The sequence below is a fragment of the Ursus americanus genome, chromosome 9 (genome assembly GCF_024610735.1).
Source record: "Ursus americanus isolate L20-20 chromosome 9, mUrsAme1.1.p, whole genome shotgun sequence".
In the NCBI taxonomy this organism is placed as follows: domain Eukaryota; kingdom Metazoa; phylum Chordata; class Mammalia; order Carnivora; family Ursidae; genus Ursus; species Ursus americanus.
Window position 1 is genome coordinate 9,224,837 of NC_142135.1, and position 144,179 is coordinate 9,369,015.

At 44.2% G+C, this 144,179-nt stretch overlaps 1 protein-coding gene across 2 annotated transcripts; it reads left to right on the forward strand.

Moving 5' to 3' along the window:
• Window positions 1–11,305: 11,305 nt before the first annotated feature.
• Window positions 11,306–84,439, forward strand: DNAAF11 (dynein axonemal assembly factor 11). 2 transcript variants are annotated; one of them, XM_045812207.2, is made up of 12 exons: window positions 11,349–11,418; window positions 20,532–20,699; window positions 25,118–25,195; window positions 33,830–34,002; window positions 36,197–36,399; window positions 42,147–42,338; window positions 44,906–44,983; window positions 49,005–49,070; window positions 52,794–52,863; window positions 53,813–53,908; window positions 76,143–76,228; window positions 82,899–84,439. In XM_045812207.2, exons 1-12 carry the CDS (start codon window positions 11,409–11,411, stop codon window positions 83,074–83,076), a joined length of 1,398 nt encoding a protein of 465 aa, XP_045668163.2. In that variant the 5' UTR covers window positions 11,349–11,408; the 3' UTR covers window positions 83,077–84,439. The 2 variants fall into 2 exon arrangements, with proteins under 2 accessions (XP_045668164.1, XP_045668163.2); XM_045812208.2 differs by lacking the exon at window positions 76,143–76,228 and having other exon boundaries at window positions 11,306–11,418; window positions 82,899–83,002.
• Window positions 84,440–144,179: the final 59,740 nt, after the last annotated feature.

The window sequence follows — 144,179 nt, forward strand, 5'->3', positions numbered from 1 at the left end:
GAGGAACCAGTGTCTTTCCAATAGATCCCTCCTTCCAACTGAAATTAGTCAGAATGTATTTATCCTGCCTGCTAGAAAAAGTTATATCTAATAGATGCTTTTTTTCCTTCAAAATTTTTCGTTGAGGTGAAAGTCACATAACATAAAATTAAAGTGTACAGTTCAACGGCATCCAGTGCAGGCGCAGTGCTGTGCAGCTACCACCTCTATCAAGCTCCAAAAGGGACACCCCATATCCATTAAGTAGTCAGGCCCCATGCCAGCTTCCCCAGCCCCTGGCAACCACTAGTCAGCTTTCTGTCTCTGGATTTACCTTTTCGGGACATTTCATATCAATTGAATCATACAGTGCGTGACATTTTGTGTCTGCTTTCTTCCACTTAGCATGATGTTTTTAAGGTTTATCGGCATTCATTCCTTTTACGGCCGAATAATATTCCATTGTATGGATATACCTCTTTTGTTCCTCCATTCATTCACTGATGGACACTCACCTTGTTTCCACCTTTTGGCTACTGTGCATCCTTCTGAAATACTCTTGAAGAAGGGGTATGAGTTTGGAAGCTGAAGAAAATGGGAAGGGACATTTGAAGACAGGGGAGCAACTTATTTCAAGGCAGAAATTTTCCCACCTGGAGCGTTTCGTTTCTAATGTTCCAGGCTACAGCCCAGTCTCCACACAACAGCTACGGTGATCTTTCAAAAAGGTGCATCAGATCATTTCACTGTTGAAGACACCCATCTCACATTACATTTCCTCCAGCTCACTATACCATGGCCACAGTGCTGCTCTCCTTTCTGTTCCTATACTATATCAAGCTCATTTCCACCTCAGGGCCTTTGCACCTGCCACACTCTGGCAGGAACACTCTTGTCCCTGAACTTCTTAAGGCCAGCTTCCTCTCATCAGGCAAATACCACCTCTGCAGAGAAGCCTTCTCAGCCACTCTAGGAATGTTCTCCCCATCCACTCCCACCACCCCCAGAAACCGAACTGTCTCATTTTCTGAAATGATCTTTCTTGTTCATTTGTATATGTATTTTATTATCTGGTTGGTTTGGATCTTTGGCTTCCCCCTGCTCTGGCCTCTTTTCTTCCCCAGAATAGAACCTCCAAGAGGGTCAGGAATTCTTTGATTCCTCTGGGCACAGAAGGGTGCTTGGAATTTAGAAAGTAATCAATAAGTAATTGTTGAAAGAGCAGATGGCTGGACATGATCCAACACAGAACTGGCAAGGAATATGGTGTGGCTGGTGCAGAGAAAGAGAGCAGGAGGGCCATGGGTTGTGGTGGAAACAATGACTGTATCTAGATTTTCCAAGATGCTTCTTTATACTAGGCTTATTCTAACTTAGCTTTAGAAATTCTCTGATTTGATTATTTCTTGGCACTGCAGAAATGGAATATTTACTTATTATTTCTGTCTCAGAATCAGCACAGAAAGCTTAGAGGAGTGTTATTTCTAAGAGGAGGCTTTGCAAAGGGGAGGCAGCATAGATGACAGGATGAGTCAGGACCCTTGTCTTCTCTTTAGGTGCTCTATGGCTTTGGACAAATCACCTAACCTCTCTGAAGTTCAGATTTCTCAATAGCAAAAATGGAGAGTGTTTGAGGATAATAGCTCTTACTATGAAATGTGAGATGAATTTGTAAATACCCTTGTTTCTCCCTCAGAACAACGCTGTGAAGTTGACAATGCTTATTATTCTCATTTTATTGTCTAGGGTCCAAGAGGATAAGTTGAGGTCAATTGTTAACCACTGGAGGATCTGAGATTAGGGTCCCATATCTGGTTCCAAGTCTAGGATATTTCCCTGCAGACTTCATCAGGCTATTGTGATGATTAACTACAAACTTTAAGCACAGGCATTCAGTTTTCTCTCCCAGAATCCTCATATCACTGAACCTGGAATTAGGGTGGGTGTCCTCCTTGCTTCTCATGGCCACCTCTGGATCTTTGTCTGTTCCTCCTCCCCCAAATCTCTAATTTCGGAGTTCATGCCATCAAACTGCACCATCTGCTGCCACTTCTTGGTGCGATCAACTACCGACCCATCTTTTCTTGAAGATGTTAGCACCTCCCTAGTTGTCACTCCCTCCAGAATGGCTCTGGTAATTCTTCCTGGTGATTCCAATATACACATATATATGTACCCTCAAATACTTTGACCACCCAGTTTCCTTCATTTTTTATTTTTCTTTTTTATTAAAATATCAGCCTTATTAAGTTATAATTTACACCCTATAAAATTCACTTGTTTGAGTGTACAATTCAGTGATTTTTAATGAATTTATAGAGTTGTGCAGCCATCACTACAGCCCAATTTTAAGACAGTTTTGTCACCCCCAAAACATCCTCCCTGTCCATTTGCGGTCACTTCTCATTCCCACCCCTCCGCTCCAGCCAACCCCTAATTTACTTCCCTTATCCATAGATTTGCCTTTGCTAGCCATTTCATATAAATAGAATCATACAACATGTGGCCTTCTGGGTCTGGATTCTTCCACTTAGCATAATGTTTTCAAGGTTTATCAATGTTGAAGCATGAATCGCTACTTCATTTCTCTTCATGGTAGAATAATATTCCATTCTATGGATTTAGTACATTTTGTTTGCCGATTCACTACTTAACGGGCATTTGGGTTGCTTCTGCTCATTGGCTATTAGGAATAAAGCTGCTATGAAACTCACATATAAGTCTTTGTGGGAATATATGTCTTAATGTCTCCTTGGTAGATACCTCGGACTGGAATGGCTAGGTCATATGGTACATTTATATTTAACGTTTTAAGAAACTACTAAATTATTTTCCAAAGTAATTTCACCATTTTATATCCCCGCCAGCTGTGTGTGAGGGTTCCAGTTTCTCCACATCCTCACCAACACTTGGTAATGTCTGTCTTTCTGACTATAGTCATGCCCTAGAGGACTGCAGTGGTCCCTCTATCCTCAGACAGATTTGCATCTCTTTATGGAGGATGATGTTGAGAATCTTTTATGTGCTTCTTGTCTGACCACTTCCTTCCTTTACTGCTTCTGTTCTTCTCATCTTGGCTTCCACCTTAAAACAGTCACACACCATCATAGTCAAACCTTGGACCCTGCCATTACTTCCTTCATAATCAAAATTTTGGACACTCCACTTTTAACCATCACGGTTTTTCCGGCTCACTACCTCTTCACCTCCAACAGTTTTTCAGTGCTATCAGGATCAAATTCTTTTAGATTCCATGAGCTGTCATTAAAATCATTCCCTTGTACCTGCCTCCATTCATTGTACTTTCCTGGTAAACCCACAACTTTGGTTGCATCTGAAGCTCCATCTGTTATGCAGTTTTCCACACTCTAAATATGGCTTGAGAGAAAACACACAGGAGGCCTTTCTTTACATTTGTAACCATAACTCTCAAGGTGTGATGATGATATGATGATGCCCCGCAATCATCTTACCCTGTTCTATGCATTCATTCTCCCATACCCCAGGTGACCATGTGCTACCTTATCCTTTCTCCTCAAACCTTTAAGACATCCTTTCCAAGCCTTGTTCTTAGCTCATGTACTTGCTTCCTATTTCACAGAGAAAATAGAAACAGTTAAGAAGACACAACCAGCCATCGGCACCATATTTATCCACCTACAAGCATCTGTTCCTACTCTCCTTCCTTCCTGTTCTGTGGATGGAAAGTCCTTGCTGCTATCTAAGGCCGACTCACTACTCATGATTGCAGCCCACCCCCTCTTATCTATTTATGGAGATTCCTCCAGGAATTGCCCTCTCTTCTACAGTGGTAGCATGCCAATGCGTTATAATAACACCTGTCTTAATTAAGCTCTCTTTGGATTCCATATCCCTTATAACTGCTCTCTTTCTCCATTGCTCTGCTCCCAGTAGCAGTGAAATTCCTTGGTAGATTTTTCTTCTATTATTTTTTGCCCCTGATTCTTCTCTTCCAAGTCTTTCTCGAACCTACTCCCATCAGGATTATAACCCCACCATCCACCATACCAGCCCCTGGCAAAGCTGCAACTACCTTCAATGATGCTTTACCCAATGATTAATTCTTGGGTCTCATTTGACTTGACCTATAGCAGCATTTGACATAGTTCATTAGTCCTTCCTTCTTGGAAGCAATTCTCTTACTTGGCTTATCCTCCTACCTCACCGGTTTTATGTCTCTCTTGCTCATTTTTGCACATATTGCCAACTTTATATTTTGGAGTATGCTCAGGCTTAGCCCTGGATCTCTTCTCGGTCCACACTCACTTCTAGAATGTTCTCATCTATGTACATGGGTGTCAACATCTCTATTAAAAAAAAAAAAGCACTCCAACTAAATCTCCTGCCTGGACCTCCATTTCACGTTCATATACCCAAATTGCCTTCTCAAAATTTCTACTGAATGTCTAAAACATATCTGAAAATTAATACATCCAAAACAGACCTCCTAGTTCCTACCTCCTCCGAATCAGTCCCTCTACCATCTTCAACATCTTAATTCATGGAAATGCCATTCTTCTAGTTTTTCAAATAAAATGTTCAGCAGTCATTCTTCACTCCTATTATTAGTTTTCTAAGGCTGCTGTAACAAAGTGCCACAAATTGGGTAGCTTAAGTGACAGAAGTTTGTTTTCTCATAGTTCTGGAGGTCAGGTAGATCTGGTTCCTTCCATGGCTATGAGGGAAGGGTGTGTTCTAGGCTCTTTTCCCTGTGTCCTCACATGGTCTTCTCTCTGTACGTGCCTGTGTCCATCATGTTTGAAATAACAACCTGTCTGCTTACAAGGGTCTACCTAGTTATTTGCCACTGACCTACCCCTTGACATTTCTCTGTGCAGTTGCCCCATCATACTAGCTGCCTTATTCTGTCCTTTAGCAGACCAGCCTCTCCCTAGTCTGAGAGCTTTTGCTTTTCTCTATCCCTAGGAACAATCTTTCTTTAGCTCTTCACATAACTGGCTCCTTCTCATGTTCAGGACTCACTCCATATGTGACCTACTCTGATTATCCAAAGTAGCCAGCCTCCAGACTAAATCTACCAGCCCATTTTTCTTTCAAAACACATATCACATGCAATCATTTTATGTAGTATTTATTTTTTTACTTGTTTACTGTCTATTTCCTTCAATGAGTATACGTGTTCTGGCATGGTCAAGACCTTGTCAGTCTTGGTCACCACTCTACCCCAGCCCTAAGGGCTCGATACATGTTTGCTGAAAGAGAAAGAAATGAGTAAATGGGTTAATGGGACCCTGTAATGCCCACCCAGATTAGGAATCTTTACACAACTACATCATGCTCTTAAAACAATTATCTGGATATGTGCGCGCACACACACGCACACACGCGCACACACGCACACACACGCACACGCACACACACGCACACACACACACACACACACACACGTTCAGATAGAGGGGACAGAACAGATAGAATATCAGATTAAAATCAGAGTTGGGGATAGACAGTGTCAGTCCTCTTTGTTCATGTAACCAAAGTCTTAAAAATACTACTTTTCTCCAGCTGAAACGGGAAGCTATGAATTCTAGAGGATTTGGTGGGGAAGGCCTCTCTCTGCCTTTGGACAAATGCTGCCCAGCCAAGCTATGTGACAAGGAAGGTGAGATCATTTTAAGCAGCTGCCACCAAATTTGAAAAGGGTTGATTGATATGACAAAGTCTTTTCACAAAGAACATAAATCAAAGATGATGACTGACAGCGAAGTAAACATTTTAGATCTAGAGTAATTAGGAATATATTAGCAATTAAAATAAACTTATTATCATTAGCAAAATTGGCAGTTACTTGCAATTTCCCCAGGGGCCTCATTTCAAGTTTATCCTTGTCGATTATATTAAGGCAGGATTAATGTTTTTGGAGATACAGTTGTAATTTTTGTGGATTTTATTTTCTCACATCCTTGCCTATAGTCGGTAGAGCTCAGTGGTTCTCAAACAATAATCATGTGGTTTTCTATGAGCCGGACCCAGGTGTTCTAACACTAAAACTGAACAAAGCTGTTGTTTACCCAGTTCTCAGGGAAAATTAAGTTAGTGGATACAATTTTTTTAGTCTTTGCTCCTATAATTTTTTTAGGCCTCAGCACCTGCTACCACTTGTCTTCCAGGAAGTGCTAAAAAAAACGATAAAACTGAGCTTGAAACAAATAAGAAACTAATCAAGGAAATACTTGGTCAGCATCTTCTGAGATCAATAGCATCTTCCTCCAGGGAAAATGTGTGCTGGTGGGTGTGGCTCTTTGGATGGTAACAGGCAGGACTGACCCCTGTTAGTCTAACCACTGGCTGTACACAGTGGTCTTCTTTGAGAGAACCTCATTGCTCTCCATCTTTCCTCACACATAATAATAAAAATGGAGATGTATCTAGCCCTTACTGTGGGAAAACACTTCACACATTCTCTCCTGTAAACCTCACAGAAACCCCATCACGTAGGCACTTTACTTTTCCCATTTTACAGATGAGGAAACAATGAGGTCAAGTAAATTGTGTAAAGCCCCAGTACTTCAACCCTTACTGGGGGAGTAGGATATCCTGGTTACTCTCCTCTAAGTATATTCAAATTAGTAAAAGTCCTTCCTAAAATGTCAACCCTTAATTTTTTTTTAAGTAGGTTCTAAGCCCAGCATGGAACCCGGTGTGGGGTTTGTACTCATTATGCTGAGATCAAGACACGAGCTGAGATCAAGAGTCAGTTTATTTACTTGTCATAAAGATACAATGGGAAACTCTTCTGAAGGAAAATTAATGTAAAGCATAACTGAATTGTAACCACAATATTAGTTACACATCATAAAAAACTAAATTATATATAATAGTGAAAATAATAAGAAACAAATAGCTTTCTAGGTCAGTGTCTCTTGAATTTATCCAGCACAAAAGAAGCAGGAGGATTATTTTGCTGTTATTGGAAATTAAAAAAAAACCTTTTTGAGATTTACTTCTCTGACTTACAGACACAAAATAATATAGTTGTTTCCCCAGGAAACCCCACTCATCTGGTTATATTTCCAGGAGCCAAAGTAACGAGTCTGTTTTGAATAATGATTTGCATAAATAGACACACACCATGACTCTAAACAATCTCATTCAGTTGGAGTAAAATGAACTTCCCTTGACTTGCAGCTGTCACATTGTGATTTATTTCCCCATTTCCCTTTCGTCAGTGGACTGTAACCATCACAGCACATTGTACACCTGTCCTTAGTGCCCCATGGGTCTTTTGTTCTTAAGAAACACAGTGATAGTGATGTTGGGTTGAGGAAGGATGCGGCATAATCAGCCCAGCCTGGCCCATGACAAATTATGAAGTAGATATTCCTGGTTTCTCTGCTTTATCATCTGAGGCTCTTCTCTGTTCCACCAGAGTGGTAGAACAATTGGTCAAGACCTTGCTTCCCAAAGGAGTTCTTATCCTAGATTTTGATGAAAGGTCCTAAGACAAGGAAATGTCCAATGACCAAAAGAAAGGGACTCTTCCTGGGTAGCCCGATAGATCCCCTTAACATACGTAACTTTCATGGTGATCCTACTTAAGTCATGAGATATAGCCATCCGGGATGCCAAGCTCTTGGAGAGATTGACTCACTGACTTATTCATTCAATCATTCAACAAATATATACTAAGGACCTAGTGAGTATCAGGAATTGTGCTGAGAGGTAGGATTCAGAGATGAAAAATAAACTCCCTCCCCACCTTCAGGTAGCTCTGTCTCAAAAGTGATACAGTATGGAGTGCAGTTCGGGGCATAAAATTCTGGTAATATAATCTCCCTGGGCCTCAGTTTCCTTATTGACAATATGTAGATGATAACATTGTCTATCTCCAAGGGTTAATGTGAGAATTAGTTAACACTTACAAAACACTGGGTTGTGTTGAGTACATGATGCTTAAAAACATCCTAGAGACTTTTATGCAGTAGAATGACAGTATTGTTTGTTCACTTGTGTATAAATGGATAGAATATCTCAGGTCCACAGATATTAAGTTTCATGGAAAACAAATATTAAATTTCATAGGAAAAATTCGAGGCCCTTGAGAGCCCTAGAGAGTTTAAGAGTGAGATTGCGAGTTTAAGATTGAGACTCTCTCAAGGTGAGGACAAAAGTTCAGAGCCAACATACCAGATACCTGGGTTGCAGTTGGTCTTGAGAACTTTCTAGAGTCCCAGACTCCCTCTTGTCTCTTCTGATCCAGAGGCCAAGGTCCTTTCTACTGGTCCTGACTTCATGTCTCTGTTATCTCAGAAACCACCCTTCCACGTGGATTATCCCCCAGTACCAGCTTCCTGCCAGAAATAGATCTTTTTTAGCCTTGACGAACCTCTCACGGTCAAACGCACAAGTTCAAGCATAGGCATATTTGCTAAACTAGCCTGCTGCTGAGGGCACTTCATCTCTTACGTGAGCAATCAGACACCAGCACACAGATCTCTCAGCAGCAGAGCCGTAGATTACCTGCACTGCCAGTTCCATGTGGAAATGGGGAAGTGTTAGCTCTGGAAGGTGGAGTCATCTCTCTGATGTCACACAATAACACATCTGTGGATTTGAACCAGGTCTCCAACGCCAGAGTTCACGCTCTTCGCCCTACACTGTGTTGCTTCCAAAAATTAGTGAAATGATGAGAACCAGGCTTTTGGGCGGGAGCAGAGGATGTCACCTAAATTTATAAGTTGCAATCCTTTGGGAGTCTCCTTGGAACTCCCAATAATTCTCCCATGATGGGAAATGGCGCCTGAAATTCCACCATTCTAGTTTAGTTCCTTTGGCCTGGCATTCATGGCCTCCATTATCCCTGATCTAATCACATCCATGCAATTGTTTCCATTGCCAAATTGACTGGCTTCCCAGTTCCTCCTTCACTCCACCCTGTTTAGCTTTTCTGACTCTCTGTCACAGTTCATGCCCTTGTCTCCACTTGACAAACACTAATAATTGCAACAGTAAATGCTTAACAGGTGTCTGCTGAAAGAATACATTTCTTTACACTCAACATTACTTTATGAATCTTCTTTTATTTTTTAAGAATTATTTATTTATTTTAGAGAGAGTGAGAAAAAGAGAGAGAGAGAGAGCAAGTGGGAGAAGGGGCAGAGGGAGAAGAGAAGCAGACTCCACACTGAGCAGGAGCCTGAAGTGGGCTAGATCTGATGACCCTGAGATCATGACCTGAGCCCAAATCAAGAGTCAGATGCTTAACTGACTGAGCCACCCAGAAGCCCCCGAATCTTCTTTTATAATGTAAACATAACACACATATCAATATAAGAACATAGACTCTATACTATTCACTATGATTGAGATGGGAGAAGTTTTTAAAACATAGTTTGCACATAGAACTTTCTTTTTTTCTGCAAATGGATAGAGGGCAATAATTACTTTTGTAACAACAATGCGTTAAGAACAAAAGCACAATAATACATTAAAAACAAAAGCATAAAACTCATAGAAGAAAACATCAGGAGTAAGTTCTTTGACATTGGTCTTGGTAATGATTTTTGTTATTGGTGGGAGGGAGGGTTTGACACCAAAAGTAAAAGCAACCAAAGCAAAAACAAACAGGTGGGACTACATCAAACAAAATGAGAAGGCAACCTACAGAATGGGAGAAAGTATTTGCAAATTTTATATCTGGTAAAAGGTTAATTTGAAAAATGTGTGAAGAACTCATGCAACTCAAAAAAATTTTTGTGATTTAAAAATGGACAGAAAATCTGCATAGACATTTTTCCAAAGAAGGCATACAAATAAATGTCCAACAGGTATATGAAAAAGTGCTCCATGTAACTAATCATCAAAGATGCAGATCAAAACCACAAGGAGATGTTACTATATACCTGTTATAATGGCTATTCCCCAAAAGACAAGAAATAACAAGGGTTGGCAAAGATGTGGAGAAAGGGAGCCCTCTTACATCATTGGTGGGAATGTAAATTGGTGCAGCCACTGTGAAAAATAGTATGGAGAGCCTCCAAAAATTTAAAATAGAACTTACGATATGATCCAGCAATTCCATTCCTGGATATTTATCTGAAGAAAATAAAAACACTAATTAAAAAAAATATCTGCCCCCCCCCGCCCCGTGTTCTTGCAGCATTATTTACAATACACAAGACATGGAAGCAATCTAAGTGTCCATCAAAAAATGAATGGATAAAGAAAATGTGATTATACATACATGTTATATATATACATATATACATATATACTGAACTACTATTCAGTCATTAGAAAAATTATATGTATATTGAAATATTATTCAGTCATAAAAAAGAAGGCAATCTTGCCTTTTGTTCCGACCTGTATGGACCTTGAGGTGTTAAACTAACTGAAGTAAGTCAGGCAGAGAAAGACAAATACTGTGTGATCTCACTTATATGCAGAATCTAAACAAACAAGCAAAGGAACTCACAGATACAGAGAACAAATTAGTTCTGGTTGCTAGAGGCAGGTGGGTGAGGACAAAATGGGAGAAGGTGGCAATAAACGAACAAATAAAACAACTTTTGGGAGGCGTCATCCACTAAAGCCCTCACATATGAACTTATAAGGATGAATGAGGATGAATTACAGATATTCTTCCTAGTCTAGAATTGGGTAAACCCTATTGGGCATTTTCGGGGGAGAGGTCTGGGGACATGGGAGAGGAGAAGCGGGAATTACAGGAGATGCACTTTCTATTCTTTACAGCTAAGAAAGGGGTGGGTATGGAAAGTGGATGGAGGGTATTGTTTTTGGAAAGCTTGTTAGCAGGAAATCCGTGTTGGGCTGTGACTTTAAGGACATGAGAACAATGCAACTACCCTTTATAGGTAGGCTGTTTTATAAAAGCGTCCTTCATTCATTCAAATCATCTCTTTAAAAACCTTCACAAGGATCCTTTGAAGTTATTGTTATTCATCTTACAGATAGGGAAACAGGCTAAGGAAGTTTAAGGCCACCCGGCTAGCGAGGCGAACGGGGGCCACACGCTGACCCCTGGCTCCGGAGGGCCTTAACTACACAGACAGAAGAAGTGCAGGGCAGAAGAGAGGCAGGCAGATCCACTAGGAAGCGAGAACGCCGTGATGTTTTGTCTGGCCAGTTGATTTGGGGGAAGGGAAGCAGTCTGCGGAAGGTGGGGTGGGGCCGGGGAAGAGAACTAGGTGTCGGGACGAGAGCCTCTGCCTACGCGATGAGCCCTCCATCGCGGAGTCTCTCTTTCCTGCTCTTCCGCGGCGCTGGAAACGCGGCGCAGCCTGGCCCCGCGCGGCCGCCATAGAGTCCCTGTTGCCATGGCTCCCAGGGTCCGGAGTGGACGCACGAAGGTGTAACTGGGAAGTGCGAAGGAAGACCTCGGGGTCCGGGCCCAGCTTCCCCGGCCCGCGAACCGAAGAGGTGCCATGGGCCGGAGTAAGCGCCCCCTCCCACCTGCCGCCCTCGACTGTCCCCTTTCCGGGCGTCGTCCCGGGTCCCAGGGGCCCAGACCACCGCCGCCCCTTCCGGCCCGCGCATTCCGGCCCACCTGGGCCCTCCGCCCTCCGCAGGCCCGGTAGTGCCAGCCCCTCCGCTGACCAGCCGGGCGGGCAGCTTAGCTTCTGCGAGGCTCAGGTTCCTCATCTATAAAATGGGGTGGGCGAGAAAGGCACGGGGGGCTTCAGGTTAGGGGGTGGTGGAAAGTGCGGGGTTGGCTTCAGACGTGCCCAGTTCGCGCCAACGCGTCTCCCTGCTCGCCCTGTGGTCCTGGGCTCGTCGCTATCTCGGAGCTGCCGCCTTCACACTCCTTGGGCCGGGCAGTGTACCTGGTAGTGGAGGGAACCGCTCCAGAGCCCGTCTTCTCCGCCTACCAGCCCGGAGACTTAGAGCCAGTGACGTCACCCATTTGGTCCTAAACCTCATCTCCAAAACGAAAGCAGTAGTAGTATTGTTTTACAGACCTGGTTAGGTGTTGTAAAAGTGTTCCTTCACAAATACAGCAACAGAATGTGCAAAGTGATGGGATTAACAGTTATTTATATTAGATTGAACCATTTGCCTACCAACACCTTTTCCAATCTTCCTCTGATTTGTGACAATTTTGTATAGTTCAGCGTAATTGCTCACTTACTGTAGAAGTGTCATAATTAATATTTTTAAATCAAGAGACTGTGCTGGATGTGGGGTTTCTGCCCTGGAAGAGCTGACAGTCTGGTGGAAGGGGCAGGTGATTTGTAAATAGTAAAAGCCCCATTCCTAAACCACTTACTGGTATTCCCTCTTCTCTAAAGCAGTAGACAAAAATATTAGACCACAGCAGTAAAAATTAAAGGAAAACTTTGTTACCACCCATGTGATCCTTAGATAATACAAAAAAAAAAAAAAAAAAGAAAACCTTTGTCCACACAGACTTTGTGTATGAACATTTATAGCACCTGCTTTCATAGTAGCTAAAAAATGGAAACAATCCACATATTTATCAACACTCGTTAATGGATTAACGAATTGTGAGCTGGACATGGGTGTGATTCCATTTATAACCTGGCCCCCAGCATGCCCCCTCTGATAAGAATACTTGGCAATGCTTTGTGTTTCCAGATATTAATGACAATTCAAACCCTGTGTCCAGGAGGCGTCAATGTGATTTGGTATTCCCCCTTCCCCAGTGTATTGTTACTCAAGTAACAAAGACAGCAGTCCTTTTGGAAAGGATTGGATGAGTCATTGCCATGTACTCTTGGGGACCCAACCTCTCTTTTAGTCAATGGGTTGTCAGATAAAAATACAGGACACCCAGTATTTTTATTTGCTAAACCTGGCAACTCTAGTTTTAGGTCCAAAAACTGACTGTGGTCTGGAAACTAGGCAAGAAATTGTGACTTTTCATTGAGACAATTGTCCTTAGCCTTCCGGTCATCAATCCTTGTTGTATTTTGATTGCATAGATTACATGGTACCTTTGTTGGCTGCCCGTCTGTATTGTCCTTAGGAATGTCACGTTCTGTTCACCATCTCCATAGCCCGCCATGGATGTGGACCACTGGCCACCACTCCAACCTTGTCCCTCATTATAACATCTGTCCACCTACCTTCTAAAGTTAAATGTCGCTACCTGGCCTTCATAGTTTCAAGAGTCTGTTATCCCAGTTTCTATCAGTTAGCCCTGGTCTAGAAGAGCATCTCCTGTGGTCATCCTTGGCCTTGTATTTGTCTAGTTTGGGACTTAGGGTAATGCTGGCCTTGTAGAATTATCTCGGGAAGTATTCTTAAATTTTCTTAAATTCTTAAATTCTCTTAAATTTTATAGAAGCATTTGTGTACACGGGGTATTATTTTTCCTTAAACGTTTGGTAGAATTTATCAGTGAAGACATCTGTGCTATGGTTTTCTTTGTGGGAAGGTCCGAGCTACATATCCAATTACTGTAGTAGATACAGGGCTGTTTGGTTTATCTGTGTCTTGCCATGTGAGCTTTGGTAGTTCGTGACTTTTAAGGAATTTTCCCATTTAATCTAAGCTCCTGAATTTATTAGCATAAAGTTATTTGTATTACTCTCTTACTAGCCTTTAATACTATGTAATCTATATGATGTTGTGCTTTCATTCCCAATAATGGCGATTTATGTCTTTTCTTTTTTCACTGATCAGTCTGGCTGGACGTTTACTAATTTTATTTTTTTTAAGTATTTTTATTGACTTTTCTCAATTGTTTCAGTTTCCATTTCATTGAGTTTTGATATAATCTTTGTTATTTACTTTCTTCTGCTTACTTTGGGTTTAATCTATTCTTTTTCTAGTTTCTTAAAGAAGAAGCTGATGTTTGAGACCTTTTTCCTTTCTTTAGGCATTTAGTGCTGTAAATTTTCCTCCAACTTATGTTTGAGCCATATCCCACACATTCTGATACGGCTTTTCATTTTTTGTTCTGTTCAAAATACTTTATAATTTCCCTTTTGATTTCCTAATGTCAAGTTTTGTTTTTCATATATGTTTTTCCAGATGTTAGTTGGTTTAGGCTGGAGGTGCAATCTTGTCCCTATGACTCCATCATGTCTGGAACCTGAAGTCCTTGCTCCTCTTATGATTAAGTCCTGGTCCTCATTCTCTGCTCTCTTTACTCTCTGGTTTCAGGACGCAAACCTCTTTATATGCTGTCAGTGTGGTACTCCAGCTTTTTTAAACGTCCAATTAATCATGCTCAGCCTTTCCTTATCAACTGTGTCAGCAGCAGCCACCCAATATAACTGTCCTTTGAGGGTTTTTTTTAAAGATTTTATTTATTGATTTGAGAAAGAGACGGAGAGAGAGCACAAGCAGGGGGAGCAGCAGAGAGAGAGGGATAAGCAGGCTCCCCACTGAGCAGGGAGCCCAATGTGGGGCTCGATCCCAGAACCCCAGGATCATGACCTGAGCTGAAGGGAGATGCCTAACCAACTGAGCCACCCAAGTGCCCCTGTCCTTTGAGTTTTTAAGTTATGATTTCCCCATATTTCTCTACTGTCTGGTGTGTCACGTCACACTTACTAGTGCATTGCCTTTCACTAGGATCCTATTTGCTATAGGTTGAATGTGTCCCCCAAAATTCATATGCTGAAATCTCTTCTCCTTTTCTGTTTTCTTTTCTTCTCTTCTCTTTTCTCTCCCTCTTTCTTTCTTTCTTTCAAAAGAGAGAGAGAGAGAGAGAGAGTGAGTGGGGAGGATGGGCAGAGGGAGAGAGAGAATCTTAAGCAGGCACCCTGCCCAGTGCAGAGCCCAACACGGGGCTCCATCTCACAACCCTGAGATCATGACCTGATCTGAAACCAAGAGTCAGATGCTTAACCGACTGAGCCACCTAGGCGCCCCTCATATGTTGAAATCTTAACCCTCAAAGGATGATATTAGGAGGTGGGCCTTTGGGAGGTCATTAGGTCATGAAGGGGGAGCCGTCACGATTGGGATTATTGCCCTTCTGAAAGAGGCCCCAGAGACCTACCTTGTTCCTTCCACCATGTGAGATTCCCATCAGTGGGGAAGTAGGGTTTCCCCAGACACCAGATCTGTCCATGCCATGGTCTTAGACTTCCAGCCTCCAGAACTCTGAGAAATAAATGTTTCTTGTTTGTAACCCACCTACTTTATGGTATTTGTGCTATGGTATTCCAGATGGACTGACACTGTTCTCTTTGCAGCACAAGTGCAGGTGTTAAACATCGCACAGCTACCTTGTGCTAGACACTATCTGTGCTCCATCTCCCACCAGTAGTGGTGTCCCCATTGCCACTCGGGCAGCAGACTCCGACTCCAGAGGCCCATCTTGGTTAGCATCTGCGCTCACGTACCACTTCCGGTATCCACTCTTCCAGGTTGGGTTCCCCAGGAAGCAGACTTTTCCATGGAGATTAGTGTGCAGGAGGTTCATTAGGGAGTGTTAGTGGAATGGGTAGGGAAGGAGGCAAGACTGGGCAGGGAAGGATGTTGGGATGGGATACATTTTAACAAAGGCTGTAGCTAACCAACCTGGAAACTTGGAAGGACCTCTAAACTGGGAATGGACCTTTCGATTTTCCCAAGCTGGGGTGAGAGGGCTGGGCCATTAGGGCCCCACGTCAACCGGTCTTTGCATATGGGCTTTCCTGGAAAGGGGCATGGCGTTGGGTGAGGTGTCTCTTTAGCCGAGTGACTTAGGAAGAAGGTGGGCCACTGAGGGTGGTCTGCTGGCCTAACTCCCAGCAGCTAGAAGAACTAATCCTTCAGTTTTGAAGGAGAGAACTGGGCAACACAGCATCTACCATAACCTGGAGCGCCCCTTCTTCATCTGTTTATCTGGCAAATACCTACTCACATTTCAAGGCTCAGCTCAGGCTGCTTCTCCGCGATGCCTCTTTTGCCCTCCCTCCTGCCACTCAGTAACACTGATCACTCCCCTCTTTATACCCCTTGTTCTCTCTGTGTTCTTCTGTCGCTGCCCCATAGCCCTTCACCCATGTTCTTTAATAGCACTCTCTATGTGAATCGTTGCATTGGGTCTAGTATGGCTAGCAAGGCTTGTTATGATGCCCCGATTCAGTCACAAAAGGCAGGGCAAATAAGTAATCCTGTTTTAAAAGTGTCCATTGAAAACAATAAAAAAAACACGTAGATGCTACAAGAGGTGACCTTCTCCTATTTGTCACCCCTTCATCTCTGCTACAGTTCTGTTTCATAGATATCTCTGCTAGGTCTTTCAAGATGTTTACAAATTCTGCGAAATCTGCCCCAAACATACGCTATCAATTTTATTCTAATCCAGTGAGAAACAGAGGGCTATTTACAAAACACAATAGAAAGCCTGAAGGAATGAACACTTCATTATTGGCTTCGGGAGTTTCTAGAACTTTTTTTTTAAAAAAGATTTTACTTATTTATTCGACAGAGATAGAGACAGCCAGCGAGAGAGGGAACACAAGCAGAGGGAGTGGGAGAGGAAGAAGCAGGCTCATAGCGGAAGAGCCCGATGTGGGGCTCGATCCCATAACGCCAGGATCACACCCTGAGCCGAAGGCAGACGCTTAATCGCTGTGCCACCCAGGCGCCCCGGGAGTTTCTAGAACTTTGCTTAATACACTGAAAAGCTTCATAGAAACAAACAAGGCCTGACAACCGCCAGTATTCCAGAAACCTTCTCCTTCTGCCCTTCACCCCACAGAGTCAATTTATTGACATTCCCTCAAGTTATTGAAAACCCAGTCGTCCCACGGCGTTGAAAAGCAGGGTAGGCTGACAGGTGAGTTTTGGTTGAACCTTTGGTTGGATTCCTTAGCTGCAACCGGTTAGATGAGCATGAATCTGTGCTTAAACTGTCAGTGTTCTTATCAGCCCCCACTGCTCCAGTCATGCGGTCTTGGCTAGCGTCTATGGGTGAGACACTTCTCAGAGTCCATTCGGGTCCTGCATTTTGCTGTTTGAAGTTTTCGAAAATAAGGAAGCGAGAGCACTGTGTTTCGTGGAGTACCTGGCACGTTCTTCTACCACTGGCTGGTAGGCACGGCAATGTTCTCTCTCTTGAAACAGTGTTAGGGTGACATACTAAGGCTTCCAAAGCAGCTTTAAATCCCCGGAATGATTTCTTGTCAATGCAGTGCTGTATTTTTTGGAGCAAACTTTCTAAAGGTGAACAGTGCTCCTGGGAATAAAAGAGTTTGGTCTAAATGACATAATGCATAAAACTGCAAAATGCTTTCCTGTTGAAAAGCGTTGGAGTGCTATTATCCCCATCCACCACGTACATAGTCTTCCACATTTCTTCTTGGGGGCTCTGGTTTCTTCGCTCATGTTCCTCTCCATTGCAGGTGGGGCAGCTTTGTGTAACAGCAGTTTCCTGAGTGCTATAAAACGGGGGGCCACGCAGCAGTCTGCTTTCTATAGAAGAGGTCAGGAAAGGGCCGCTGGGAGATCCAGACTTTCGCAGTGCTCCCTTCCTCTGTGATTCTCCATTTTTTTTCATCTGTCCTAATTACGTAGAATTGTTGCTGTTGGACAAGCTTCCCTGTGGTGCCGAATCAACTGTTGACCTTCCTTTCCTGTGTGTGTGTGTGTGTGTGCAAATTAGTTATTCATGCAAAGGGAGGTTCCTCTGCCTCCATCCCTTTCAACTAATAGTGATTTTTATCATCTTAATTCTCATGGTTAGGAGATACAGATCAACGTAATTCCTTCCTAATACCTACATGCCTCTGAAAGGGAGGAGTTGACAATTGCATGGAAGTGATCAAATTCACACAGAAAATAGCATAATGAAAAGAGTTTCTTAATTTTAAGAAAGGTGTAGCAAGAGAACATAGGGTATTTGGTACCCATAGAGCAACCTGTGGGTCTTTAGAGTTGGACAAATCAGAAAAGCCTCTAAGACATACAGCTGGAATGGCCCATGATCCCTTTAGCATTTCTGAAACCCAGGCCACCCCCAGTGGGCTGTATAGATGTTGGCGTAGCCATCCCAGGCTGGACACCGTGATGCTTTAACAAGACGCTTTCAGAATTCCCCTGAACACATTGGGCTGAACCATACTTACAGATGACAGCTGCTGTGGGGTTCAACTTGGGTTTATATCTTCAATATGAATGTTCCACTAAGCCTTCCAGGGCAACTGGTGACCCAGGGAAAGAATATAATGGACGCTCATGTGTCAAGTTATCAAACTGCCAGATAAAATGCATTTTCCTCCCTCGACAAGAATATCTTTATAACAACCCAGAAGGCTACGTTTAATATGTTTCTCAAACACCTTGGGTTCTATGCCAGAGCTGTGGAAGGGGGGCGGAATCTGGGGAGAGTGGCTCCCTGGCACACCCCTCCCTTCTGTTCCCATCCCTGGCTCAATCCTGGTCCTCAAGCCCCTGTATGAGGGTCAGTACTCCAGCCTACATATCCATCCACATTTCCAGAAAAGAGCTGCTCCTTGGACACTCCAGGGTATAGGGATATATACCTCATGGTACGTCCTGTCTTCAGGAATGAACCTGGAGAAGCGGCCAGTGTAGGGCTTGGAGGCAGGCTTGCGGCCCCTTGGGCAGAGAATTCTATTGTTCCTCAACCTGGGACACCTTCTAGAGGGAAGGGCATGGGCTCTGGATGGGCACATCCTCCTGGCCCCTTTGACTTCAGGTCTGATGGCAGCAAGGCCTCCAAAAAACCAGCCCCCTGCTCCATGAATTGGTATAGTTGAAGTTACATATTCCCCACTGGTCACTGAGGTTCTTATTGGCAGCAGTGAATAATTCCCACATTTCATTAGGGTAGCTGAAATAACAATGGTTGTGCCGTCCCAACCCCTCAATCCCTGTTGCATCCTTACTAAGAGAATTCTGGTAGACGATTACAGAGACAGCTAATACATTTGACTTTACACAGCAGCTTTGCTGTGTCCTCGACTTGGCTACACCCGTATATTCATTATCAGTTGACTTAAGCTGTTAGAACCAACTTTGATTGATGGGACGTGTGGAGAGTAGTTTTAATGCCCTTCTCTTATAGGTTTGGTTTTCGGAAAGTCATTTTCTGCTTAAACTGGCTTGCCTGCTAGCCGTGGCCTCCAGAGACAGCAGAGAGCAACAGGCAGTAGGGACCCCAGTGAGCCAGGGCTGTCAGGGCTGCCCTATTAGCCTCTTTCCCTGCCTCTTCGGTCTGCCCCTCCCCAGGACCTGGCGTGTAGCCATCTCTGCCGGCTAGTTGAGCCAAAGCTTAGAGCAGCAGGGACATTCCCCATGTGTGGTATTTTAATCTCTGGACCTTTACATTTCCCCTTTCTTCCAAAGAACTATCATGGCAAGCAGCCCCATCTCCTACCACCAGAAATAACATCGGTTCAGCTGCCTGCACACGAATCATCAAGTTCATACCTGTTTTCACATTTTTTTTAAAAAAAGGCAAACTCCCTCTTCAGTATGTGGCACGGAAGTGGGGCAGCCGAGGGGGCTGCGATGAACTCTGTCTCAGCCTGTACCATTGAGGAAGCCTGAGAAGTCTTGAGAGCCTCCTCCTTGCTCCTGTTTGGGGTGATGCAGCATAGTGGCTAACAGCCCGTGGTCGACGCCAGCTCCTACACTCACAACCCAGCTCTGGCACTTACCACCAAGACCTTGGGCAAGTTATTTAAACTCTGTGCCTCAATTCCTCATCTGCCAAGTGTAAATACTCCTCTATGTGAACACATGCAAAGCATTTCAGACAGTGCCTGGCACTTGTAAGTGGCAGTAAATAAATCTTCATTGTCTCTCGGGCTAGACATGCAACGTTCCACTGTCCACCTAAAATGTGGACTTTCAAACGAATTAATGATGTTTTTAGTAACACTGGAAAACACAGGGTTTGTCCCTTGTCATCACGTCTTTAACTCGAGTGTGCCTTATGAAGGGGACTCCTGTCTTGCTCTTGGCTCCAACCTTGGACCAGGGCATTGTCTTCAGTCCCTTGGTGCCCCCATAACAGGACAGACCCTGTGCTGCAGGGCACTCCGGCCAGAGGGCCAGGGACTCTCTTCACCCTCCTCCTGTGAGCGGCTCCTTTTCTTCCTCCCAGAAACAGACCGCAGGGTAGCTGCTGGATAAGATTGCAGTGCAGCCTCTAGGGTGCTCCTCTCTTTCTCCTTCGACTTTAGTGAAGTTATTAAACGTCAGTTGAATGGACGGACCTTTCCTTACTGAATGGTGGGCGATGCTTTCATGGTTTGCCCTCTGGCAGCCAGACTATGCCTCTCGTTCCGAGTCACCCTGTCTTGGTCTACTTAGGGTCTCATCCAGTTCGACATGATACTTCCATGTCAACATTCTCACAGTCATTACCCTCCCACTCTGTCCTCGTCCAGACAGCAAAATGTGGGTAGACCCTGTGCAAAAAAAGACAAAAGCTCTCTGACTCATCATGGTGTCACCAGCAGGAGGCAGCACCTCTCTATTCTCTTCCCTTTTGAAAATCTCTGCGGCCCGAAGACTGACATCTAACTGGGAAGAAAAACCAATGCATGCGTAATGTAATAACCTGCTGATGAGCACAGTGTCGGAGATGTAATACGTAACAAATTTTCTTTCAGTCACTGAAGATCTTATTAGACGGAATGCCGAGCACAATGACTGTGTAATTTTTTCCCTGGAGGAACTCTCCTTGCATCAGCAAGAAATAGAAAGACTAGAACACATTGACAAATGGTGCCGGGATTTAAAAATCCTCTATCTTCAAAATAACCTCATTGGAAAAATTGGTAAGTCTTCAGGATTTTGTGCTCATGGTTTCTTTGACATTTTGAATGGGAGAACTTTGAGGGGGGCAGTGTGATTCTTAGAGGAAGACAAACAGGGGTGAAAAAGAGCCACATGGGGAAATAGGGCCGGCTCTTGGGAGCTGTGCGTGGACCCTCTCCCGGGGCTCCCACGCTGCTCAGTCCCCTTGCCCGAGGGTCGCCAGGGACACCATCAAGGAGTTGCAAGGGGCCCTTAAAGGTGGGAGCATACCTGTTGACCTGCTCATTTAGAGCCTGGTTTTGTCAAAGTTTGAACGAAGGAGAATAGAATGCAGGCGTTCGTCGTAGTCTTGCACCACTCCATGGGACGGAAAGAGTTGTGTGGAAGTTGAGTAAACTCTGGTCAATTTCCCCGGGGCGGCTGGTTCCACCGTGGTTATGGAGAACGTGGACGTGCAAGGCATTGTGCTCTGTATTGGCCATCAGAGGGGTTCCACACCTGTACCCCCGCTCACTGCTCCAGTTTGGAATGAAATGAGAAGTAGACAGATCGAAACTTCAGCATTATAACTGACAAAACCTTTTGGAGAAGGTGGCTTAGACTTGCGGCCAAGTGGGCTTCCTAAAACTGCTCTCAAGTTCAGTCTGTCCACCTGGTCGCATGCAGGCTGGGTAGTATGTGGGCCCTACGTAGGGCAGTATGGCAGTAGGGGACGAGAGTGCGTACTTTCTGCTGGCAGGGAGATCCCAGAAGCTGGCGGGGGGGGGGGGGGGACTGGCCATGCCCAGTTCCTTCTCCAAGTTCATCCATCAGCTAGGTGGGCGCACCCCACAATCCCCTGGGGAAGAATGAGTTAAGAGGCAGAGAGAAGGGAGGTCTGTGGGGTCACTCTCAGGGGATCCTGCCACCCAGAAACAGGAGCGCTCCCCACACTCGGAAGAGCAACCTGTAGTTTAGTGGCAAGAGGAGACACAAGTCCTGACGGGCTTGGTCCCTGCCTCAGCCACTGAAAACTGTGTGAAATTAGGTTAGTTCACTTAGTCTTGCCGTGTATACACCAGGGTCTGTGTGGAACAGTCACTCAGATGATAGCTGCTCCCTTTGCTGTTAAAATTGTCATATACCCAGGCTAGCCACCTGGAGGTAGGGGTGGAGTTGGGGGAAAGGGATGGGCTTAGGGTCCAGGAGGCAGAAGGAGCGCCAACCCCCGCGGGCAAAGCTGGAGCCAGAGGTCAGCTTTGAGGTTATATTCAAACTAGCAATGGTGACATGCGGTGGTTCTCAACAGGGCTGTTTGGCAACCTCTGGAGACAGTTCTGGTTGTCCCAAGTGTGTGGGGGGAGGGGCGCTACCGCGTATAAGGCACAGAGATGTTGCTCACCATCCCGCACTGCACAGGATGGCCCCACAAGAAAGAACTCGCGGGCCCACAACGCTGGTATCCCTGAGGGTGAGAAACCCCGCTGAGATATTTTTTTGCCCCTGGTTTGGCGGATAATTGAGAATTGGTCCTCGGGTTGCAAAAAGCCTAGAATTTACGTTATTTTTTTTTGAAGATTTATTACAATTCTTTATATTTCTTCAGATAATTATTTTCGGCATCTTTCACTTTACCAGAAATTAGAAACTCTGGCACCCAGTTCAATTAAAAAGGCTGTTACAGAAAACCAGCCGCTTTGATGCAGGGGGGCATTAACGAGCCGTCCTAATTGTACAGATCTAAAAGAGTTCCCGAAATTTTCATCTCCACAGCTGGGTCCATCACAATTACTAATTAGTAGCATAGTATTTCAGGCCTTTTCAGAGCTGTGAGGAAGCTTAAATTTTTGCTTCCAAAGTATTCTTAAATTAAACACTCTTTTAAATCCTAATAATGGGATTTTTCAGTGCCGCTCCACCCATCGGCATGCAGGCGCTTATTTAGCAAGCGAAAGTATCTCTCCAGGACTCACACTTGCTCTGGCGCCATTGAGGTAGAAGTTTGTGGAACAGTTGCCTCTCCTAGAGCTGTGCTTTTCCTGGGGAGAGACAGACGGGCTCGGGGGGAGGCTGTGCTTCGTGTGGATCCCAGTGTGAGCCGAGGACCTTCCGGGGGTCTTGCTGAAGTGGGGCTCCAGCCCATCCCAGACCTACTGACTGAAACTGAGGGTGGGCGCCCCAAATGTGCATTTGTAACAGCTTCCCAGTGAGCCCAAGGCCTGGAAGTAAGAGCAGAGCCTCTTGCCCTGGGGCATGGCTTTGGTCTGTGGGTCTGGTGATGGCCGTTGGTGAGAACTGCTTCCGGGGCGGTTTGGGCTGGAACCATGGTTTGGCGGACTCCCTTCCCGCTGTCCAAGAGATGCTGTAACTTTTTATCTGTAGAGCCATTTTTTTCCCCTGACCAATTTTTTTTTTTTTAAGATTTTATTCATTTATTTGACAGAGAGAGACAGCCAGCAGAGAGGGAACACAAGCAGGGGGAGTGGGAGAGGAAGAAGCAGGCTCATAGCAGAGGAGCCTGATGTGGGGCTCGATCCCATAACGCCGGGATCACGCCCTGAGCTGAAGACAGACGCTTAACCGCTGTGCCACCCAGGTGCCCCTCCCCTGACCAATTTGATCCATTATTCTTGAGGGATAATTTAAGAAACCCTTCCCAAACAATTTTTTTGTTTCCTACCAGAAGACTCTTTTAGAGGGCTATACATATAACAAAGGTGGGGAAGGAACAGGTCTTTTATTGTAGGCTAGCAATTTTAATGATAATAACTGTAGGTGTTTTTGTTCAAGATACAGACTGCACACTCTGTTGGTCATAATCCTGGGCACGTAGAGCTCCACAAATCTGTTGACTAGTGAATGCTCAGGTGTTGCCTGGAGAACCTTCTGGAAACATCAGTATTACTTAAAATCATCTAATTGCTGAAAGAAACATTAGTAATTTATTCTAAAATCCTCATTTTAAAAAATGAGTCGGCTGAGGCTCAGAGAGGCAAAGTGTTATTCTTAGGTCTATGTGAACAAATAAGTGATATTTTCTAAATTTTAAATGAAATGTAAGGATGGGGGGCGCCTGGGTGGCACAGCGGTTAAGTGTCTGCCTTCGGCTCAGGGCGTGATCCCAGCGTTATGGGATCGAGCCCCACATCAGGCTCCTCTGCTATGAGCCTGCTTCTTCCTCTCCCACTCCCCCTGCTTGTGTTCCCTCTCTCGCTGGCTGTCTCTATCTCTGTCAAATAAATAAATAAATGAATAAAATCTTTAAAAGAAAATGAAATGTAAGGATGGTAAAGGTGACGACAACCATAAGTCGTCATGTTTGATCTTCCTCATATCCATGGAAAATGGGCAGAAGGAGTGTTATTTAAGTGAGGGGTGCTCTCCATGCACATTCCCTATCAGGGTTCCCCACATTCATGTTCTCTGAGAAAGGTCTGTTCTTCTAGGGTGTAGTGTAATGATTTAGTGCCAAGCTCTGGATTCAAATTTCCTGGCTTCAGCACTTGACCTTGAACAAGTGGATTAATTCTCTGCACCTGGGTATTCTTATTTGTAAAAGGGAACCAACAGTAATTTTTACCTCTTAGGGTTATTACAAGGATGAAATGATATCATATATGCAAAATGCCTAGAAAAGTACATGGCATATAATAAGCCCTCGACCATGTTAGCTATGGTATTATTGGTGTTTTTAAATGTCCCCATCCTACAGCAATTCTCTGACTTATGTATGCTTATTGGTTTGCCTCTCTGAGCTTCCATATTTATTAAAAACAACAATCCCGTGTGGAGCAGGGCGAGCTTAATTTCAAGTAAAGGAAAACCCAACTTATTGTGGCTTACCCAACTAAGTCTGGAGACAGGGCAGGCTCCAGGGTGATTGGGTGATTCCTTCTTTCTGCTCTACTGGTCCCAGTGTGGGCTCCATCCTATAGGTGGTTTCCTCATGGCTGCGGGCTGACTGTGGTAGCAATCAGGATATCACCTTCTTCCTTTTTCACATGCAGCAGGGGAAAGAAAAAGGCAGTCCCCAAGCATGGAATATAGATCTTTGCCTCTCATCTGACTGGGGGCAGTCGATGTGCATGTCCTCCCCTCCATCACATAGCTGTCAGGAGATGGCCGTGGGCTGGTTGGCTGAAGCCTAGGTTCCTGAGCTGTCCTTATCAAGGGAACTGCTATTGCTATGCACTGGCCCCAGCTTGGTTCAGTCAAACTCCCCAGAGTTAGAGCTGGCTAGAGACAAGAGCAGACGTGGGTTCTACTAGGAAAAATGGAGGAAGAAATGATGCCACATTTGGCAACCAAGGATGTCTAATATCCAGGTATAGACATGAAAAAGCAACATGGTTTTGAGAACCACATTAACGCTTAGATTCCCATTGTCATTTTCACAGCAGATTATGTAAAAATCACTTTTATCTTGAAAGTTAATTACTTATATTTTTGTATATTTCAGAAAATGTTAGCAAACTCAAGAAACTTGAATATTTGAATTTAGCTTTAAACAACATCGAAAAAATTGAAAATTTGGAAGGTAAGAATTTTCTTCTTATGTTTTATTATGAATTAAATTTGAGATTTGCAACTAAATTTAAATAGTATCATGTAAAAAATAGGTACACTTTTCAAATTAACACTTTTACCTAAGTCTTATGTTTATTAATTATTGTGGTAAAAATTCAAACAATAGCGAGATACATAAACTTGAAAATGGAAGTCCACTTCGCCCTCTCCTAACCCGGCTTTCTTCCCAGGGGTAGTGGTGTTAAAATTAACCCTTGGTTGAGAAGAAGGTAGTTTGGTTTCATTTGCTTTGTATCAATGGGATCATACTATGTGTATTGTTTTGAAAATTGATTTCTTTTATGAAATTATCTTGTTCTTTGATATCCAGAACATGGGGGCTCGCTACCAGAATGATAGTACACTGATTTATCTCCCAATTTTTCTGTAGATGGACATTTGGGTGGCTTCCAGCATTTTGCTATAATAAGCATGGCCACAATGAGGATTCTTTTACATTTCACTCTGTGTGCATGTATAAATAAAAGACAGACACTTAGACATGGATTTCCCGGGTTTAAATATGCACCTTTTGAAAAACATTGCCAAATTGTTCACCAAAAAGGTTGTATCAATTTACTTTTAGACTGGTAGTCCATGTGAATACCCATTTTTTCACAAGCTCACTAGTACTTTTTGTAAGCAATCTTTTTTTAAAATGGGAAGGCACTGTTATCAAATAACTTTTTAAATTTGCATCTCACTTACTATTATTGAATGTCCATATAACCCTTCCGATTTTTATCGAGTATTTCTATTTCTCATGTGAATTACTAGTTCATATTTTTTGGTCATTTTTCTATTGATTTATCTTTTTTTTTATACCTTCCAGATATTTGTCCTTTGTTTATATATGTTATAAATATTTTCTCTTGAGTCTACTACTTGTCTTTGTTCCAATTATGATGCTAGTATTATTCAGAAGTCTTACATTTTAATATACTCAACTTTATCAATCTTTTTTCTTTATAGTTTATATAGTTTATAAATATATGTATTTTATAGAATATAAATACATTCTATATTAAGTTCTGGTTTTAATGATTGTATTTTTTACAATTTCTCTAGTGCATCTCAAAATTATCACATAAAACAAGGAACCAATGTATTTTTGGGGTAAAGAAAATGTGACATGCATACACACACACATGACACATGTACACAATGGAATATTACTCAGCCATAAAAAAGAATGGAATCTTGCCGTTTACGACAATGAGAACATTATGCTAAGTGAAATAAGTCAGACAAAGACAAATACTATATGATCTCACTTATATATGAAACCTAAAAAAACAAAACAAAACACTAAGCTCAGAGATACACAGAATAGAAGATTTGGTGGTTGCCAGAGGCAGGGTTGGGGGCACAGGCAAAATGGATGAAGGAAGTCAAAAGGTACAAAATTTAAAACTATAAAACAAATAAGTCCTGAGGATGTAATGCACTGCATGGCGACTATAACTAACAACGCTGTGTTGCATATTTGAAAATGCTAAGAGAGTGGGTCTTAGAAGTTCTCATCACAGGGGGAACGAAGCATGAGAGACTGTGGACTCTGGGAAACAAACTGAGGGCTTCAGAGGGGAGGGGGGTGGAGGAATGGGATAGGCCGGTGATGGGTAGCAAGGAAGGCACGTATTGCATGGTGCACTGGGTGTTATACGCAACTAATGAATCATCGAACTTTACATCAGAAACCAGGGATGTACTGTATGGTGACTAACATAATATAATAAAAAAGAATAAAAAAATATTAAAAATTTGCTAAGATAAATTTGGAAGAAAATCAGATAATTTTTATTCAGAAGTTTATAAGAGTGAAAATGGATAATGACAAGAGACATATGAGTCAAAACCGGGTCCAGAAAGGAATCCTGGCCTATTTATAATGCCAGCATACTTACTAATAAAAGCTTCGAACATTGGGGGGAAAAAAAAAAAAGTTCTCATCACAAAGAAAAAAATTCTGTAATTCTGTAAGGTGACGGATATTAACTTGACTTCTGGTGATGATCATTTCACAATCTATACACACATCAAATCACTGTGTACCTGAAACTCATATAATGCGGTATGTCAATTATACCTCAATAAAAAATAAAATAAGGTGAATGTGGAAAATTGTATTTTTTTCTCAAAATGTCTCTTAATTGAAATATTTGAACCATTTATTTTGTAATTGATATATAATTCACATATCATAAAACTCACCATTTTAAAATATACAAGCCAGTGGTTTTTAGTATATTCACAAGGTTCTGCACCCATCATCACTATCCAGTTCTGGAACAGTCCATCACCCCATACGAAACCCTGTATCCATTGGCATCCACTCCTCATTCACTCCTTGCCCTGACCCCTGATCTACTCTTTGTCTTCATAGATTTTCCCATTCTGAACATTTAATGAAAAAGGAATTGTACAATATGTGGTCCTTTGTGTCTGTAGCATAATGTTTTCGGGGTTTATGCACGCTGTGGCACGTTTCAGTACTTCCTTCCCTTTTGTGGCTGAGTAACATTCCACTGTGTGGAGGCACAACGTTTTGTTTGCCCACTTGTTAGCTGATGAGCGTTTGGGTTATTTCCAGTTTTTGGTTATGAATAAAGTTGCTGTGAACAAGTTTATGTACAAGTTTTTGCATAAACATGTGTTTTGAATTAATGTAGTATACACCTGGGAATGGAATTGCTGGATCACGTGGTAACTCTCCGTTTAACTTTTTAAGGAACTGCGAGCTATTTTGCAAAGTAGTTGCACCATTTTACATTCCCACCAACAGTTTCTGAGCGCTCCGACTTCTCCACATCCTCGCCAACACTTGTTATTTTGTGTTTTTATTTGTGTGTTTGTTTCTATAGGCCCATCCTGATGGGCGTGAAGTAGTATCTCACCGTGGTTCTGACTTGCGTTTGCCTAATGACTGATGAGCTCGGGCATTTTTTTTGTGCTTATTGGCCATCTGTATACCTTATTTGGAGACATGTTTATGCAGAACCTTTGCCCACTTTCTGATTAGGTTGTCATTTTACTGTTGAGTCGCAAGGCCTATTTATATATTTTGGATACTAGAATCTGATCAAATATATGATTTGTAGATATATTTTTTCATTTTGTAGGGTTTTCTTCTCAACTCTCTGATGGTGTTCTTTGAAGCACAGTGTTTTTTAAAAAAATAGCTTTATTGAAATATCATTGATACACAAAACCTGCACGTATTTAATGTACACAATTTGTTGAGTTTGGATATATGCACACATTGTGAAACCCATCACCACCGTCAAGGTAACAGACATACCCATCACCTCTGTTTTCTCTCATCTCCCCTAGAACTTCTTTAAAATGGATTTTGATTGTACCAGATTGAGCTTCCATTTCTCCTACCCTCTAATCCTTATTTATTTATTTATTTATTTATTTTTTTTTTTAAGATTTTATTTATTTATTTGACAGAGATAGAGACAGCCAGCGAGAGAGGGAACACAAGCAGGGGGAGTGGGAGAGGAAGAAGCAGGCTCACAGCGGAGGAGCCTGACGTGGGGCCCGATCCCGCAACGCCGGGATCACGCCCTGAGCCGGAGGCAGACGCTTAACCGCTGTGCCACCCAGGCGCCCCTCTAATCCTTATTTAAACCTCTTTGTCTTGTCATTCTGCATTCTGGAAGTTTTCCTGTTTTGCTTTGCAGGCTTCTATTTTGTGCTTTTATTTATTTATTTACTTTAAATGCCTTGTAACACTTGGTGTCTGTTCATGATCACGAAGGATTTGGCTGATTAGGTGGCTGGTATGGGCTCATTCTGTGGTTGTGAGGTTCTCTTTCCACATCTGGCCTCTCACGCGGCTGGCAGGGCTACTGGGGGCTCTGTGTGAGTGGGCAGGGCATGGAGACTGGCAGGCTTGAGCCTGGAGTACAGGGGCATGGAGCAGAGGCAGGCGAGCTGCTCTCCCCACCCCGCTCCCATCTGCCAATAGCTAAAATTCGAGGACTTCACTTAGAGTATGGTGGATTTTAGCCTGTTTGCCTCCTAGTGTAGAAATGGGTCTTTTGGTGACTATCAACGTTACATAGCAACAAAGACTTAAGTATTCATCGTACGTTCTGAATTTTCATCCTCAAAACCTAAAATACCATCACGATCAAAGGCCCCAAAGCCATCATCAGTGCTGGAACTGGGAAGAGTTTCCATCATGGGCATTTTTCTGCATTAGAAATGGAGCCATCCTTCTCCTCCAGCTGCCCCTCTACAGCCCCGTTCCGCAGTCTCATGTGAACAAGTGGAATAACAAAATTTGCTCCGTATGCCTGTGTTGTGAGAGTAAGATGTCAGTCTGTAATGTCAGAGAAATAATTAAAACTCTCACTCTCAGTTGGCATGTCGAGGGCTTGTGTTAAGAAGGGATCTTGAAGGACACAGTTGTTTTCCCGAATGTTTTGCTCATCTGCCACGAGAGGGCAGCATCGTCACTATTGTCTTTTTGAGCTTTGGGAACTGTAGTCCGCAGCCCTCTGCTGGCCTCTATCTGGGCACTTCTTGAGAGCGCCACCTTCCAGCTCCAAGAGGGAGGCTCTGGGTGCAGGGTCCTTGGAGGATATGTTTGGGGGGATGGGTAGTAGGGAGGGAGGATGCATCATATTGGCTGGTAAAGATCTGTTTAATTTTAAAGGTTTAAGGTGAGAGGAGGAAGATGGTTATACATACTCAGCCCACCTGCTTGAGCAAATCTCAATATAATTTTAAACAAAAGATGGATTTTTGCTTGTTTATTTTTATGTTTTGCTAGATGGCAAAAACTAGCTAGCATACTTTAACCCCCTCTGTTTTGGATTCACTGGGACATAATAAATTGCCTTCTTTTTCTATCCCTCTTCCTTACCCACTCTAACCTGGAAGGAGAGGTGGGGTTTCTAATAGTGTGAGGTTCCCCCCTTGGGAAATCAACATTGTCAGTTTTAATGACCTGCTCACCCCCATGAGCCTTCGAGGTGGATCTTCGAAGAACAGATGGACAGTGGGACTCAGTTGAAGGAAAGAGTGCCTAACTTGAAAGAAGAGGCTTTCTCAAGCCTGGCTAGTTTAGCAAGAATTTTTTGTTAGGATGGCAGATGTGGTTTACTTTCTTATGGGTAGGCCAAGTATAAGAACAATTAAGATTTATCACTTTGAAAAATATAATGAGCACTTGGAGGGTCCTTCATCTACAAAATTACAGCAAAATCAAAAGTACATATATTTTTGAACATGTTGGAGTCTTTCAAATGTCACTGTTTTCTTCCTTTTGTTCTTACTTCCTTCCTGTTCTCAAAATACAGGGAGATGACTTAGGAGATACGCCATATTGCATGCACAAGAGGATATGAACCTGAGCTGGCCTGTTGGTAATAGGATTACAGTGGACAAGAAGTAGGTGGGAAGAATGTGGGGGTTGATATCTGCAGGGCTTGGTGACTGTTGAAGTGAAGGGGCTAAGAGAACAATGTAGGTTAGCACTCAAGTTAGCTGTCACTTGACTCTTGCATCTGATACCAAAATGGTGATGACATTAATAGGATTTAGACATCAAGGAGTCAGGAAAGCTGTCTTGAGTGGAGAGTGAGAGAAAATATGAAGAGTTCATTTTTAGACACATGGAATGGGATGTCTTACAGGCGTTTGGAAATAGCAATATTACATTCAGCTGGACGGCCAGATATGAGGTTATTGTTTGGGACTCATCAGAATTTGGGAATATGACTGCTGTCATCAAGAGAAACTTGAGGAGAGAGAATATTGGGTCAAGGATGGAAATCTGGGATATATTACTGTCAATGGTGTGCAAAAGTCTGTAAAAGGGACCGAGAGTATTAAGCTGCATTATAAAAGAGAACAAGGGGAGAGTAGTATCATGTTTCCAAGACAACTGAGACATTTCAGAGAGAATTCATGGTCGATTAAGAAGTTCATTTGACATGATGAGTAACAGGTGATGTATGGAATTGTTGAATCACTATATTATACACCTAATACACACTATATTGTACAACTAATATAACACTGTGTTAACTGGAATTAAAACAAGAACTTAAAATAAATAAAGATAAAAAGAAAAATAGGGGCGCCTGGGTAGCGCAGTCGTTAAAGCGTCTGCCTTCAGCTCAGGGCGTGATCCCGGCGTTCCGGGATCGAGTCCCACATCGGGCTCCTCTGCTGGGAGTCTGCTTCTTCCTCTCTCACTCTCCTGCTGTGTTCTCTCTCTCGCTGGCTGTCTCTCTGTCACATAAATAAATAAAATCTAAAAAAAAAAAAAAAAAAAAAAAAAAAAAAAAAAAAAAAGAAAAATAAAATGAAGTTTTAAAAAAGTTTTTTTACAAAGAATTCATGGTCAATCATGCCATATGCGTGGACTGTTCTAGGGACATAATGGATCGAGGGGGTCTATTAGATTTCTCAACATGAAGGTCTCCTTCGTCACCTTTAGAGGAGCGAATCTAGTAGAATATTGAGGGTGGAAGGCAATACCAATGGGCTGAACAATGAATGGGGATGGAGAAAGAACCAGTACATACTGATTTAGGCTGGCTTATAATATAACGATAAGCATTGCCTACTTCTGGCTCTGCCTGCTTCTCCAGATTCACTTCCTTGCACCAAGATTTTTTTTTTTTTTTCCTGGAATGCCCATCTTTTTTTCTCCTTTCTCCATATTAGACATAAGCTTGAGGTGAAATGCCATGGATTTTTTTTTCAACCACTTTATCCTGAAGACCTGGCTCAGTACCTTGGTCATAGCAGGGGCCCATTAACTCCTGGATGAATGGATGAATGAACGCATGGAGGGATGCCTCTAGGGTGAGGCCCTACATCTGGAAGCACAAGGGTAGAACTATCTTATTTGGAAGATTCTGGTCTGGGATATGACTAGATAGGAGGAAAACGTGGAATTCTGGACAAGGTGGAGTCAGGTGCTAGCATCAAGAAAGGGTAAGGAGGGGGCTCCTGGGTGGCTCAGTTGTTAAGCATCTGCCTTCAGCTCAGGTCATGATCTCAGGGTCCTGGGATTGAGCCCTGAGTCAGACTCCCTGCTCGGGGAGAGCCTGCTTCTCCCTCTCCCACTCTCTGTGCTTTTGTTCCCTCTCTCGCTGTCTCTCTCTCTCTCTCTGTCAAATAAATAAAATCTTAAAAAAAAAAGGGGGGGGGGTCAGGAAGAGAGAACGCTAGCATTTAATGAAGCTGGTTCCATCATATAGACTTCAGCAACAAGAAGAACCTTGCAAAAGGTGACACGGTTGCAGAGCTATGAACCCATCTGAATCAAGACCATACTTGTGAGGTTACAATATCAGGAACCAAAGTTTCCCCTAAGTTATATAGCCACAAAACAACAACAGAAAAGCAGGATATAATCAGGAAGCCTGGAGCATGTAGATGCTTGAAGAAATGGGTGCACAGCAAGGTAGGGCTGGGTTTTCAGCTAGAGGTGGCTCTCTAGATATTAATGGCCACAAAATCTGCCAAGTCGATCCAATAACCATGAGCCAGCCATGGGGGAGACAGCCTTCTACTGGACCTAGCACACAGGGGCTGCTGTGTAAACCAGGTCGATTCTTCTTAAGTCCACAGCGAGGACCTGCAGACTCTCTGCTCACAGAAAAGCAAGCATCCTTCTTACCCTATAAGCGCTTTGTCCAACATAATCCTAAGAGTGCTTATTGGGTTATTTCTCATCCTAGCTAATGTTCACTGAAGCTCTCTGGGTGAGCTGGTACTGTGCTAAGTACCTCACATGAAACATCTACTATTGTCTTCACAGCAACCCCTGAGTTGGGTACCAGTGCTGTTATAATACCACAGAGGTGAAGGCTGAGGCTTGTAACTTAGCCAACATCACACAGCGAGGATGTGACCAAGATACAACTTGAACTCCTATCTGCCTAATTCTAAAGTCTGCATTCCTAACTACCGAGTTTCCGTGGGACATGAGTGAAGGGCATTGATTCACATTTCTGTAGCATCCAGCCATCTGCATAATGAAGGTGAATGGGCAGATTTACTACCATCTTTGCATTGGTGACTCGTCCTTTTTCTATTACTCCTGAGGACCAAACTCTTTCTCTTTACCTTTGTTGATACCTCCGGTGCACTTCTTAGTGGTCTTGGAGTCATTCTGTCCCTTCAGGGTGACTTTGTAAATATTAATTCTGATGCCTGGGTTTTTATGAACTCTTGTTCCTTTTGAGGACCCCTCCTGCCATCACCCTTCATGGCGAAATGTGTCCTACCTCCCTGGCAAAATTCTCAGAACAGATGGCTGGTGTTCTCTCTAGAAGGAGCTTTGTTTTGATGTCGTGTCCACCCTAGCAGCACATAGTGACCAAATCCACATGTCACCCAGCCCAGGGCTTGCAGATACGGCGGGGAAAGTGATTTCCCCTGGCTGGAGGGATGAAGGGGAAATGCACATAGAGAAGCGAGTGAATTGGTATTTCTGAAAATCCACTTCTTGGTAAGCCATGCAATTAATCAGCATACTTAAAATATTGCAACTATGAGCTGTTGTACCCATTTCATTACCAGTGTGATTTTTTGTTTTTTTGCTTTGTTTTCTTTTCACTTCTTTCAACAGGATGCGAAGGACTGAAAAAACTTGACCTGACGGTAAATTTCATTGGAGAGCTGAGCAGCATTAAAACCCTTCAGCACAATATCCACCTGAAGGAGCTCTTTCTCATGGGTAACCCGTGTGCTGACTTTGACGGCTACAGGCAGTTCGTGGTGGCAACTCTTCAACAATTAAAGGTATGCTTATTTTAATGATGCAGAAATCTCGGAGAAATGAAAACAAGTGACTGCCATAATGCCTGTTTATTCCCAGCATTGTCAGGGAATGTGTGGTTTTAGAGAATGGAATATTGCAGAAAATCAAAACTAATTCTTCGATTTACTGAAACTTTAAAGTTGTTTTAATAGCTTTAATAAACTTTTGAAAAATAAAGTAAATAAATTTCTCCTTTCTCGTTCAGAACACAACAGAGCTTAGCTGAGCTATTTCTTGACAAACGCAAATCATAGTCATGGAGGGCATTCATCATTATTAATAGCAAACCAAAAGCTTAGAGTTTTTGAGAAGATGACGGCTATATACCTTTGTATTACATTGTCTTAAACTACTGTGCTTTTGTAATAATTTTTTTTCATTGCTTTCTCTTAACTCATTCTCTGTGTTCGTGGTTCTCAGACTTTGCTATGCTTTGGAATACTTGGGTGGTGTTTGCTGGGCCACACCCCAGAGTTTCGGATTCATAGGTCTGATGCGGCACCCAGGATTTCCCATTTCTAATAAATTCTCGGATAGCACTGATGCTGCTGGCCCAGAAGCCTCATTTGAGAGCCTTTGCTCTATGTGTTAGCCTGTTATGCTGTATCTCCCCTCACCTAATGTTTTTGAAACCTGGGGAAAAACAGATGGTTTCTAGAGAAAGCATATACCTGATTCTATTCAACTAGTAACGTTAATTTTCATGTAATTCCAAGAGTTTCTGACCTGCCTGCAGCCCCATGTTTCTGTAAGAAAATGCAGGGATGCATTGCCTTCGTGGTAGGCCTTTTCTTTTATCCTCAGAGGATGTTTGCTTTTAGACTGCTGTGTTCTGCATAGTCGAGATTGCTGGATTTATGGAACACATTTCTTCTAATGTAAAATTTTTTTTTTTGATTAAGAGAATGAGTGACTCAGGTAATTGAATCTGGAATATATATTTAGAATAAAATGATAAATTAGCTCAAGTATAACCTAAGGTGATCATCATTATACAATGACGTTCTAAAAAAATGAACTGATGAGAACCAGAATATCATAGAAATGGATCCTGCGGCAAACCGCTATGAGCCACTTCCCTGGAAGGGAGCGGGAGGCCCTGCCATTGCTGTGCGTTCAGCCTGGAAGCTATTGACAGCTGTCGGCCTGGTGCCTGAGACCTGCAACCCATATGAGTCCTTGTATCCAAAGCATACTGTAAATTATTTTTCCAAATATCAACATTATAATTTTGATTTATAATTTTACTGATCCTGATAATTTTTCAAGTTTATATTTTACCCAATCTTTGTGTGTTTTTCCTTTTGTATTAGTTTCCTATTAGTGGTAATGAATTGCCATAAATGTAGTGGCTTAAAACAACACAAATTTGTGCTCTTACCATTCTGGAGTCAGAAGTCTAAAATTAAGGTGTTGGCAGGGCCCTGTTCCTTCTGCCGCCCTCAGGGGAGAATTCGTTTCCCTGCATTTTGAACTTCCAGAAGCGCCTGCTTTTTTGAGCTGGTAGCCCGCTACCTTTATCCACAAAGCCAGCAGCATAGCCTCTTCTAATCTCTCCCTGATTCTGACCCTGACACTTCCGCCTTCTTCTTTCCCCTATAAGGACCCCTGTGGTTACACTGGGCCCATCCAGCTAATTATTCTACTACTTCAGCTCAGAAAATCACTATAAAAACACCAGGTATAAACAGTGACCGTAACAGTTAACAGTGTAGTGTGTGCATCTCGCTGTTGAGGGTAGAATGTGGGCCCATTTGTATTAGGGCCCAACTTTGTGTAACATACAAGGCCCTTTTTTGTAAAGAGCATTTGAAAAGTCATTGTTACTCTTTGGAGCTGTAGTTTGACTTGAAGCTTTGACATTCTTTATATAGTGAGCAGTTGTAAAATCAATATATTTTGAGAGTTTATCATTAATAATGGGTTTCAACAGAAGACCTACTTATTATTTTACCAGAAAGATACTTTGTAACTCTGTCAATTGTATGAAATAAACGTTGATTTTGATCAAAGTTTCTGGTGTTTCCCATTAATTACTTTGCTTTTAATTCCATACCACCATGGTGCATTACTTAGTATTTCTAAATTCACAATATTCCAATCAAAGTCAACTTGGGGCTGATTCAAATTGTGACTTTTGAATAATTGCACCATGTTGGTTGTTTTTTATTCAAGTGGCTGGACGGTAAAGAAATAGAGCGATCAGAAAGGATTCAGGCATTGCAGAACTTTCCAGTAATTGAACAACAAATCGGAGAGCAAGAGAAAGCTTACTGCCTCAAAAGAGCCAAAGACAAGGAAGAGGCTCAGAGGAACCTGCGAGAAGAGGAGGAAAATGAAGCCAAAGGCAGAAATTACCCAGGCTTTGAGGGACAGAGGTAGGCAGACGTCAGTGCTACTCTACGCACAAATTACAAGAGCTTACTTTCCACTTAACTTCGGTTAAATGCTGCAAACCATTTTCACTTCCCAAAGTGTTCACAGTATCCTATTTCAGGTGGTTGATTTGAAGAATAAAATGTGATGTGACTTTTGGAGGCAAGAGTAGGAACATCTCATTGTTTGGGTCAATTATCTGTAGCTTTCCTCCCTTAGGAAAAAAATGCCTTTCCAAGCTAGCAAAGTTAATTTGCATCTGAAATTATCCTCAGACAAATCTCTGTAAGATTCACAGGAAAGATGAATTAGCAGGTGTACTTTGATTTATAATAGTGGGGATATTTTAGAAAAGTTAAATGTAAATCACATTATTATAAATCACATAATTTTGATTGCATCATAAAATATTCTTTTTGTGAATTATATAATGAATACATTTTAATGTGATTAATAAGTCTCTAAATTGGTCTTTTTTACGAGCATGAATTTTTCGTGCTTGTTTATTTTAAGTGAATTGCAGCTATGGTTAGTTGATTGGATTCCATATAGTGAAAGCTTTAAATATTTTGAAAACAGAATCTCTTAATCTTAGAAAATAATAATTATAAAATATTTGAGACATACGTAAGTGTTTTAAAAATCAATAGACACTGTAGTTCCACCAAGATTTAATAAATATCAGTAGTCTGCATGTTTGCTTTGGATCTTTTTAAAAATAAGAAATAAAATATCCCTAAGCATCTATCCCAATTCTCTTTTCATCTTCGGTGGGTCCGCCATCCTCAAAGTTAAGTGCGTGTTTGGTATATGTGATCCCATCCATGTTTTAAGTATATTTATGATGTAATTATACCTCCTTGAACAAGAGTGGCTATGTGTATTTTTTTTTTAGCACAAACGTTGTCTTTCTACAACTTTGCTTTTCATTCGATGTAATATTTTTGAGATTTTTGTATAAAGACAGGTAGAGCTAGTTCATTCGTTCTAACTGGGGAATAACATTCCGTTGGATGAATGAATCACAGTTTATGTGATGTTCAAAATATCTAACAGCTGGTGACTCATTGGCCCCAACAGATCAGGATTTGGTCAAGATGTGCACCGGCTCTCACAGCCTGCACGGCCCTCCTGGTGGGCGCTAGCTGGAGATCAGCCCCGGTGTAGCCACCCCTCATTGGATGGTCATTTAGATCATTTCCCTACTTTCATTTTCTTTGGAATGTTGCACATGTCTACTCGCACAGGTTTGAAACTTTCTCTAGAGTGTTCAACAGAGACATTGTCATATCATCAATTAGGAACATTTTTCCCACTTTATATTCATTGCCCAATTTTCTAAACAGCATTAATGTATACTCCTATATCAACAGTGTAGGAGAGTTTCTGATCTTGCCAACACTAGATAATTTGGTATTTTAAAACATGGACCAATCAAGTTGGTTGTTCAATACCACCTAATATTTTATTTAATTTGCATTCCTAGAATTACTAGTGAGTTGCTGTATCTTAAATATCTGCTTCTATTTTTATTGGCTATTCATATTTCTTCTCTTTAGGTCCTCTCCTATTTTAAATAAGTTGTGTAAGTTTTTTTTTTTCTTATTGATTTATAGTTCTTTTATATCCTAGGTGCAAATTCTTTAGTGGTTATGTGCTTTGCAAATAGCTTCTTCCAGCCTTGGACTTTTACTCTTTAATTTTATAAGTGTTTCTGCTTTATAGAATTCAAAAGTAGTAGTGTAGTTAAGTTTATTTTTGTACTGAGACCAAAGTCTCATTTATGAAATTTTTCATTACTTCGGTGTTCTATCTGTCTATGGGGAATTCACCTTTGCCTACAGTGTTGGGTAGGGTAACAGTCATTTCCCATAGGGGTAGCCAATGGTCCTCACCATTGTTGAGATGCTATTCTTCTGATCTGTAACTCCACACTTCCCATATCCCCTCTACTCGTGTACTCATGGGTCCATTTTTGGGCTCCATAGACTGCTTCATGGATGAACCTTCGCATGGTTTTAATAGCTGTAGATTTATGGTAAATCTTGATATTCAGTAGGAGGTATTCCCATTTTTCAAATTTATCTCAGCTGTTCTTAGCTCTTTACTTTTCTGTAAGAAGTTTAGAATCTGCTATTCAAATTCCCTAAAAATCCCTAGTGTAATTTTGATTGAAATTGCTTTAATTTATATGTTAATTAGGGGAAAGTTGACATCTTCATGACTTTGATGCTTTCCTTGCCGAACTTTGGAATAGCTTTCTCTATTTATTTAGACCTTCTTCTGAGTCCTTCAATAAGGTTTTGTAATTTTCTTCATAGAGGTTTTACACCATCTTTTATTAGATTTATTTTTAAGTATCTTGTAGAATGGGATTTTTAAAATACTCTTGTAATTGGTTCTTGCTGTTGTATAAAGAGATGAAGGATTTCTGTATACTGATACTGTATTAAGCAATCTTGCTGACCTTTTTAAAAAGATGCTGGAGATGATCCTGTGTTTTCTATATAGAAGAACACATTTTTTTTTTTTTATAAACGGCAACTTTAAAAAATTTTCCAATCCTTATGCCTCTGCTTTTTTATTTTCTTTATGGTGCCTGCTAAGGCCTCCAGTATAGAGTAGAGTAACCACAGTAAGAGTGAGAATCTGTCTAGTTCTGACTGTAAAAAGAATGTTTCCAATTTCTCATCATAAGTAAGGTGTTTGCTGTGGGATTTTGCTAGAGTTAAGTAGGTTTCTTTTGATTCCAAACTGATGCAGAGCTTTTATCGTCACAGATACTGGATCTTAGAAATGCTTTTTTGCATCTATTGGGATAGCCATGTTTGTCTATTAATGTTTGAATCACATTAATAGATTTTCCAATATTACGCCATCCTTGAATTTCCACAATAAATTCACTTTGTCCATGGCATATTTTTAATAGATTTCTGCATTCATTTTGCTAATATTTTATTTATAATATTTAAACCTATGTTCATAAGTGAGTTCATGCTATAATATCCTTTTCTCATTGTATTTTCCCCAGTGTTTTACATCAAAGTTATAATAGGCACATAAAATGGGTGGGGGATCATTTCTTCTTCTCGGTTTATATAAGTTTACAAATGTTTAAAATGATCTGTTGCTTGCTTTGAGTAGAAGCATACAGTTGGGTTCCTCGTAGGTGCCTGCTTGCTTCCACACAGGACTGACTGGCTGGTCCTTCAGCCATTGTTCCTGTGACTGCATTCTGCCCATTTGAACAGAAACCCAGACATTCTGGAGGAAGGTCGTCGAGATAGTGAATCATTGACTTAGTCAGAGAGGAGTAGGGAGCTACTCCCCTTTCAAGACTGCAAGAAGAAACACCATAAAGATGCCAGGGCTGCAAGAAGGGGAGACGAGCATCTCATCCCTTGACTAGACCTGAAGCCTGCTTCCAGCCTTGAGAATTGAAGAGATGAGATGTATCCTGGAATAGCCTAGAGCAGACGGGTCAGGAAAGTGGGCATTAATGGAATCAGCTGATACTTCAAGCATCTGTCATGGCAAGGATTTGTGAATATCCCATGGGCCACGTACATGTGGTAGAAGGAACTGCACCTGAGCTGTCTTTGAAGGGCTGCTGCCCAAGAGAGTGGTGGCGATAAGAGACCGTGGGGTGGCTTGTCAGTGGCAGAAGCTGAGGAGTTGTCACACACAACCAGCCGGGTAGTATGTTGATCACTCTGACAGAGGACGATGAACTTGGAAGGCTCTTGTAATGTCTCTAAGAACCAATAAACGTGCTCACAAGAGAAAGCCAGTAACTGGGCATCAGCCTTAGAGAGGGAGCCAGAAACCAAAGTCTAACAGCATCTGTCTCAGAAGAGGTGTTTGCCTCCTTCTCCCCATCCTTTGTCCCAGGCCCAAATTTCTGAAGTCAGGGGGGACCTGAAGAAGCCAGTGAGGTGGGAAACAGAGGAAAGGAGTAGACGAGTAATGAGAGGTTGGAGTAGCCCATGCCCCTCTCCCCACGCACAACGCGGTCATGAGCTGGGAGAGGGGAGGAGGGTTTGAAAAGGGAGGGGAAGGGCTTCAGTTCGGATATAAGTTAAGTTTTATTTAAACTGGAGGCCTTTAATACCTTTAGCTGAGCTGGGACTATTCTTAAGAGGGACTGTCAGGCTGTGGGATGTGCTCACGAGTGGGAAGAGAGTTCTGAGAGCACAGCTTTGGAGGAAGTGGCTGAAGAGCACATTGTTTGTTCACATCCTAATGAGCTCAATCTGCTTCATCACCCAGCTGTGTGCATTTGCATGCATTTTGCTTTTGGAGACTTAAGTTATTTAGCTGATATTTCTATAGTTTTTCTTAAGTGCAATTATTTTTATGTTTATTATTATTTTTTTTTACATTGCAAAAGATAAAAGTGAACCAAGTAGGCACTTGCCAGCAAAAACACATTCTATTAACTGAAAAAGGAACCAATTATTTCAGTGATGATTACCTAGAATGTTGGAGAATATTATAGATCCCCTTAATAGATTGCCTTTTCAACACCGTAAAGAACTGTAGCTATATGGCAAAGCATTCGTTTTCAGCAATTTGCATGATTTTGCTTATTAAACTATCTAGTTACATTTTGTAATATGTAACAAAGTGTAAGCAGAATCTTACTCTGTGTTCTGTTTATACTGTTTAAATTTCACATTCTAGTGTTTTTGGTCTATCCCTTCAAAAAGCATCTTATTTGAAGGTCAACTAAATGAGCCTTTGGTATCATCTCATTTCTGTACCAACAATAAAATGTAACATTTAATGAATACTTACTGTTTGCCGTACTTGGTGCTGAAGGCTTCGTGTGGATTTTTTCATGTAATGTCATTTTGAAATAGAGCATATGTTGCAGGGACAGGTGAGGGGAGAGAAGCTCCTAGTGTTTACTGTTTGAATGGTGTCATTTTTCCTCTGCTAGAATAGCATCTCCTGAAAATACCGTCGTTGTCTGTGCCTGGCACCTGGGAGACGCTCAATAAATATTTCTCGAATCCACACTGAATGAATGTCGAATACCCCATATGCCCGTTTGATGTCATATAGAGACATCATTTAACTTTCTGACAGTCCACAAAACATGAATAAAAAAGAGAACACAGCACTGTTACCATCTATAGCTATGACATCAGAAGTTATCCGTAAAAGGCCATACCATGGAAGATCTCATATATCCCACTAGAGAATTTTGGACATAGAGGATCATTAAAGAACCTGGACATAATCTGATCTAACTTGCCTGTTGGAAAGATTCCTCCGGGACCAGTGTGGAGGATGGAACTGAGGAGTGCCAGAATGGAGGTGGGGTGATTGGGAAGGCCCAGTGCTCCCTGAGTTTGTCTGATCATCAGAGCCTCTTGCAAAATATCGTAGAACACAGATTCCCGGGCCCAAGCCCACATCTACTGAGTCGACTTTCTGGTGGGAGCCCAGGCATCCGTGCTCTTCGAAAGGCTCACTAGGTGACTCACATCAGCCAGGCCTGGGAGCCCTTCCGTCTGATCACTGCAGTGTGCCCGTGTTGGATGATGAGGGCCTGTCCTAGTTGGGGCAGTACTTTCGTCCACCTTGGCTTACATAGGCTCTCTTTCAGAGATTTTCGTCATTGAAAGGTAAGAAGATAACCTAAGAAAAACGTGTAAGAGATTTAAGAGGCAGCATTGAGCACGAAACTCAGTGACACCCAGTGTTGGTCTTACATGCTCTGAATCTATTCGTTCTTTCCAAGCCCATTTTCAGTAGAGAACAAAGACCACATCCAGGCACCAGAAGGACAAGAAGGGAAATGCAACGAAAAGAAGTTCAAGGGCAGCGAAGATGACCTGGAATTCTGGAACAAGCCCTCTTTGTTTACTCCTGAATCTCGATTGGAAACACTTAGGCATATGGAAAAACAACGGAAAGACCAAGAAAAATTAAGGTATTTCATTTTTTCCTATCATTGAGAGAGAGGCAGCGCTCTCCTAGGGGTTCTGTTTTCATGATCGCACATGACTTTACTCCTTATCTGCGTTCAGTCTTTGCCAGCCATCACACATGGACTTTGCTACTTCTAAGTTCAGCTTCCTGTTGCATTGTATCCACTAATGTTTGTTAATATCAGACTCCCTTCTTTAGGATGTCATGAATGATGGCATTTTAGGTAGTTTTGTTTGGATGTCTTTAATTTTTTAACAACATTCAGTGAATCAAATGCAAGTATGGCCCGGGTTAGAGATACTGATTAGCACGCCGCCAAGAAAACGGGTACTTTGTGGGTTGAGTAAGTTCCTTTGTGTCTCGTAATTTGCAAAATTAGAAATTAGCTTCACTAGGTATTATATTTTCCTAATACAACTCTCTTGGACATTCCATAGTATGCTTTCACTTCTGAATTGTTTAGATGTAATTTGGTGATTTGTTAGAAGCTAGAATGCTTAAACTGTTCTTCTCAGAGAGCCTTTTTAAAAGCTGAGCTTTGTGTCATTTCATGTCACTGCTCAGGTCCAGTATGTGAAATGTACCACCTATGGAAATCTAATTCCTGTGCTCGGGAATGGGATCATTTAGCGCTGATACACTGCTGTCTGCATGGCAGTTACGAGAGGGAAGTACAGTTCTTTCCCTGTGGTTATCGACTGAAAGCAGGAACCTAAAAGATTTAAAAAGACTATTACAATTGCGGCCGCTTTCATGCCATTTTATTCATTAGCTAGGTGATAGGGAGGTACCGAAATGAGAATTGAATTTTACCAAAAATGCTTGTTTGTAAAATGTGGTAGTCTGTACACAAAGGGGCCACCCCGTGCTTTGGGGAGGGCACTGGAATAGCATCCGAAAATGTGGGCTCACGTGTGGACTGTGCCACTTACTGTCTGTGTGATGCTAGCAAATACCTAACTGCTCATCTGTTTCCTCATCTGCCAAACAGGGATTCTCGTCCCTGCCTTACCTCCCCTGCTATGTTGTTAAGACAATCATCTGAGCCAATGTGTAAAAGTACTTTGCAGACTTAAACTTCCGAAATGGAAATTTGAGATGTTTTTATATAATAACTATTGTCTTTCCGATATATGTGTACATAGATAAAATGTGTATATAATACAACATATTGTGTAATACAATGTATTGAGCCTGAAACCAGGAAACATTTTTTTCTCTCCCTAACAGCCTAAAATAAAGTACAGCTGAATTGGATAGAAGTCCAAGTCACTCCATAGAGGATGCTGTAGTGTACCCAGTCCCATGGGTCCCTGAGATGTTTGCCTGTCCTGGATGTCCCTTAATTGTCCTGGGTCATGGAGAATAATGCAGTACATGGACATGTTAACTTATTGGATCTGGGGACCCAGTTTAAGATGCAGAAAAATGTGCATAAATTTACATTTTAAAATAAAGTTAACTGATTCAAAATCCGTATTAAAAGAATGGAAATCCAAGGCAAAGAATTGCCTACAGATCCATCTTCTAAACACATTTCTCCATCTGGTCTTCCAGAGCTTGTCCATATATGCCTTTTTAAGTTTGTATTTATCTTCGGTAATGTTTAAATAGCTAGAACATACATTCTACACTTTCCTTTCATGCTATCCCATGAATCTTTCCTCTCTGCACCATTTCTTTTCCTCCTGTCTTTATCCCTTTAGGTAATGAGTGTTAACAGGCTGGGGTCAATCCCACCAGAACTTTCTACACCCTCTACAATCGTATAAATCATCTCTGCAAATGTATGATTTGGGATCTTTTAAAAAAAAAACAAAACTGGACTTATACTTTATGTATTTGTGCTCACTAAATACATCATCAACATTTTCTATCACTTTCTAGACCAGTAGGTAAAGAGCAAACACGTTTTTTAACAACCACGAAGTATGTCATAGCATGAATATACCACAGGGGAGCCAATGACTCCCCCACTGATGGACAGGCATCATCGTTCCGGGGTTTTGCTGCTACTAAGACTGGTAGACACCCTTTTACATAGATTCTTATGTACTGCTGTTTTTATTTCTCCAGAATAAAATCTACCTGGCATTTTAAAAATGATCATTTTAACTAAAGCAGAGGCTGTATACACAAATGGAGAATTGACAGTTATCTGGGTAAATCATGCATAGAATAGACTAATTTAACATAACATAATAAAAAATTATTATTAAAAAATTACATATATTTAAGGTATATAACAACAAAAATAAATAAATAAATATTCATGGAAATTTCACGAAAAGGAGGGATTTCCACCCCATTGGAATTATTTGCCAAATTGTCTTGGTCACATTTTTGCTTTACAGCTGTAGATACAAATCACACAGAAATCTGGCTTGATTGTCAAGTCCCAGCGTAGCATTCAAAGGATGGGCTTCATAGCGGTGAATTGTTGATGTATTCCCAGATACCTGATCAATTTTTCTTGAACTGTTTCACCAAAATATTCCTTTTACATTCTCTTTGTTTATTTTTCTCTTTCCCCATTGCCCCTTGTTCCCATCTACCTCCAACCTTAAGTGAAAAGAAGAAGAAAGTGAAACCACCCAGGATTTTGATCACTAAAGATGGGAAAGCCTTGAATGTAAATGATCCCAAGTACGTGAGGCCAAAGAGATACTCGCAGAAGCAGAACGTATGGTGGTGGTCGTTAGGATGGTTTTCGTGTACAGGTTTGCTCTGTGGAGAACAGATCTAACTGCCCTCACAAGCCTGATGAGCCTAATAAGAGTGTCATTGTGTGCATACTTGAAAACAGAGCATCTAGGATGTTTTCAAGTACATAATGTTATATTTCACTTTCACGGCATTCAGAACATGATCTTGACATATGGAAATCCTAGTTATTTACGTATCCCCTGAAACTTTGGACCAATACAGTTTTCCGCCTGAAAATTCCAAGTGCATTATTGTTATGTTTATGAATGTTTAAAACTCTGCCATGAACAAGGTGCTGGAGAATACTGGTACCTCTCCCATGTGTCTGTCTACTCTACACTCTGGGATACATCTACAAAGCACTGGAGGGCCACCTCCAGAATCTTCCCCCAAGTGTCCCACTGGGCACCATCCCCCATGCTCCAACAATCACCCGGCCCACGAAGACCAAGTATCAGTTCATCTCCTGGTTTTCTGCCTGCCCCCTGCCCCTCAGAGTCTCCCCTTCTGCCACTCTGCTGTGGTTTTATGGTTCGTCACAGAGATTCACCCTTGACATGAATCTTCAACTCTCTTGTCCTTCTTTCCTTCCCTCATGGTCGTTCTCACATCCTCATCTCAACCCCATTTAAATCAAACACACATTCCTGGACTTGCCCTCGTGCCTGCCTGGACTCTGCTTGCTGGTCTTACTGGAAATTTACTACCCTGGATCCAAGCAGACTTCCGGCAATCGTACTATATTCTGTTCGGTAATTCACCCTCCAATCTCCCGTAGGCTGCTTTTACCCCTTTTGCTTCCTTCTTACTTCCATTCTGTGGTCCCAACTCAGGACCCTGTTTCTTACTCCATAGAGAAAACAGAAGCAATTAGAAGTTGCTTCATCCAATTTATCAGCGTCCCTGGACCTGTAGCACGTATTCTCCATTCTCCCACTGCAGTGGGTGGACTTCCTCTCCTGAGTCACTCTCTCTGCGGGCATACTGAGCCCACCCCTTCCTGTCAAGGACTTGCTTCTGCAATGAGCCCTTCTCTTCTGTATCATTTCTCTCCCTCCTGCTAGATCCAGCTCATCAGTGTACAGACGGTGTGATATCACCCACCTTAAAAACAACAAGAAAGCTCCCTTCCTCTAGTTCTCCTAGCAGCTACAGTGCTAGTTCTCTGTCCCCTCTTAGGAGCCAAGTTCCCCATGAAGATGCTGGACTCAGTCACCAGCTCCTCACTTCACTTTACTACTTGAAACCACGTCTGCATATTCTGTCACCTAAAACTTTGGTAGTCACATCCCTTCTATATGTTCCCATCATTTCTGTGATGTGAACATCTCTCTGTTCCGTGTTCACATCATCTCTGTGTTGTGTGTTCACATCATCTCCATGTTCCATGTTCACATCGTCTCTGTGTTCAGTCACATCATTTCAAATCTCAGGCCCTATGTACTTGACCCAGCATATTTGACCAAATTGATCATTACCTTCCTTCCTTTTTTCTTTTTAAAGATTTATTTATTTATTTCAGTGGGGAGAGGGGCAGAGGAAGAGGGAGAGAAAGAGAATCCTCAAACAGACTCCCCACTGAGCACAGAGCCCGACGTGGGGCTCCATCCCAGGACCCCGAGATCATGACTTGAGCCAAAATCAAGAGTCGGATGCTTAATGGACTGAGCCACCCGGGCACCCCCATCATTACCTTCCTTCTTATAGCAGTTTCTTCCCCTTGCGTGTGATTCTTTGACCTTCCTACTTGCTCATCTTCTCAGGCTTTACCGGGTTCTCTTTGGGATGTACCTCAGTGCTCTGGGGCCAGCTCCTCAGCTTCCTTCTTTCACCTCGACTCTGTGAGGCTCTCACCAAATTCTACAGCTTTAAACATAATCTTTACGTTATAACCAGACCAGTCTCTTCCCTGAACTCAAGACTTGGACGTTTAATTAGCTATTTGCCCTCACCATGTGAATGTATAGTAGGTATTGTAAGCTTACCGTGACAGAAACAGAAGTCCTAATTCCCATGCCCACTACCACTTTCCCCCAGCGACCCCAACTCAGTAGCGAGCATCCCCCCATTTAGCAAGACCACAAACCTTGGATCCATCCTTGATTCTTCTCTGTCATTTTATCAGTGACTCTATGATCTCTTCCTTCAGTATCACCTGAATCCAACCGCTTCTCGCTAACTCCATCCCCACCATCTTAGAACACGGCATCTGCCTGTTGCCTTACAACGGCTTGCAAAGTCGTCTCTGTGGCTTGTCTCTTGGCCTTCCCTAATCTCTTCTGTTCAGCTGGGTGAAGAAGAAGAGAGGGAGGAAAGGGCACGCACTCCCTCTCTTCAGGAAAATTCCTGGAGCAGGCCATACAGCGCTCTCCTCCATGGAGCTAAGTCACATGACCACATCCGGCCTCTGGGGAGGCTGGAAAGTGGTGCCTTTATTCTGCACAGCCATGTTCCTCGTTAAAATCAGGGCTCCTGTTACTATGGATAAAGGGGAAGTGGACTATGGGGAACGAGTAACAATCTCTGCTGTAGAAAACCTCTCTGAAATTATCTTTCAAGCGATACATGAAGGGAGAGTTCAGGTTGGCCGGCTGGACAATTGGGGAATCAGCAATCGAGGCAGAGGGGCCAGCACATAAGAAAGCTCCTGAGATAGATCATGAGCGCATGGCTCATTTGAGCAACTGAAGGAGTCCTGCATGGCTGGGTTGTGGAAAGCACCGAGAGGGATGGCCACACACAGACATTCTGCTGATGGCCAAATCGTTCCAAACAATTTAGCTTACATTCTTTAATATTGTTGGATTATATATTTTATGGAATAATATAACAAGTGAAGTGCTCAAAATAAATCAACCAAATAATTCTGAATGGTACGTTGCCACTATGGAAGTTATACCTAGGAAGTTGAAAGATGTAAGACTTTGTTTTTGTTTTGTTTTTAAAGATTTCATTTATTTATTGATAGAGCACAAGCAGGAGGAACAGCAGGCAGAAGGGGAGGGAGGAGGAGAAGCAGACTCCCCGCTGAGCAAGGGGCCCAATGCGGGGCTTGATCCCAGGACCCTGGGATCATTACTTGAGCCAAGGGCAGATGCTTAACTAACTGAGCCACCCAGGCGCCCCGGATGTAGACTTTGAAATCCTGCCTCTCTAGGCTCGTATGGCCTCTCTCCCGGTTGGGCCAACCTTTCTGAACCTTTGTTTCATCATCTGTATGGAGGTAATAGATCATGGGGAGTGTCTCAGCATTTTCCAGGGCGATGCAAAGGCCAACAACGAAAGAAAAAGAAAGATTGCAAGGAGAAAGAAGGAAGACAGGACTATTTAAAACAGAAGGGATAGGGGCGCCTTCCTTCAGTCCGTTAAGTGTCCGACTCTTGATTTCGGCTCAGGTTATGATCTCAGGGTTGTGGGATTGAGCCCCACATTGGGCTCCTTGCTCGGCGTGGAGTCTCTTTCCCTCTCCCTCTGCTCCTCCCCCTGAGAGCTTACTTGCTCACGTACTCTCTCTTTCTGTATCTTTAAAATAAATAAAATCTAAAACAAAACAAAACAAAAACCAAAAGGATAGGACGCTGGATACAGGGAGGCAAATAGAACATTTGCTTCCCCATAAATAATTCTACTGTTTTAGCTTGCTTCTAGCAAACTTGAATGAAATAGAAAAGAAAGCTTTAACCACCAGATGTCTCTATCTCTGCACCAATGCTAATTTTTGGTATGTTATTTACCTTAGGACTCTCACATGTTAATAATGTAAACAATTTATGAATATCTTATAGGTTTCTGTTGAATTTTTTAAATAACATAGACATTTTATTGTCCACCTACCAAAATAAGTTTATCATTGGAGATTATTATATAATTATTACCAAGTTTACTTTTGATAGTGGGATGAGTTATGTATACGGTATTGCTAAAGACCGTCTTTTTTTCCCCCAAATGGATTATTCCTTAGACTTGACTTCTCCTTGAAAGATGATGAAAAACATAACCAGATCATCCTGGACCTTGCCGTCTATAGGTAAAGACATTTTATTATGGATTTATTTAATGTCATTTCTTTCTGTTTTCGTTCTCAGTGCCATCTCTTGCGTTCTGAAGTATTTTGAAATGGAATTTGGTTTGCCAAGTGAAGAAGTCCTTCTTTTTTTTATAACCAAGAACGTAGTATAATTTTAAAAAGCATGAAAATCAAAACAAAGGCAGAAGTAAATAAACCCACAATCCCAGGGCTAAGAACTCTGCAATCTCTTCTTCTAAGGCAGAGTTTAAATAATTCTCTGAGCTTTGCTGCTTCCTAATGCTGACACCAGAGGCCCCCTTGGCTCTCACTACTACCACTTACTTTTATGGTTTCTTTCTTTTTTCCAAAACACTTGGATATAGTAGTAAGCATCAGGTGGTGCCCCCCACCTTCCAGTCTGCCTTAGAGACCTAGGAGTACAGTCTGCAGCCTCTTTATCTCCAGCAGACACTTTCCCCCAGTTGTGTCCCACCCCTCCTCATTCCTCTAGGATTTTAGGTTTTGGCTCACTGTCCTTCATGCTTCTGACTTCAGTGTCCATTTATGTGGTCTAATTCTCTAGTCCTTGTGGACCCACCAGTGCCTCAGGACTTTGCACCCATGCATCCCTCTGCCTGTACTGCTATCACGCTAGGCGTCCCCGAGGCTTGCTGCCTCATTTCCTGCGGGCCTCTGGGCAGAGGTCACTTTATTATAGAGGCATCTTGGCCCACCATTCAATCTAAGCGCCTATCCCTGCCCCAGCACTTTCTTCCACCTCTCCTGCTTTTTATCTTTTTTTAAAAGATTTTATTTATTTATTGGAGATTGAGAGAGAGCGAGAGAGAGCATAAGTGGGGTGAGGGTGAGAAGGAGAAGCAGACTCCCCACTGAGCAGGGAGCCCGATGTGGGACTTGATTCCAGGACTCCAGGATCACGACCTGAGCCCTGAGCCGAAGGCAGACACTTAAGGACTAAGCCACCCAGGCGCCCTGCTTTTTTATTTCTACCTGACAAACCAGACATTTACTTGTATTTTTAAAAAAATATGTGGGCAAGGCAGAAACCTTGTTTTGTCTTTTCCTCGCTCCTTGTCTCTCCAGCACCCACACCAGTGCCTAGTGCCTGGAGCTCTATGAGCTCAGGAATGAACGAATGCCTGAGGGAATGAATGAATGAATACTGATAATGGGAGTCAGAGGACATTTACATGCATGAATGATAAGTCCTTTCTCTTTTGAAGGCCTTTTTTGTGTGCTCTATCTTATCTAATCTCCCAGTAAACCCAGCGGAGTAAGAGGGATTGTTATCCTGAAATTATCTAAAAGGGAGTCAATTTCCAGAGCGTGAGTCTTGTCAAAAGAAATGCAGTAATCTGAGGAGCCAGGCCACGTACTCACAGGCATAGGGCCAACTCTTTGTTTTTTGAATTGTGGTAAAATACACTTCACTTAAAATTCACCGTGTCAGCCATTTCAAGTGGAGATTCAGTGGCACTTAATGACACCAAGCTGTGCAGCCTTGCCAGCACGGAGCCCCAGGACATTTTCATCACCGCAGAAAGGAAACCCCATCCCCATTAAGTGCTCATTCCTCATTTCCCTTTCCCCTGGCGACCACAGATCTGCCTTCTGTCTCTATAGGTTTGCCAATTTCCTATACTTCATATGAGTGGAATCACTTGTGGTCACATCTTCGGGGTTCATCTGTGTTGTAGCGCGTCAGAATTTCCTTCCTGTTTGTAGCTGAGTAATACTCCGTTGTATGGCTGGACCACGTTTCTGTTCATCCGTTCACCAGTATGTGACATTTGGTTGTTTCCACCTTTGGCTCTTGTGAGGAGGGACTAAATCTTAGTGTGTTCCTTCCTCCTTGTGCCAAGACACCCTGTTAAGCCTCCTGTTAATTCTTCACCAGCTCACCTGCCTTTAGAGAGCTTCTAGCTCTTCTCCAGCTGATCCCATGTCCTCTGTCCCTGCAGTAACCCAAGCTCCCTATCTGTTGTGTTTCATTAAACATTCTGTTTCATCCTTTTAAGTCCTTTCCGTGTTTAGGCCATATTCCTGGAGTTTAATGAATGTGTACCCCTTTCTCTTTTTAGCTCTCTTGGCTCCTTCACATTCAGTCCTCAAAGGAAAACTTTCCCCATTCCCCCTATCATGAACTTTCTCGAGGAGTGGTGAGATTTCTCCTGTCTAGGTAGTAAAATCCTTCCCTTCCCATGATTCTGTCTGAGCTAATGACAATAAAATTCCTTATCTTCATTGTCATGTGGATGTCTAAAAATTAAGTTCGTTCATTCATTCATTCATTCATTCATTCATTCATTCATTCATATACACTTCCTGTCTTTATCCAGCAAATATGTATAGAATACTTACTATGTATCAGGCATGGGGAGACTGTAACGGGCACGTTCTAAATATAGTCTCTGCTCTCCTAGAGATTATGGCCCCTGGGGAGACAGACAGGCATCTAATAAGTAATTACAAAGGGAGAGTGCTTTAGAGGAAGGGCCAGAGTTCAAGGGCGGAGAACAATGGCGTGGGCAGTCTGATGGTCGGCAGTGTCGGGGATTGTCAGTGAAGCTGCTGACATGAACTGACAATTGAAGGGTGAGAAGCAGCGAGCTCTGCAGAGAACCAGCAGAAGATTGTTTCAGGCAGAGGAAACCAGCACAGGCCAAGACCTTGGACGTAGGGGCGGATGGACGCTGTAGGAGGCCCTACGCATGGGCAAGAAGATGTGATCCATTAACGTGGTAGATAGCCTACATGAGGTTTTAGGAAACCTTGCCTACACCTTTCACTCTTACAAGAATGTTTATTAAATAAAATAGAACGATGCTGTGTTCACCCCAACACCGGGCTGGGCACTCTGCATGTGTCTTCACAGCAATCTTGGGCTCACCCAAGATACGGCTCACTCCGTATCCTATTTTATAGATGAAGAGACTGAGGTTTAGAGCAGTTGAGGGACGTGGTCCAAGGTAACAGAGCAGGAGGGGATGGAGACCCTTCCTCACAGCCGTGTGACTGAAGCCTGTTCCTGCAGCCCTGGTATCATCCTACCCACCTTAGCGTGCATGACTTTTGAATCATGCCTTGCATTTGCTAATGTTTGCGATCAATACTGGTAAATGTACAGCTCTACGTCTGATTACTTGTCTGAACAAGCGAGATGAAGCCTCACGCCTTCATTTGTTCCTCAAGTCAAGGAGAACCAGCACCCCCTGATCCTGGGGTCACTGCCCTGGACGGGAGGCTCTGCTTAGCCAGCAGGAGGTGGCTTCGCTGGGAGAAGCAGAGCAGCAGCTGCAGAACAGCTGCCGGGGAGGGAGCGCAGCTCAGGAAGCAGGAGCTGCTGGTTGCAGGCCCCAAGCGCCGTGCATTCAGCATTCCTGGCTATTCATGTCAGGCGTAGGGGCTTAAAATAAAATATTCATGAAAGAACATGGCAAGCTGTTTTTCGCAAACCTCTGGCGTTTCAGGCCGCAGATATTTTTAGGTTAGGGGCAATCAATGCCAAGAGTACTTGTGGGTCTAAAAATGAAATTGCTGATATATTGAATTTCCTTTGGTTTAGGGATTAATGTAAGACAGATTTCTTAAGACCTGTTGAGCATGGAAATTGGAAGCTTCTTTCATTTAAAATGGTTCCGGAAATGTCAGTTTTTATTTGCACTTCTTTTAACTTAAAGTTTTTGAAAATGGTGAGATGTGGTATGTTTCATGGTGCAGATACATGGACACCTCTCTAATCGACGTTGACGTGCAGCCAACTTACGTCCGAGTCACGGTCAAAGGAAAGGTGAGCATAAGGCAGTAGACTGTTCCCGTTTCAAAAGCCAAGCCTCCGACTAAGCTAGGTTGCCTCAAAAAATGTTAACATCATGTGAAAAGAGAAGAAAAGAAGCCCCATCAGAGAGCTATTTTTTAGACACATGACTTTACACAGTGGGAGTGGTCCATAGCAGGACTGCTTGTTGGCTGACCACCAGGTAGCTCCATAAAATTAGCATTTTTAACTTGTGTCTATCGCGTTAGTCCTTCTTTCAGAGCTGATGAGGTGGTTGTACGTGTGATGGCCCACGCTTGAACTTAGATTTAAATCATATACCCACGTTTAATGGTTAATGATTTCGTTCATAGCAACTGTAATTTTATTATTTTTGAAATAGTGTTTTTTTTAAGGGAGAGAGAAAACGCAAGTAGTGGGGAGGGGCAGAGGGAAAGCGAGAGAGAGAATCTTAAGCAGGCTCTGCACCCAGCATGGAACCCAATGTGGGGTTCGATCTCACGACCCTGAGATCATGACTTGAGCTGAAATCAAGAGTCAGACGCTTAACTGGCTAAGCCACCCAGGCGCCCCTGAAATAGTATTTTTTGCTGATTATGAGCATTTATAGGAGTCATATGGAGGCTGGAAAGTGGAAATATGTTGATGGTTTATCGCAAGAAGTTTTATCTATAAATTCTTTATTATTAGCTGTGTTAACATAAATGGACCAATGACTGTTTCACTGTTTGTGGTTGATGACTGTTCTTCAGACCATTCATTAAAATAGGTAAAATCATTCATGAATATCAAGCATAGCCCAGACATTGTTTTTTTCTACTAAGTCTAAGCATGTTGTTTTTTTTTTTTTTTCAAATGGAATGGTAAATCTTGAATTGGTAACGAAAATACATCTTGAGGTAACCCTCTCACATAATATGTACCCCCTCTCTGGGAGGGGACACTTCCTGTTTCTTTTCAGCCATTCCAGCTTGTCCTTCCTGCAGAAGTCAAGCCTGACAGCAGCTCTGCCAGACGCTCTCAGACGACAGGGCATTTGGTGATCTGCATGCCCAAGGTAGGCAAGGTCACTTGGATCAACTTCAAGTCTGGAGACGTTGGTTCCTGAAGGAACTTGACCTATCAGGGCGAACGATGACTTCTTTTGGTTGAGAGAACCAGAAAATCTACTCACCCCAGCACAGGCAGGAGAACCAGGACCTGTGAGAACAGAGAGCTGAGACTAGGATGCAGTTGGCACCTGCGGGGGCTCATCCTGCCATCTCTCCACCAGTGGTTCTTGCCTCTGCAGCCAGAGTGTCGCAGGGAGTTGGGGTGTGTAAGTCCCATCGTTCTTCAGAGTGGGGCAGTCACCACCAGCAGTCTGTTACATGGGGGGCAGTACTTTTACCTAAAGAAGTGTTTCATCTCGTACAACAAGACATGAGAAGGTAGGGAGGGCTCAGGCAGGGGAGGGTCAGGGCCTTTCCAGTGTGTTGGCTGGCTTCCTTCCTGAGAGGAGCACGAGTGGCCGCTGGGGTGGCATGCTTTCTTGTCCTTAGCTTGCACGAAGATAGACAAACAAAAGAGAGTCAGGGAAAGACACAGAGAGAGGAACTTTCCCATTACCGTGGAATGAAAGTTCCTCTGGACTAATTAGCCAATTTAGCTAAAATGCCCAACAAGTCTTGATTAGCTTAACCTTGGGCGATGAAACCAATCTCTGGCCAAAAGAATGGTAGTACTTTGTTTGGTTTCTATTATTTTATATTTGGTTACTACCATCTTATCCCATGACCCGGGTTGGGGTCAGCTTTGCCCCAGTCACGCAGGTTTCAAAGGGGGAGAGTAGAGAAACTGGTCAAATGGGGCTCTGCTCTGGCAGAACAAGAGAATGGGGGCAGGAGTGTCTGCCACTGAGAATAAACTTGATTAACCAATAAGGTTTCTGTAAAGATTTATTAATCCTTCCTTTTCCCATAGCCAGATTTATAACAGATTGATTATGGGTAATCAATTATGTATTTTTGCTCCAAGTCAATAAAACAGCAAATACAATTTGCTGTCAGGCAGTAAAATAACAAACACAACTGTCAGAATCACGTTGTCCTTGGTGACTACAGCGAATTAAGGAAGTGCTTGCATGCTAATTAGAATAGCCTATAGGGGAATCGAACAGATAACTTAATTACCCCAGTACTTTGATAGACACATTTGTATGGCACTGTGATCAGCAGTCTCTCTTTTTTTGAAACTTGTATTCTAACCAAAACACCAAAGATTAAATGATAACTATTATTTCCTAAAAGAAAATCAAGATCTATGATTTATGTACCTTCTGGAGGGCTTCGGACGATTGATGAGAAAGCCTCCTCTGTCCCCGCTCATGAATCTTTTAAATACATACAGCATTCTAGTTCCAGTCACCTTTTTGTTTTTATATCTGGCTAAATTTGTCATGTTAAGTACACATGAAAAGTATGAAAAATGGCTCACTAAAGAGAAAGTATTCTAGAAGTGCATGGTGGAAGATGAGATCATTTACAGAGAAGGACTCAGAATAGTTCTAATTTTTTTCTCAATAATAAACTGTGAATAACATTTTCCCTTTGAGGTACATATTTTTAAGGGTTATTTATTTTTTATTTTTTTAAGATTTTATTTATTTGACAGAGAGACACACAGTGAGAGAGGGAACACAAGCAGGGCAAGTGGGAGAGGGCAAAGCAGGCCCCCCACTGAGCAGGGAGCCCCCATGCAGGGCTCAATCCCAGGACCCTGGGATCAGGACCTGAGCCGAAGGCAGATGCTTAACGACTGAGCCACTCAGGCGCCCCCATATTTTTGAGGTTTTAGACTACTATGCTGAAGTCACACTGATGTTATCTCTGTCATTATTTCTTTTAAAAGATTAATTATGAAATTATTTCCTCTTAGCATTCCTTTATATATTGCTATCATTATTGCTTTTCAAAGGTAGATAGGGAAGCCCTCGGGTTTCTCCACATCCTCGCCAACACCTGTTGTTTCCTGTGCTGTTGACTTTAATCATCCTGGCAGGTGTGAGGTGATGTCTCATTGTAGTTTTGATTTGCATTTCCCTGAGGGTAAGTGATGATGAGCCTCTTTTCATGTGTCTGTTGGCCATCTGGATGTCCTCTTTGGAGAAATGTCTCTTCTTGTCTTCTGCCCATATTTGGAGTGTTTGTTTTGGGGGTGTTGAGTTTTACAGGAGATATATATATATATATATTTCGGGTACTAACCCTTTATCAGATATGTCATTTGCAAATATCTTCTCTCATTCCATAGGTTGCCTTTAAGTTTTGTTGACGGTTTCCTTCGCAGTGCAGAAGCCTTTTATTTTGATGTAGTCCCAATAGTTTATTTTTGCTGTTGTTTCCCTTGCCTCCGGAGACTCATCTAGTAAGAAGTTGCTACGGCCAATGTCAGAGGTTACTGCCTGTGTTCTCCTCTAGGATTTTAACTATTGGATTACTAAACTGCACACCTGGAACAAAAAGATAGTGAAAACAACCTTTGGAGAATAATTTCTTGCCCCCAATTAGTTGGTTTTCATTCATGAATTAGATATTTGCAACGACTATAAAGTTCAAAGAACAAAAACTTTTTCTTAAAAATCATCAAAAGTTAAAAAACCAAAACTCTAATTTTACTTATACTTATTATTAAAAGTATGTATTACTGAACATTAACATCTTCGTAATTCCTAATGATAGAAACTTTTGAATCATCGAACTTTACATCAAAAACCAGGGATGTACTGTATGGTGACTAACATAATATAATAAAAATATTATTATAATTAAAAAATTAAAAAATAAAAATGAATTAATTAATTTAAAAAAAGAAACTTTTGAAGTACTGAAGTTCAATCCACCGAGCTATTTATATGTCCAGGCTTCTCACTTATCGTAGAACTATCTGAGTCTGGCCTGCATTATATAATTACTGAGGCAGCGTCTTGGAATTTTAAAGCATCTTGTAAAAATTAGGTAAACACTTAGGTACGATTTTGATTCATTCATAAAATAGTGTTACCAATACTTAACATATTGGTAACCTAGTACTTCCAGAAATATCTACTGTGGCCCTTCAGTAGTTTTTAATATTTGGATACTCTAAATTAATGAAAAGAAGATCAGATTGGATATTTAGTTATTCCCTTTTGTGATAATGTTTGTAAAGAATACTGCAAAGAAGAGCTGATCTATTTGATTGTGTCTGTGCTGTGATGATTATATTGTATTTATTTGTGGAAATTCAAGGATGGGCTTTGTATACATTTTCCAAGGACATCACATTTATAATTGAATCTACAAAGTGCTAAGATGTATCTTATTAGACACTTCCTTCAGCATTTTGTCGTAGATGTCTAATTGATATTTTTTTCTCTTTTCTTACTCCTAAATGAGGCTGGATCCATGCAGACTGGGTGCTATTAGGCAAGTCTGCCCCTGTCACGGGGGTCATGGCGACATTTTCTGCTGCTGACATGCCAGAGGGTTCTCCCCACTCAGCTCCACATTTCCAAGAGGCTTTCCGCTCATACTATCTAAAATGCCAGATGCTTCCCAATATTTGCCACCGAGTCCATATCCTGTGGATTGATGTAATTAATACACAAATATCACAATCCCTAGCATGCTGCTAGAATCCCTCTGTCTCCACCCACCATTTTATAATCTAAGTTGTGGGTACTGTGTCTCCCAGAATGCCATCCCTGACTCGACCTTCTCCACCATGACTTCAAGGGTCCATGTCTGGGCTAGCAGTGATGAGCGGGATAGTGCGTGAGGACGTACTCTGGCTCTCTCAGAAGGATAGACTCAGGCAATAGATCAGCTTCCTAGGAAACAGTAGAGTAGGAAACATTCTGTTTCATGAGGTTTTTCTCAGTCCTGTTCCACTGTCTAGTGGCGTTTCTTTCTAGCTGCTGACTCTGTTTTATTCACTAGTCTTAGCTTTGGGGAATGGTAGAGAGAATCTCAATTCTAGTGTGGGTAGCCTCTTATTACATTAAATGTATCCAGTCAAGAAACATGGCCCCTGGGTGTCATCTATCAACCAGGAACTCACTCTTTTTTAGGGAAGGGTTAATAATTCCTTTTTCAACACAGTAGCCAGAATGATCATTTTATAATATATGCAAGTCACGTTTCCCATTTCATTCTGAGTTAAAGGCAAAATGCCCTGATAACCTCCCCTGCTGTTATCCCTCTGACATCATCTTTTTCCACTTCACCTTCCCATCATTCCGGCCATGTTTGCTTTCTTGTTATTTTACAAATATGGCAAGCATCCTTCTACCCCAGGACCTTTGCACTTATTGTCTCCTCTGTTGAAATGCCCTTCCCCCAGACACCCTCATGGTTTGCTCTCTCAACTTTTCCATGTTTCTGTTCAAGTGCCATCTTATCAATGGGGTCTTTTCCAACCCCCACATTTAGAAAGCATCTCTTCTACCTCAGCATTCACTATCCCTGGTGCTGCTGGATTTTTCTTCATAGAATGATATATCAAGACCTATATAACAGCCTATGTATTTGTCTATTCCTTTGTCTGTTTCCCTCAACAAGAATTTAAACTTCGTGAGAACAGGGCTTTTTGTCTGTTCTTGTCAGCACTCTATCACTGGCACCTAGAGCAGAACCTGGCAAAGAGAAGGTGTTTAGTAAGTTTTTGTTCAGTGAGTGAATACCTTGAATACATCTTTAAAATACATTTTAGTATTTGGAACATGAATCTCCTCCCTGACTATTCTCTTCCCCAACCATTTCCTCATTGTTTTTCCATGCATATTATTCCAGATTTACTTTAAAATAATTTTGGGGTTCCTGGGTAGCTCAGTCAGTTGAGCATCTGGCTCTTGATTTAAGCTCAGGTCATGATCTCAGGGTCATGGAATCAAGCCCCATATTGGGCTCCGTGCTCAGTGGGGAGTCTGCTGGAGATTCTCTCCTTCTCCCTCTGCTCCTCTCCTGCTCATGTATGCTTGCTTTCTCTTTCTTAAATAAATAAATAAATAAATATCTTTAAAAAATTGATTTTATCTAATTCTCCTTCCAAAAATGCTGTTGGGATTATTGTTGTCATTGCAATTAAGAAGCAGGGGAAATGATTATGGGAAGGTGGCTCTGGAGCCAGAGAACCCAGGTTAAACCCTGGTATTTCCACTCAGCAGTTGTATGGCTCAGGCAAATTATTAATCCTTCTGTGCGTCAGATTCCCTGTCCATAAAGTGATATTAATAATAACTCGTACCACAAAAGGTTATTTTGAAGATTATGTAAATCAGTGTATGTATGTTCACATACATTAGAAGAGCTTGGAACATACCACACACTACATTCCTGTTTACTGTTAATTCATATTATTCGCTGTTACTAGTAACTAATGTTGTTGGATTAATTAATAGTGTTCCTTCCTCTCTTCACCAACATTGTTTTATTATTAAGATTTCATTGAATTTATAGATGGTTATGGGAATGAATTCATATATTTACATAATCAAAACTGTTTTTGATAATGTATGTTTTTCCACTTACTATTCTTATTTTATGTCCCTCAAAAGGTTTTTTTTTGTTTTTGTTTTTGTTTTTTTGTAGTTTTCTCTCCAGACCTGGTACGTGTTTTCTGAGGTTTATTTATAGGTACCGTAGGTATATGAGTTTATGCTTGCTCTTCAGTATGTTTTCTTAAATGTGTGGTCAGACTAAGTTATACATACATAAACAATCTTACCACCATCAGCCTGGGAATATTTGGCATATGATCTCATTACAGTCCAGCTTAACAAGATTTAACTGAAATTTTGTATTCGCTGAGAAGCTTGCTTCAAGTCATTAAATTAAACTCCCATCTAGACTCTCAATTGACAAGTTACAGGAACACTCCAAGAATACGCTTCATGATTTCCTTTGGGTGTTCTTTCAGAATAATTAACTGAGATTAAGGAAGTTGCTATCTGAACTGAACAGCAAATTTTATTTACAGCTTCAGTTGGTGAACATCTTCCTTGATTCTGCTGTATTGAGCCCGGGAGGTGAAGGTCACATATTAAGGTCAGCATTACAGACCATGATCCTAAAAAACGGTCTCAGACTCCCTTCTGCTTATTAGATGGACACGTATTTCTCAGCGCTTTCTCTCTACCCAAATATACTTATGATTTACCCAATAGAAACTTACTTCTATTCTGACTATTAATTTCAAGTGGGTCTGTAGCAAGGGCTCCCTGCTCATCTTGTTAGGTTTTCCTGTTCCATTCATACTTCTACTTATTGAGAACATTATCTCTTATCCTCAGCTCATTTCTCAAGCTTCCAACACAGAAAAAACAGAAGCAAAAAAAAGGTCATTTCCACACACTCTAACCATCACATCTTCCCTTGCTTGGCCTCCTCGGCCTTCCTGATTCAGTGAATTAGCTGTCTGTGATCTACCCAAACTCTCCAGATATGTGTGGGATCCCATTTCCACTGGCTTTTGAAAGACCTTTTTTCTCTCTGACAGTTTTCCCTTCTCTCTACTTATTCATTGAATTTCCCCTTTCTGCATCTTACATTAGAAAACGTGCTAACACATCTTCCTTTTTAAAAACAAAACAGTACAAAAGAAAAACATCCCCCTTTAGTTAATGCCCTCATCTGCTTTACAGCAAAACTCATGTAACAATGTATTTGCTGCTTCAGTTCTTTCCTTGTAATGTCTAAAACCAGCTGCAACTAGGCATTCATCCCCTACCCCCCTTGCATGGAAACATCTCTTTGAGGTCTCCTGTCACCTCCATATTACTAAACCCAGTGGTCAGCCCTCATCTTCTGATTTGTCCTTTCAGAAGTGTTTTGCACCATGATCGGCCCTTCCATTTGTAAATACTTGTTCACTTGGCGTTAGATACACTGCTTTCATTTTGTTCTTTTCCTAAGTCACTAGACCCTTCTGCTCACTGGATGTCCTCTGCCACTGGCTGCTGCTTTGCGGGTTCTTTCTCATACTCTGGCCTCCAAAAGTTAGCATGTCAATCCTTCAATTCTGGGACCCCTTCTCTTCTCTATGTATCCTCATCCCCTACGTTAATTTCATCTCAGCTCATGACTTTAAATGACGTCTAGAGCTACGTCATCTGCTGATTGCCAACAAGGTAATCGGGAACAATAATCACTCTGAGCAAAATTTAGGAAGAGGGACTACATATTTTAAGCATCTTAATAGTATAATACCTAATATGGTAGTGAACAGTTACTGTGCACTGATCCAAAAGGAATGCTTTCAATGGCCACACAGGGGTGAGAAGAAAAAAGTCCAAGTTCATGAGTGGGGATTCCAGTAAACCATACCCACTTTGGGTTATGATTCTGAAGGACTGTAACCTAGGAGTAAGGTGAATAAGAAGCCAGCCAATCCCCGAAGATCTAGCAGCCTATCCCAATGGCTATTGAAATGGCCGTAAAACTGAGCCTTGACCTTGAGTGAAGGTAGTCTCAGATGAGTACCATGCCTGGGTGTGTGTGTGTGTGTGTGTGTGTGTGTGTGTGTGTGTATTATAAGTATTAAGCACACATCAAAGATAAATTAGGCACACACAGAGACCTGAATGGGATCCAGTAGAAACCCTGCCAGTGTTCTTGGAATCTGGTTATGCCAGATTGGTGCTTTTCCTCCTTGAGGGGAACCTTGTGAGTGCCGCAGTTATTGTAGATATTAAATTGTGAGACACAGATTGTGAAACACTGTTTTAATATGAGATCTCCCAGAAGTGGAACCTAATCTGGGGATGTGAGTACAGCAGTTTACTTGGGTGGTGGGAAGTAGGGAAGTGAAGGTAGCCAATAGAGAGTGGTCTATCAAGCTAGCTTCCCCAGTGGGAAAGATCTAGGAGATATTGCAAAACACACACCTCAGGATAACTCTACCTAAGGGGGGAATGGAACTAGGATAGTACGACACCAACCCTGAGAACCTTTGGTTGATGGCTGCGCCCTATGATGGGGGTGGGAGGAAGAGGGTGGTAAAAACGCCCCAGCATTCTGAACTACTTCTGGCAAGAATAACCACGAACTCTTTCATGTCAGTGGAGGATATTTCCCACTGAGACTATCTCTAGCAAGACTGTAAAAGGGTATTTTCTTTTCTTTTGAAACATCATTATCATCCTTGATGTTTGTCCTAACTTAATAAAATATCATTTTCAATTTTAGGCTGTTGTGTGAAGATGATCTTCCGTGGGGAGCTGTCAGATAAGATTGCATTAACAAGTATAAAAGAATTTTGGAGGAACTATTTGATAGTTAGATTTATTCTACTTTTATTTCAAAGCCATGTAACTGTCTTATGCAACTGTCATATTGATTTTACATATAAATGTCAGTAATTGCACCTTCTAAAATTTTCCTCAGATTACTTGGGTATCTTTGGAATCAAAGCCAGTATTCTTATCCTTCTTATTTTTCTGATCATTTTTTCCAAAATTTAATTTATTTCTTTTTGTTGCCAGGTATGTATTTGTTTGAGATAGGATGTAGTTTAAAATGTTTAACTTATACAAGTATTTTCATCTGTTCAAAGATTTTTAAATAATATGCCTCTGGTAATTTATGTATTTTCTAATATTGTGGATTAATCACCTTTCTTTAAATAGAAAAAAGATCTTGTTTTCTTTCAAAAAATCTTTTTTATTAGACTCAGTGAATTACATGCTTCTCTCGGTAAAGTCAATCAGAGCACAGTAGAGAAATAATGAAGTTACTAAAATATCAACAATGAATTTGGATATATATAAAGTTACTCAAATGCTAGAGGAAAATTAAAAGTTATATTCTGAAGTTTTATATTAATAATATTCTTTTTCGGGTGACTGAACCTCACATTTTAAATGTTCGATATCAGAATTGTGGCTAACCGATAAATACAAATACCAAAAATATGTGAGAATTGGCAGGTGACCCAATTCCTCTGTAGCTGATGTAGGATCGGTAGAGGATAACTGTCTATTTCAGTCGTAGGGCTGGGCCTAGTTGCTGAGTACTGCTCACTCAGTAACTGGACTCAACTCCCCTCCCCTCCACATCAGACAGGTGGCTCACATCAGCGTGGGTTGGTATCTAATGGACTTAGGCAGTTCAGAAATTACTTACGAGGCATGGGTGAAGACATCACATGTGTATACTTAAGCACAGCCCTGGTAGAGAAAAGACATGCTACGCCCATAAATAAATTATATGGAAGTTATTTGTATCAGATGAAGGAAGTATTTAGCGTGTGTCTGTTGCCACACGTAGAAGTAAGGCACTAGAACTCAGAAAACTTTCTGCCAAATTATGAAAAACTTTAGATGATTACTGAATTATTAATTAATCAATTAAAATATTTATTGAATTTATCAAAGATTTATTAAGCACTTAGTACGAATAAAGCACCACGTGAATTACTATGGAAGAGATAAAAAATGAAGTGGGTCTCCTAGGGCTTCCTTCCTATCTCCTCCCTGCTGAATCCACTGACCGTGACCTCCTGCAGACCCAGCTCTGCCCTCGCCCCAGTTCCTGAGTCTCAGTTTCAAACAGGCTGAGACTCTTCTTAACTAGCTTCTCTTCCCTTCTGCTTAAATTTGAAATTCTGTTACTGGCTCAGAGCTAGTGTCATAACTGTGGGATCTCCTAAGGCTCCTCAAATGCCTTTTGCTCCAATTAGACCCAACACCAACTGGGCCCAGCATGCATGAAGCTGCAGCTCTCATAGAACTCCTGCCTCTTCCCCATTTGTAGACATGACACAAGAACAGGCATCTCTAGGGGTCTTTACCATTAGTTCTATGAATTCTGTAGTCGCCATCCATCTATTCATCCAGCCATCCATTCGTTCAGACATTCCATATATTTTAATGAGCACCTACTGTGTGTTCTGGTAAGTTCTTAGAAATGCAAAGAAAAAGGGAAGATTTGCACTGCATTAGGGATCCCAGGGATATCTTCTCACAGAATCAGGAATGAGTCTGTTGTACCTCCCGTAATGTTGCTTAAACTGAAAACCTAAGGAGGACTTCTCATTTCCCTGTCCCCGTTACCTCTTTCACCCCCTTATCCATTAGCCCTCTGCTACTGAGACGCTGTCATCTTTCTCCATATTTCAATAGTCTTATAGAAATGGTTGTCATTGTTTTGAATGAGGCTTCAAAATGAATCAAAAAGTTATTTTCCTTGGAATAAGTAATGAAAATGATATAAAAAGAAAGCTGTATGATTTTTAAAACATGAAAGTAGGGACGTTGGAAGTGGGGAGAACAAACAGATGAACACTTTCACAGCCACCAAATACATACCTTGAACTTTTTTTAAGTATAGTTAGCACACAATGTTACATTAGTTCCCGGTGTACAACTTAGTGATTTGACAAGTTTATACGTTATGCTATGCTCACCACAAGTGTGGCCCCATCTGTCCCATTACATCACTACTACATCACTGACAGTATTCCCTGTGCTGTGCCTTTTATTCCCGTGAATTATTTATTCCATAACTGGAAGGTTATACCTCTCACTCACCTTTGCCCATTTTGCCCAACCCTCACCCACCTCTCCCCAGCAACCATAAGTTTGTTCTCTGTATTTATAAGTCTGATTCTGCTTTTTGTTTGCTTATTCATTTGCTCTTTTTTAGATTCCACTTATGAGTGGAATCATACGGTATTTGTCTTTCTCACTCTGACTTATTTCACTTAGTATAATACCCTGTAGGTCCATCCATGTTGTTTCAAATGGAAGGATCTCATCCTTTTTATGGCTGTGTAATATTCCATTGTGTATACATACCACATTTTTCTTATTCATTTGTCTATTGATGGGCATTTATGTTGCTTCCATGTCATGACTATTTTTTTTTAATTTTTTAAATTATATTATGTTAGTCACCATACAGTACATCCCTGGTTTCTGATGTAAAGTTCGATGATTCATTAGTTGCGTACAACACCCAGTGCACCATGCAATACGTGCCCTCCTTACTACCCATCACCAGCCTATCCCATTCCCCCACCCCCCTCCCCTCTGAAGCCCTCAGTTTGTTTCTCAGAGTCCATAGTCTCTCATGCTTCATTCCCCCTTCTGATTACCACCCCCTTTCTTTATCCCTTTCTTCCCCTACCGATCTTCCTAGTTCTTATGTTCCATAGATGAGAGAAACCATATGATAATTGTCTTTCTCTGCTTGACTTATTTCACTTAGCATTATCTCCTCCAGTGCCGTCCATGTTGCAGCAAATGTTGAGAACTCGTGCTTTCTGATAGCTGAGTAATATTCCATTGTATATATGGACCACAACTTCTTAATCCAGTCATCTGTTGAAGGGCATCTCGGTTCCTTCCACGATTTAGCTATTGTGGACAATGCTGCTATGAACATTGGGGTGCATATGGCCCTTCTCTTCACTACGTCTGTATCTTTGGGGTAAATAGCCAGTAGTGCAATGGCTGGGTCATAGGGTAGCTCAATTTTTAACTTTTTAAGGGACCTCCACACTGTTTTCCAGAGTGGCTGTACCAACTTGCATTTCCACCAACAATGTAGGAGGGATCCCCTTTCTCTACATACTCTCCAGCAATTGTTGTTTCTTGCCTTGTCAATTTTTGCTGTTCTAACTGACGTAAGGTGGTATCTTAGTGTGGTTTTGATTTGAATTTCCCTGATGGCTAATGATTTTGAACATTTTTTCATGTGTCTGTTAGCCATTTGTATGTCATCATTGGAAAAGTGTCTGTTCATATCTTCTGCCCATTTTATGATTTGTTTATTTGTTTCTTGTGTATTGAGTTTGAGAAGTTCTTTGTAGATCTTGGATACCAGTCTTTTATCTGTAGTATCATTTGCAAATATATTCTCCCATTCCGTGGGCTGCCTCTTCATTTTTTTGACTGTTTCCTTGGCTGTGCAGAAGCTTTTTATCTTGATGAAGTCCCACAAGTTCATTTTATCTTTTGTTTCTCTTGCCTTTGGAGATGTGTCATGAAAAAGGTTGCTTTGGTTGATGTCGTAGAGGTTGCTGCCTATGTTCTCCTCTAGGATTTTGATGGATTCCTGTCTCACATCGAGGTCTTTCATCCATTTGGAATTTATCTTTGTGTATGGTGTGAGAGAGTGGTCAAGTTTCATTCTTTTGCATGTAGCTGTCCAATTTTCCCAGGACCATTTATTGAAGAGACTGTCTTTTTTCCACTGGATGTTTTTTCCTGCTTTATCAAAGAGTAGTTGCCCGAAGAGCCGAGGGTCCATTTCTGTTCCATTGGTCTATGTGTCTGTTTTTGTGCCAGTACCATGCTGTCTTTGTGATCACAGCTTTATAGTACAGCTCGAAACCCGGCATTGTGATGCCCCCAGCTTTGTTTTTCCTTTTCAACAGTTCCTTGGCGATTTGGGGCCTTTTCTGGTTCCATACAAATTTAAGGACTATTTGTTCCAGTTCTTTGAAAAATGTCCTCGGTATTTTGATCAGGATAGCATTGAAAGTGTAGATTGCTCTGGGTAGCATGGATATTTTAACTACGTTAATTCTTCTGATCCATGAGCATGGAATATTTTCCCATCTTTTTGTGTCTTCTTCAATGTCTTTCAAGAGTGATTTATAGTTTCTAGAATATAGATCCTTTACGTCTCTGGTTAAGTTAATTCCAAGATAACGTATGGTTTTTGGTGCTATTGTAAATGGGATGGATTCTCTAATTTCTCTTTCTTCAGTCTCCTTATTCGTGTATAGGAATGCAACTGATTTCTGAGCATTGATTTTGTATCCCGCCACATTACTGAATTGCTCTATAACTTGTAATAGTTTGGGAGTGGATTCTTTTGGGTTTTCCATATAGAATATCATGTCATCTGCGAAGAGAGACAATTTATTTGTGTGTTTGTTTGTTTTAAGTAGGCCTCATGCCCACCATATAGCCCAACACAGGGCTTGAACTCACAACCCCAAGATCAAGAGCTGAGATCAAGAGTTGGACACCTAACTGACTGAGCCACCCAGGTGCCCCCATGTCTTGGCTATTGTAAATAATGCTCAGTGAATATAGGGGTGCACATATCTTTTCAAGTTAGTGTTTTTGTTTTCCCTGGGTAAATACCCAATAGTGGAATTATGGGGTCATATGGCATTTCTATTTTTAATTTTTTGAGGAACTTCCATACTGTTTTCCACAGTGATTGTATTAATTTGCATTCCCACCAACCGTACATGAGGGTTCCTTTTTCTCCACATCCTGGCCAACACTTGTTGTTTCTTGTCTTCTTGATTTTAACCATTCTAACAAGTGTGAGGTGATGGTTTATTGTAGTTTTGATTTGTATTTCCCTGATGATGAGTGATGTTGACACATCTTTTCATGTGTCTGTTGGCCATCTACATGTCTTCTTTGGAAAAATGTCTATTCAGGTCCTTTACCCATTTTGTAATTGAATTGTTTGGTTTTTTGGTGTTGAGTTGTATGAGTTCTTTATATATTTTGGGTATTAACCCCTTACTGGATATGTCATTTGCAAATATCTTCTTCCATTCAGTAGGTTGCCTTTTAGTTTTGTTGGCGGTTTTCTTTGCTGTGCAAAAGCTTTTTATTTTGATGAAGTCCCAATAGTTTAATTTGCTGGTGGTTTCCCTTGCCTCAGGAGACCTATCTAGAAAAATGTTGCTATAGCCAATGTCAGAGAAATTACTGCCTGTGTTCTCTTCTAGGAAGTTTATGTTTTCAGGTCTCACATTTAGGTCCAACAGTACACTGTGTTCATGTTGAAATTTAATATAAATATTTTCAGGCAAAATTAGTAGAATTAAAATGTGTACGTTACAAACCATTACAGAAAATAAATGCAAACAAAAGTCAATACAGTAGGAATAGAGGAAGGAAACATAAAATCAGAAAAATTGTAAGAAAGTAACAGATATAAGATCCATTATGTTATCCAGCTCACAAGAACACACCTGAAATTAAAAGACCCAAGATATATGCAAAGAAAAGAATGGACACAGCTCTAATAAGTGAATGCAAGCAAAATTTATGGGGTTCTTATGGCAAAATGAATATCAGACATGATAGAATTTAAAGCAAAGAAGCATAAGATGGAATAAGAATTATTCTATAGTAATAAAAATATTGCATAAAATAAAGATCCAATTGCTTTATATTTATTAGATCATACATTATTTAAGTGTGTTAAAACACAAGGCCTTATAAACATAAGGACAAATAAACAGAATCAGCTCCACTAGAAGATTTATGACCAATTTCTGTCTTTGATAAATATGATCAACAAAAAGTAAGACCATTTATTATTTGAACAATATAATCAAGATAATTTTAAAAGTTCGTAATAGACAAAGCCTTATGAAAACCTCATTTTCATTTCCAAAAGAAAAAATTATAGAAATTACATTTAATTACTAGTCATTAAAAATATTAAGTATAAAATACAGAATAAACAAATAAATAAATTGAGAAATTCAAAATGCTGTCCTAAAATGCTATTAAACTTCAAAGGAAATAAAAAATATAATTATTATTTGGAAAATAAAAAATGTAAACATGAGCAAACTGTACAGGCGTTAGAATCAACGACATTTTATATGACCTGTCAACTGAGAAGCCAAACTGAATGTACAGATCAGCATGACTAATTTCAAATGGCCAAATGAACCCCTAATTTCTTTCTGCAGACTTGCTCCTCCCACAGTCATCCCTGTCCTAGAAAATGGCGCCATGATATACTCAGTTGTTGAAGTCAAAGATTCGACGGCGCCCTTGACTTACCTCTTACCCTCACACATCCACCTGGTCAGCACTACCACCCAAACATATCCTGAATTCTGTTACTTACCTCTGTCTCCCCACCTCGCCCTTGTCCATGCCACTGTCATCTCCCAGCTGGACCACCTCATACAGGCCTCTCCCTGTTTTCCCTGCTTCTGTGCTTTCCACTTTTGATTCCTTCCTCATACAAAAGCCAAAGTGACCTTTTTAAAACATAAATCAGATCATTTTATTCTTATGCTTAAAACCCATCAATGGCTGGCTTTCCCTAGCATATCCCATAAATGTGGCTTGTGTAAATGAATTGCTTCCAGAAAAGCCTCAAAGCTGTGGGATCAGTAAGTCTGTTTTCAAAACTTGCCTGATGCTAAGAATCACCTGGAGAGAGCTTGTTAAAAAACTAGATTCCCAGGCCACTATCTGCAGATTCTAATTAGATGTTGTGGAAATGTGTGTTGTAACAAGTACCCAGAGGTGTGAGAAACATGGAGTAAATCAGTTAAGGGTCTAATGAAAAATCAGGAAACACTTAAGTACTGAAAACGTATACAGGAAATTTATACTGCAATGTACCTTATAGGAGTAAATCAGGAAATGTATTACATGGGTAATAGAAGATCTAGGATGCCAAAGAAGGGAGAATAAGACCACCCAGAAACCTGGAACATCAGGCGGCTACCTCCACTCCCAGGACAGAGGGAGGAGATGGGGTGGGAGGAAACCACACACCAATGTCACCTGGAAAAACCAGACCTGCAGAGACCTCTTGGCAGCCACAGAGTAGACTCTACCACTACTGGAGACGTCATTCACACAGATACGGACTGTGGAAGAGGCATCTGGAGCCTCTTTCTTAGTCCACCAGCTTCCCTCCAGTACTTCCCATTGGCCACAACCAGCTGGAAGCCAGGTGACATGGGAAGCTGGGTAATGAGACCTGGAGGGTCCATCTCCCTGAACTCTACAGAGCAGAGCAGAAACAGGGCAACAGGTGCGTACAACAGCAAATAGGCTCAGCACCTGTATCGTGAGTTTGGATTCCGTTCCACGTCCTCATGAAAATACCACAGCGGCCTCTCCTGAAGAGGATGAAAGCCCATTATTAACGTTAAATTCTTTTAAGGGCCAATCTCCATTTGAAATTTCCCATTCTCCCACGCAGGGGCAAATTGTGAGTAATGGATTGTGCTTCTTGTAAATAATGCCTTCTAAGAGGACGTATAAGTGCTCGGTGATCCTGGATGTGGAGTCTAAAACGTCCTTCGTGGGGGACAGCGGGGAGCTAGAGAAATGTACACACATCTGGAGCTGACAGGCAGACAGGAGCCCAGAAGAACAGATTAGCCAAAAATTTACATGTCAGCGTTCTGACAATAAGTTTGTTGACCAGGACGCACATTTACACAGTTCCCAACAGAACTGCATGTCATTAGTACTTTCAGAATGAAGTTTGGGGTGAGGAGGAAGCAATTTAACTCTAATAGTAAATATATATATATTTTTTTAACCTAGGAATGAAAGAAATATTTTCTTTCAAAAACTACCACTCCCCTGGACTTAGTCATTTTGTTAACATCACACACTTTGACTAATGAAAATAAGAGTACATTGAGAATATTGCTGTTTTGCTGAATCGAGAAAAAAAACCCCAAAACTGCAGAGATTTCCATCACCTCCTATGCAGAGTTCAAGCACCTTAAAATAAAGTCTCCTAAGACCTGACCTCTGCCTGGTTCTTCACCCTTGTTTCCAGCTATTATCTGCCCAATATTCTGTGCTAGTTTCTGTGGTCATTGACTTTCCTGTCTTTGTTCAGGCTTTCTTTCTCTCCCTGGAATGTTCTTCATTCCCTACATAATCTCCCATCTTCTAGCAAATTCCTGCTTATTCTTTAACATTCATATCAAACCTCACATCCTCCAGGAAGCCTTCCCCATGCCACCAGGATACGCCCCTCCCACCACTGGGCTTCCATACTAGTATAGGCATATATCTGTCAATTGCGCTTTCTCCAGTGTATTTTAATTGCTTGTGTATCTTTCTCTCTCCTGAGATGATCAGGGATAATTTTTCGATTTATCATTCCATATCTACCTCTTATCCTATGTTTGGCACATAGTAGATGCTCAGTAAATATTCCTTGAGAAGATTCAATGGTGGTAATAGCTGACACCATGGTACAAAGTGAAAATCCAAGAAAAGAGAAATTTACTTCTGATTTTCCTGAAGACTATAATTTAAGAAGCCAGGGTAAATTCACAAGGAAAATTGAAAGGTTGTTTTATATTTTGTTCCTCACAAGTATTTCTAGTTAGATTCCTTGTCCTTTGCCCATGTGCTCTTTTAATTTATCATTATAGCAAGTCTTCATCTGGAGTGCAGTGACTGTTTGCTCATTCTTATTCAGCCTCATATAAATAACAAGTGGAACCATGTGAAATCACTGTTTTGTGGGTCAAAAATAGGCAGGTATAGGTAGTTTCTATGGTTCAACCTGAAGATAAGGATCGAGAGCTGGGTCTCTCTCCCTTGTGTCTGTTTATTGAATTTTACCCAGCACACCCAGTCTGGGTTTCACCATCTTAGTGATTTCTATAGTTGGGAAAGCAACCATATACATTTTGTTAAAGTTGAGGTACATGGAAAAAGCCCAAACAATCATGGAATATTCCTCAGGCATGAAAAAGAATGAAATGTTGCCATTTGCAACGATGTGGCTGGAACTAGCGGATGTGATGCTAAGCGAAATAAGTCAGTCAGAGAAAGACAAGTACTATATAATTCCACTCATCTGTGGAATTCAAGAAATGAAACAGATGAACATAGAGGGAAAAAGGGAGAGGCAATGGTAGAACAGACTTTTACTATGAAGAACAAACTGAGGGTTGCCAGGGGTGGGGGGATGGGCTAGAGGGGGATGGGCATGAAGGAGGGCACTTGTTGAGATGAGCCCTGAGTGTGTATGTAAGTGATGAATCACTAAATTCTACTCCTGAAACTAATATTATACTATGTGTTAACTAACTGGATTTTAAATAAAAACTTGAAAAAAAAATTAACTACATTAAAAAAAATAAAACAGGATATGAGGGTGATCTGACTAGGACATCTGTCGCCCCATTGATTGCCAGGGTTGATTGGGCTGATCTGGCTGGCGGCTGTCCCCTTCCTCCCTCACTGCTCCATGTGCATCCCTCCCAAAGCTGCATGCTCAGTGGAAGAGGATGACCCTGACAGAGGAGGACTGTTGTTCGGTCAAGGGTATGGGAGTAGCTGCGTTCCCCTGCTAGAACCTCCAGACAAGCTGTCAAGTCCATTTGTAGGAGAACATAGGGTAGTCAGGTTTCCAAGACCAGATACGTCCAAATGAGGCACTGCATGTGGCAGTCTGCCCTTCTAAAATAAAATAAAATAAAATAAAATAAAATAAAATAAAATAAAATAAAATAAAATAAATAAAATAAAATGTAAAGGGAGATCATCTCAGTGCCGGGTGCTGCCCGAGGAAGTCATGAGACTTCATCCTGGGGTAGGATTTCATCAAAAGCTGGACAGTTGTCTGCCAGGAAGGCCTTAGAAGGGACTTTCGCCTTCTATAGAAAAGGGGACTTTGGTTACTACCTCCATGCTCACTCTCAACTTTCAACTGCATGAAATTGCATGACTCTGTGAGAATTAAAGTAATATCACATCATTAAAATGTTAATTTGTACCTTTGTGCCTGTCCCACAATTGAATTTTCAGGAAGCTGATTACATTTCTTTATATGGATTCAGGAAACCATTATTCCCCATGATCTAATTTATTGAACATATTTTGGCCCTTCCAGCTTGTCCATCAGTCATCCCTAAACACACTCAGTACGAATGATGAAGATGTTTAGTGTTAAGGAACATCACTTCCTAGAGGAAGGGCAAGGCTAGCACTGCAGGTACAGTAGGAAAACAACCAGCAGTTTTTCAGGACCTGAGCTTGCAGTCCTCTGCTGGGGAAAATCAGGTCTCATCAGAAGCGTTTTACCTGCTGTTCATATAAATACTGGTGTTAAGATGAATTTTGGTGTTAATATGAATGTTGGGGTCAATATTTTTCTTACTGATTTCTTAGTTCCTCCTAACTTTTAAACTTAAAAGAATCTTTGGAATGAAATAAGCTGAAAATATCTTTTAAAAATAAAAAACACATTTAGATTCTAGTGCACAGCAAATTCTCTGTGAAGAAAAGTTCCAAATTTGTGATTCTATTTGCATTTCCATAAACACAGTGAATCTTTGTCTGAGCTTATTATGTGACAAATAACAGTGTTAGAAACGGGGTGTTTTAAGACTCTAATTATGCATATGCTCCCATTCTTGTTAGTGCATTTACAACGCGAAGCAATACAAAATTTGTACTTTTGGCTCAAGAGCTTTTTTTCTTAAAACTGACAATTTAATGATTTTTTAAACTAACATTGGCCTCATTTAATGAAATTAAAATATTAAAAAAATTAAAAAAAATGCAAAGGTGTCACTGCTCCTTGGGAAGAGATATGAGCTGGAGAGGAGCACCCAGCATGTCTGTGAGGGTGTGTCCTGGGGACAGCTGCCTGTGAGGGGGAGGGAAGAGCTGAGCCAGGAGCAGGGCCAGTGATCACAGAGGCTAGGACCCAGGCTTCAAGTTCTCAAACTCCCATAAGGGTACCAGGTCCCACTTCCAGAACTGTAAAGGCCACATAGTCAAGGACCACAGATGAATTAGCGGTACTTGGTGTGGATGGATGTCCTTCACCTGAAAGAAGAATTGGGCAGCCCACATATGCATTTGGGGCTCACCGTAACCACGTTCCCATCTCTCTGGCGTGGTCCATTAAAATTACTTAAATCTAAGTAAAATTAAACCTTTAGTAGCTCAGGTACGCTAACCACATTTCAAATGTTTGGGAACCCCCTGTTGGGCTGCACAGAACGTTTCCTTCATTGCAGAAAGTTCCAGCAGACAATGCTGCTCCACCCAAAGGTGCAGCCACATCTCCCAGAGGCCCTGCTGCCTCCCCGAGACACTGCAGGAAGAAGGGGCCGGTTCTCACTGCCCTAACGTCTGCAACCTCTGCCTGTCCTCCCCTCGACTGGATGTGTCACTGTTTAGTCCCCTCAGTTGTATCTTTTCCTTCATGTTTGATAGTCATATGGCTTAATAAACCAAAACTGGGCTCAGTAGCTACCAAACAGTGTGTCCATGTCCTCAAGGATAGGCCAGGAAGGTGGGGGAAATACTTGTATTCATCACACTCGTTCAGTTAAAGAACAGGAGGCAAACTCAGTTTTCACATTAAAGTAGTGTACACACATACCTTACCAACATTAACATCTAAAAATATAACATCAATCATTAGCCAACAAAAAATTAATGGGACACAAAATTATAACATTAATATATTTTAAAATGTGGCAAATAAAACATGTTAGAATTAACCTCCTCCTCCAAAAACCCCCCAAAAAACAAAAAACAAAAAAACCAAAAAACCCGTGTTTGACGATAATAGAATCTGCTTTGTTGGGCAAACCTTTCCATGAGTCATCTCCTTTAATTATTCAGTAAACATTGCATCGGTAGCTTTAGTTGCTGATTCTTCCACAGTATTCTTCTCTAAGTTTTTGTTCTGCAGACTACCTCTTTTAAAACGCTTCTGAACAAACTCTTCCAGACTTGAAATGTAGTGTCCTTGGTCCCTGCAGTTTTCACTGCTCTTTCCTCCCAGAGTCTCAGCACAAGTCTGGCCATTGCACAAACTATGCGTGGTACTTACAGGTATTTTTCCCAGTTGGATGTTCAGTAGACATACTGAAAGGGTGGGATTCTAGCAGATCTTTCCCTTCTGCATCACAAGGGGCCCTCCCATGAGGTCTGTGGGAAGGGAAGGGCCAACCTATTGCATCTTCCTCTGCGTAAGGGAGCGGCATGAAATCGCACACACAAATGGATTGAATTGTTGTCAAATATGATAGATAAATACACAACTGCACTGTCTAAAACACTGGTTCTTCTTCCACAACAGAAGGATTGCCATCGAGGGGTGGTTATCCATCAGGCATTCACCTCCCCAAATTTGATGCTACTGTTCCCCAGGCTAGGATTCATTACCTCATTTCTTCGTTCACCATTCATTTCCTTAAACATTCAAGTGACAAACAATGGGATACGCTTTCTGGGGCTCTGACCAATGGGGCATACAACCAACAATTGCGAGTCAAATGGGAAACAGATTACCCCATCTAATAATTGGATTAAGTGGCCAGTGCTCTGACGTAGAGGTTTGGTAAAGCTTGGATTGGAGAATCTGGCTTAAGATTCAGGCTACCTCGGGGCTACTGATTTCCTTCCCAAACATGGATAGTGAGTCCAGCATGCTTGCCTGAGCCTGCAGATGGGAGTGCGGGTGGTGACCAGACCCTAAAAGTCCAAAGCTAGTCTGTTTCCTCATAGATCTGACCACTGCTGTACAGTAAGTGAAGTCTCAGGCCCAAAAGAGGAGCAGCAGATGTCCCTCACCTGCAGAGTGACCCTGCCCACTAGTGAGATGTGGCCAGTAAATGAAGTACTTCTTCCCCAAAGAAAAAGAGCTGATTAGGGTGGAGAGAGGAATGTACACACTCCAGACCTCTCTCTTCCCTGCAAAGAAAAGGCTAGAAGCCCCCTTCTTGGTCAGTGGACCAAAACAACATGAGAAGAGTTTTAAAGTTCCTTTTCTTTGCCTATAAATAATCCTTGTCTCATAGGAACACTGGGAGGTAGGGGTTAAATAAAACACATGAACTGCCTCATGTAGGCAAGCATGTGTCCAGCATGGTGTCTGGGTCTAGTAAATGGCCCCATATTCTCTTCTGCCCCTACACTCTTATACCTTTGAACTTCCTAAGGGAAGGTGCTGGGTGTAAATAATCTTTGTTATATGTTTGTTGAATTAAACCAATCAGTTTTATTTATGGAGAATTCAACTTAGCACTGAGCTTATTTGTTTTAAAAGAAGTGGAAGAATTACAGAATTTTTCATACCAGAAGTGGCCTTCAAGCTCATATCTCATGGGGTACAGTGTGCAGGGAAGGTAGGGATCCGAGTTTCCAGCTCAGCGTGCTTCCCACTGCAGCACTTGCGTGGAGCGGGACAGCTCAGAGGCAGTGCCCCTGCCACATCTCTATCCCCAGCCCCTCAAGCGGTGTCTGGCATGTCACTGGCTCTCAGAAACTATTTGTTACATGAATTAATTCACCATATTCCCCCTGCTTGGCCTTTGGCAAATGAAGGATAACTTGTGGCTTTGCAAGAGTATGGTGCACAGATAGAATTTGTGATATAACTTGCTCATGCCACATACAGAGGCTTAAGGTTAGACTTTTTTATGGAATATGTACTGAAAATTAAAATGTTTTCGCTTCTTAAAAAATATGGAGGTAGTGTATATTTTTGAGGATCTATCAGAGAGTGATGTACCACTTAGTGCATGTTGTATTTTTATTTCAGGTAGACGGAGTAATCACACGTTGGCGACAAACATCAAAGTCTGGGGAAAGTACCTTGGACAGCAGCAGAGAGCCCGCAAACCAAAGGTTTTGGTTTCTTGAGCTTTTCATAGTTCTCTTCATTGTCATTTGGTGGCTAGAATGCACCCTCCCCAAAGATACAGTTATTTAAAGTTTACAAATGATTCATGCTGTGAATGTTAATGTTTATTCCCAAAATGTAGACTCTCTATTTATAGGGCTCTTGATCCCTAAAAAACAAATCTGTGAATATACACGCCCCAATTACTTGTGACGATAATGGTTAAGATTGGTGATGTCAGCACCAGGGACCGCTAACATTGACTGAGCACTCACTTTGTATCAGGCACTGTTCTGTGTGTTTAACCCATATTAACACACTTCATCCTTCCTAGTTTTGTCCTCAGTTTACAGATGGGGCAAATGAGGGAGAGAAGTTTAGAATGTCTGAAGGTTGGGTAGCCGTGATGTGTTGGGACAGCTCTGCTGATCCCTGTTCATAATGCTACTCACACTGTCCATTCACGGCCCCTATGTCACGTTATAGATCCTAAAACTCTCAGGGCTGCAAGGGCCAAGAGGCCCCATCATGTGCCCTCCTGTCGACCTCCTACTCACAGGTCATCTGTGAGCCTGTGGGTCAGCCTCTCTCCCAGCGGCTCCCTCCCCGCTCTCCATACTCCCCGGTGGCACGAAGTCTCTCCTCCATTCCTCACTGAACATTCTAGCTCTGCTGCCTGAAGACCCCAAGAACAAAGCCCAACTCCTCTGAGCCGTGGCCTCCCTTAAAGTATTCTGGACAAAGCTCTCCTTGTTTGAGTTCTTCCTTAGAACGCACATCCCAGGCCTTTCGACTTTCCTGCTACTTGTCATGATTTCCAGACTCTAACCATCCAGATGGTAAAATCTATTCTGAACCCAGGCAAACTATCTTTGTGATACAAATGTATATGCTGAAATTATCATCACAAAAATACCTGAACAAGAGCTATATTTACGTCTTGCATAATACAAGCAGTCAGGCGTTCGTATATTCCAAGTCAACTGGGGAAGTTTTGTGGATTTTCAAACATGGGGTTTGTCTGAACAACAGGTGTGGAGTTGAATTCCTTTTGAAAGGGGGGTTGCTGGTTTGAACCTTGGGGACCCACTCTCGTATTTCCTAGCTTAGTGGCTTCCATGTCAGATACGTGTGTAACTTACAGGGATTCAAGGGTGTTATGCTATTATGAATATTCATGGCCATAATTAACCCCCAGCAGCATCCACACATGTAAGGAGTGTGAATCCAGTTTGCGAGGGATCATAGGAATAGGAAGCCAAGTCATGGCAAACAGTGTGGAGCTAGTTTTCAGACCCCAGGAAGATCACCATTATGGTGATTGCTTCCTACGTTACGCTTGCAAAGCCTCTCTTGTTGGTTTTTATCGCTGAGAAATAATCACCTCCCAGCCATACATAGCATAGGTATGGAAGGGTGTTCATGGCGCTCCTTAGTCATTGACAAACTTCACCATGCACATCACCCCAGCCTCTGGCTGGGAGATCCCATGAACCGAACAGCTGCCTGTAGAGGCCGCACGTGGGAACACAGTCAGGCAGCTGTGAGTTTGAGGGGGAGGATGGCAGACCTAGCGATACACCTCTCACAGCCAGAGCGGCCCTTTCCTCTTGCTGTGCCACGGAGCGACTGGAGGGGGAAGATCAGTAGGGTAAGATTCCGTTCCTTGGGACCAGAGGGGATCACGTTTTGTAGGGAAGGTAACCAGTTCTGTGAACGCTTGTGGTCCCGTGACACTGTCTGATCAAGGAGGACACATAACTTGCTCAGAATGGGTTTATTGAGTGTTGAGTGCCTAGGCCGTGCTACGTGATACTCCCCAACACCTGTCTTTCATCTTCAAAATAACTACAAGAGAAATCTGGTTATTCCTAACAGACTGAGGTTCAAAGAGATTAATTTGCCCAAGATTACAAAGTTACTAACTAATAGTAGAGCCAGAATTATAAATCTTAGTCCATTCTTGGGATTGCCTTCCTACTGATTTCACTGTGTCTTTTTTTTTTAATAGACCTTTTTCTGTAAAGCAGTCTTAGGTTCACAGAAAAATTGAGTGAAACGCACAGAGATTTCCCATGTGTCCAACTGCCCCCACTCGTGCACAGTCTTCCCCACGGTCAGCATCCATCAGCGGACTGGTATATTTGTAACAGCTGTTGAACCTACATTAACACACATCGTTATCACCCCAAATTCATAGTTTACATTAAGGTTCAAACTTAGTGTTCTTCGTTCTGTGGGTTTTGACAAATATATAATGACATGTATCCGTGGTCATAGTATCATACAGAGTAGTTCCCCTGTCCTAAAAATGCCTGTGTTTCACCCATCCCTCTCTCCCCCACCCCCACCCCTGGCAACTATTGCTCTTTTTACTGTCTCTCTAGTTTTACCTTTTCCAGAATGTGCTAGAGTTAGAATCATATCGATGTAGCCTTTTCGGATGGACTTCTTTAACTTAGTAATATACATTTAAGCTTCCTCCATGTCTTTTCATGACTTGCTAGTGTATTTCTTTTTAGTGCTGAATAATATTCCGTTATCTGGATGGACCACAATTTATTTATCCATTTGCCTACTGAAAGACATCTTGGTTGCTTCCAATTTGGGGCAATTATGAATCAAGCTGCTATAAACACTGTGTGCAGGTTTTTGTGTGGACATAAGTTCTCAACTCCTTTGGGTAAATATCGAGAAGTGTGATTGCTGGATCTCATGGTTAAGGGTATGTTTAGTTATGTAAGAAACTGCCAAACTGTCTTCCAAAGTGGCTGTACCACTTTACATCCCTGTTAGTAATGGATGAGAGTTCCTGTTGCTCCTCATTCTTGCCGGCATTTGGTGGTGTCAGTGTTCTGGACTTTGGCCATTCTAATATGCATGTACTTGTATCTCCTTGTTGTTTTAGTTTGCATTTCCCCGATGACATATGGTCTGGAGCATCTTTTCATTTGCTGATTTGCCAGCTGTACATCTTTGCTGGTGAGGTGTCTGTGAAGGTCCTTGGCCCATCTTCCAATCACACTGTTTTCTTATTGTTGTGTTTGAGGAGTTCTTTGTATGTTTTGGATAACAGTCATTCATCAGATGTATTTGCAAATATTTTCTCCCACTGTGTGGTTTGTCTTGTCATTCTCCCAAGATTGTCTTTCATGGAGCGGAAGTTTTTAATTTTAATGAAATCCAGCTTGTCAATTATTTCTCTTATGGCTCATGCCTTTACTGTTGTACCTAAAATGGTATCGCCACACCCAGGGTGGGTTAGCTCTTCTCCTGTGTTCTCTTCTAGGAGTTTTACAGTTTTGCATTTTGTGTTTAGGTCAGTGATCCATTTTGAGTTAATTCTTGTGAAGGCTGCAAGGCTTATGTCTAGATTCATGTTAAATATACCCATGTTGTATTAATTTTTTTAGGTGTGTGGTATTTTGATGCTATCATAAATGTGTTTTTGTTGATTGTATATAGATTTGCAATTAATTTTTTATTGTGGTAAAATACATATAAAATTCACTGTCTAAAGTATCTGAAAGTGTGCAACTCAGTGGCATCTAGTATATTTGCAATAATTTACAAACATCCCCGTTATGTGATTCACTTTTGTGTTTGACTTTATACCTGGCAACCCTGCTGATCTCTCCTATGATTTTATTAATTTTGTTGGTCCTTTTGGATTTTCTACGTATCTACAGAGAATGATGACTTTCTTTCTTCCTAATCTTGTATCTTTTGTTTCTTTTTCATGCCTTAGTGCAGAGGGAAAGGCATCAGTACAATGTGGAATGGAGATGAATAGCAGGCATCTCTGTCTGATTGCCAATCCCAGAGGAAAAGTTCAACATTACGCTATTAAGTCTGAAACATTTTATTGGTTTCATAATCTGTGCTTTCATATTCCAAACCTGAGGTTTTTAGTTTCTATCTGTGTTCTTGTTGCTTCTGCTGGTTCTCAGGCAGAGTGCCCCTTTTTCCTTGACTGCTTGTTAGTTTTGATGGCAAGCTGCTCCATTGCCTTAGAAAATAGTTTGGGGGCTTCTCAGAAGCCTGGGAGGTCCTGAGCCAGGGAGCACTGGCATGTGCTTTGGGGCAGACCCTACTTGAGGGCACTGCCAGTTTGGAACCACTTCACTCTAAATTCAAGATCGATGGTTTTTAACCATGGCTGTGACAACTCAGGCCTTCTCTGCCCCGCTCTCCTCACAGTCCCTGGGGCTATGGGCAGAGTGCGTTTACTTTTCATTCACTCTTACATGACAGAAAAGCCTTCTGGTAGAGAGGGCGTCTGTCAGACTGCCCACCTGACACTCTCAGGGCCTCGACCTCTGTTCTCAGACTCCATAAGGCCAGCAAGACCAAAAAGCACCACTTTAGGGGTTCAGCAAATTCCTTCAGAGCAAAGGTGGCTTCAGGGATCCACTTCTTCCCTGGTTCTGCCTTTTGCTGAATTCTGCCCTGAGGGTTCCTTATTATCTTATCACATCTTTCATGATCTCCCTAAAGTTTTCAATGGGAGGCAGGAATCTTTGGTCCAAATATGCTAGCCTTCCATATTACCAGAAACAAGTTCTTTCCTTATGTTCTTTAATAAAAGGAATCAATCTGTCATGTGTTTTATCCCTAGTGATTTTAGACCCTTTCTTTTGCTTTCTTCCACAGTAATAAAAATATTCATTTTGTCTTCCAGTTATCCTTACTAGACCCCAGAGGTTCTGGTTCTGACCGTCAGGTGGTGGGTAAAACTGGTGATGGGCAACTGTTGGGCCCCTGTCACTTCAGGTGTCTGACATTGAGGGAGGAAACAGCAGAGGACAAAAGCCCCTCTCCTCTCTATTTTGGGATTAATATGATCTGCAGGTACTCCTGGCCTATCTGCTCATTGTCTTTTGCCCAGAGACTCATGACCAGTTAAAGTCCTGCATGCAAATTATTTCTCCCAACATCTGAAGGGGGTGAGTGGCAGAGAACTGCCTCTGGCTGAGTTCAGTGTTTATTGCTAATATCCAGAAGTTGTGGCCCAAGAGGTATATGCCTGGAAGAGAGATAGGCTGCTTTTCCTCAAAGTCAGCATACTTCTAATAGATGAATTCAGATATCTAATTCAGATGAATTCAGATATCTTAATTAAGCCATAGATATGATAGCCTTTTAAATAAGAGCATGGGAATTAAAAAGTAAAGCTATATTTAATAATGACTATAACGTAGGTCTTTGGAAACTGTAATTTCCCACATAGTTTATAGCACGCACTCTGGGTCTTTGGAATATTTATGCTTTATATCCTTTGTATACATTACACTTCCCTTCAATGAGTCCATGTGTGTTAATCAAAATACTGAGAAAAATTAAAAACTCGAGTGCCTTCAAGGGCTAGGCAGCCAACAGGAATGAGGGGGAAGGGTTACAAGAACAACAGAGAGTTTACACTCTCCAGCGTAAGTCAAACCTCCCTCCCCACCATACACCGTGTCTGAGGACATCAGTGTGGGGCTCCTGGATGAGGCTGACTGTGATTTTTCTGTAGGTCAAAGATGTCTTATTTAATTTCAGGATTGCACAGTAGTATAATATTTTTTCATTTATTTTACGTGTATTCAATAAAGCTGTGTACCAGAGATACAAGATGAAAAAGTCAATATAATTGCTTCAAGAATGCCGGTCTAATAGGGAGAACAGACCAATAATGAGACAATTACATGATAATGTCATAAATGTTCTGTTCGAGCTCTATGCTGTGCTATTATATGCTACCAGGAAACATACCTCTTTGCACAGACCATGGGATGGCTTGGGGCTGGAATAGAGGAGGCACTTACTATATTCTGTCGAAAGACTGACTGTATGACCAGTACAGTGATTCCGAAATAGTTTGACTGATTATCAAAGTCACTGGGGAGACTGATATAAATACAGAGCACTGTGCCTAACCCCAGACCTACGGCCTGAAGTTGGCAGAGAAGCAGCCAACTGACCTGTATTATCTAGAATTTTCTATATGACGGCAGCATGGGAATCTTTCTCATTCTGTTTTCACGTAACTGTCGCCAAGAGAACTGGGTGTGGCAGCAGGAGTAGGATCTTGTGGGGGGAAGTGGTGGACAGAGCGTTCTAGGCACCTGAACGTATATAAATATCCCTCGTGCAGGCTGGGTCATCTAAAACAGGGTCCAGGAGCCCAGTAGCTACATTCAGGGGAAAGACCTGCCCCTAGTGGTTCTGTTACTGATCCTGGCTGTGGGGTTTGCCTGCTGTATCGTGTGAAGATTGTCAGGTGTGGGGCACCTGGCTGGCTTAGTCAGTAGAGCGTGCAACTCTTGATCCCAGGTTGTGAGTTTGAGCCCCATGTTGGGTGTAGAGATTGCTTAAAAATAAAATCTTCAAAAAAGTAAGTAAATACAGAGTCTCAAGCGAGCAGAGTCTCCAGCCGACCTCCCTTCGCTGTGTGTGCAACAGCACTTTCCTTCTCTGCTCTTTCTCCTACAAGGCTCCGAGCTACCCGAAACCAGGGACAGTCTCTTATCGCGGTGTCTCTATGCTCTATGCTCTGTAAGCATCTCTATGCTCTAAGGATAGCACTTGCCCATGTTTGCTGAATGAATGAATGAATGAATGAGTTGACTCTGTTTGAAATTTCACTTAAAATGCCAGCTCAATTTCCTTTTGCTGTTTTTGCTGTTGTAGACACAAGCAAGTTGAGAAACTAGAAGTAGACCCTAGCAAGCATTCCTTCCCTGATGTGGCTCACATAGTTCAAGAGAAAAAACACAGGCCCCGAAGAATTCAGTCTGAACCCAAAATTACAGCAAATGAGGAAGATCCCGACTTCGAAGATAACCCTGAAGTGCCTCCATTGATTTGAAGCATCAGGCTGCATCGACGGACCCACCAAACCCAGTTCTGTTCCTTGCAGCGTGTGTGCAGACCACTGTGGGGTAAACACCGAGTTATTTATCAACGTTACTACTCCAGTGTTTTAGCTTCCGCTCTATACAGTAATATTCTTAAACTAGTTTAAAATTCAAATGTATACCTTAAAATGCTATAACTCATTTGTCTATAATAAAATGCTGGCTAGTGCAAATGTTCCGTAAATCATGGAACTATTATATTAAGACGTTGATTTTCAATCACAGGACTGGCTGCTAATGCAGAGAAATGAAGTCAGAGATAAAAGGTCTGATTATTAAATTGGTACTTCAGCAAATTGGTCAAGCTCAGAAGTTAAAACTGTAATTTCAGATCGAATGGGAATGCTTTAATATGATTTCAGCAGTGTTTCAATTTTCTTCTCATGATTATTGGTGGTAATGCCTTGGAATGATGAAGAGGAGAGCGAGCAGGGGTAGGAAGGGAGAGCCTCGAAGGCCGTAGATGTAGGCTTGACACCCGCAAGCTGAAGGCAAGGAGGTGGAAGGAGGGGGAAAGGGGATGGGCTAAATGGAGCCTCGGGAGACAGCGCAGCTCTATGAGAACCCGGCCAGCCCAGCGGGAGCTGTAGCACAGGGTTGTCCATAGCAAACGAGCCTGTTGGGTCAAGATGGCTGAGCCCAACTACCCCTGCCACGCTCAGGTCTCGGCCGGTAGCTCCCTGCCCGGAGAGTGGCGGCCGGGGTGGGAGGCTTTTGGTTCTGCACTCCTCGTGCCGGTTCTCTCTTGGGGAGACCTGAGCTGGGTGCCTCTGTTGCACCACTAGAAGGTTACAGAAGCTCTCCCAGCCTTGAGGAGGCTGTCCTGAGGCCTTACGGGAAAGAGGAAAGTGCTCTTCCGAGCTGGGGGAACGGAGACCCCTGGACGTAGAGGAGGTGAGTGGGGCAGTTGCCTGGGGGTAATGTAGAAACATTGTAAGTGTCCCTCCTGCCTGAGTAAGTGGAGGGAAATATTTCCAAGTAGGAAGAGGACCGCTAGTGCTTTAGCTCCAAATCAAAAGACACAAATAATGAGTCCATTTTCGAGCAGCGTTTAGAGAATATATAAAGGAACTAAACTGGCTAGGTTCAAAAATAAAACCTTCTCATCCCAGTCTCTCCCAACTGAAATAAAAAACAGCCTTCCCCTGACTGTGGACTACATCGTTGTTTTGGATCTCCTGGGAACTACCGGCAATTTAGAGTTGGTGTCTAGTAATGCCTGAAAACTGTTTGTCGATGCACAATCATCCAGGCCAGGTGCAGGCCTCCTTACAGAAGGTTAGGAGGAAGATTTACAGGGTAAAATTGGGGCAGTGTAGCAGCGATTTCCAACAAGATCCAACCGTGAGGTAGTGAGCCATGTGCTCACCTGGGGGAAGAGTGTCCTAAAAACTGAGAACAGCATGTGCAAAGGCCCTGAGGTGGCACATGGTTTCAGTAAGCCAGGGTCACTGGAGCAGGCTGAGCAGGGTAGGTATCAGAGTAGGGGTGGGTGAGCTCATGGAGAGCTGGCCCTGACAAGGCTTGATCTAAAAAGGCAAGACTACTGCTGGGCAATTGCATTGCTCCCAAAAGAGTGTCTTTAGATTTCATAGTTTTTTTTTTGGTTTTTTTGCCAAATGCTTTCCTATACTCATCTCATTTTTTATCTTAGGAGAAATCCTTTCAGCTCAGCATTTGTCCATTGTTCATTCAAAAGTAATGTGCGTACCGTGGGCCAAGTGCAAGGAGTATAATGGTGAACCCAAAGCAACATGTCTTGAGCTTCTATTTTGTGATGCAAACAAACGTGGATCAATTATACTAGCAAACTGAGCTCACTTTTCTGAACCTACTATTACGTTTTACAGCTGAGACTCCCCAAGATCAGACGGCTTGCCCTAAGATAGCGTAACAGGATGTTAGAACAGGATTCTCATTAAGTCATTTTTGACTGAGTTCCTAATATAAAAGATATTTACCTACCAAAGTGAATGAGATAATTCACATAGCAATGTTTTCAAAGAAAATAGGCACAAACCTACTTCATGAATCTTAAAAACGACTCACTCCTTTTGGAAATATGAAAAGATGTATGAAGGTAGAGGGGCTTTATGCGAATAATACCCCAATTCCAGAATCCAGTGCTCTGGCCGCTGTCTGCGGATCCTCTCTGTGCCATCCTCCTCATCTCTGCTTCGGCCCATTTCTTACTTCCAGAAAGCTCATTGCTTCTGCACCAACATCAGCTCCTCCAGTGGCAGGAGAGGCCCCAGGAGAGAGAAAAATCTCACCGATGTGATGCCAGCTTCTGGCCCTCATGCCCAGATGCCCTCAGGTCCACGAACTTTTCCTCCTGCTTCTCTATAGGTGGCGTTGAGCAGTGAGAACTTTCCCTTCTCCACCATCATGTCCCCCTGTGCCCCGCACAGCTGTTCCCATCTCTGCATCCTGTTCCTTGCAGTGGGACCCTTGCGTGTGAGTGGCCTGTGAATGGCAGGAGACTGCTGACCGTGATGGTCACGGAGACGGGGTGGGGGGTGCTGCTCAAGCCCCAGGGCCTGGGTGGCAGTGCCCTCCTCCCCCCAGCCCCCGCACAGGAAGCCTGCCCTCCGCCTGAGAGCGGGGGCCGCACCACGCAGTGCGTGTCTGTCACCGTTTGCAGTCTGTCACAGCTTTGCCTGACACGTTTGCATGGAAAGTGCTAGCCCGTCTCCAGTTGATGCCTGTCAGGCCAACATGTCTGACACTCCTGGAGCAGACCTTAGCCAAAAGTAGCTGTTCTTTTCCAAGTTCACTCCCTAACTTTTGCTCCTCTCATTTGGTCTAGTGTTTCTGTGTGTGAGAGGTAAACTTCCGTCGGCCCTGCGGCTGGGTCTCTTCACTCGGCAAACATTTACTGAGCACCTGCTAGGTGCCAGGAGCCATATCAGGTGCCAGGGAAAGTTCTCTTCTGAGAGCCCACTCTCCTGGTTCTCATTCTCGTCCCGTGACCAGTCCCTCCACATAAGGCCGCCGCCCAGGGTGACCCCTTCGGCCCCATCCTCTTCTCCGTGGGTACAGTCCCCCTTCCTGGGACACTTGGGCCCATTCCTGTGGCTTCTGCTGCCAGCTTCAAGCTGATGCGCCCTGAAATCCCTGTTTCAGGCCTTCGGAGCTTTCCTAAAGTTCACCTGACTCCTCCTGGTCCAACGCTCAGGTCATCCATCAACTTCTCTCCTCTTCTCCTGCCCCTTCACCTTGTTCTACCCCCGTCCCCTGGCTCTTGTTTTATGACTTCACTTTCCATTCACGCAGACTGGAAAACACCATCACTGACCCCTGTGTTCAACATTCAGTTGGGAAGTAAATCCTGTCCATTCTACCTCACAAAGAGCTTCTCCTGTCTCCTCCAAACCCATTTCCACTGCTTGCATTCAGTCTCCCGTCATCTGCTTGTCATCCCGTCACCCACCTCACCTCTCCTCGACTTAAACACCCCCTTGGACTGTTGCCCAGAGGACAAGATCTGGACCCCATCCTGCTGTGAGGCCACATCTCCCACCTCTTGCCCCCAGGCACCAACCTACCCCGACACCAGAGTTGTCACCATTCATGAGAGCCATGCGGGGTTACACATACACAGAGCTCTGTCGGTGGCGTCACTGAGTGGGGGCTGGTGATGCGCTGGGTCTGAGGGCCCACGTGAGCCCTCTCAGGGTTGGAAGGGAGCAGGGTGATGTTGCCAAGGCCGCAGGACAGAGTGGAGGCCCGGCTGGTGGGAAGGAAGACAGGACCAAGCACACAGCCCCTATTCCTCCATCTGTTGTTGATGTCGTAATTATAAACAAATGGGGCCCTTTTCAGCAAGAAAATAAGACCAACTTGATGGGCCATCATCTTGCATCAGCTGTTCTGGGAAAGTGCACTTGTCCACGGTCTGTTGGAGGGAGAAATCACGGACCAGAGTGACCCAGAAGCTCCCCTGACATCACTCAGGGTTATGAAGAGCTGAATTGTGGAGTCTGCTTACCTCCACCACCTAAGGGAAAGAATAAGAATGCCCATTCTGGTTATTATTGCTACATAACAATCATTCCATACTTAGTGACATAGAACAACCATTTCATGATGCCGCCACTTTCTGCAGGTCTGAAATACAGTCAGGCAATGGAGACAGCTTGTCTTTTCTCTCTTATGCCTGAGATAACTTGAAATATGGAGGCCGGAATCACCTGGAGGTGTCTTCACTCACACACTTGACAGTTGATGTTGGTTTTTAACCAGGAGTTCAGCTGGGCTGACAGCCAGAACATCTGTACACGTCCATGAGGGCTGGTCTAGCCTTCCTCAGAGCATGGCGGCTAGATTCCAAGAGTGAGCATCCCAAAAGACCAGAAGGAAATGTATGACAGCTTACTTCTGCCATACCCTGTTGATCGGGGCAGTCACAAAGGTGGTCCAGCTTCAAGGGGAGAGGAGTCCTTCTCTACATCCGCTGGAGGAGTGGCTAGCTTCCGAAAGAGCATGTGGGACAAGAGACATTGTTAGGAGGATAGAGTCTACCATAGTGCCTTTCCTCCTCCAGGAAACTCAAGTTCTTTTAGGCAACATTTCCTGCTCCCAAAGAAAACAGGAAGTGGCTCCTCTCCTGTTGTATGAATGAAAGAGAGAGACAATGATGAGGGGGACACGTATTTAATTTTACCTCAGGACCATTGTCATCACACCACTGGTTGCTTCTCCTTTCCTTGAAGGGTTCTATAAGTAAAAGCACTTACAAATCAATGCTTATGGCCAAATGAAGATCCTTGGATGCAGTCTAGAAGGGTTATTCAGAGTTATGAATGAGATCCCATTTCATGTTCCTTAGGTCACACAGATAACAATAGAAAAGAGGGTTTTTAAACAATTTCCTTTGGCCATGTTTCTTTGAGAGCAACAGTGAACTGGGATAACTGTACTTGAGCTCTCATGGGTGACTGTTTTTCTGGCCTTCCCTTCGCATGCTTTCTGATATAGCCCAGGCTTCCCCCGGGCTCCAGATGCGGGCTCATCGCAGTGTGAGCTGTCAAGCATCATAGGTCAGAATCTTAAAGATGAAGCGAAAACAGTGCTCAGAAGAAAATATATCGCTTTTGTTAAAAAAGAAGAAACACAATCTTTTTTAAAAGGTCAATTTATAACTCCTCTACGGATATAAATAAATAAATGTCAAAGACTGTACTTAACTCACTAATGAGCAAACCAGGAGGGTGTCACCACTCACCCCGAGGAGAACTTATGAGTCAGTAGCAGAGAGGCAGTAAGGACCCCCTGCCACGAATTCACAGACAGACGCAAGACGGGTCTTTCCACAGGGTGGCGGTCAGTCACAATCCACCAGACACAGCCCGCAGGACTCCCAGCCGTTTAGGATGTGCACAGTATGGACCAGTGACAGTGAGGATAGCACAGGAAGGTGTGCAGGCAGACCACCCAGCAATCCGTATTCGCCCATCCAGAGCCTTTCTTGGTTTTTCTTGACGCTTCAAGTACAATGATCGAAAGTGTGAAAGACCGAAACAACTTAGAATTTAACTCAGGAAGCTAGAAAACACACAACAGATGAACTCAATAATTAAGAGAAATTGATTGTAAGGATATGGCAGAAATCCATGAATTTGCTAATAACGACAAAAACAAACAGTAGAGAAGTGTGTTTATTTGAAAAGACTGGTAAGATAAACTCTGGTAAGACTGGTCAACAGAAATAGGATGATGACGTTAATTAACAGAATTTAGAACGGAAGGGGTAAAAGGGGAAAATAGTGACCTATGATGACAGAAATCTAAATTTTTCAATAAAATACTAAGGAAATTATACATCAATACATTTGAAATTTCTGAAAAACTAAAACATTTTAATGACAAAATCCGTTTAAAAATAGAAAGCCTGAGTTAATCAGTAACCATTAAAGCTTTGAAAATTTGACAGGATTTGCTTAATTTCCCTCCGCAGTCTCTCTTCTCCACCACCAAATTTTTGAGGCCCTGGCAGTTTTATAAGAATTCTATAAGATTTTCAAAGGGCGAAATAATCTCTATCATCTAAGTTGGTCCCCCTGCAAAAAAAAAAAAAAGGTTTAAAAAGTGCTTATTAATATGTCACCTAGAACGATCTTCAAACAAAACCAGTTAAAGGCAGTTCAAAAAAAACTATGGCCCTGCGGCTGGGTCTCTTCACTCGGCAAACATTTGGAGCCATTTCATTTATGAACATGGATATAAAGCTTAAATTCTATATCAACTAATTTAATACCATCGTATTAAAAATAACACACCACTAGCAAGCAACCTTTATTTCGGGAATGCAGATGTGGTTTAACATTATGAAATCTATCCATTTAATTCACATTAATAGACGTAAAGAAGGATTATATCATTATCTCAATAGATGCAGCAACGTTTTGCTAAAGTTTAAGTTATTTATGATTTTTAAAGAGGATAAAGTCTTAGAGCTACAGGTATTAAGAAAAAGAATTTCTTTAACCTGATAAGATTTTCCCACCAAAAACCTATAGCAAACATGATCCTTAGTGAAGATCATTTATTTGTATGCACTTCCCTAAGCTCAGGATGAGAGAAGGGTGTTTCCTATCCCTGTTCTGGCTCAGCATGCTACTGCATGTTCCGATGGGAGGAGGGGGGAAGACAAGAAAAGGAATAAGAGGTATTGGGATAGCCTTACTTTCAGATAATGTGATTATTTTCATAGAAGCCTAATAGCGAAAATACAAGCCATTAGGACAAATAAGTTCGGTAAACTTTCCCAGTTTTAAGATCAATATACAAACTTTAATAGGGTCCTTCTGCATCAGTAATAGTGAATTAAAAGTAGAATAGAATACAAGCTGCTATTTATAAACAAAAGTTTGCCTCTGGAAGCAAAAGCTATAAAGTACCTAGGAATTATCCTAAACATGCAAAAATATTGAGAAAAAATAGCTTCTCTTTAAAGGACATAAAAGAAATCCTTACCAAAGGGTTGTCTACACCACTGTGCATGACTGGGGTGATGACACATTACAAATGTGTCAGATCACCAGTAGTTAATTCGATTCACTTCCAATAAAAACAATATAAGAACTTGGGGGGGTCAGCAAATGGCCAAGACAAATTGTAAAATAAAAACCAAAATGAATTGCAGACTCACCTTACTCTATAGAAAGATGTTCCCTAATCCATAAGGATAAATGCATATTGAACAATACAAATAAAAGTATTGTGCTTTTGACAAAGGACTAGCCACAAAGGAAAGAAATGAAAAATAGACCCTGGGGAACATGGTATATGGCAGAAGTGTCATCAACCACGAGAGACTATGGACTCTGGGAAACAAACTGAGGGTTTCAGAGGGGAGAGGATGGGGGATTGGGATAGGCCGGTGATGGGTATTAAGGAGGGCAGGTATTGCATGGAGCACTGGGTGTTATATGCAAACAATGAATCATGGAACCCTACATCAAAAACTAATGATGTACTGTATGGTGAATAACATAACATACTAAAAAATTAAAAAAAAAAATAAATGGGTGAAAGATGGATTATTTAGTTGGGAAGGAAAAAATAGGCGTCTCCACTTCCCAACATAAAAATAAATTCCAAATGGATTAAAGATGTATATGTGCAAGATAAATCTATAAAAGGGGTAGAAAAAACATAGGTAAATATGTTTAGGATCTCAGGATGGGGGAAGGATGTTTTCAACAAGACCTCTCCTACCCAAAGTTATTTGAAAGTCTAAAGCCGCAAGAGGTTAGTGTCTAAAACACATATGCAACTTACACCGGGGTTGGGGGGAAGACTAGGAAATTGACAGAAGGCAAAATCTAAACACTAACAAGCACACTTGACCAGCAATCGGAAGAGAGTAATTAAACAAGGAGATGGTAAAAATTGTTATTAAGTGCCAGAGAGAGGCAGAGAAAGAGGAACACTCTCTCCCCTCTGGAAACCTGTCTGCAGCTCTTGGTACTGGGAGGGGGATGGTCAAATCATCTAACAGTTGGCACCCTGCAGGCAACAGCCCATCAGAATTGGTGCCTGACCAGTTACATCGGAAGACATCCCTGCAGCATGTATCCCAGCAAGACTCACACCTTGGTCCACAGAGAAATGTTGTTTGTTGTAGCATAAAGTTGGAGAAGCCCAACACTCAGGGAAATGGATGAATAAAATGAGAGCTGTGCTTCAAATACCCTTCTTTTCGAGGGGTCAGATGCCCGGAGATAGACGGACATGCAGAAGCATAGATCTTGAAAATTAGTAAGAAAAAGTAAGAAAAGTAAGTAAGTAAGTAAAAAAAGTAAGAAATAGCCTGAAAGTCAAAGCACATATGATCTTTGTAAATTTTTTCAATGACACTGTTGACGAAACACAATTTTTTAAAGGACACACATATACCAAAATTAATGCTAGGAAGATAGTTTGAAAGTCATAAACTAAGTAGACTAAATTGGATGCTGTGGAGGAGTAAATGGGCATGGGGAAGTGGGATGGTAGAGAAAATAATTAAGATACATACATACATACATACGTACGTACATACATGAAACCAACCATGTAGAGGCTTTGTATGAACATGATGATGATGATGTGTAATAAGCTGAAAGACATGATTAATTTAACTCTCTTTAGAAAGCTTAGATCCTAAGTCAGGGGAGAAGGGAAGGTCAATCAATAAATCAATATTAATTTCTCATTTCTATACTGCTTTTAGGGAATTTGAGAAATGATTCAGCCAACTAGAAACAGAAGAGTCTAGATCAGTAGTCACTTCAATCTTTTTCCAATAAATATGAGGAGTCCTTAGTACGAGCAAGCAGTGTTTCAAGCCCTTGGGGGCATCGGTGACCAGTACGTTCTCTTCCCTCAAAGACCTGACTTTCTAGCAGAGAGGAAGTTGTAGGATCTCAAAAATGAACTGTCCCCATTCAGAGCTGCTTTCCAGGCCTGGCCTTATGAAAGGGGGGGGGCATTAAGAGGCAGGAGCTTTTACGTCCCTCCTTAAGGAACAAGCCCATCGCAAATTCATTCAAGACCTGCGTTTTTCATTTACATCCTTCAGTGCCTGATTCATACTGTGAACACTTGACCTGGCTGTTGAAGGAAGGACATTGAGGGAGAAAAGGAAGACCAGGAGGCAGGAAATCTATGTTATTTCAGAATGTCGGAGAAGATGCCCAACATCCCAGATAGCACGTGAGATATGCCACCTGCCACGATGTTTCCTCTCTTGTGAACTCAGTTAAATAGAAAGACATATAAAACCCAAATTAAAATTCGATCTAAATGTAAATTAAAACATTACCTTATGTAATTAAACACTTAATAAATCGTCTCTACCAAAGAAAAGAATAAAGAGGTCACGTGGAACCAAGTAGCGAACATATTCACCAAGTGTGAGTATATATAGTATAAAATCTAGAATATATAGAATCCGCATGTATATTTCATTATATATATATAAATATATATAAAACCTATGTAAAATTTTATGAGCATAAACATTTTCTCAAACTGTTTTTGTTGTTGTTATGTTGCCATTTTCTTCCCACAGCGCTGGTCAGACTGGGGACCCCGCCGTGTCTGGCCACTTGAGGGCACCACCTTGGTGAGCTAGTGACTCTCCAGGACACTGCAGAGGGGAGGCCAGATCAGCAAACTGGAAACCACAGGCCAAATCTGCCCGCCACCTTTTTAGTACAACCTGTGAACTAAGAATGAGTTTTATGTTTTCAAATGGTTAAAAAAAATCTAAAGAAAAATTGTATTTCATGATATGTGAAAATTATAGAAAATCCAGATTCCACTGTCCACAAAGTCCATCACTGCTTTTGCTCTGCTCCATGATGTCTCATGACCTGCAAAGCTTACCATATTTGCTCTCTGAGCCTTTGCAGAGAAAAGTGTTTGCACTCTTGGACTGGAGAATCGTTTCCCACTGAGAACTGTTCAAGGGAAAACGTCCACCCTTTGCTTCTCTTTCATTGCCTCTGAACTGAGGCTGTAAGAAGAGTTGCTACCCATCGTAGCCCCCGCATATTCTAACACCATACATTCTCATAAGATTCCTCATCCCCTTCTCGGTTAGGGCTCACTGGTTTAGGTCCTTAAGCCTTAGTGTGCAGCAAACTCTGAATTATTCCACTTTATTTTCTCCTCATCTCCCTGGGAGCCAGACCATATCTTAACCATGAGTGGTTGTCCAGAGCCTGCACAGAGCTTGGCTCGTAATAAGCAGTTTGAAGGACTCCCCCCATCTCCGCACACTGACCTCGGAGTTTTTAACTTTCATGTCACTGCTCTAGTCAAAAACCTCCAGAGGCTGGATATTCTGGTCTTGAAAGCCTGGTTCTCTAGTTCTCTTGTGGACCAGCTGACCCTGAGCTGGGTCCCGATGCATCCCTTCACCTAGACCCAGCAGGCTTCTAGACTGCAGTTTCAGCTAATTCCTCATATAGGAAGGTAACGAGGAGAGTTTAATGTCCAAAAACTCTGGATTCATAGAATCCACTTCAAGAATGCTTTTTCTAGTCTGGAGAGTTCTCATATTTGACTATCATTTATACACGATTTATAAAGTACCTCCTATGGGGCTAACACAACACTAAATACATCAGTACAGGAGTCTCCAATCAGAATAACCTTGCTGTGTCTTAGCCCCATTCACAGATGAGGAATGTGGAGTTCACTGAGATTGAAGGACTTCACACTGTTTCAGTAAGAATAGAGTCTGGATTGAAACTCAGATCTATCTTATTTAAAATCTGTGCACTTCCCACTGTACATGATTCTTTCACACTCAACCATACTGATTTATTAGAAAAATAAGCAAAATTCCATTTTGTGTATCAATAAGATCATAACCCTACCTCCACCAACATATAGAGTCCCAAACTCTCTCCTTGTATCAAAACATTTGCATTGACTTTTTAATTTTTCATTGCAATGTCTCTTTAAGTCAACCCCTTATTCTTTTTTTCCCCTATTAATTAGCCAGGTTGCTAAGCTGGCACAGTGAAGTGGTGTTAAAGTGTCCCCAAATTAATAGTGCCTCATCAGCACTGAGGCAGGGCGTGAAATTACCTTCTGAAGTGTTACCTGAATGCAGTTAGCACCCCCTCTGCTGCTGACTTCAGACAAGAATGGGAACTCAGCAGAAATATCAGCAGGTCTGCATTAACCATCAGCAGAATCCTAGGGTCAGAGAGGTGAAGTCCTCCTCGCCCATCAGTGTCCTTCCGATCACTCTGCTCCCGTGAGTTGGACTATCTCCAACACACAGGGTGCAAGGCTTCCAGAGCTAGTTGTTCCTAATTGGAATCATTCTGTCCCTGGCTCACCCCTTAAATAGAACACATTGCGTCTCCAAGCAACTAGATCAATTGTGAGTTGTGCTAATGGACAGGTCAGGGCAACTCCCTGGCACCATGGAAACACTGCCCCTGCTTTCAGTACTGGGTCTAACCTGCCAGGAAGCCCGTGCTGGATGGGAGAGATGCTGGGGGTGTGATAGAACAAAGGGGAGCTCAGTGGGGCCTCCGAGTGGAACGCTCTCCAAATAGGTCTTCGGGCATCCCAGCCTGAATTGTGAATTTCCTCCCTGGTATAAACTCCATTGATTCCCAAAGTAGCCAGTATCAGTCTTTAAAAGTTTTACAAGGCTTAAAAACCCTATTTGAGGTGAAAATTTACTCACTCAGATGTTTATAAAATAAAGCAAACTCAGGCCAGGTCCATCTGTTCAACACCTGAAACGGCGGCCTCAAAGCTAGAGAGGGACCACATAATTGACAAGAAGGTTGTAGCTGAGGGAAGTGCTATGGTACAGTAGAAACTCCTGGCAGACATGGGTTCCCACAAAGATGAGGCAGATCCTTGCTGAGCCACTTATGGGATGTATGCTCTTGGAAATACTACTCACCCTTTTGAGTCTCTGTTTCTTCATCTGTAAAATACAGTTTATAATAATGCTGATCTAATAGAGTTAGTGTGAGAATTAAAGTCACATAAAGCTACTGGCACATAGTAAGCACCTTAATAACTGTTAGTTATCCAGATAATGATGATAATGATGATGATGGTGATGATGCTGATAATGATAGTGATGATGGTGATGATGGTGGTGGTGAGGATGGTGATGATGGTGATGATGATGGTGATGGTGATGGTGATGATGGTCGTGGTGAGGATGGTGATGGTGGTGGTGGTGAGGATGGTGATGATGGTGATGGTGATAATGGTGGTGGTGAGGATGGGGATGATGTTTGTGATGATGGTGGGGTAGTGATGATGTTGATGATGGTGATGGTGATGATGATGGTGGTGGTGAGGATGGTGATGATGATGGTGGTGGTGATGAGGATGGTGGTGAGGATGGGGATGATGTTTGTGATGATGGTGGGGTAGTGATGATGTTGATGATGGTGATGGTGATGATGATGGTGGTGGTGAGGATGGTGATGATGATGGTGGTGGTGGGGATGGTGATGATGATGGTGGTGGTGATGAGGATGGTGGTGATGAGGATGGGGATGATGTTGATGATGATGGTGCGGTAGTGATGATGTTGATGATGGTGATGGTGATGATGCATCAGGAGCTCAGCCATCACAGCACAAATATGAACACTTACAGCATCTGGCTGTATTTAATGGGATAAATCAAACTTCTTAGAAGGTGAGTGAGCAGTGCTCCCTTAGTATGTCTTCCCCACTCTTCTGTCCCTCAGTAAGATTTTGCTAGGAGCTCCAGAGAGGAGAGAGGCAGAGGTCGTGCTTGCTCTCAAGGGGCCGAAGAGCTGTCATTGTTTTTTCATTAGACCTGATGAAGGCCATGCCATGAGCCTTGAGTGTTAAGTCAGCAAGTAAGGGTCATTTTAGTCAGTCCTTATTTTTAAAGAAGATTTCTGTTGTAAAATATGATTTTAAATGTGTTCTTTCATCAACAATGACTTAATTCATAATAAACCAGAAAATTGAGTTCGCCCGCACATCCTCATGATATATTTGGTTAAGTGAAGCTAATCTAATATTGTAAAAATGAGAATAATAATAACTAACATTTATTAAGTATCACTGCATGCCCTACACTTTATTCTAGCAAATATTGATTGAACACTTGCTGTGTTCCAGCCTGAGGATATCACAATTTAAAAAATGGGCAAAAATCTCCACCCTTAGGGAGTTTGTATTCCACTGAAGCGAGACAGAAAATAAATAAACAAATAAGCTAAGAATATGGTCTAAAAGATACAGAGCAAAATAAATGAGAGAGGGGCCTACAGGGTACCATAAGGGCTTCCATTTTAAATGATGTGGTCATGAGGGTGGCATTTAGGCAAAGAATAAACTGACTTGTCAGGTTCAGAGTGGACTTCTTGGGGAAGAGACTTTTAAGTAGATTAAGCAAAGGCCCTGTGGTAGAAGTGACCTTGGAGGAGTGATGGGGGGTGGTTCCATGGCTGGAACCCTCCAGGGGGAGATACAGTCAGGGAGTTAATGGGGCCAGATTACACAGCAAGTCACAGGGCTCTGCCAACTCCTCACTTTCATTCTGAGTGAGACAGAAGTGGGCGGGAAGAGTGCTGAAGAGTGGGAGCACTGTGTAAGACTTTTCCAAAGGCCCGCCCTGGTTGCTCTGTGGGGGTAATGGGAGAAGCCAGTGACCTGTTAGAAGTGGTGGTGACAATCCAGAGAGAGACAATGCTGGCTTGGATTAGGGGGTGGTGAGGAAGGTTGAGAAAAGTAACTGTATTTTGTGTGTATTTTCAGGAGAGACCCATCAGGACTTGCAGATGGAGTGTGTGTGTTTTTGAGAGAGAGAGAGAGAGTGAGAGTGGCTTTGAAGTGTTTGAGAAACAAGAAGGAGAAGTCCATTTAAACAGAGGTCTGGAAGAGTGGGAGAGGAACATTTGGGCAGGGGCGAGGTGGGCTTGGCCTTGGGCATGCTGAGCTGCAAACACCTACTGGATACTCAAGGTTGAGTAGGCAGATGGTGTCTGGAATTCAGGGGAGAGGACTGGGTGGGAGATATTATTTCTTATGCTTCAGTAACACTTGGAGGTGTTATTCACCTCATTGTACGATGAAGGAAGCACAATGACAGAAGTAAACGATGACATTCATCTTGCTAATGAATCAGGATTTGAACCCAGTTCAGAAACCACTGTTTAGTGTTCAGTGCCTTCCTGTTCTGTTGGAGGTTTTTGATGTAAAGAGAAAATCCTCGTGTGTCTCTCTCATTTTTTAAAAAAATCTTTGTAGCTCAGATCCAGAGCCAACTGGCCTCCCACTCACTTGAAAAAACTGTAAAATCCCATTTTCAGAGAGCCTTTCGTTGGCTTTAAACACAGTCATGCTTCAGAGTCCACCCAACAGAGAATTGTTTTTGGCAGAGACACCCAGAAATGATGTCACTCTCTGAGGACAGGGAAAACCCGTGTGCCTTTGATTCCTCTTCAAAACCGTCACAGGGGCTTGTCCTGCCTGGTGCTGGGGTGGTGTCAGCTGTCACAACATCGTGGAAAGGACATTCTCAAGAAGTAGCAAGAATATTACATATGTTTATGGCCTGTGACCTCAAAGTTCTAATTCTGATCATCTAATCTCAGGAAATACTCGGAATCACATAGAAATGTCTTATGCTTAAACATGTTCATCACACTTACAATGCTAGAATTTTTTTAAGGCATCTCATATCTAATGGAGAAATGATTAAGTAAATTACAGATGTCAAAAACTATTTTTAGAAAGAATCTGAAAAGCCATGGGAAATGGTTCTATTAAAATGTTAGTCGTAAGAGGCAGGATACAGCCTTGTCTTTTGGTATGGTCTTAATCTATATTGCAGTGATTTTTAAAATCAATTGGTAACTAATGGAATACGGAAAAAATGATATATATGTAAAAGGATGCTGTTAGGGCATGGATGGGACCTCATTTTCTTTTCTAGAATGAAAACTAAGGGCACTGGTGAAAACAGAAGAACTTCCATTCTCAGCAGACACTTGCTGTTGGCTTACAGAGAGGTACCGCGTCAGCAAGACAGCTCCTACTGCAACCACCTCTGATCCCCATCTCTGCCTACCCATGTAAATTGAATCTTGAGGAGACAGGAGAAGATACAGGAATGGTATGGAGAAGTTACATTCCTCCTGTCCTGCTCCATCCCTAACAATTAGCTCGGAAATGGAAGATGTGTAGAAGGTTCCCATTCTCCAAGCCAAGGGAAAGAGGGGCCAAGAGAATCACTCATAAAAACTGGTGCAAGCCAGCAGGAAGGAGACACTGATTCCTCAGTTAACCGTTTGTTTGGCTGGCACACTGTGGCCCATCCCTAAATCAGCAAAGAAAAGGACAAGAGCACTTGGGGGGGACATGTCAAGTAGAGGAGAGACCCTCTTGAATCTACGTTTCCCAAGACAGACATAAAACAGGTCCAGAAGGGCATGCTGGCCTGGGAGCTGATCTCAGTGGTCAAGGGAAGAGGGCGGGGCCACCTCCTAATGGGCAGAGTGCGAAAATCTGTGGCCACTTGTACTTATGTCCATTTTGTGGTCATAAATTATTTCTCCACATGCAAAATGCACTTACTCCCTCCCAAGTCACCCCCCCCCAAGCCCGTATCATTATGGCCTCAGCTTTAAGTTCAGAATCTCATCATCTAAATTGGGTCTGGGTGCCAACGAGGTTCATTGGGTGTGCTTTCTTAAATACGGCTCTTCTCAAATGGAAGACCCATGAAGTGAAGTGACAAGTTCACTTCCCCATACCCCCAGCATGCAAGCCATGATCCACACCATATAACTGCGAGGGACACTCTGATTTAAAAGGGGCTTTTGGGGGGGGGATGTCAACTGAGTGGTCTCGTGGCTTCCCAAGGTCTGCCTGGCTGGCCAGAACTCCTTATGTCTTCAGCACTAGGAGGCCTCCAGAACCTCCACTCAGCTCACCACTGCTCTGCTGGCCTGTGTAGAGTCTCACTGCATGTGCAGGTTAGTATTCAGTCAGACTTCAGCAAATCCTGTGCGTTTTTCTGGAGCTCCTTATCTGTGTAGTTCCATCCTTCTCTGTGGTACTCCATTCCACAAAATACACCCATGATAGCAGCTCCAGATCACCAAAACCTCTGTGTTCTTTTTGATTTTTATCTCCCTCTGCAATGTTCTAGAAAGTTCCCCAAGCCAGAAAAATGGAACAGTCAGGGGCTCATTTCATATGTTTCCTGTCTCTCAGGGATCATCGTCATGCCACATCTCTTGTCTTCTTTGTCCAGTTCTTCATGTACAATGTATGGCGCTCAAAAAAAAAAAAAAGCCAGACACACCAGGAGACAAGCTGGTATGAATGGAAAACAAAATAGGAAATTGAAACAGACCATGGGTGATATAAATAATGGAGTTATGCAATAAAGATACATAATCTAGAAGATAAAAAACAGGATTGAGAATTTTGGCAGAAACTATCAAATAATTAAAATTTTAGAACAGAAAAAAATATAGTAATGAAAATTAAACACTATGGACTTCTTTAATGGAAGATTAAAGCAAGCCAAGAGGAGAACCTGTAAATGGAAAGACATCAAGAATCAAATGAGAAGTGAGAAAAGATGGGTAAATACAGAAGACAGGGTGATGGAGCCCCATGAAGACAGAAGGTCCAGAATGGGCAGCAGAATATTTAAAGAGATAATGGTTGGGAAGTTTACAAATCCAACTAAAGACATCAAGCTAGAGGTCTCAGAATCTCTACAAATCCCAAGCAGGGTAAATGAAAGGAAAAATTACACCTAAGCACATCGTAGGAAAACTGCCAAAAACCAAAGGGAAAAAACCCTCTTAGAAACAACTAGAGCGAAGAACAACAGTAACAGAGAGGAGGGGTTTACTCTGTGGGAGTGGAAAAGGCAGGATTCAGGGAAGAGGCCGGCTCTACTTGGGAGGCGGGATTTAAGCTGGGCCTTGAAAGATGGCCATGGCTTTGGATGAAGGGTCTTCAAGGTGGAGGAATGATCAACAAAGACCCCAGAGAAGTGGAAGTTCAGGACACATGCTTCTATAGGAACTCGTGCACTTGGACCTGGAAAGGTAGCTCAGGGACAGTCTGGGAATGATCTAGAATGCCTCCCCAGGAGTGTGGACTTCTCTTGAAGGTAGTGGGGCACCATTGACAGTTTTAAATCAGGGCATTGACGAAAGAAACAAGAGGCAGGTGTTGGAGAGAAAAGACCTAGGTCTCCTTGTACAACATTGATAGAGACGATATGAAAATAGCCCTCATCCCTGACCTCGAACACAATACACAGTCTGACAGGGGAAGGGAGGCATGGGGTTGCTCATTGACTCGGCACTTCCTTTGTGCCATTAATAACAGAGATACCATAATAAAGCTACACATTCACAAAGGCACCGGAGTGTTAGCTTTCATTACTATCTCCTTGGGAGGCCATTCATTTACTTTTTCTCGTCTGTCATCTCAAGCTCCTTTCCTGTCTCTGTCCCTTTTGCATGCTTCTCGAAACAGCCCACTCCTACTTTGGGGCCTAACATTTATTCATCGTTTACGGTCTTCATCCCACCTGCCTACATTATTCTGAAAATACTTCCATTATAGCAGTTACTTCATTTTAACATAGTAATCCGTATGCGAGCACTGGTAATGCACTGCACTAGCCCACAAGCATCTCCAAGGCGGCACCCACCTTACCCACCTTGTGTTCTCTGCGCTCAGCGAAAAATCCAGACTGTCAGAGCAGCCATGACCTCCAATATTGCTGGTCATTACGATCTTGAGTAAAAAAGAGTATTGCCGGTTGCACCCTGGCTCTTAAAGCTTTAACCCAGGAATGACCGGTTTTGTTTTCTTGGCAGAAGCAACCAATGTGGCTTCACTCAACTTCATAGGGGCAGGAAAGTGCAACACTTTCACGTGCCAAGAGGAGATCTGCGAATTTCGCTGGACCAACGACTGCCACAGTGGCCAAGCCTTCAACCACTGATGGGATAACGTCATAAGTTTTAAGGATTAATACTGTGGGTGTAAAGTGCCTAGAAAGTGGAAATGCTACACAGATATTATTTTTAAGTTATCACAGAAGTAGAATGCTGTATGTTCTAAGGGGAAGAGTAAATCCAACACTATGGGAAGCCTGAATGGCGACAATGGCGATCGAAAGATAATTAGAATTTGGACACGCGGGGATGGTGAAACAGGCACTCTGGGTGGAGGAAATAGCGCAGGTCTGGAGACAGGATGGGAAAGGGCACATTGGACGAATGGCATTACCTAGCATCGCTTGAGAAGGCATCTGAGGCAAGTATCATTTCTACAGGAAGAGCTGCCAATGACCAGCTGGAAAATAAAATGCCAGCTGTGCCATCTTCAGAAGCAAAGGTGCCCATATGCAAGAACCCAGATGCCCTGAATATGCAGGAGGTGGCCCGACCCCAAGACCACAGTCACGCTAGCAATCAGATGAGCTCATCTTCCTCCCAAGAGCTCATTACACAGCCTGGCGTCTGAGAAGTCTCTGCCACTCATAGCCACCCAGACAGAGCTACAGAGATGAGATCATCGTCATCTTTTTAAAAAAATCACCATTTAAACAGCCGAAATGCTTGGCCTCATGCTGTCAGGAAAGCTGTCACCATGGAAAAGAAAAAGAGAAAGTCCCCAAAATTAGTGTTGAATCTCTTCCAAGAACTGTCAATATTTTTGGAAGCCCCCAGAGAACAAATGCTTTCCTGAGCCTGGCAGGATCTGCAGTGTTGAAAAGACATCGACTCCAGGCTGATTGATGATGGCCAGTCCGTGCCATGTTCGGTAGGTGACATCTAAGACAGGCAGCCAGCAGGTGGAATGGGAATACAGCGCCCCATCTATAGGCTGATGAGAACACATGCAAAAATAGCTCAGAAGCCTCGGCGCAGGAGACATAATAGAGCCCTGTGTTTATATTTGTAACCTGAGCTTTCCTGGTTTTACACTGACCTGCTAAATAAAACTGCACTTCAAGATGGGCCTCTCCCGAATCTTTTCTTCGGGTGTCTCCGTGGATGTGCCAGTTCTACGGGTCCTTGTATTGATCAGAGTAAGGGTGCTCTCAAAATAGGAGAACTCAAGAAGGGCTTGTTCAGAGGACAATTTACTTAGAAAGACGTGGGAAAGCCAGGGAGGACTCACCACGACTAGTGAACCGTGGCGTTGTCACCGTCATCCTCGGTCCCTAGCTGCCCTAGGAGAGGAGTGATCTGGGGGCAGCTCAGCCAAACCCTGAAGGAGCAAACTATGGGGGGCTTGACACTGACCACGCCCCTCTAACGGGCGGCGAGCTCTTCCTGGAAAAACACCTGCGGCAGCACAGCCTACATATAGACTATGGTCCTCCTGACTCCCTGTTTGGATCCGCTTCTCCGTATATGTTTGGGGATTCAGCCCTCCAGGACCCCGGTGGGCGTCTCTTTCTAAGTGGAAACTTAGAAAGGAGGGAAGTTAGTAGGACAAACGACTCACCTTCAGCTACCAGATTGTGGTCCTTGGTTTCTTCTGCTGGTACCAGCTGAGTATTGCCCTCATCTTCTGCCCATCGTTTTGCCCCTAAGGATGCCCCATTGCATGAACCATCTCCATCATCCCCTGTGTGTCGGGCCCTCCTGCTTGACACCTGTTACAACCACCTCGTTAAACGCTGCCAGCTGGCCTGTACTGTTTTCGGATCCCATCATCCCATTGCTATTTGCAAGCCAAGCTGTTTCATTGCCTCTCCTGCGTTGGCCCTGGCCCACAGAGGAGATCCCCCACTTTTTGTGATGCTGGTGCCCTCTCAACAGAGCATTCTTTACGTTTGCGGCAAATGATTTGTCCTCTGAGTGGGTCTTCCGCAATGTAGAAGGGGTCAGTCTGTTTCAGCATGCCCTCTCCCCTGAGCCTTCCCTGCCTGCCATGGCAAGTCTAGCATTTCAACTTTGCTCAGCTTAAGCCATTGCTTTTCCATGCTTCCAGGATCACCCTGGGTCCTTGGCAGGATGCTAAATTCCCTTAGACTCAGAAGCATTGCACCTGAGTAGATGAACTCTATAAAATCGGTAAACTCTATCCGTTCTGCCCCCCTAGATCAAGTACCCTAGAACTCACTGTGCGCACACTCCTGGGCTTCGGGTGGAAGGGAAGGCTAGGTCTACCTCCTGTCTTCTCATCAGAAGGGAGCCGTTTACACCTCATTCTGTGCCCCTAGTCTTATTTTATTGCATTTCTCAGATTACAAATACTGTGACTGTTACTGCTGCTAATGAGATAAATGGTCCTGTAGAGGAGGACGTATTTTCTGTCATCTCGGAGATTTCTTTCTTGAGAGGCAAAGGCAGACCAAGGGACCCTGGTCTGTAGCCAGGATCACAGGAGGGTGATTCAGTGAAGACCCCAGAGGACAGGGGAGGGGGTGGGATCGAACCAGGAGAAGCCGAGGCAAGACCAGCTTCACAGAGGAGAAGGCCAGGTGTATCCAAGGACCGTGTAGAAGAGAATTGGAGAAGGCTGTGGGGGAAGCGAGTAGGAGGATGACAGCGACCTGTACAAGCACTGGCAGAAGAGCCAGGACACGGGGGCAGCTTGAAGCCTTCCTGTTTGTTCACTACCCTCTGCTTTTCTCCTTTTTATTCCGTTGGTACCGAACACGGTGCCAGCACAGAGAGGGTTATGTCTGGCAGAGAAGATCCCGTGCAGCTAGATGACTCAAACTGGAAGCAATTTCTCCCCTTTTCTGAATTATCATATCCCTTCTCTGTATCTCTCTGGATCACTTTCAATAATAGATTGTTGATATTTACATGCAGGTTTTAATAGCTCTCCTTCCCTGCATTGTGAGCTTTATGAAAGTGATCTATTATTTATTTCCGCAACCCCTCCCCCTCAGGGTCCAGTGCAGAGCTTGGCGCATATGTAGTGTCTGATACCATTTGTTCAGTGAATGAATGAAGCAGGGTAAATGAGCGAATGAGAGGTCAGTGATGCTCCCTTATATGATAGGCTTTTTATTACATATAACTTATTGAATATGCATATTAAATCAACATAAATGTACAGAGGGGGTCAGGAGGAAACCAAATATCAGATACTAAGGAAAACTATCTATGCAAAGTGTTTCTTAAGATGCTTTGGAAAGAAAGCCTAGAAAAGGAAAAGTTTTTCCACCTGTTATTTCTCATTTATTCATTAATTATCCCAAATTTCTATTTAAATGTTGTTAATGTGTCTACTAAAATTATCTGTTAAGGCAACATCTCAGGCCTCATGCTGCAAAACCAGCCAGCTAGCTTCTTTTCACACTTAACAGCTAATTTCAGAGGTGAGACTAAGTACCCAGGTCTCTGAATATTTGAGATTTTAAAATTATCCTGGTTTTAAAATGATCCCGAATCCTCGGCAACACCCACCACAGAGTTCACAGGGGATGTACATAGATATGGGCTCAGGTGTGTACCTTGTACTAATGTTTCGTGTCTTAGTCTCCCCAAGACCTCATGAGATATTAATAATAATCCCTACTTTAAAAACGAGACTTTGCAATCACGAAGATGCCATTCTTGGCTCAAGGCCACATGGTCATTAACTCTCAAAGTCTGAGCCTAGTCTGCGTCATCACTTGCTCTTCAACCTACTGGGAGGTGAGGGGGTAGGAAACTCCACACACACGGTCCCTAGAGCTGTTCATTCATCGCGACAACAAACCTCTTGGATGTCGTGTGTGCCGGGCCCTGTTCTAGGCACTAGGATACAGTGGTGAGTGAGGGAGAGAGAAGTGATATCTGTCCTCCGGGAGCTTCAAGGGTAGCAGGGCAGAGGGTGGGAGGTGGGACAGACCATGAAGATAAGTAAGTAAAATTATGGTAGAAATGGGAAATTAAAACAGGGAAGAGTAATGGGGAGTAACGGGGGAGATTGCATTGAGATCGGGCGCCCAGGGATAATGACTGGAGAGAAGTGGTTATCTGAGAAAAGAGCATCAGGTAGAGAATGCCTGAGGCAGGATCCTGCCGAGCCTGTGTGAAGCTAGCAGGAACGCAGGTGTGGCTGGAGCCAGGTGGGCACAGGGGAGTAAGGAGTAAGATGGGAAAGGGAGTGGGGAGTTGGGGGGAAGGGGGAGGCCGTGTAGGGCCACCATAGAGGTCCTCACAAGGACGTGGCTTCTCCTCTGGGTGAAACAGACCAATGGAGGGTTAGAGCAAAGAGACGTGTTCTAATTTTCCTTTTAACAGGCACGTCATGGGGGGTAGGGGTACGTGAGCTGACTCATTTATTCTCCTGGGGCCTTTGCTCCCAGCTCCCAGGATCTACCCATTGCCATCCCTAGAACTCAGACCTTACTTAGCCAGTTCCACTTCCTGCTCCAGGAGGAAGGAGAGAGGAGAGGGTGTTTTGAGTTGGTCCAGGGAAACGCTAAAGGGAGACATGGATCCCCGATCTTCACCAGCGTGCAATTTCACCGGCCACAGCATCGTTCTCTGGGATGTGCCCTGTGCTGCCTGCCGTGTCCTGGAACAGGGTCAGAAGACCTGGGGGTTGAATTGTGACCTTTCCACTACCTGGTTGTGAGACTTCAGGCAAGTCCCTTGGCCTCTCGGTACCCCGAGTTCCTCACGTCAAGTAGGGGATAACAGTACCTGCCTGGTAGGGCTTTGGCAAGTGGAATCATAGATATAAAAGTAGTTTGGAGAGAATCATTTTCCAATTCTTACCCGCCAGTTATTCCTGGGTGAGCCCCACAGGCTGCACTGAGTGTCAGAGCCCTCGTGTCAGGGAGGCAGGTGGCTAGCATGGTGGGGGACAAAGCTGAGGACCCAAAGTCAGGTTGCCTGGGCTCCACCACTTCCTCCACCTACCCGGTGGGACACTAGGGAATTAACTGGTGTCCCTGTGTCTTCACCTCTGCTTCTGAGTCTGTCCCAAGCCAAGGACCACCTGATGCAGGATAGAGAAGCCCAGCTCCTTGAGTTGGGACAGACTGTCTGGGCTCCCCTTAGGCCCCAGAGTTTCCTGCAGGATCAGGCTGGAGACTTGGCCTGAAGTGGCCTCCCACCGCAGGACTTCTTTCTGCGTCCTGTTCTGCTTCCCCTGCTCCTTGAGCAGGTTCTCCTGGGAACACATCCTCCAAGTTCATCCACACGCGAATCCTCATGCCAGTGTCTGCTTCTGGGGAAGCTAGTCTAAGTTGCTTTTGTTCAAAGGAAAATGCATTTACCAAAATGAAAGCACTGGTCATTAAGGAGCCTCTCCCTGGACTCCTGGAGACAGGGTGGAGCATGGCTGCAGGGGTCCCAGTGGTAGACCACGTGGACTGGAGCTAGAACAGCACTGGAGGGGTGGGGAGGAGGGGTGGGCATGGAAAGGGGGTGACTGGGTGTGGACACAGAGGGGAGGAGGCGGGCAGAAGACCAGGATGCCTCCACATTTGCGGCTTGTGAGATCAGGTGGACCCAGAGCGGGGAAAGCAAGGAGCAGGAGATGGGTGGAAGGTGAGTTTGGGTGTGAGCTTGTTAGGTGTGCGGGGCACCCAGGTGGAAATCCTTGCCACGGCGACGCGGGGAAGGGAGGCTTCGGGCACGGAGGCAGGCGTGAGGCTCAGGGCACTAAGTCTATGTATCTGGACGATGAACTGTTAAAGCAGCAGATATGAACACCCGAGGGAGAGGAAACGCACAGGAGCAAAGCACGGGAGCGGTGCACGGGAAAATAAAAATCAGGCACAAGCAAAACAAAACTCTGAGTCCCACAGAATAAAGTCCCTCCCAGAAATTGCTGATTCCCTCCGCGCCCCCAGCTAATCCAACTTCTCTTTCCCTCCTTGAACTGATGTCCTCTTTAAAGTTAACGTGGTTTGAAATGGTTGCATCTGCCCAGTTCACAAGTGTTCTCCTCTCCGAGCCCCATTTCCCACCCCATCATTCTCTAACTGAGAGTGCCCACCTGATCGGGCCGCTGGGGGGATCAGGGAACTCACGGGGCCCAGCCCAGGCCTCCGAGCACGGTAAGTGCCCAGCAAATAGCACTGGCTCGCCCCCTGTCGCATGCGGACATGCAGATTCTCTTTGTGAATTACAAGAAAGGAGGGAAGGAAGGAGGGAAGGAAGGAAGGAAGGAAGGAAGGAAGGAAGGAAGGAAGGAAAGAAGGAAGGAGAAAGAGAGAAAAAGAGAAAGAGAGGGAAGGAGGGAGGAAGAGAGGAAGGAGAGAGAAGGAAAAGAAAGAAAAAGAAAGAAAAGAAAGAACGAACTTTTCAAAGAAAAGACTAGGTTTTTGAAGATTACAATATGTCTGAAGTCTGATTTTTTAATTTAACTAAGTTGTCTGCCCAACATGACTTTGCTGACCAACTATGAGTTTGGTAAAGATTTCCGTGGCTGGAGGAAGTGGGGGAGTTCAGGAGATAGCCACCCCCCACCCTCGTGGGAAAGGCACATGAAGATCGAGTCATCCTGCGGGGTGGGGTTGGGATAGGGAGGTTGTGAAGAGATGCCGAAGAGGAGGCCCAGAAAGAGAAAGGCACACATCACTTCTTTCACAAATTTTTTTTTCCTATGAGACCAGAAGGTTTTCCTACTTCCTCTATACACAGAAATTTTGTGGCCATTCTTTTGGGACACATTGACAATTGTGAGAATGTTTTGAGTTCTGCTCTTTCTCTCTCACTGTCCGTAACGTGTCTGTTGAAACGAATAGCAACCTGACCTAGGTGTTGACATCACCGAGGGCGTGCACGGTGTCTTAGCATGTTTTTTTTCACATGCTCAGTGCTTACACAGTGCCTGATAAATAGAATTTTTGAGTCAATAAAGGTGTGTTGGGTGGCTGAATGAATGAATGAACGGACAATGACATTCATTATTCCTGAGCAGGGGACAATCCATTGAACGGGGACGAGCACATCCCCCAGGGAGAAAGAACACAGAGGAAAGCCCAGTACATGGCCTTTGGAGCTGCAATCTGTATTTTAGGTGGGAACCATGCTGAGGTGGACGGTTTGTGGGCCAGGGCTCCAGATATTATATTAAAAATTAAATCTGCATGTCTTATTTATTCTACAGTGTGTTTTGCATTCCAGACAATGCTGGCAATATTTTGAAAGTTATTGTTAATATTAAATTAGAATTCCAGCATGTCTGAGCTGGAAAGCCCTGGATTTCTTGCAGATGTTGCAAATAACCTGAGAAAGCACTTTCATTAAAGTGAATCACTTCAAACTTCAAGGGAATTTGAAGCCCTTTTAGTCCATTCTCTATTTTAAAGATCAAGAAGCTGTGGCCCCAAAGGGGGAGGTGGTTTGGTCAAGGCCTGCATCATGCGTTGGTTTGTAAAGGCCATGTCGACCTAGCTTCAGGACCCTGGCCAGAGTCTAGTTAGCTTCCCTTCCTTAGCAGCCTTATACGTAAGTCCACAGTCCCAACGACCTTCCCCATGACTTTCATACTCCAGGCCTTGACACCCACCCTAATAGCCCCAGGGCCAGGTACCAGACCAACAGGGACAGCCCGATGCCCCAGAGCCTACAAAATTATTTAAACTAGCCAATCCAGAGCCTGATTGCCAGGCCTTCACCCATCCCCGCCTAAGGAGACCACAATAAAGGTGCTTGCCCATGGCTCCCTCCTCTGTCTCTGCCTCATGGCTGACCCCAGCACGTCCCAAGTGACCCTGCGTGGTATTCTGTGTTCTCCCCAGGGAGCTGTGAGTCTACTCTTCGCAGTTTCTCTTTTTTGTTTTTATTTATTTATTTATTACTTAAATTTTAGTTAGCATACAATGCAATATTGGTTTCTGGGGTAGAATTCAGTGGTTCATCACTTACATGCATTACCCAGTGCTCATCACAACAAGTGCCTTCCTTAATGCCCATCCTCCTCCATCAACCCTCAGTTTCTTCTCTATCATGAAGAGTCTCTTATGGTTTGTTTCCCTCTCTTCTTCCCCACCCCTTCCCATATGTTCTTCCATTGTCTTTCTTAAATTCCACATATGAGTGAGATCATACAGTATTTTCTTTCTCTGACTTATTTCACTTAGCATAATACACTCTAGCTCCATCCACATCATTGCAAACGGCAAGATTTCATTCTTTCTGATGGCTGAGTAATATCCCATTGTGTGTTTTTATATATATGTAACACATCTTCTTTATCCAGTCATCAGTTGATGGACATTTGGGCTCTTTCCATAGTTTGGCTATTGTTGATAATGCTGCTGTGAACATCGGGGTGCATGTGCCCCTTCAAATCTGTAATTTTGTATCCTTTGGGTAAATACCTAATAGTGCAATTGCTGGGTAGTAGGTAGTTCTATTGTTAACTTTTTGAGGAACTCCCATACTGTTTTCCAGAGTGGCTGTACCAGCTTGCATTCCCACCAGCAGTGTAAGAGGGTTCCCCTTTCTCCACATCCTCTCCAACATCTGTTGTTTCCTGTGTTGTTGATTGTAGCCATTCTGATAGGTGTGAGGTGCTATCTCGTTGTGGTTTTGATTTGCATTTCCCTGATGATGAGTGATATTGAGCATCTTTTCATGTGTCTGTTAGCCATCTGGGTGTCTTCTATGGAGAAATGTCTGTTCATGTCTTCTGCCCATTTCTTGCTAGATTTTTTGTTTTTGGGGTGTTGAGTTTGATGATTTCTTCACAGATGTTTGGATACTAACCCTTAATCAGATACATCATTTGCAAATATCTTCTCCCATTCCGTAGGCTGCTTTTTAGCTGTGTTTGTTGTCTCCTTTGCTGTGCCAAAGCTTTTTAACTTGATCAAGTCCTAATAGTTTATTTTTGCTTTAGTTTCCCTTGCCTCCGGAGATGTGTCTGGTCAGAAGTTGTTTCGGCTGAGGTCGAAGAAGTTTCTGCCTGTGTTCTCCTCTAGGGTTTTGATGGTTTCTCTTTTTTTATCTGCACCTGGCTTCACCACACCTTATCCAAGGTAATATGGTTAACACAGCCCCATGGAGATCTGAGCCCCTGACTGAAGCTCAATGAAGATTTGAACCAGGAACACAGGTTGCCTGGCTCAATCCGAAGACCTTTCCAGCACTTTTAGATGGAGGTTATGTAATTTCTCCCCTTAAATATACTATTGACATTTTGCTTCATTAAGCTTATTGTTCTTTCTGGGGATGCCGTGTGATCGCCTAGGTAAGAAGCCAACATGTTCTCTAACACAAACCCCGCAAAAGTGAAAATCCATGCCCATCTCTTGGGAAAGCTTTAGCCCATCCAGCAAGGGCTGTGGAATTCGACAGAAAGTCCTACTTTGTGGCTGATTAGAGTGAGTTCTGCCACTGCCTGTTTCTTTCAGCTCCTCGGTGGCCTTGAAAAATGCCCAAGGGCCTGTCCCCATGAGGAACTTTTCCTTCCTACAGACTCAGGCGTGATGCGTACTTCACTTTAGCAGATGCCTAAAGTTCAGGGCCACGTAAGTGATGCTTGAATGGCCTGTCCAAATGGATCTTTTTTTAGTCTTAAACTAATGTCAGTTACAGTTATGTGGATAGTTGAATTACTAAGTACAATTTCCTTTTTTTTTAAGTTGGCATGCCCCTTATCTATTTTTTTTAAACTATTTCTTGGTAACACAAAACATCACACAGAAATCTCATTGTTGCTAATAGCTTGTTTATTTTTCCTCTCTCTCTTGTGAAAAAATATTAATTAAAGGTGAATGCTTACTTACCATCTGAGAACTGGTCTGGAAGGGAAGTAAATGTCATCTGATCCGATTTCTCCCATCCGATATGTGAATCCCTAAAACTGTGATTCTCAAATCTTTCAAGAATAAAAGGTCACTTATAGGGTCAAAAATATCTCACAGATCAACACAAAATAGTAGTTATATTTTTAGTTTACATTGCTGGAGAAACTATGCTACTGACAAGTCCAGTAACCCTTTTAAATAAAGTTCAAGTTTATGGATCACAATGGCATTTGTGTACATTTCACAATATGTATTTGCAGGAGAGGTAGCGGGGGAGGAAGCCCATCAATTCAGGCTCTGCAATTATTTTTAACTACCCTTTGATGCTGCTGACACCCTCTGCCAGACTCCCACAACCCACAGTGGTGCTCTCAAGCATTTTTTTTAAAAGATTTTATTTATTCATTCGACAGAGATAGAGACAGCCAGCGAGAGAGGGAACACAAGCAGGGGGAGTGGGAGAGGAAGAAACAGGCTCATAGCGGAGGAGCCTGATGTGGGGCTCGATCCCGTAACGCCGGGATCACGCCCTGAGCCGAAGGCAGACGCTTAACCGCTGTGCCACCCAGGCGCCCCTCTCAAGCATTTCTGTAGTTCGGTCTCTGCTCGTATGCTCCCCGTACTGGGCATCTGACTACTTCATAGAGAGGTCCACTACGTATCTTTGAGGTGCTTTTCCTAATATGGGAAACTTCCTCCTAATATTGAGCTGAAATCTCTCTCTCTGTGATTTCCATCCCATGGGCCCGCTGAGGACAATTATAATCATCTTTCACATGACCGCTTCCCCAAGGCCACGTTCACGCCCTCCAGCCCCGGTAGGGCCAGGCTGACGCAGGCCCAGAAGAGGTGCTACTCTGAAGGAAGTGTGAGAGCATAAAAGTCCTCAAGGTTGAAAAATAAGAAGACTGCACCGTGAACCCATCTTTGGAAATACCAGACTACTGGCATCAGGGATGGAAGAATACAAGTCAGGAGCCTGAAACAACCAAGAAGAAGGAGAGAGATGGAAACCGCAAGGCTGACAGGGGGAAGGGGGGGACCTAGGAATTCCAGGCCAGTAGGAGGTCATCACGATAGGAATTATTAACCCAGCGGCAAGAGCGGCCAAAGGTAGATGCAAGTAAGTCTTTGAACCAATATCTCGTGGGAAAACACTGACATGAGAACCAACAGACCTAAAGAACATGATTATGGAACACTTCCTTGTGCAAACTCGAGATGTTCTCACAAGTGATTCTATAGTTTTAAAATCACATGCGGGCGCACACATGTGTGACACACACACACACACACACACACACACACACTGTTCTCGCTGTTCCTGTTGGTAACGGAGCACATGACTGCTTAGCCGGCCTACTCCTTAGGTAGGAGAGCAGGAGCAGTGGGAACATGGCGCCCTGGACCCCCATGTTATCCCTCCTACTCCTCCTTTGACCCCTGCAGTCTCCCCCTTTCCTGCATAAACATACCTCACTCCCTGAAATTTTCAAGACCCCTCAACCTCTGAGTTTCTGTGCTCCAAACACATTTCCCCGGTCACAGCACAGGCCTGAGAATTTGACCCACAACTCTCTGTGTGGCCTGGACAATGCCGAAGAAAATGGAATCATCAGCTTTATTGCTCGCAGCCTGCATCTTCTACACAAAGCACACGGGGGGCTGGACACCCAGCCCCTCGCGTCCAGCCAGGCGGTGGGCACATGGGTAGGAAAGGGACCCCTGGACTCAGATCCACCCGGCTTGGACAGCTGGCTGCTCCTGTCCTCTCCCTGGTGAGTCAGGCCATCTCACCCCAGCAGCTACCCATGAAGGATGTAACTCAAGGCTGGATTTTGCTGACGTTTCGCGAAATGACTTCTGGGTTTTACTCATTCAAACACCTTCCACTTGTTAATGTACTCCACCAATATTCTCTGGGTGCCTCCAGCATGCCGGGCGGTGTTTGAGATGATGGTGAGGCCACGATGAACAAGACGAAGGGTCCGCTACCTGCAAATACCAGACCCTCCTCCAGTGTGAACTGGGCTCCTCTAAGAGTTCATTTCCCAGAAGCCACACCAGAGGCTTCCTTCTCGTGCCTCACTTCCTAGAAGTAGGTCAAAGACTTGTTTCTGAACCAGCCGCTGGCAGGGAGGATGGAATTAACGTGACTGGCGTGGACTCTTCCAGACAGGGACCACCAGCAAGGCCTTCATCATATACACTTTTGCAGGGGGACACCACGTTCAGCACCTTACGCACAGGTAGAATCCTCAAATGAAGATTCTTATGAAGATTCTCATGCGCATGTTTGCATTTAAATTTGTCCATCTGTTTTTCGGTTTGCACGTGCCGGATGTCACGATGGGCAGGAACCTGGCCAGACCTGGCACAGACCCTTGTCTACCTAAGATCTTGAGGACCAGGGTATTTGCTTGGCCTCTTGAAGGATCTATTAGCAGGTCAAAAAAATTGATGGACATAATAGGACCTCATAGGCTTGTTGTGAGATGGAACTGTTGTGATTTTGGAATATAGGTGAGGTTTTGTGGGGTGGGGTCCGGAGCCGAAGGCCAAGGAAGAATTCTTGAGGCGTCTTTGGTGCAAAAAGGTGGTTTTATTAAGGCCCTGGGACAGGACCCATGGGCAGAAAGAGCTGCTGCCCCGGGTTGGGAGAGGTGGCTGATTATATACATAGAAGTTGAGGGAGGTAAGGAAAAAGGGAGGTTTTCAAGAGGACTTTCATATCCTAAAGAGGACCTACAAAATACCAGAGGCCTTGCCATAGTAAAATTAAGGTTGTTTTTCCCTCTAGTAAAGCAATGACATTAACACAGTTGGGACTTCTTAGAAGAATAGCACACATACCCCACCCAGGAGTCTGGGGGGGCGGGGGGGTGTGTGGCAGGGTGTCAGTTTATGCTTTGTCCTCAGCCAGCCTTCTGCTTCCTCATCAGAACTAGGTAACCAGTACAATGTAGCACAAAGTAGTAGCTCAGGCCTGGCTGATGCGGGAAACAAAGGCAGAAGAAAAATTATTAAATTCCCTCACTACCTAGAGCCCCCAGACAAGTCCTTGAAACAGGCAAAGTGACATTCCTCTTGGGACTCAACTGCCTCGATGTTAGTACTTTGCTAAGCGCAAAGGCAGTCCTAGCCCGACCTCCCCCCACCTCCCTAGGATCCTGTAAGCCTACTTTAACATACAAAAATTCTTTTAGAAATTTCCTTTATCATAGCAGCAATGTCCACAACAGCCAAACTGTGGAAGGAGCCGAGACACCCTTCAACGGACAAACGGATAAAGAAGATGCGGTCCATATATACAATGGACTATGACTCAGCCATCAGAAAGGATGATTACCCATCATTTGCAACAACATGGATGGAACTGGAGGGGATTATGCTAAGTGAAATAAGTCAAGCAGAGAAAGACAACTCTCATATGGTTTCACTCATACGTGGAACATAGGAATAGCATGGAAGACATCAGGAGAAGGAAAGGAAAAATGAAGGGTGGGGTAATCGGAGGGGAAGACGAACCATGAGAGACTATGGACTCTGGGAAACAGACTGAGGGTTTCAGAGGGGAAGGGTGGGGGGATGGGTTAGCCCGGTGATGGGTATCAAGAAGGGCATGTGTTGCCATGAGCACTGGGTGTTACACGCAAACAACGAATCATGGAACACTACGTCAGAAACTACTGATGTACTGTATGGTGACTAATATATCATAATTTTTTTAAAAAAGGAATTTCTTTTATCTCCAAACCCCCCAAGATACATGTTGGCAATCATCCCCCAAGCATGTGACCCACTGATACACATCCGTAGGGTCTCATGACTAAGGTTTTATTAGATGGTAATAAATGACCTTTTCTGAACAACAGCTAGCTCCCTCAGGGTCCTGGAAAACCTTGCTTCCAAATTCTTAAGAGACTTAGGCTGTCCCTAAGTCTCTTGAAAGCATATAATGGGCCACTCCTCATGACCCCAGTGCGGCTCTTTCTGCCCATGGGTCCTGTCCCTGTGCTTTAATAAAATCACCTTTTTGCACCAAAGACATCTCCAGAATTTTCGTGTCCGTCAGCTTCAAGCCCTAGTGTTTTTCCTACATCACGGCTACTTGCGGGGTGGGACTAGGGTGGGTCAAACCATATGCCTGGGGCATGGGTCCCTGCCTGTGTCAGCCCAGCCCCGGGTCCTCATAGATTCCTCAAACACGAGTGGCCTTCTCTCTGTGTGCACCGGTGCCCTCACCCCTCAGCAGAGGCCACGAGGAACACCCCGTCATTGAACAAGTTAAGTGTATCCCTCCTCGCAGCCGGGGGGGGCAGCACATACCCCGCGGAGCCCTAAGGAGTCTCCCTCAGGGCGCTACAAAGAATTGCCAGGTTCTAGGACTGGGGCTTTGTTTGAGGGTTGGGGGCAGGTCTCAAGAAGCCCGGAACAGCTCTGGTTTGGGTGCAGTCAGAGAGCGGGCACAGTTCCACGGCTGGGCATCTCACTGACTCTTGCCTGGGGGCGGCCAGAGCAGCACGAGGATGACTGGCTGGTGAAGAGGTCACAGTTACTCCTTTCAGCCAAGAGAGGGGGATGTCTGGTATTTTGTGGGCAGCTGGACGGCGGGACGGCGGACTTGCTTTGGTGAGCCAGTGAAGTTCTGAAGTGGCCTTGTTTCGTCTCCCCCTCACCTGAGTCCCAGAGTAGCCTTGTCGGCTGGTGGGGCTCGCTGAGATTGTGTCCGTCCAACAGGAGGATGGAATGGCCCAGCCGGGAGGGCCCGGTGGGCTTCTGCCTGGCAGGGGCTGCCAGGTTTTCTCGGTGCCGGACCCCGGAGATCAAGCAAGGTCCTGCCCGCAAGCACTTCGCAGCCTGGAGGGGAGCCACGGTTGACAATTCCGGGTGAGGCCGGCCCTCAGGGAGCTGTTGTATTTAGAGGGGGGGGAGCATCAGGGAGAGCTGCACAGAGGACAGCCGAGTATTTGATCCTGGACAAAGGATGAGGGAGAAAGGAGGGAGTGGGGGAGGGAGGGAATGGCAGAGAGAAAGAGAGAGAGAGAGAGAGAGGAAATCCTTTATGTGTGTGGCAGTCTCTGTGTTCCAAATTATAAATTCAATTCAAGCCCCAGCAACTTTGCAACTGTGGTCGTTTTCTTCTCTTTCTTTCCAGGAAGAAAAATAGCCTTTCTATTTTCATCACTGAAATTGCCATTTGTCATTCTCAAGGTGCCTGGGTGCCTTTGTCTCTGCCGTCAGCTGGCAGCAACGTTGCTAAAAATAGCCAGCGGAGGGAACCGCTATACGCTGAACATTAAAAATAGAAAGGGAAGCACTGGTGTGAATAATGCATGGGAGAGAATCCCGCTCACGCTGGGCTCCGGCTCCTCGGGGGGCCTGGCTGCTGGGCAGGGCCCCACAGGGAAGGGAGGATGAAGGCATTTTTTTGCTTGTCCTTCAGTGAAAGGACAGCCCACAAATTACACTTTGCCCTCTGCCTGCCTTGGGTGGGAAAGGGTAAGAAGAAATAGAGGCTTGGACCAGCTTTCTGGAATGCAAATTAGCTGTCTAATTTGCAGGCACAAACTCAAATGCCATCTGAGTCAAGACAAAGGAGGGAGTGGGTCTGTGGCCTGAGAGTGAGGGCATGTCCTATGTGAGGGCATGTAGTTTCTGGGTTTGGGTTTTTTTGTTTGTTTGTGTTTTGGGTTTTTTCAGTATCTTAAAGATTTATTTATTATTTGAGAGAGAGAGAGAACATGCAGAGGGGGAGCAGCAGAGGGAGAGAATCTCAAGCAGATTCCCCGCCCTCAGGGCTCGATCTCATGACCCTGAGATCATGACCTGAGCCAAAACCAAGAGTCAAAAGCTTAACTGATTGAGCCACCCCGGCGCTCCTGCTTGCTTGCTTTCTTTCTTTCTTTCTTTCTTTCTTTCTTTCTTTCTTTCTTTCTTTCTTTTTTTTCTTTCTTTCTTTCTTTCTTTCTTTCTTTCTTTCTTTCTTTCTTTCTTATTTATTTATTTATTTATTGGTTTTGGTTTTTAATACTCAGTGCTGCCTAATCAGAACTGGTCTGCGAGGGAAACTTGGCCTCCCTGACGTCATCAAATTATGATCTCGGCAAAATTCAAGAGCTGATCAAAGCCATTCCCTCCACCTGCGGGGAGCTCTCCCTGTACTCGGGAACATCACGGGTTCCTCGTCAATACTGTCGAACACCCAGATGCTCTTAGAAGGACACAGAAACTGCCATTCACACAGACTCGTTTGCCATGGCCGATGCCTGTGGTGTGGCTGCTGGTCCCAGACTCTCTGGGCTGACATAACTCAATTCGGTGCCTGAATGAGGGGGTGCTGAGGTCCAGAGAGGGGAGTGAAGTGGTCTCAGGTCACACAGCAACCCCGTCAGAGGTAGGGCTGACTTTGCCTCCCCAGTGGTTCCAGCTGCGTCACCTCCTCGAATCCTTGATGGAATAGGAACCTGGTTCCCAAAAGCCGACTCCATCTGCTCCTCTAGGCTTCGAGGCAGGTGGAATGCATCCTGTCTGAATAAGCCCGTACCTCAGGCTCGGTGTGCAGTCCCTTCCTGACCCTGAGGATGTGGGCCCGGAGCCATGAGGACCCTGGCCCTGCCCCTGGGGTAAAGGGCCTCTGTCTTGTCCAGCAGGGGAGCCGGGGTGTGACGTGACCTGAGTTCCACTCTCCTTACCTAATCAAGTCCTCTCGCCCCGCAAGCCTGCCTCTCCTTCCTCCAGGGCGGGGGCCTCATTCTCAAGCCATGCCAGCATCCTCGCCGAATGGCTGGGAACATAACTTGGGAGTCAGCTCGGGCTCAAATCCAGGGCTGCCCTTCCCTTCCACGCCACTCAGAGCAGTGTACCTAATATCTCGGGCCCGGGTCCTGCTCCAGAAGTGGGACCGTAATAGCGATCGTGCAGAGCTGTTCCCAAAGCTGAGACCTCCAAGGAGAAATGCTGACCACAGTGACGTCACACAACAGGCACTCCCCCGCCCCCGAGGACCCTGCCTTCCTGTCCAGCGCAAATGTCCCCAGGTTCCCCCCGAGGGCTGGGTTTGAATCCCAGTCTGTGACACCCTGCCTCCCTCGGGTAATTGGGAACCTGGGGCACCTCTGGCCTCTGTTCCTGGGCTTGCGAACAAGAGACCCAAGCTCCCTTGAGGGCTGCAGAGCGGGTTAGGAAGGAAAGGCGGGGAGCCCATCACTGAGGAGGAGCTCAGTAAGAGACAGTGTGACTGCGCTTCTCCCTCGGGGTCCAGATGGGCAAAGCTCTCCCCTTGTAGGAGCTGTAGGTCCAGCACGGAGCATGCTTACTTTGGTGACAAGTCACCTTGACTTCCCTGCCTTTCCCCCACAGCTCACTGACTCAGCCAACCTACTCCTCCTGCTTATTCTTTAATGCATTTACTAATTCATTTGTCAAACCCCCAAACGTAGACGCGGGGCTGCGTGCTGTGCTGCGGGTGTGTTTCCAGAGAGAAGTGAGATATGCTCCCTGACTTTGCTGGGGTCCCTGGGCCCCCACTCAGGCTCAGGTTAGGCCACTCAGGCTCAGGTTCAAGACACCTGAAGTTTGCATGGACCCGTCCTATACTCTTCCTGCTTTACTTTGGTCCTGGGTGTGGCAGACTGATTAGTGTCCGCCCCCCCCCAGATGACCACTCCTAATCTTTGGAATCATGGAATCCGTTCATGTTACTTCATACATCAAGAGGGGTTTGGCAGTTATGATTAAGTTTAGCATCTTGAGAGGGAGAGATAATCCTGGATGATTAGGATGGGCCCTGGGTATAACCACAAGTGTGCTAAACAGAGGGAGGTGGAGGGAGACGTGATGTCGGAGGAGGTGCTGGGACGCTGGCAGGCAGGGAGGGTTGAGGCGTGACGTCAGAGGAGGAGAGGTGCTGTGACACAGGCAGGCAGTCCGGAAGCCTTGACGCTGGCAGGCCGTGGGGGTGGGCCTAGAGGGAAACCTGACGTCAGAGGAGGTGCTGGGACGCTGGCAGGCAGAGAGGGGGGAGGCGTGACGTCAGAGGAGGAGAAGTGTTGTGACACAGGCAGGCAGTCCGGAAGCCTTGACGCTGGCAGGCCGTGGGGGTGGGCCTAGAGGGAAACCTGACGTCAGAGGAGGTGCTGGGACGCTGGCAGGCAGGGAGGGGTGAGGCGTGACGTCAGAGGAGGAGAGGTGCTGTGACACAGGCAGGCAGTCCGGAAGCCTTGACGCTGGCAGGCCGTGGGGGTGGGCCTAGAGGGAAACCTGACGTCAGAGGAGGTGCTAGGACGCTGGCAGGCAGGGAGGGGTGAGGCGTGACGTCAGAGGAGGAGAGGTGCTGTGACACAGGCAGGCAGTCCGGGAGCCTTGACGCTGGCAGGCCCTGGGGGTGGGCCTAGAGGGATACCTGACGTCAGAGCAGGAGCAGCTGGTTTGACGCAGGCAGGCAGAGCCTGGAGGAGAGGGGAGGGATGTGGGTGAGCATGGCAGCAGCACGCGAAGCTGGGAGAGACAAGGAATGGATTCTCCCCTGGAGCCTCCCCAGAGCCAGCTCTACCCGAACCCTTATTTCAGTCCGAGAAGACTTCTTTTGGAACTTTTACTCCAGAAATGTAAGCGAATACATTTGTGTCGTTTGAAGCCCCTACACTTACGGCCATTTGTTACAGTGGCCACAGGAAGCAAATAGAGCGGGCATCAGAGATTTCTCCCTAGTTTACAGACCAGGAAGCTGAGATTTGGAGGCATTATGTGGCTTATTCAATATGAAACAAATAGTAAAGAAATTCTTCCACGACCTCACTCTCTCTGTTGATGAGTTAATCTTACTCGGAGTGCAAAAAACAAGTGCACACTCAGTCCTCCCCCTCCTTAAATATAGGACTGCTCCATCTTTCTCCTGGTAATTAAAGAAAGGGGCGATGATGGAGGGAAGGAACGAGCAACATGGTTGTGCTGAGGGGTCAGACTATGCACTGTTCACCAAGCTTTTTCCTGCGCTGCATGCTCTGGGGACAAGAAGGGAGCCCGTGAGGCTTGCAAGGAACGAGCTTGGAATACGCACGTATGATCTCACTGGGTTTGCTGTTGTATTCAGTTGTGAGTTATAGCTAATCCTACCATAGTGGCTTATGAAAGAAAGAGATTTATTTTTCTCGTGTTTTATGAAGTCCAGAAACAGGTCCAGTGGCTCTAAGATGCTGTCGAAGAGCCAGTTTCCTTCCGTTTGGCTGTTCTGCCTTCTTTTAATATGTGGTTTTTATTCTCATGGGTTCACGGTTGCTGTTGTACATCCCGCACCATATGCATCCTGCATCCTGCATTGCAGGCAGGAAGGAGGAAGTGTAAAGAACGTAGGGCTTTCTCTGGAAGGCAGGAAGAATGAGAAAACCTCAGTGACACTCTCCGTGGTTTGTGTGCCTGGGCACCCCCATGCCTCTGAGCTGTCCTCCCTAGTTGGGAGAAATGGAGAGAGCGCCAAACACCCATTCCTCACTCACACTGTCCCTTAGAGGAAAATTTAAAGGGATTCAGATACAGTGAGAAAAGGGTCAATAACCAGCCCCACAGTATCCAAGGAAATAGAACATCTGCTCAGAGCTGCCCATGCAGGGGCCGAACGGAAATGAATGGCACAGTGACTAAGCAAAGACAGTATAGAAGAAATAAATACACTGACAAAATGAGCACGGCGTGCAGAAGCCAGACACAGACCCCAACGTGTCAGAAAACGTAACTCATAGAAGGGGAGGACATGTGTCCCAATTGTTTCAAGCTATAGAATAACTTAATAAGAACATTAATTTGAAATTGAAAAGTTCAAACAAAAATTGATTAAAAAAAAAAACCAGCATGAGATAACGAAGAAAATTTAGACTTAGGGTCCCAGTAGGAAACAGAAGGTACTCAGCTAGGATTTTGAAGACAATTTAATCAAGGGTGTTAGTACAGAGGCCTGCTCAGGATAAGGGACACCACTGAGGAATGTTAAAGCGGCCGAGCAGTGGTGACAATAAGCTGTTACCCACCGTCAGCTCGTAAGGACAAGGAGAAGAACCCATGGTCCCAGAAGCATGGAAGAAGGGCCAGCCGATAGGCACTTAGTCACAAAGGGATCCAGCCACTGGTAAAACCACAGCAACAGTCAGGGAGAGAGTGGGAGAAGAAATTCTCTACAACTCTTTGCTCTATTATCTGATCTCCTGCTGGTGTGTCCCACTGGCTGAACTCAACCAGAAGAGACAGGGAAAGGCAGAAAAAGTAATTCAGTCCTCAGAGCCCAGAGCAGAGAGAACAAAAGAATAAATGGGGGTCCAGGGGAACGGATGCAGAACCCCCAGCCCTGTACCTGCGACGCTTTAGGCTCCTGTGGTTTGCTGTCTCCAGGAGACTCTTAGCTCATGCCAATCCCGTGCTGTGAAGTCCCTGTGGCCACAATTTCATATCTTAACATGGCCATTAGGGCAGCTTCCTCTCAGGGCTAGCCAAGAGGGAACTGAAACTGCTCCACTCCCTGGGTCCAAGCCAGCTAGATCCATCTGGCTTCGCCAGTGGATGCCCATGGGAGCCAAAAACCACTAATCAAATGTTTGGGTGTGTTGATGCCACTCGGCGATGGATTTTGACCAGAGAGACAGGAGATGAGCAGAAGCCCACAAAAAAACCCACTTGTTCTTCCTCCGCGTGATGCAGTGATCACACACCAGCCCCTCCCAGAGGTATCCCGCATGAGCCAGCCACCAACTGTGCAAAGCTATGGCCCACATGCACTTGTGTCCTTTTCTTCCCTGCCTCTTGCTTATTCTCCTGGGATTGCACCCATCCACTTAAACTCAGCCGAGGTCTTTGCTTTTGGGGAAATCCAGGCTAAGATAACGGGCTCCGGAAGTGATCCAAGAAAACAGACCCCCTAGATGAGGTTTTGGAGTTGAATTTCCCATGAGCCTGAAGGCAAGAGGAACCCCACTGCTTTTGGTAAGTGCGGTAATAATACCCTCCCACATGACATGGCATCACCATTACCAGAGTTCCACCTAGCATTACCCGGACTGGGGTGGAATGCAAAGCTTGGGAAATCAAACAGCAGTTACGTTGGACCAGTATGGGGACAATGATGATTATGAGGAGGATGGCGTAATGTGATGTCTTTTTATGGCATCTGAGGTTTTAAAAATGAGAAAGATAAGAGTAATGAATTGCCAACTTAAAGTTGCTATCAAAGCCAGACTGTCGTGGGGCAGTTTTCTAAAGGAGCGTCTCATCTCCAGCAGTCATGGGGCACACTGCTGAAAATAAAGGCCAGCATCTGAGTACTTTCGAATGCAGGTTTTCAAAGGAAATGATATGTAGTCTTGACAGCTTTCCTATCTGAAAGTCCAGGCCGTGAGAGGGAAAGAGTGGGACCATGAGACCAGGCACGGGGATATTTGGGCAGACGTAACTGAGAATCTCAAAGCCCAAGTTCTCCTAAACCCTGAGGCTGAGAGAAGTCGCTTCTGTCTCCCTGAAAGAGGAAAAAAAAAAAAGCCCCCTCTTCCATGGAGATCCTATGAAGACCTCACCAGAAGTGGATACCTCTCAAGATCTGTCCCCTCCATTACCTTCCAGGGTCAGTTTTTACCTCAGCCTAAGTCAGAAAGTGCAAGTCTTGCACCAAAAAGAAAGACTTCATACGAAAGAGACAGAAGACTTCCCTCCTGTCAAATGAGTTGGATCCACCATTAACCTTCCATTATTCCCTGATCACCCACTCCCCCCGACAAAGTTCACCAGCACTCTCAAGTCAGAAGACACATAGTAGGCACAGACGCATCCTTTGTCTTGTGGTTTACGATCTTCTACAGAGAAAACTACAAGAGTGGCAGTTCTAGGAGGTGAAGTAGAATGCTTCCGTTTGGAAGCTAGTTAACGGAAAAACGAATCTCATTTCCCCCATTGAACCAATTACACACTCACGTACCTGAACACTCGTAAATCTTTATTCGAATGGTTAATGGATTGTCAACTAAAAGTAAGCCCTCTGTATACAACTATACACCAGGAAAACCCAAATAACAGTAGTTTGGAGACACGCTTATTTCTCCCTCACACAAAGATGCCTGGAGCAGTCAACCCAGGGCTGAAATGGGACAGCAATTCTAGAGCTTAGCGGGGGCAGAGGAGGGGAGGTGGGACTGGGGAGGTGGGTGAGGGACATACCACCAGGGGCTTGAAGGCCACCCTCAGCTGTTCCAGTGTTCTAATAGCTGAAGGGGACCCATCCAGCAGAAGTGCCATGGCCAGCCACTGTCCTCTCCTGACCAGCGGTCATTCTCCCTCTTTCTCGTAACAGCATGAGGATGTCCTTTGTAGGAAACACTTGTCCTTCAGTATCAGCTCAAATGGTTTCGGTGACAATCCCCCTCCCCACCCCATGGCTCACAGGTAGTCAAGAGATCAAGGCCTGTTCAACCATCATAGTCCTTTCTCCTGGGCACAGGAATGGGACCTGAGTTAATCCAATGGGACTAGGTCTCCTAGTTTTATTGAAACTGTGTGTGTTGCGGGAGTGCGGGAGGGGATTTCTTCTGGGGTCACCAGGCAGGGAGAATAAAAGCCTGGACAGAGCTCAGCTGACAGCAAAAGTAACGTGGAAGGAAGCTGAGCTGAGAGATAGAGAGGGGCCAGGGCTTGCTTGCAATGCTTGAGCCCTGAGTTCTGGAACTCCTGAGCTCCGCAGCTCTGTGAACCCATAAAGCCCTCTTTTGCTGGAGCCAGCTGAATGCTTTCTGCACTTGCTACAGAGTTTTGACCGATATGGGAGCTGTATAGAACAAGCCTTGTAAAGAAAATACAGTGACAGGTAACACCATCAGAATGCAATGGAAAGCAGGGTAACCGATCGCCTGGTTTGCTGGGACCGTCCACATTTTAGCCTTGAAGTCCCCCATCCTCAGTCCCTGGCAAATCCCGGCAGTTCGTGGCTATCACATAAAATTCATGGAAAGAGAAGACTAAGGGGGCAATGGGGGTTATCTTAAATATCCAAAGGGTTCTCACATGTATGAGAAAAAGAGATGATTCTGTGTGGCCCCAAAGAGTAGAGGCAGGGGGCGCCTGGGTGGCTCAGTCGTTGAGCGTCTGCCTTCGGCTCAGGGCGTGATCCCAGTGTCCTGGGATCGAGCCCCGCATCGGGCTCCCTGCTCCGCTGGGAGCCTGCCTCTTCCTCTCCCACTCCCCCTGCTTGTGTTTCCTCTCTCGCTGGCTGTCTCTCTCTGTCAAATAAATAAATAAAATCTTAAAAAAGAGAGAGAGAGAGAGTAGAGGCAGAATAACCCAGCGGAGGCTGTGGAACTGAGAATATTAAAAGGCAGATTGTCCTCATTATAAGGACCATCTCTCTAAACACCAGAACTGTCGAGGCCAGACTTGGCCCCGCATGGAAGGGGACTCCAGGTCTGCTGTGTGTTCTGGGTCTGGATAGGCAGAGCTGGGCACCCACTGTGGCTCTACCCCCACCCGCTGTGTGTTTTGGGCAAGTTCGTTAATCTTGCTGACCTCCCCTCGTCATCCGTGAAAGGCTGGCCGTGATAGCAGCTGCTTCACTGGGATGTCATAGGGATTAAATGAAATGAAACCGAGTGAGTCCTCCGTGAGTTTTAGCTGTGAATATTGAGAGGCTAGGGGCTGCCCTGTTGGGAATGAGGGCTGGACAATCCCTTGGTGCGGATGTTCCAGAAGGAGTCAAGGACTGACTCCTCCAAATGAGGAGCCTTAGGATGTCGCTGAAATTTTCTTTCTAGGCAAAGACTCTGTTTTGATTTGATTTCGTCTAAAACATGTTGCCGATAGGGCCATTTCAGAGACGGATGCCTGCGATAATTTCCGACAGACTTTCCTGGTAAAGCTCTTTCGGGCTTCCCTAAAATACATTTTGCTGAGCTTTAAAATGAGTAGCATCTATCTGCTTCCAGCTGTCTGGACGTGGGGTTATTTCTGCTCTCAGCCACTTTAATGAAGTTGTTAGAGTGACAAAGTGTGTCACCAGCCAGGGCTCCAGAGGAGGCTTGGGTCAGGGAGACGCTTTCCAGCAGCCATCCCGAGATGAAGCCATCAGCCTGGGGGGGCCATCTGGCTCCACCACCTCCCACTGGACCCAAATCCAGCAGGGAGGCCCGCGCAGTGTAGACCGACGCCACACCGTGGCTGAGAGGATTAAGTGCCACCTTTTAATTTCCTTAAAATGTTTGGCGTTTTAGAAAAATCCTGGGTGTCACTTTCATACATAAAAGGGAGCACATCTTTAATGTACATTTTGATGATTTTTTATAGATGTACATTCCCCGGTGACCATTGTCAAATCAAGATGTTGGACATTTTGACCACCTGGAAGATCCCCCTGGGTGCGTTCTTCCCGGGCATGACACCCACACCCACCCGAAGAAACCACTGTTCTAGGTTCTAAAACCGTACATGGGTTTTGCCCATTTCTGTTCTTTGCATCAATGGGATTGTAGGGTAGGTGCGCTTTTGTATGTAGCTTCTTTCCATCAATGGAAGATCTGTGAGATTCACGCACGTTTTGGCGTGTATCAGTAGTTCATTCTTTTACACCTGCTAGTCTCCAGGTGGACATCTAGCATCATTTTCCAAAGTTAACAACCTGACTCTGACACAAATGTAAATTTACCACCTATCAAAGGTTTTTTTTTTTTTTAAAGATTTTATTTATTTATTCGACAGAGATAGAGACAGCCAGCTAGAGAGGGAACACAAGCAGGGGGAGCGGGAGAGGAAGAAGCAGGCTCATAGCGGAGGAGCCTGATGTGGGGCTCGATCCCATAACGCCGGGATCACGCCCTGAGCCGAAGGCAGACGCTTTAACCACTGTGCCACCCAGGCGCCCCCCACCTATCAAAGGTTTTATTCAACTCATTAGTTGATGAGGGAATCAAGAAAACATTAAAAACAGGTTCCAATGAGAATTTGACTTCCCGAGATTGACATTGTCAAGATAAAATTCGCCGGCATGGCTGTGAACAGGCATCATTTTAATGGCTCGGAAGAGGAAACATTTGCGTTGCTATCAGTTCTCCATACCATCACTTCTATGCCTCCAGAGTGGTGAAGTCACGTGGTCCGTGAGAGGTTACTCCCTCCAGATACTCAGAGACCCTTAGAAGGGTCCTCAGACGACACCCAGCGCTATGCCAGGGGGACACCCAGGGGTCTCTGGGGCTTCTTTCCAAGTCTTAGAAAATATTTCCTGATGGTAGGAACATTACCTCAATTCACTTATCCATTTGCTTGTTGATGAGTATTTGAGTTCTTCGAAGTTTAGAGTTATGAGTAAAGATGCCATGAGCGTTTTTTGCTATGTCTTTTTATGGACAGAGGAATTCACTTCTCTTGAGTATATATGTAGGAGAGGAATTGCTGCTTCCTAGAAAAATTGCACATTTTGCTTCAGTAGATTCTCCGAATGGTTTTCCACAGTTGGGTACCACTGAAAGCTTCCCGCAGGTGTGAGCGAGAACTCCAAGCAGTTGGTCTGCTTCTTTGCTGACACTTGGTGGCGTCAGACTTTTTAACCTGAGCCGTTCACGGGTTACGGAGGTCCCATCAGTTCTTGTCACCTAAGCCAGGATTATTTTTACCCCTGTGCACATAAGAGCCGCCCAGGCTGCTCATTCATAGTGTGGATTCGGAGTTCACAGCCCATCCGCAGAAGTTTTGATTTACTGGTTCTGGGTCAAGATCAAATATCTACATTATTAACAAGCACTTTATTACTGAGCCAGCATTCTGAGAAATGCCGGCTTAAATGAACCCGCGCCATGTAATCTGCGGGCTGCTGCCGCTGCTCCTTCCGAGTGCGTCCTGCCAGGAGAGAGGGTGAGAACCCACATGGGCTCTCGGATTTCTGAATGTGGGCTAATGATGACAGCCACTTGTGATTTCAATTTTCAAAACAATTTTCCAAACTGAGACTCGGATTTTGCATTTTGCAAATGAGGACACAGAATTTCTGAGGATAGGTAAAGAAAGAGAGGTAAGGAAATTTGCCCAAGAACTCATGACAGGCTCAAGGCTTAGAACCAAGGATTGTTCTATCCCTTATCAATGATTTTTCTAATATACGAATGCTTTGGGCACGTTTTTGTCTGTTATTTTTACCAGCAGAGGCTTTTTCTCCCCCAGATGAAGTTTTAGGTAAAATTTCCATATACAAAACAGATGATAATTAAGCTGTTAGGGTACCAGCCAGGGCCAGCAGCACAGCGCCTTGCCTGTGTGACCTCTCTGAGTCCCAGTGACTTCCTGTGTTCACCTGCTGTGGGCCTGTGACCCTCCGTGGGCCCTGGGGCAAGGGCGTGCAAAGCCCAGGACCCAGGACCGTCCCCCAGAGGCCCTACTCACAGATGTACAATTTCTACAGCACTCCATTTTTATTTCTTTAAGAAAATATCCATTCCTACAATCTGGATTCTCTTTTACTTAAACCTAATATGACCTATGAGCAAAATGTAGTCTGGGGAGCGGGAGAGCACGTGGCTTAGAAAGGCAGCCACTTTTGCAGGATGGCAATCGGATGACCCAGGAGGCACACATTGGGAATGCTAGTGGCAGGGGTGCCTCTTGGGGCTTCATCGCTGAAGGTGGGTAGCAGAGAGCAAAAGATGCTGTTCAGCAGAGAATTATCCCCCAAAACCAAAATAAATCCATGTTGTCCACGGGTGATCTCTCCTCCTCGGGTGACCAGCTGTTCTAATGAAAGTTAGAGAGGTCTTCGGGCATTCCTTGCCACCCTAGTCTTTCACTGTCCAGATGCGTAACCTTGAGCCACTCATTTCACATCCTTCGTTTTTACATCCGTGCAATTGTATCCAGAGCCTGGACCCAGAGGGTGGAGTGAGGATTCCGTGGGATGCGTAGTGCGTTGTGCCGAGAGAGCATCAGGCCACTGGAGCAGCTCCTTAAGAACCGTGTCCTGTGCCGGCCCCTGCTGAGCAGCGTATGCACCCTGCAGACCCCCAGCCCTTCAGAACTATGTGTTGGTAACAGCGGCGACTTTCCTCTGCTCTCCTGCTGGGACTGGGATGAGCCCTGCCAGGCTCTGCTCAAGGCAAGGGGAGGGAGGGGGCTGACACCACCAGTAGGAGGGACTGGAGAGAAACATATCTGGGCAGTCAATTCTAGAAACAGAGGAGGATGAGCTCATTGCACTATCTATTTCAAGAGCAGGAGCTCCGGGGTAGGTGGCTGGAAAGCTGCAATTGTAGCTGACTTCTAATAACGATAATCACTACAATTTATCGCGCTCTCGGGGTGTGCCCAGCACTGTGCTAAACGACTGGCCCACGCGATCTCATGTATCCTCATGCCAACCTGATGGCGCGATGCCCTTGCTGTGGCAGCCTGCAAATGAGGGAACTGAGGCACTGAGGGTTGAGGGACCCTCCCCAGGTCACCCAGCCAGCAAGCAGGGCAGCTGGGCTCTCCTGGGCTCACCTGGCAATGCCAGTGGGGGTACAGTTTTGGTGGCTATAACAGAGGTCCAAATACAGGGGCTTAAACAACTCATGAGTTAATTTCTCTCTTGTATCAGTCTCCATGCAAGTTCTCAGGGACCGGGCCCCTTCGGTCTTATCCCTCAGCCTCCCCACCTGCGTGGTGCCTGGGGACTCAGTGCCACATCCTCATCCCTGGGGCAGCAAGGGCAGGGGTGGCAGGCGGTGGGGGAGAGGCACTTTGCATCAGTTCTGCTCTTAGAACATTGGCCTGAACTGGGTTATGAGGTCTGGTCAAGCACCAAGGGAGGCATGAAAATGCCTGTGTCATGTTGTTACTAAGGTAACAGTAAGGAAGGGATTATCAGTGGACAGCTGGCATTCCCTACCTCAGCCACTCCGTTACCGTATCTCAGATGGAGAGGTAGCGGACAGAGCATGACCAGGACTGTGACGTCTAAGACAAAACAGAAGCTCGGCAGAAGAGGACGTTTTGCAGGCACCTACCATGTACAGGGACATGGATGAGAAGCCATGGATAGACGACTTCGGAGCCATCATCCTGCAGGCAAGAGGGGGGCATGAGCTGAGGGCCCCCCTATGCCCCTGGAGCTGGTCTGGGCATGTCCCATACATCACGCCACCCAACTGTTGTGTTGAGACGTGAGGACACTAAGGCTCCGAGAGCCGAAATGACCTGCCTAAATTCACGCGTCTGGTAAGTGGTCAGGTCAAGATTCAGAGTCCCAGCAGTGTGACCCTGAGCAGGTGACTTCTTTGTGTCTTGGACCTCCCCATCTCTAAAGTGGAAAAGATGGCACGTACCCCCCAGGGCTGCTGTAGGCTGCCGATGCTCTACCGTAACTCGTGCACTTGGGAGAAGCTGGGCCCGTAGCAAGCCCTGAGCAAATGCTTAGACATTGTTATCGTTGTTGCTAAATTGGTGATTGTTTTATCTTTTCCCTCTGCGCACCCAGCATCCAATCCTAATCCCAGTGGGACAAATGCATATTAGGGAATCCACAGGCCAGGAACGTCCACAGAGAGGGTAGAGTACTTTTGACCCTAAAACATTAAAAAAAAGTCTCATAAAGAAAAAAGAATTTGCTGGATATTGAAAGAAGGGTAGGATTTTAACAGGCAGAGAGAGGATGAGGCTGGAGGAAGAAGGCCTTCCAGGGAAGAGGTCGGCTTGGGAAAAGGCCTCCAGAAAGGAGATGGCAAAGTGTGTCGTGGGACAGGGAAACGGCGTCGGTGAGCGGGAGACCAAAGCACGGAGCTAATTGGAGGAGGCTGGCCTTTTACCTGAAGGCCATGGGGAGCCCTGGAAGGTTTTGATCATCGCTGTGCCAGGGGAAAATTGCCATGGCAACCGTTCTGGGGAAGGACTGGAGGGGAGAGGCCAGCTCAGAGGCTGGTGTCACGGTTTAGGTAAGAGGTAATGAGCACCCAAATTACAGTTCCGGCTTGGCGAAAGGCGAGGAGGGAACCGAAGAAGGACGATGCGTGGAGGAAGAATGAAAGGATCACAGTGGCTTTGTAGAGAGAAGGAAAGGCAGACGGAGTCGTAAAGTGGGAACGCTCAGCCCACTGTCTGAAGCCCGAGCTCCAAAGAATGGGAGCCTCACAGCCTATCATGCTATCTGCCTATTGTGACAAATTATTATATTTCATTTTTTCTGTCTGGCTGTGCTTAGACCTCGAACTATATTATTCACTCAGTCATTCACTTGCTCACTTGTTAAGCCGTGTGCTCAGAGTCTCCGTCAAGCAAGCTCAGTCGGCAAAGAGATCATGTCCGCTTTAGACGAGCATTTACGTGAGCAAGGTGAGCAAGGTGCAGGGTAGGGTGCTGTCCCAGAGGAGTCCTGCTGTAGAATGAATACTTGTGTCCTCTCCCAATGCACATGGTGAAACCTAATTCCGAACCTGACGGGATTGGGAGGTGGGGGCTCTGGCCGGTGATAGTCATGAGAGTGGAGCCTTCCTGACGGGATTAGCGCCCTCATACAGGAAACCCCGGGGAGCTCCCTGACCCCTTCTGCACGTACAGACACAGCAAGAAGATGGCCATCTATGAACCAGGAAGCAGGCCTCACCTGACGTTGGTTCTGCCAGCATCTCGATCTCGGACTTCCCAGCCTCCACGACGGTGGGAATTCCTGCCCGCTCTGTATCAGCCATCCTGCCCGTGTTATTCTGTTACAGCAGCCAAAACGGACCGACAGCCCCCAAATACATTGTTAGGAACAAGCCACATAGTAATGTCTCTTTTGCCTGTAAGGTTAGAGGCAGCTCAGGGGTGGTGTGGGAGCCTACTACTCATTCCTGTCCTCCACCTCAGCGTGCAGCTTCTGCCTCATGACCCTACATGGCTGCTCTGGCTCCTGCCATCGTGTCAACATTCAAACCAGCAGAAAAAGGGGAGAAAGGGAAGACTCTCTTGCCCTTTCAGATCATGACCCAGAAGGCGAGCACATCGCTTCAGTTCATATTCCATGAGCGAGAACTTGTTCACGTGGCATGTAATTTCAAGGGAGACTGACAAGTGTGCTCCTTAGTTGGGTGTCCACGGACAGAGATGAACACCCTACCACCAGGGAAAAAGGGGAGTACGGTCTCTGCCACTCTGCTCTACCCCCTGGTGCCTAAGAAAGTGCAGGGAACTTAGAAGGAACTGAACGAATTTGTATCGTGAGTTCATGAAAATATCCTGACAGGTCCCGGAGACACAGAGATGAAATACAGAGTCTCTCCATTGGAGGGGCTTTTATTCGATCTTGGGGCCTAGACAAGTAAAGAGATAAATGCAGTGAATTGCTATGCTGGGGAGATGGCAACCTGTTTGGGCACAGTTTCAACAGTCACAAAGGGAAAAGGCAGCAAAACCTAACCGAGGTGAGAGAGGTCAGAAAGACTTCGTGAGGACGCTGTTCCGCTGAGTCTGGAAAGATGAGTAGATGTTTGCTTGGAGAGCCAGGTGAGGAAAGGCGCTCAAGGACAAGACAAGAGCACAGAGACGGGAAGGTTGCGATACCCGCCGACACACGCAGGGTCAGGCAGGCACGAGCAGGAGGCTGGGAGAGGAACGGCAAGAGAAGGAGCTGGAGAAGGTAGGTGAGGCCAGCTCTGGGGCCCCGAGTCTTTACCCCACAGGAAGTGGGGGCCCATTGAGCAGGGGTGGAAGACGGAGGGGTGCGTGGACACAGTTACATTTGTAGTTCTGGACGATTGCTTTGGGCACCCTTTGTGGGGGATGGGCTGGCAGTTGGCGACAAGCAGGTGGTAGGAAGCAAAGTGTCACAGGAGCCTAGTTTTTCTGAGTAAACCCTGGTGACTGACGCACATACAGCTTTCCGTAGTCTAATGGACCTCGTAAACAAACTAGAAATACTTCCTTTGAAATTACAGTTGCAGTGGAACGTTTTAACACTGAGATTAACTGATTTTTTTTTTTCCTGTCATTAGTTCTTCTTCTAGTGGCCCCATTTCTATGCCCTCTGTTCGCATCTGCCTTTTCTGCTGACGTTTCTAAGCTGATGTTTCGGGAACAGTTGTGTGCCCTTGGCCAGGTCACCTGTATTTTGGCTGCATCATGAGCGGGCTGGAAGGGCTGAACCCCACAGCTCCCTCCAGCCGAAATACTCCATGCTATAGGAAGCATCGTAGCCCTGAGAAGTAAGGAACCCAAGGATTGCCAACTGTCTTATTTAGCTGTGAAGAACCTGAGCTCAGACATTTCAGCGATTCTTGTAAAAGGTGGGGGCGTCGCCTACCTCACCACCTGAAGGGAAGGGCTTTCTAGGCGGCGACTATCCATTTTCTATACGGCAGCCAGAACGCTCAACTGCTTCTCTTTCCTTCTGGATTCTGAGGTCCAGGCAGGAAGCAAGTAAACACACAGACAAAACTGGGAGAGGCCATGGAGCGATGTGTGGTTTCCAGAGACCTAAAGTAAGATGATGTGAATGGATGGCTGTGGGTTCCTTTGGGTTACTTGTCGCATCTAATCCTTGTCCAGCCTCAGAAGGGGGGTCTTAGGGTCTCAGTGTGCAAATAAACTAGTGGCAGAGGCTTTAATTCATTTGCCGGAGTCCACGCAGCCTATCCCTCTTCTGTGCGGCTCCGTGGCACCCCACGCCCTCTGCCACAGCCCGTACCAGCGGTGTTCCGACGGCATGCTTAGCTCCCTGACTCTGCTACCGGCTGAGAGCTCTGCGAGCGGGGCCTGCATCTTCCTTGTTCAACACGGAGCCCCCAGCGCCTGGCACAGGGACTAATGCACCATCCGCAAGCATCAGTCACGTGTGCTAAGGAAATGAACAGACGTAGCTGAGCCAGGGTTCAGCTCCTGGTCGGATGGGCTCCCACATCTCAAGTCCTTCACCAGGATAGTGTATTGGCCCCAAAGCAATGGGTGGTTTGAACACTAGTCACACATTCTTTCACACTCTTCCCCTGAGTCAGGGTCCAAATCTGAGGGGCTTTCAACTATTCCAACCAATGGAGTCCATTGGAAGCCACACCATGTGGCTTTTGAGGTGAGGTCACGAATGGCCACGCAGCTTCTGCCTCAGCCCTCTGAGAAGTTCAGTTCCCCTGGGGTGACCATACCAGACAGGGCATGTGCAAATGCGCCAGCCGGCAGTCCCCCCAGCTCCCAACCACCCCCAGTGAAGAAGCCGTCTCCGAAGTGGATCCTCTCGTCCCAGGTAGTCGGGCCCACTCAGATTGGAGTCTCCTGAGGCCCAAACATCACGGAGCAGAAACAGGCCTTCCCCACCGTGCCCTGCTGGAGTTCCTGACCCACAGAATCCACGAGAGTAATGGAAGGGCTGTTGCTTTGCACTAGTGGTTTTGGGGTACTTGGCTACAGAGCAACGGCTAACTGGAACAGGAAGCAAGAGCCTCCGCTCATATTTACCTGCTTGTCGCGTTTACCGTTGGCCTCCCTTACCTGCATGTAAGCTTTCTGAGTGCAGAATTTTTGCCTCTTTTGCTTATAACTTTTTCTGGTGTCTAGCAGACAACATGGCCTACAGTAGTTGCTTAATAACTGCTTAGGGGATGAACAAATGAGTTTGTAAACAGGTACACAGAAGAATCAGCTCTCAGCCTTCTTCCAGCCAAAGCAAAGCTGGAAATGCGAGTCTCACAACGTTCCCGGGGACTGCCAGAGAAAAATCATACTGGACGCTTTGGAAAAGCCTCGCTATTTCTGGCACAATTGACTACAATCACTTTTTCTCTTGTCTTATCCTTCTCCATCAGCTTCCTAGATAGTGAGAGATGTTCCATGGTTTAGGTTATGTCTTACCTCTTTCCTTGGAAGATCCTAGAACGCTGAGGTGCTCCCAACACACTGAATGAGATCTCCTTGCATCCAAAACCACAGGGCCGAGTTTTATGTCTGTGCAAGTAATACGAAGCTGAGCTCTTAATTTGGAAAGGAAAGGATCAGCTAATTAATATGCAATGTCAGCAGCCTCCTATATTTTATGGTTCAAAACAGAACTGCGTGTCCTTTAGCCCAGCCGATTTCCTGTTTGTTATCACATTAGACCTATTCCAAGGCAGATGGAAAATTTGAAGGACATCTCCGGCCATTAAGACTGGCATAAATCTTTCAGTACTGCATATAAATACATAATACTTTCCATTAACATTTTTTGGAATTAGGGTTTACGCAATTTCTTGATTAAGCAGGAGGTCTTTCACCCTGTGATTCTGCTCCTTCCAGCTGATAGCAGGACTCCCTAAATCTATAGTCCTCGGTCTGGGTCCCTGTTGATGGGACTCCTGCTTGCAGAGAAGGTTCTGTTCAGAATCCCATACAAAGATCTTTGTCAGTGCTGTCCTTGACCTTCACTCTGTTTTCGTGTTTTTAACCTCCGTTAATGACAAGAACAATGGTTCTAGCATCTGTGATGTCGGCCTCTGTGCTCAGAACGTGTGTAACCCTCAGAAGAGCACTAAGAAGTAGTACCAGCATCTCCACAGGGTGATTGAACCCCTGCCCAAGGTCACAGCCAGGACGTGGCAGAGCCAGGAGTTGCACTTTGTGCTGGTTTGACCCTAGAGCCGGGATTCTTCTGACTCTGCTGAAACGGCTGGGAGGCAAGCTGGTACACGTAGAGTGCTCCTCTGTGCCGGGCACCAGAGCGGGCACTGGCCATTTTTTTGGTCATGTCACAGTCGCATTATAGAGCACACATTTTTATCCCCATTTCACATATCAGGAAACTGAGACTCAGTGCTATTTAGCAATTTGGCCGAAGTTAAGCAGCTAGTAATCAGTGAAGCCAAGATTCACATTCGGTCTGCGAGACTCCTCACACTGCTCTTTTCTCTAAGCAAGAGTTGAAATATTAGCTCACGAATGCTTTTCTTTCTTTCTTTCTTTCTTTCTTTCTTTCTTTCTTTCTTTCTTTCTTCTTTTTAAAATTTATTTATTTGAGAGAGAGAGAGAGAGAGTGAGAGGAGAGGGAGAAGCAGACTCTCTGCTGAGCAGGGAACCCCATGCAGGGCCCGATTCCAGGACCCCGAGATCATGATCTGAGCTGAAGGCAGATGCTTAACCCACTGAGCCACCCGGGTGCCCCTCATGAAAGCTTTGTCCCATGCAGTGGTGGTCCCCTTGGTGTGGTCCAGCAGATGGTGAACTAATATGGGAGACAGAGGTATCCTGTGACCTTGAGGAAATAGTTAAACCTCTCTGACTCTCAGCATTTCTGCCTGTAAAATGGATTTATAACCCTCTCCCTTCCTTATTCGCCCCCCTCAAGACCTTGGGAGGACCAACTTTAGGACCGAATAGAGAAACGAACTGTCCTAAACCCTCACTTTGTAGACAAAGATGCTGAGGCCCAGATGGGCTGTGCCACTTCTCCAAGTTGCTCAATGAAGTGGTGACCAAAACGATACTAGAACCCCAGTGTATCAGTCAGCTAATGCTTTGTAACAATGGCTAGAGTTCATTGGAACGGCAAAAACATCGCTCTCGTGCACATATAAAATGAAAACATGTCAAAGATTTTTACACAACTCCTTAAGTAGTGAGAAAATCAGTAAGATGTTGAGACCAGTTCAAAGGAGATCTTGAAGAACAGAGGGATGTATGGACAATCAGGAATGCTGAAATGAATTTTTTAAAAGATGCAAAACAGGTCAATATTCAACAGGTCATAAAATTTAAGGTTTGGGGTTATCTTTCCCATAGGATACAAATATATCATATCTCCACAGCACAAAATTCATCTGCATTGCTATCAGTTTTCAAGTTAACTTTTGACCCTGAGGAGTCGTGAAATAGCTTCCCTCACGAGACATCAGCCAAAGGTATAGACGTCTATAGGTCAGAAAATCCCCAGAGGGCTTTCAGCACTCGACCAAAATGACTCCAAATAATCTCTTTTGCTGATTTCTAATTTTCCTGATATAGAAAACCACAGAAATTTCAATGGCTTTCAATCTGAAGCATGTGTTCATCCATCACAGGTGAGGAGGTGGTGGGATGGCCCGGCTCCACCTGTCTCATTCTGGAGCCCAGGCTGGAAGGGGCAGCAGCTTCCTAGAGCAAGCTGTTCTCAGCGTGGGGCCAGGGCTCCCAGAGCAGCATGCACAGACATGTGATATCGCTTAAAGCCTCTCCTGGGAAATGGTACGTTTTTCACTTCTGCCCATATTCCATTAGTCAAAGCAAGTTATAAGAACAAGCCCAACATTAGAGGGAAGTATAGTGCTCCCATGGATGGGGGGGATGAATATTTGCGGAGCAGTGATCATTCCTCTAATTTTCCGTCCATATCAAGTTGTGCTAAGATTTGGGGGGAAAAAAGTGTGGACAGAGGGGCACTATGCAGACACACAGGACCAAGAGTGTTTGAGGTGTAAGGATCAGTTGTGACCACCTGCCCCCTTTTCCAGAAGTGAAAGAAGATAGGTTTACCCAGCAAAAGCTTAAGTGTGGGAATGAGCTTATGCCGATGCTTGGTTTCATGACATAATCTTCCCGTGCTGGTGGGGCTCTCACGGAGATATTTTATGCTCTCCTGTGGTGTCAAACGGGTGCTAGCCACTGAAGGTCAGTTGAGGAACACGTTTCTTAAATAGGGCACGTGTAGTCCTTTAGGTTTGCAGAGCTATGTGGGGGGGGGGATACTGAATGACAGTATACTCATGGCCAGGGCAGATGGTTTCACTCAAAGAGTTTTGAGAAAAATTTTAAGCTAAAAGAAGGTAACAGCTCTTCTGTGGCACATGCAACAAGAAATGGCATATAATATTTAATGAATTATTTTAATATGTCATTTATTCTTATGTCTGTCACAAATAATTAACAGGAAAAAGACCTATGGTCAACAACCAAAGAAGAAGAAGAGCAACCATTTGGGGTATGGCCCAAGGAGAAAGTTTGACACCAGGGTGAGAATGACAGATTCCTAGAACTGGGAACCTCCTCCTGGAGTAGGGTTGTGTCCGAGTGTGGCCTCGATGAAGCTTAGGAGATGGGGAACAGGGTGGGGCCCAAGGTCTCCTCCTCCTAATTCCTTTTTTCCTCCCCTTCCTCCTCACAGTGATCTCAAGCCTACTTGCTGCTACCATTTATGAATTGCTCCCTCTGGTGGCAGGTGCTGGGCACTACATGTTCCAGAAGCACCGTGCCTGTGCCTTCGGGTCACCTACCTGCTCCCTGAGGACACAAGGGTTTGCAAACCCTGGCTGGAGCTTCCGCTTATGGATCCTGCGTGAGGCGGTCTGATAAAATTTACAGGAGGCTTAACACCCATTTAAAACGGACCCTTAAGTCAACACAGTAGGCTGCTCTTCCTTGAAGAAGAAGGCTGATGTATTCTTTGCAGTTTTTCTTCATCAATTTGTAGCATCAAAAGAAAGTCAAAACAATGAAATTCTACATAGCGTGATGTACATGTTTAAATGAGCTCATCTTTCTGTAAGCTTCTGAGGAAGTTATCATTATGACTGTAAGACTTAATATATCACCCAGAGATGGTAAAAATGGAGAATCAGGTTCAAAGAGATTAACAATGGGCCGGATGGGCACCCAGGTGGCTCAGTCAGTTGAGCATCTGACTCTTGGTTTCGGCTCAGGTCGTGATCTCAGGGTCGTGACATCAAGCCCCGTGTCAGGCTGCCTGCTCAGAGCGGAGTCTGCTTGGGATTCTCTCTCCCTCTCCCTCTGATCCACCCCCCAAAAAATAAATAAATCAAATCTTAAAAAAAAATAATGTGGCCCCCAAATTTACCTGTAATTCGACATTAAGTCCTTTGGGTCTCTAGAGCTAGCTTTGAACCTCACCACCTCTGTGTAAGGAAAATGTTAGTAAAAACTCCATTTTCCTGAAGGGGAAACTGAGTCTTAGAGAACTGACATGCCCTCCCCAAGGCCACTTGGCCACAGTGTGCCAACGCTGGGACCGAAATCTAGATCCTGCAACACGTAACCCTGGGCTATCACTGCCCTCCTATGAAACACTGGAATGGTAGCATCTTTTGATATTTTCACATTCCCTGAGGAGAATTTCATCTCATCGTGAAGAGCTTTCCAATAATGGGGACATCACCTTCTGGACTTTAGAGGAAAATTTGGGTTTGAGTCTTTGCTCCGTTACTGTTCTTTGGTTTACATACACTCCACATACATCTGTACATCCACATTTGGACAAGCCACATACATTTTTAAAAAGATTTATTTATTTATTTGAGAGAGAGAGAAAGAGAGAGAGCATGGGGGAGGGGCAGAGGGAGGGGGAGAGAGAATCTCAAGCAGACTCTACACTGAGCACGGAGCCTGACGCAGGGCTCGATCTCATGACCCTGAGATCTGGACCTGAGCTGAAGCCAGGAGTCAGACGCTTAACCCACTGTGCCGTCCAGGCGCCCCAATCCACGTACGTTCTTAAAGGTACATTTGTGCAAATCAGTATTTTATAAAATATGGAATGGCACGCATCAGAAGGCATCCCCACATTGGGAAAGCACTATTTTAGTTATGTCTGATCGTATTATGTGGGTTGGGCAGGGGTATAATATGGTAATCACCAAAGGGGGAACAACACTGGACTTGACACCCAAAACTTCTCTTCTAATTTGGACGTCATTTTAATTATGATGATAATTAACATGTTAGTATTCACAGTATATCAGTTAGCACATATGAAGTGCCTCTAAGGTGCCAAAGGGTTACAAATGTTCACTCTTTTACTCCTGAAACATCCCTTCAAGGTAATTATTATTCTTATTTTACGGGTGAGGCCGAGACTGGTTATTTAAACTGTCCAGGGTCAAACACTGAACATTTTTCAGAGACAGGATTCTTGCCCAAAGCAGGCGCTCTCAAAATAGGCTTTCCCTACTCAGCATCATTGTGCAGCTACCCAGAATCCTCTGCCCAGTTACTTAGCACCCAGGCATCAGCTTCCCCTCTGCAAAGAATTCAGCGATGGAAATTAGGAGGACCTGGGACTAATAGGCTCTGTGCATGTGATTGGCTAGGGGTACAATGGGCCTTTGATGATTGCAGGAAGAACACCCAGCACTCCTCCAGTTGGCATGGAGCTTTTCTTCTTGTCACTAAGGTAAACGGAGCATCGCGATGTCTGTGGGGGCGGGTAATGAGGCAAAAAGGTCTAGTCCATCAGGACTGGAAGGAGGTGAGAAAATGGCCCTGGCACTCCTTGTCTGAAGACACCGTGAATAGTGTCTTTGCCCACAGCATCCCGCCCTCCCGCGCAAGCAGGCTCCTGGCCAGACGCTCTTGAAAGCAGGTACGTGGGCTCATTAGCAGGGAAATGGCAGTGGGTAATTGGAATATGTAAATGACATGGGCAAACAGGGTGTTTTAACAATCAAGACCCAGAGAGAAGGAGCTTAATTTGGTAGAGAGAAAGGAACAGACTGCCCAGGGAGCCAATTACTGGAGCCACAGGATGGATGCTCAGCTTCAGGAACCCACGGTCAGAATGCGGGGAGACTGGGACATTGGGTGAATTTGTTTCTACCGCTCAAGCGCCAAGTGACCCATGACCCGGCCCTGCCTTTTTTTTTTTTTTCAGATACCAATTCTTGGGAACTCTGTTTCCTAAATACCTCTGGCCGTCATCCTCTTTCGTCTCCAGGATCTGCCACTACTTTCCTTCTGGACCTTAACATCTCAGCTGGGCAATGTCTTGTAGCTGTTCTCATTGACTTTGTTTCTCCCGCTCTCGATCTGCCGCCTACTGAGTCATCGGAAAGCGCTTTCTGAAACCACCTGGGACACGACCCTGCAGGCTTAAGCACCTCGCGGTCCCTAAGTTCATAAGCCTGGCACCTAGGCAAGCCTGCTGCACGTGGCCCCTGCTCCATTCATGCTCGCCTCCAGACATCTTGCCCTGGAAACCCCATGCTTTGTCTTGACTCCCAGCCTTTGCATGTGCTGAGCCTTCCACCTGGCAAAGCATTCTCCGAAAGTAACACATCTCAGGGGCTAAAAGCATAGCCTCCAAATAACCTGGGCTTGAATCCTGGGGCCATTAATTCTCAGCCATGTGACCTTGAGCAGGGTACTTAGGCTTCCTAAGTGTCATTTCATCATGGTTAATACAGAGAACGATAATCATAATGCCTACCTCATAACTTTGTTGCTAGGGTTAAATGAGACCATCTATATAAAGCACTTAGCTCAGTGCCAGGCACATAGTAAGCGCTCAATAAATGTAAGTAATGATGATGAATGAACATCTATCATGAGTCAGGTCCCTGAAATGCAATGATGATACAGAAACGAGTAAATTGATTCGCATTGTTTATCTCATCTTTTCAACTAAATATGGAATTAATTATCCCATTTTCCTTTGTTCCCCCTCCTGTTTCCCACAGAGAGAGCAACTCATGAAACAGGCAGTCACCAAATGCTCTCTGGAAGGATGAATGAATGAATTGATTAACGGATGAATTGGATATTTTACCCTGCAATATACATGTCCCCACGATCTGAAAGGAGACCGTTTGTATGAAACCTTTCATAAGCCAAAAGGGTACAGAGCGAAGAGGCAATTAATTTATACAGAAACATTTTTTTAGCGTTTCTAGACCCTGAAAACAACCTCTCTTAGGCTTTTCTGATACCTTAGGACACATTTTGCTAACAGCTGCACAAAATAAATGGACAAAGCACAGATGTTCCTAGACAAAGTTCAAAGCTCTGGCACTTAAATGACTGGAGGCTGAGTGTAGTTCCCAGGGAAGGAGCTGGGGGGGCGCCGCTCTTCCCGCTCAGGGTGCTTACTGCCTCTCTCATGGCTCACTGCTAAGCCAGCGTTGAACCTATTGTCACTTTCTCCCTTTCTATTCTTTTTTTTTTTGTAAAAGCAAAATTCTCTTCAGCTTTCTTCCAGTGAGTGAAAACAGGTTTTCACGTAGGTCCTTTGTAAAAGTGAAGTGCCATCACATACACGTTTGAAAAGCTGGGGATACCTGTAAAATTTGTCAAAAGAAAAAGAAAAAAAATGATATTCCAGAAACACCCAAAATAAATGTAAAGGTTAACGTAAGAATTGCAAATGCGAGGCAGGGAAAAGAAACACTTTTTCTGAGAACAGTCTAAGTGAAGTCCTTTAATTATTACCATCTGGAGTGAAGGTGAGCGCCATTTGGCTCAGAGCTCGTTCATTCCCCATCACGCCTGACTTGACTGCCTTCCACAGTCAGGTGTCCAGACTCCTTCGAGTAATGTAGTAAATGGGCACAGCACAACACACGCTGCAAAGCTCTGATCCCTGAATGGTGCTCGGACGAGGTCGGAGGTAAGGAGGTTGGGAAACATCATCCCACTTTACCTAGACCTAGCAGTCTAGGTAGGAGCGCAGCAACTTGCCCAAGGTCACTAAGCTCAAAGTCACAGAGCCAGGACTAGAATTTGAATCAGGATCTCAATTCCATAGCTTAGGCTGACCTCAACCTTTGGGTGATGTGTGCAAGGGCGTCCTTTTGCCTGTTTCTCCTTATTCACTCCCGGGAAGGTTTCTGGGGTGCCCTACTGTGGAGTGATGTGAAGTCCAGGAGAAGGGAAAACGAAGCAAAAGCATGGAGGGAGGAGAGAAGGCAGCACCTTTGAGGATTTGCTGTAGTTAAGTTTTCAAGAACAAAGAATACATAGAGAGATCTTTCCTTTCCAAATATGATGTGCTTTTGGCTTGAATTGTTACAAGACCCCAAACTGGGGTTCGCCTGGTCTCCTCCCAAAAGGTACAGTGTCTGTCTCCTTAGATACAAAGATCTGTCTCACTGGCTCCTCCCAGAGGTAGATTTTTTACCAGGTGCAGAGCAAGCATTTGGGGGATATGTGATTGGGTCAGAAGCAGTTTTATGGGATCCTGTGAGGTATTCTTAAGTGAGACATTCTTAAGTCCATGGATGCTGATGTTGGCAGAAGCTTGATGGGCAGGGGAGTCAATTTTGTATCCAGGAGATGTGTCTGTTCTACCGGAGACCCATCCCCCCCAACCATGACTGCAAGGTCCAATGTAATCCACCTGCCACCAGGTGGCTGACGAACCGCCGGGGAAGGGGCCATCCTGGAGGCTCTGCGATGGTCTTCTCTGCGTGCAGGTCAGGCATGCTCAGTAGCGTTGGCAATAGTCCCCACCAGACTATTAACAGAGGGTACTTCTGGGGAACCAGATGACAAATGATTGTTGCTGCCTTTTTGCTGCTTTGTATTTCATAATTTCTCTCCAACTACAAGGCACTTCTTGTGCAACAAAGAATAAAAAGCAAATTTAAACATGGTCCAAGACAGTCATTTAATATGTTTTGGGGAACAGGGTGAGAGGGTGGGCAGGGCCCCCGTTAGCTTGTGCCCATGAACCTGAGATTCTGTCCGGCCCGTTTGATTACAGAAATCGTCCCTGGAGCATCATCTCTCTGCAAGCACATTTCTGTTCATCTTGTCCCTGGAGGCTTACACCCCCGGGGAAGCAGGATGTACAGAGGGAGGAACCCAGGCTCAGAGAAGGTCTTTTGGCCTCTCGCTCCTTACTCATTCTCAGGAAGGCTCCCCACCTGCAGGAGAGAAGGAGTTCATCGGCCCTAATGTATGGTGAGAGGCATAGGGGAGGGGTATCAGGTGGCAAATCTGAAGACGAGGATTTGGTTGGGTTTTCAAGGTCACACACTGAGGTTGTGCAGAACTGGGATGAAAACCAGCAGTGGGATACCCTGTGGTTTGTACCATGGCCCCCAGTCTGGCCCTTATGGCTACTGTGTCACTGAACTCTGTCATGGAACCAACACCCGCTTGGTAACTGAGGTTCTCGGAGACTTTAAGCCTCAAAGAAGATTCCTTTCAATGGAATATAGGACATTTGATTTCGGTTAGTCGGAATCCGTGCTATGGAGTGTTGAGATTACATAGTCCCCCAAATGGCACTGAGAGTTCATCCCATTTTTTATGACATTTCCAAGCCTTCCATCTGAACAACACTCTGCATTGGATTATAAAACCATTAAGCAAATCAATTTCCAAACTACATGGCAGTTTCCCTATCATTGGATTTAACTGGAGCAGAGTTATGAATTTGATATTGACTTTACCTCACGCTTTATGGGAGGCGTGAACATAGCCTCCGCACTTGATCTTAAAACATTAATATTTGACAGTCTGCAGCTCTCATCAAAATAGAAGTCTCCTTAATGCCAGAGGATCCAAACTGTTATTTTGAAAATGTGAACTTTTGATTAATTGCACAGTAATGATGTCTTCTTTCTATGGGGTCCTCAACTAGTCTCCTTTGATGCTTATCTGGTGAGTCTTTTTATTTTAAATTCTGTCAAAATGTTTTTTGTCACCATGTTACTTGATTGCAAGGAGTACGAAGACTTTCTAAGAATAAAGACTTCCACAATGGTAAAAGACAAAACCCCAAATCTCATACACAAACATACAACCGTTGCTTCATTGTGCGCCTGGCATTGTTCCGGGGCTTTATGTTCTGCATTCGCTCACTCATCATTCATTCATGAATAGGTATCCAGATCCTGCTAAACAGCAGGCATCCCGCAGGCTTCAGGGATAGAACCCTGAGTCCCTACTCCTGCTTAGTGAGAGAGTAGTAAACACAATGCAGATAGGATCATTTTAGGCAGTGATAAAGGTAACCAATAAATAAAACAGGAATGGATTGAGGGTGACTTTAGAAAAGGGGCTCGAACATGAAGGATGTAATTGTTCCCTAGGCAGTTGGGATCAGACTGGAATGGACAGCTTAGGCACGCATGCGCAGGAATGCTGTTCTGCTGGGGGTGGAGGGGGAGCCAATGTTCAGGAGCGCACTGTGGGTGGGGGGTGCAGTTTCCATTTCGAGCTTCTCTCCCCTAGGCTAGTCCCTTTCTCTGCACTTTTTCTCCTTTCCAGAGTTCGCACTGACTGGTTCCTTACCAGCCTCCAACTCACTCATTGCGGAGCCTCACTCTCTTCGTAAACGTTTGTGGGGTCCTACTGTGCGTGCGGTCACATGTCCATAAACCAGTTCGTGCAATCTTCGCAAAGTGCATCCCGCAGCCCACGGACCACGGACCGATGGATAATCCTTCTCAGTCAGGTTGTGGCTCTTAGTCTATATTAAGGTCCCATATTAGAGTCACTTCCAGGGCAAACTATTCTGTAGCCTTAAGCGGTTTATTTTTGTGCCTACTCAACACTGTTTAATGATTTCAGCCTGGGAACAGTTTTACTCCTTTCTCAAAACTGTCCTTACTGGTTGAGATTTCTGAGGTTCTCCCCTCTGGCATTCATTCATACAGAGCCTCCTCCTCCCTCCCTATTCCTACACTCACACCTC

Excerpts from the sequence above, each read along its gene's own strand:
- DNAAF11 (XM_045812207.2), top strand. Across the intron at positions 25,196-33,829 it reads AAAAATTGAAAATTTGGAAG|GATGCGAAGGACTGAAAAAA; the intron begins GTAAGAATTTTC and ends TTCTTTCAACAG. Across the intron at positions 53,909-76,142 it reads TGGTGATCTGCATGCCCAAG|GTAGACGGAGTAATCACACG; the intron begins GTAGGCAAGGTC and ends TTTTTATTTCAG.